The sequence below is a fragment of the Schistocerca nitens genome, chromosome 1 (genome assembly GCF_023898315.1).
Source record: "Schistocerca nitens isolate TAMUIC-IGC-003100 chromosome 1, iqSchNite1.1, whole genome shotgun sequence".
NCBI lineage: Eukaryota > Metazoa > Arthropoda > Insecta > Orthoptera > Acrididae > Schistocerca > Schistocerca nitens.
In genome coordinates, this window is record NC_064614.1 from 119,163,405 (window position 1) to 119,307,583 (window position 144,179).

The following is a 144,179-nucleotide window of genomic DNA, read 5'->3' on the forward strand; positions in this document are numbered from 1 at the left end:
AGCGAGTGAATTGTTGTAACACTCGACGGGAGTTAACTGGATTTATTACTGTTACAGGTCGTCCAGATCGTTGTTTGTGTACATCTTTAACACAGCTTTCGGCTCCAAATTTGTCTCGAATGCGACGAATCGTTAAACGTGTCGGTGGCTCTGTTTGATACTCATTTCGCCATTGCCTTTGAACCTCATTCATGTTTTCGTACTTAAAATACCACTTCAAAACTGACTCTCTTTCTTCGAATATAAACCTTGCGCCAGCCATGTTTACTCGAGTAACTAGGTGCAACTAAGAACAAAACACTGACTATCAGGCGACTGTCATCTGACAAAACAAAACAACGCAATACAACGCTTGTGTGGCGATTGCCGGAACCACAGACTATTACACTACCAAAGATGAGACAACTCTGTCAATTAGTTTGCCAGTTATGGACTTTTAAACAGTGGATACATTCTTTTGGACCCCTCTGTATGTACCTATGTCCGTAACACCTTGTATAGTCTCCGCGAACCTGCTAACCGTTGGCGGGACGATACAGAACGAACTACTCCAGCAATCTAATTGGAAATGTTTTCATTCTTCGTGAACGCCGGCAACTTTCCTTCGTCCTACGTGAACACTGTGTCGTTAATGAACACGGAAAAAAAACATTACTAACTGCGTCAGAAGTAAACTGGTACGGAAAACTTACGGACGAAATTAACTTTCGCATGATGTGTCATAGCTCAATGAAACTTGGAACGTTCATAGAAGGAGCTGGTACAGTATAGTTCAGAAGGTAACTGAAACAAATACGCAGCAGGCGAACAGAAATTACATTAAAGTCACCGTGATTCTCTGTGATTCCCTCTGTGTAAAAAAAGGCGGGACATGATTCTCAGTAAGGTGTGTGATCTTCGCGGACGACACTGCACGTTAGCAGCGTGCTCCCTTGCTGGCCACGAGTTTGGTAACGAGTTGTGGTAGTGCGTGCATTCTTCGACCAGCGCGCTTGACACCTGCTAGATCGTCGTTGGTGAAGATGAACGCGCTGTAGTACGCCTCCCCGACGCATCAAATGCCTGCTGACTGGGATTCAGATTTACGGGAACGGACTCGTCAGTCAAGTCCCCTACACCCTTTTGTTCATAGAGCTCCTCCACCTGCTGTTTTCGACACGTTCGCCCATCATCATCGATAAAAATCAGATCTACATCTACACCTACACGGATACTCTGCAAATCACATTTAAGTGCCTGGAAGAGGGTTCATCGAACCCCCTTCATAATTCTCTATTATTCCAATCTCGTATAGCGCACGGAAAGAATGAACACCTATATCTTTCCGTACGAGCTCTGATTTCCTTTATTTTATCGTGGAAATCGTTCCTCCCTATAGAGGTCGGTGTCAACAAAATGTATTCGCATTCGGAGGAGTAAGTTGGTGATTGGCATTTTGTGAGAAGGTTCCGTCACAACGAAAAACGCCCTTCTTTTAATGATGTCCAGCCCAAATTCCCATATTTCGCGATAATACAAAACGTGCTGCCTTTCATTGAACTTTTTTGATGTACTGCCTATTGGCTTCTGTCTCGGGTTCTTCGGCCGACGTTCATCTAATGATTTTTCTGACGTTTCGCCAGCACGAGTGGCTGGCATTGTCCAAGCTTCACCCTCCATTGCCGGTGCTGAACCGGCAATGGAGGGTGAAGCTTTGACAATGACAGCCACTCGCGCTGGCGAAACGTCAGAAAAATCATTAGATGAACATCGGCCGAAGAACCCGAGACAGAGGCCAATAGGCAGTGTGTCAACAAGTGGCCACGAAAGCCTTAACAATTTTGTATTTTTTGATGTACTCCGTCAGTCCCATCTGGTAAGGATCACCCACCGCGCAGCAGTATTCTAAAAAGAGGACGGACAAGCGTAGTGTAGGCAGGCTGCTTAGTAGGTCTGTTACATTTTCTAAGTGTCCTGTCAATAAAAATCAGTCTTTGGTTAGCCTTCCCAACAACATTTTCTATGTGTCCCTTCCAATTTAAGTTGTTCGTAATTGTAATACCTAAGCATTTAGTTGAATTTACGGCTTTTAGATTAGACTGATTTATCGTGTAACCGAAGTTTAACGAGTTCCTTTCAGCACTCATGTGGATGACCTCACACATCTCGGTATTTAGGGTCAACTGGCAATTTTCGCACCATTGACATGCCTTTTCTAAATCGTTTTGCAGTTTGTTTTGATCTTCTGATAACTTTATTAGTCGATAAACGATAGCGTCATCTGCAAACCACCGGAGACGGCTGCTCAGATTGTCTACCGAATCGTGAATATAGATAAGGAACAGCAAAGGGCCTAATAACACTACCTTGGCGAACGCCAGAAATGACTACTGTTATACTCGATGACTTTCCGTCAATTACCACGAACTGTGACCTCTGTGACAAGAAATCACAAATGCACTCACATAACTCAGACGATATTCCATAAGCACGCAATTTCACTACGAGCCGCTTGTGTGGTACGTCAAAAGCCTTCCGGAAATCCAGAAATACGGAATCTATCTGAAATCCCTTGTCAATAGCACTCAACATTTCATCTGAATAAAGAGCTAGTTGTGGTTCACACAAACGATGTTTTCTAAACCCTTGTTGACTGTGTGTCAATAGACAGATTGCTTCGAGGTAATTCATAATGTTGGAACACAATATATGTTGCAAAACCCTGCTGCATATCGACGTTTACGACATGGACCTGTTCAACTTTCCAGTCTTTGGATACGAATCTTTCGTCGAGCGAACGGTTGTATATGATTGTTAAGTATGGAGCTAATGTATCAGCATTCTCCGAAAGGAACCTAATTGGTATACAGTCTGGACCAGAAGATTTGCTTTTATTAAGTGATTTAAGTTGCTTTACTATTCCGAGGATATTTACTTCTACGTTACTCATGTTGGCAGTTGTTCTCGATTCGAATTCTGGAATATTTACTTCGTCCTCTTTTGTGAAGGCATATCGGAAGGCTGTGTTTAGTAACTCTGCTTTGGCAGCGCTGTCTTCGATAGTATTTCCACTGCTATCGCGCAGAGAAGGCAGGTGCGAAAGCATCCCTGGAAAGATGCATATGGGGAAGGAGTATAGTGTCACAATAACACTGACCGGTATCTTCCGAGATCTGGAAGCCAGCATGCCCATGCAACATTATGGCTTCCAACACCATAACTCCTGGCCCACTTAAACGACCACTTTCGACGATGTTGGTAGTTTGGTTGACTTGAGGACCAAAGAGTGAGGTCATCGGTCCTATCGGATGAGGGAAGGATGGGGAAGGAATTCCGATGTGCCCTCTCAAAGGAACCATCCCGGAATTTGCCTGAAGCAGTTTAGAGAAATCACGGAAAACCTGGATCAGGGTGGCCGGATGCGGGTTTGAACCGTCGTCCTGCCGAATGCGAGGCCAGTGTGCTAACCACTGCGACACCTCGCTCGGTAAAGATGTTCCTGGATGCATTATGTGTTCCTATCTCTCGCCATATAATACTACGTGCAGCATTGTTGAACACGACTGGTAACTGGAAGTTTATGGCTACTGCTCTTACTATTCAAAAATTCGCATGTCTTAATGATCATTTCTTCATTATTAGTAGACGTTGTAAGACGTGTATATTTCTATTGTCTATTTTCAAATCACAATTTATGAAAGATGTTTATATTTTATTAATAGGATTAAGTAGGAATGATTAATATTTGCCGGCCGCGGTGGTCTAGCGGTTCTGACGCTGCAGTCCGGAACCGCGGGACTGCTACGGTCGCAGGTTCGAATCCTGCCTCGGGCATGGGTGTGTGTGGTGTCCTTAGGTTAGTTGGGTTTAAGTAGTTCTAAGTTCTAGGGGACTTATGACCTAAGATGTTGAGTCCCATAGTGCTCAGAGCCATTTGAACCATTTGATTAATATTTATCATGGTGGAAATAACTGTGGTAGCAGGGAGTGTCTGACCAAAGTATTGTTGGCACGAGAGACCGCACATTAATATAATTTTAAAAAGGGCGGGAGAGACCGCGTATGGATACACTTTAAGAAAAGAGCGGGAAAGACCGCGCATTGATACATTTCGTATTGGTAGTAGGGATTGTCTGCACCAGAAAGCATTGTTGGCGTGAGAGACCGCATTTTAGCATTCGTAGGAAGTCAGTAGTAAGCGAGATGTGAAGCGAGTCGGTAGTAGATCTGAAGCGAGAGGTTGAGAGGAGCGGTGTGCCTGCCAGCCACCAGCTATGATTTACAAGAGATTATCAACGGATGTACAGAGACATCAGCTAACTGTTATCATAAGAGGAACTAATATTATTGAATTATTATTTTGAGAAACTCAAGACTACTGAAAGTATGTTTGCGCAATGGTAGTTGTAAGATTATTGTAAAAAGCAAGTCCCATTTGAACGTTTGTAAAATCATTTCACTCAGAATATAATTAATTCTTGCCAGCAATATTGCATTACTGATTATAATCCATCCCAAAATCCATCAACGTAAAACTTTGCAAAATTTTGTTGTTGTCAAGAAAAAGTTTAACTATGAATTAAGTAATTCAGTCAAATTAATTAAAGAATAACGTCACCTTTTGCTATTAAAGAACAACGTCAGCTTTGGTAATAAATACAGACACTTATTATGACAGCCCACCAGCAGCTAATATAGTACAACAGAGTTGTTGTTGTTGTGGTCTTCAGTTCTGAGACTGGTTTGATGCAGCTCTCCATGCTACTCTATCCTGTGCAAGCTTCTTCATCTCCCAGTACCTACTGCAGCCTACATACTTATGAATCTGCTCAGTGTATTCATCTCTTGGTCTCCCTCTACGATTTTTACCCTCCACGCTGCCCTCCAATACTAAATTGGTGATCCCTCGATGTCTCAGAACATATCCTACGAACCGATCCCTTCTTCTAGTCAAGTTGTGCCACAAACTCCTCTTCTTCCCAATTCTATTCAATACCTCCTCATTAGTTATGTGATCTACCCATATAATCTTCAGCATTCTTCTGTAGCACCACATTTCAAAAGCTTCTATTCTCTTCTTGTCTAAACTGTTTATCGTCCACGTTTCACTCCCATACATGGCTTACTACATACAAATACTTTCAGAATCGACTTCCTGATATTTAAATCTATACTCGATGTTAACAAATTTTTCTTGTTCAGAAAAGCTTTCCTTGCCATTGCCATTCTACATTTTGTATCCTCTCTACTTCGACCATTATCAGTTATTTTGCTCCCCAAATAGCAAAACTCCTTTACTACTTTAAGTGTCTCATTTCCAAATGTAATTCCCTCAGCATCACCCGAGTTAATTCGACTACATTCCATTATCCTCATTTTGCTTTTGTTGATGTTCATCTTATACCCTCCTTTCAAGACACTGTCCATTCCGTTCAACTGCTCTTCCAAGTCCTTTGCTGTTTCTGACAGAATTACAATGTCATCGGTGAACCTCAAAGTTTATATTTCTTCTCCATGCATTTTAATACCTACTCCGAACTTTTATTTTGTTTCCTTTATTGCTTGTTCAATATACAGATTGAATAGCAACGGGGAGAGGCTACAACCCTGTCTCACTCCCTTCCCAACCACTGCTTCCCTTTCGTGTCCCTCGACTCTTTTAACTGCCATCTGGTTTTTGTACAAATTGTAAATAGCCTTTCGCTCCCTGTATTTTACCCATGCCACCTTTAGAATTTGAAAGAGAGTATTCCAGTCAGCATTGTCAAAAGCTTTCTCCAAGTCTACAAATGCTAGAAACGTAGGTTTGCCTTTCCTTAATCTTTCTTCTAAGATAAGTCGTAAGGTTAGTATTGCCTCACGTGTTCCAGTATTTCTACGGAATCCAAACTGATCTTCCCCGAGGTCGGCTTCTACCAGTTTTCCCATTCGTCTGTAAAGAATTCGCGTTAGTATTTTGCAGCTGTGGCTTATTAAACTGATTGTTCGGTAATTTTCACATCTGTCAACACCTGCTTTCTTTGGGATTGGAATTATTATATTCTTCTTGAAGTCTGAGGGTATTTCACCTGTTTCATACATCTTGCTCACCAGATGGTTGAGTTTTGTCAGGACTGGCTCTCCCAAGGCCGTCAGTAGTTCCAATGGAGTGTTGTCTACTCCGGGGGCCTTGTTTCGACTCAGGTCTTTCAGTGATCTGTCAAACTCTTCACGCAGTATCGTATCTCCCATTTCATCTTCATCTACATCCTCTTCCATTTCCATAATATTGTCCTCAAGCGCGTCGCCGTTGTATAGACCCTCTATATACTCCTTCCACCTTTCTGCTTTCCCTTCTATGCTTAGAACTGGGTTTCCATCTGAGCTCTTGATGTTCATACAAGTGGTTCTCTTATCTCCAAAGGTCTCTTTAATTTTCCTGTAGGCAGTATCTATCTTACCCCTAGTGAGATAAGCCTCTACATCTTTACATTTGTCCTCTAGCCATCCCTGCTTAGCCATTTTGCACTTCCTGTCGATCTCATTTTTGAGACGTTTGTATTCCTTTTTGCCTGCTTCATTTACTGCATTTTTATATTTTCTCCTTTCATAAATTAAATTCAATATTTCTTCTGTTACCCAAGGATTTCTACTAGCCTTCGTCTTTTTACCTACTTGATCCTCTGCTGCCTTCACTACTTCATCCCTCAAAGCTACCCATTCTTCTTCTACTGTATTTCTTTCACCCATTCCTGTCAATTGTTCCCTTATGCTCTCCCTGAAACTCTGTACAACCTCTGGTTCTTTCAGTTTATCCAGGTCCCATCTCCTTATGTTCCCGCCTTTTTGCAGATTCTTCAGTTTTAATCTACAGGTCATAACCAATAGATTGATGCTTATGCAACACTAAATCTCTATCTCGGTCACTATTCACCTGATTCTGAGACATATTGCTCGAAATATGTGCACAATAGCTATTCTAAGCATTGCTGAAATTTTCTTCGAAACATGTACATCGATTCTGGACTTCTAAGCAAAAACTTTAACGTACGAGGTGCGTTCAAATATTATTTTCATTTTTTGGTAAGAACTTTATTTGTTAATCTACAGCACTTGCCCGCCAAAGGCAAAGGTCCCGAGTGCGAGTCTCGGTCGGGCACACAGTTTTAATCTGCCAGGAAGTTTCATATCAGCGCACACTCCGCTGCAGAGTGAAAATCTCATTCTGGATACAGCAATGTTATCTTCTTCAAAATATTCCCCATTACATACTATACACTTGTACCAGTGCTTTTTTCCAATTCCAGAATTTTTTTTAGGTACTGTTTCTTCGGGATAGTTTATAGGTCCCTTAAATGTGCATTTTTAATCTCGTCCATGCTTATAAAATGCTGTCCTTTAAGGCCTGCTTTGAAATATTTATACCAATTGTATGTCCTTGGTTCACTCATAACAGGCTCACCAAAAGCAATATTTAACATTTCTAAACATTTCATATAGTTTATTCCATTCCTGGAACAAAATTTAATACAGATTCTCTAATCAGTTTTTATACAAAACAAATAATCCTTGATGCTACCAAAACACATGTAACCTTTCTGACAGCTGACAACAGAGTAATTACCCAATATGCATTACATTGTACACATACTTTTCAGACATGTTTACGAAGACAGTGACAAAAAAGTAGTGCAAATCGGACTAATACAACTCACAAAATTATAAATTTTGCTTACTTTTTAAACACTCTTCGTGTTGCAAGTCCTTCAAAGAAAACTTTTATCTTTTAGTATAAACACGAAGTAAGAACAAGCCTTAAATTCTACAGTTTGATTGCATTATATGGGGTTCGTTTTAGAGAGAGAAATATAAAATGGTTCAAATGGCTCTGAGCACTATGGGACTCAACTGCTGAGGTCATAAGTCCCCTAGAACTTAGAACTACTTAAACCTAACTAACCTAAGGACAACACACACATCCATGCCCGAGGCAGGATTCGAACCTGCGACCGTAGCGGTCACGCGGTTCCAGACTGTAGCGCCAGAGCCGCTCGGCCACCAGCGGCCGGCAGAGAAATATACAATACATTCACATGAACAGGCATTCGGTTCTATGTTTGTAGTATAATCCTGACTTCCATTCTTATCTTAGATTATTTACTCTATAATGTTGTGTTTCGGAAGAAGCTATCGTTTTTTGCATTCCTTGTGGTCTTAATGCATTTGTCTAAAAATGAACACAGCCGAGACGTATTTGTGCACGACGCCGCCGCAGGGCCGGTACTGCGTTGAGAAACAGCCTGTAGAAGCGCCTCGTGACGTATCTGGGTTGGCATAGTGGGGACTCGCTCGCTCGCTCTTCAGTTTACCAACAAACTATACAGAGGAGACGGGAAGGCTTCAACGTTATAATAGAGCATCGATTGTCTTCCTCAAATTTAAGAAGACACGATCCACCTGTTAACTTGCATCTACAGTTTGTAGGTCTAAATTCTGGATGTCGCGAGTTTGCCTCTCATACAAAGCTGATTAGCGCTGATGTGACTACGGGAAACAGTGCAAAACAAATGACTGGAAAGGGTTCGGGGCGACAGGAACTTCCTCGCGGCATATCTCGCGAAGCCTGGAAGTGGTTCGTGTAGTATTCAGAAAACAGCGGAAGTTGGCGCCCTCGCCGGCGGCGTAATCCGGCGGAAGGGACCTCCGCGGAAGCGGTGGGCGGCGCCCCGTGCTGCGCGCTGCGGAAGCGGCCGGAGGGCAGCGGGTAGCGGGTAGCGGTCCCCTCTCTGTGTCAAGGTCGCGCGAGGCAGCTTTCTCCAGGCGCTGCGACCTCCGCCAGCGTCTAAGGTGACTGACCGGCCAGGACAGTCCGTCGTACGCCGAGCATAAAGCCGGGGTTTCACAAGTACGAATTACTTACACGCACGTCCACCCGCGACTACCCTTGCATACAAGTTGGTGTTACCACACTCCGAAGTTGGAAACGCTACTTTCGCGACTTTTAAGATGTTCTTGAGTACAATATTATGGAAATGGAAGAGGAGGTAGATGAAGATGAAATGGTAGATATGATACTGCGTGAAGAGTTTGACAGAGCACTGAAAGACCTGAGTCGAAACAAGGCCCCAGGAGTAGACAAGATTCCAATAGAACTACTGACAGCCTTGGGAGAGCCAGTCCTGACAAAACTCTACCATCTGGTGAGCAAGATGTATGAGACAGGCGAAATACCCTCAAACTTCAAGAAGAATATAATAATTCCAATCCAAAAAAAGCAGGCGTTGGCAGATGTGCAAATTAGCGAACTATCAGTTTAATAAGTCACAGCTGCAAAATACTAACGCGAATTCTTTACAGACGAATGGAAAAACTGGTAGAAGCCGACCTCGGGGAAGATCAGTTTGGATTCCGTAGAAATGTTGGAACACGTGAGGCAATACTGACCCTACGACTTATCTTAGAAGAAAGATTAAGGAAAGGCAAATCTACGTTTCTATCATTTGTAGACTTAGAGAAAGCTTTTGAAAATGTTGACTGGAATACTCTCTTTCAAATTCTAAAGGTGGCAGGGGTAAATTACAGGGAGCGAAATGCTATTTACAATTTGTACAGAAAGCAGATGACAGTTATAAGAGTCGAGGGACATGAAAGGGAAGCAGCGGTTGGGAAGGGAGTGAGACAGGGTTGTAGCCTCTCCCCGTTGCTATTCAATCTGTATATTGAGCAAGCAGTAAAGGAAACGAAAGAAAAGTTAGGAGTAGGTATTAAAATCCATGGAGAAGAAATAAGAACGTCGAGGTTTGCCGATGACATTGTAATTCTGTCAGAGACAGCAAAGGACTTCGAAGAGCAGTTGAATGGAATGGACAGTGTCTTGAAAGGAGGATATAAGATGAATATCAACAAAAGCAAAACGAGGATAATGGAATGTACTCGAATTAAGTCGGGTGATGTTGAGGGAATTACATTTGGAAATGAGACACTTAAAGTAGTAAAGGAGTTTTGCTATTTGGGAAGCAAAATAACTGATGATGGTCGAAGTAGAGAGGATATAAAATGTAGACTGGCAATGGCAAGGAAATCGTTTGTAGGGAAGCAGCCTACTCACGCTGTAGTAAATTCACATCAGTCTTTCCATTGTGTGCCAGCCAGTCCGCTGTAACTAGCTCTGACGTCATAAATGTTGCGCAATACTTTAAAAATGAAATAAATAACCTGAAACATTTCTAGCATGTCAGGAGTAATACTAAATTAAAGTGTGTTGAATATCCGTTCGATAACTTTAGCCATTTTCGAAATTTGGACGTTTTTCTGTAAAAATCATTGGCGCAACAGAAAAGAGCTAGAGACTTCAAAATTTATATTTAAATTCATCTTTCATAATAATTTAATAAAAACAGTACTTTGAATTTAATTGATGAAAGGAGAAAATATAAAAATGCAGTAAATGAAGCAGGCAAAAAGGAATACAAACGTCTCAAAAATGAGATCGACAGGAAGTGCAAAATGGCTAAGCAGGGATGGCTAGAGGACAAATGTAAGGATGTAGAGGCTTATCTCACTAGGGGTAAGATAGATACTGCCTACAGGAAAATTAAAGAGACCTTTGGAGATAAGAGAACCACTTGTATGAACATCAAGAGCTCAGATGGAAACCCAGTTCTAAGCAAAGAAGGGAAAGCAGAAAGGTGGAAGGAGTATATAGAGGGTCTATACAAGGGCGATGTACTTGAGGACAATATTATGGAAATGGAAGAGGATGTAGATGAAGATGAAATGGGAGATACGATACTGCGTGAAGAATTTGACAGAGCACTGAAAGACCTGAGTCGAAACAAGGCCCCCGGAGTAGACAACATACCATTGGAACTACTGACGGCTTTGGGAGAGCCAGCCCTGACGAAACTCTACCATCTGGTAAGCAAGATGTATGAGACAGGCGAAATACCCTCAGACTTCAAGAAGAATATAATAATTCCAATTCCAAAGAAAGCAGGTGTTGACAGATGTGAGAATTACCGGACAATCAGTTTAATAAGCCACAGCTGCAAAATACTAACACGAATTCTTTACAGACGAATGGAAAAACTAGTAGAAGCCGACCTCGGGGAAGATCAGTTTGGATTCCGTAGAAATACTGGAACACGTGAGGCAATACTGACCTTACGACTTATCTTAGAAGAAAGATTAAGGAAAGGCAAACCTACGTTTCTAGCATTTGTAGACTTAGAGAAAGCTTTTGACAATGTTGACTGGAATACTCTCTTTCAAATTCTAAAGGTGGCAGGGGTAAAATACAGGGAGCGAAAGGCTATTTACAATTTGTACAGAAACCAGATGGCAGTTATAAGAGTCGAGGGTCATGAAAGGGAAGCAGTGGTTGGGAAGGGAGTGAGACAGGGTTGTAGCCTCTCCCCGATGTTATTCAATCTGTATATTGAGCAAGCAGTAAAGGAAACAAAAGAAAAATTCGGAGTAGGTATTAAAATCCATGGAGAAGAAATAAAAACTTTGAGGTTCGCCGATGACATTGTAATTCTGTCAGAGACAGCAAAGGACTTGGAAGAGCAGTTGAACGGAATGGACAGTGTCTTGAAAGGAGGGTATAAGATGAACATCAACAAAAGCAAAACGAGGATAATGGAATGTAGTCGAATTAAGTCGGGTGATGTTGAAGGTATTAGATTAGGAAATGAGACACTTAAAGTAGTAAAGGAGTTTTGCTATTTGGGGAGCAAAATAACTGATGATGGTCGAAGTAGAGAGGATATAAAATGTAGACTGGCAATGGCAAGGAAAGCGTTTCTGAATAAGAGAAATTTGTTAACTTCGAGTATAGATTTAAGTGTCAGGAAGTCTTTTCTGAAAGTATTTGTATGGAGTGTAGCCATGTATGGAAGTGAAACATGGACGATAAATAGTTTGGACAAGAAGAGAATAGAAGCTTTCGAAATGTGGTGCTACAGAAGAATGCTGAAGATTAGATGGGTAGATCACATAACTAATGAGGAGGTACTGAATAGGATTGGGGAGAAGAGGAGTTTGTGGCACAACTTGACCAGAAGAAGGGATCGGTTGGTAGGACATGTTCTGAGGCATCAAGGGATCACCAATTTAGTATTGGAGGGCAGCGTGGAAGGTAAAAATCGTAGGGGGAGACCAAGAGATGCATACACTAAGCAGATTCAGAAGGATGTAGGTTGCAGTAGGTACTGGGAGATGAAGAAGCTTGCACAGGATAGAGTAGCATGGAGAGCTGCATCAAACCAGTCTCAGGACTGAAGACCACAACAACAACAACTTTGGATTTCACAAATTAAGATTTTAGTGGAAATTCATGATTTTCTGGTTTTCGTCTCAAAACTTAAGGAAGCAAGATAGATTAAGTAGGCTAATAAATAAGGCTAGGATGTTTATATTTAAGTAGGTTGGAGATCCGCTATAACTATGAAGATGTGAAAAGTTTCATTTGAATACCTATAAAAATATAGCGATAGCATATCTCCAAAGGGCCAGTTCAGAGCTCGTCTACTGCGTGCAGTGTAATTAAATTAATTCTCTCGCCCAAAATATTTAACTTAGCCACGTCAAAATTTTATTATCAATACTTACCTGCGTGCTGAATGCACATTTAAATTAAGAGCTTCATCGGCCATCAGCAAGAGAAGCTATGATTTATTCGGTAACTTAATGTGGTGCATTACTAGCCCAGCGGCTAGTCGGGAGAGCCGATTTGATCAGGCGTTCCCTTAGCCGTCCGCACCGCGGCTTTATATACAAGAACGCTGCGCGAGGAAGGAAGGCCCCAGTTCTCTCCAGACGCTGAATAACACGTCATCTGTGTCGGGAGTCGCGTCGCGTCGCGTCGGTATCACTGCTACAAACAGCTTCGGATGCGCGTAACCAGGAAATCATTTTCAAGTGAAGTGTTAATTCTGGGATGATTTTCATTATCTAGCTTCAGTTTGCGTATTGTCGTATTTTCGCGTGCCGTCGCGGGACAGACATTCTACCATTATTTAGCGTGGCGTTTGATGAAATATTATCATCAAATTATGGCGAGCATTCATTTTAACATTTTATTCGGACATTTATAGTTGCATCAGCGCATTAGACTCTGAACTGCTCTGTTAGTTAGGTTGTATGGATGCTTTTGTTTTTCATCTGTGACTTTCAGAATTTACTCAACTATTTTGGAATATCGTTTTTGATTATAAATCCTGGACAATCTCCTAATTCCTCAGAGCTATAAGCTGCAGCTATAATTGTGTTCTCAAATGAAGTGGGCACTAGGAATTCTAATTACAGGCTTCACGTTTTGCTGATCACTTTCTGGTTACTAAAGTGTAATTAGAGAGCCAGTGTTGAGAACGGCGAAAGACAGCATAAATAACATTCTAAATGCCAGGAACTGATTTTGCATTCAAACATTTATACAGCAACAACGTATTTTCTATACACGCCGCCCCACACGTTTCTGAAGAAGAGAAATTTGTTAACATCGAGTATAGATTTAAGTGACAGGAAGTCGTTTCTGAAAGTATTTGTATGGAGTGTAGCCATGTATGGAAGTGAAATATAGACGATAAATAGATTAGACAAGTAGAGAATAGAAGCTTTCGAAATGTGGTGCTATAGAAGAATGCTGAAGATTATATGGGTAGATTACATAACTAATGAGGAGGTATTGAATAGAACTGGGGAGAAGAGGAGTTTGTGGCACAACATGACTAGAAGAAGGGATCGGTTGGTAGGACATGTTTTGAGGCATCAAGGGATCACCAATTTAGTACTAGAGGGCAGCGTAGAGGGTAAAAATCGTAGAGGGAGACCAAGAGATGAATACACTAAGCAGATTCAGAAGGATGTAGGCTGCAGTAGGTACTGGGAAATGAAGAGGATTGCACAGGATAGAGTAGCATGGAGACCTGCATGAAACCAGTCTCAGAACTGAAGACCACAACAACAACAATAAGATGGCGACAAGTGAAATAATTCGTAGGGAGAAGCTTATCCCTTTTTCGTATGGGAGTTATCATAATTGCGGAGGTTTTAGCCGAAGAGCACCACAAATCCTGGATACGAAATGGGTATGTCTTAGAAATCGTTTCGAGAGATCCAGCAACTGCAGGCTTACAACACCCTCATTGGTGTTGTAGCGAGAAGGAAGTCACTTCTCTGGGTGGTATCACTAACCTGGTGTTGAGGCGTAGCGCCTTCGCATCGCTCCTGTCACTTGTTAGGACGATATCGTTATAGGCATGAATCATCGACAGATGTCACCAGCTGACATGGACCTGAGTTACTGAGCTGCACGTAGTTGTACTAGTAGGCGGCAGAGGTCAGCAGTTGACGGACAGTGCTAGCAGTCGTAGTCAAAACAATGTTGTAAAGTTATGTTTGATTAATATTTAATGTATTTGCATAATTGTAATTGTTTTATATGTGTAGTAATTAGCAGTGTGAGTGTTGTATGAGTGAAGAAGAACAGAAGTAAATGAAAATTGTTTTGTTTATTCACGAAGTACCAGTTAAACTATACAGGGGATTTACTATAATTAAATGTGCAGTCAGTTTATGGTAACAACAAATCGGTAATTTCGGAAGGAGTAATTTTATATTTGATACTTATCTAAATTTATTTATTTAGCAATTGCCATAGAAAGAAATGTTTTACTATGATTGGTCATTGAAGTAAATCGCGGGTTAGCGCGGGATAATACTGAAACCTGATTTGCTGTTTGTGATATCAGCCAATCAGAAAAATGCAGGCTCGCGCCAATCTATGCTGGGAACAAAGCCTTTGGTGTGATCTAAGTCAGTCTGGGCTGATTTTTCGAACTAGTAACATCTCATTGAAAGCAGCTCCGACGAAAGTACTGTAAAATCGCGGAAAAATGCTAATTACGAGTTCGCGAAGTAGTACAAAGCGTGTTTAAGTGAACGGTATAGTGGAAGTCGTGTGGAATTTCGGACGGAATATCAAAATTATTCCTGTTGACAGTTAAAACCGCGTGGCGTGTTGTGCGATCTAAGACTGGAACAAGTATTACGTGTAGAGCAGAGTGCACAACATTTGAGCGAGCATATTCATAACTAAACGATCTAGTGAACTCGGTAACGGGTGTAAATACCATAAACTGGCTACGTGTGTGATTGAGTGTGCGTGGCAGCTTTACATTGTGTAGACACTTACTACGGACTTGGCAGTATTAATTGTGATCCTTATCGTAAAAATACACCTGAAAATTTACATCGCCAAGTTAAAACTCTTATTTCAGTAGCTAGGCACATCCCGTTTACCGGACAATTCTATGTATGTTGCGACCTGCAATAGACAGTAGTAGTCTAGTATTTTCTACCACAGCTTTTAGCTAGACAAATTAACACTGCTGGACACTGGCAGGGCGGTAAAAAGAAACGTGCCGCGCCGCAGTGTCTTGCTGCTTCGGTGTCCCTCCTGGCACAGTGTGTAAGGGGTCCGCAGGCCCTTACTACTAAGTTTGCGCTCACACAGGTCGACAGGGCAACTATCGATTAGTGTGTCAGGTCCCGAGAGCGAGAATGAGTCGGTAGGCAGTGTGTGTTAGTAGGTTCCCGCGAGGCGGGCAGAGAGCTGGGCTGAAGCCAGCAATTGATAGAAATTACCGACAAAGGGAGTGGCCATCGCCGCGGTTTAACCCCTTTGTGTTAGTATTATATGGGAAAGTGAAGAAGTTTATTTACAAATGTAATCAGTGATATTTGTGTGCCGTTATTGAGATTCCGCGTCTACCGCGCCGGCATTATTTGGATTGCAGTGTTGGATTACAGTGATTGGATTTTGCGTGTGACGACGATGAATAACGAAGAAACCTGTGCTGAGATTAGCCGTTATTAACAGTGTATGGCGAAGGCAGTGGCTGTCTCCTTATCTTTGTGGTTTTTGGTATGAATATAGGTCTTGATTAGTGAAGCTGTGTTTGTTGTTCTTCTTGCCACCAGACAGTACATTATTACAGTATTTGCAAAGGACAATATGGAATGTAACATCTCCTGAGCAGTCCAATCCGATTGCCAGCCCCATTAGGTACACGGTCACATTAATTAATTACTTAATTTGGGCTGCTATTCAGATCCGCGAACGAGCGGATACGCCAAATAAAAATAAGGGAGTGTTACACCCTTGGCTTACCGTGAAAGGACAAGTGCAATTTTCGGACGAATAGTAAAGAACAATAGGTAATTTTACCTTGGTTAACGCAAGAAAGTGTTTTCTCAATTTGGATTGAGACAGTGCATAGACTTTAAAATCGCGACGAGAAACAGTGCATTTTGAACAATACGAAGTAGTAATATCTTACGATTGTGACTAAACTTTTTTTTTCTTGCCATATTAAATAGAAAAATAATGTCAATAAACTGTGTTGTAAAGTGCAAATGCGTAAATCCGCGCGAAAAACCGTGAAAAGTGGACACTAAAGAAAGACACTTGTGAACAGTAAAATAGCGAAACGAACCAAGATTTCGTCACAAAAGTTGTTAAAAAAAGTGTTTAGCGGTAGTATTTCGACTGAAATTGCTTTTTGAACAGTGAAAATCGGACGGCTTCGTGTGGACCCATAAACTGTTATGCTGACGACAATGTGTTGTGGCGACGCAATTATTGAGTGACGTCACGCAGACCCGTGTAGCAGTTGCACCAAAGAGCTTCGACCCGCAAGGTGATTTCACACGACATCCTACCACGGAGCAACGCGACTTCGAGACAACGAGCGCAGTCCCGGCATCTAGCGGCCAAACTACAAACTACGCCCACCTGCAGCGCCACGGAGCGGCCGACGGAGAACTACGTCGTCTTGTAGCAGATCTTCAACTTCACGCGAGCTTCGGCAGCAATGCAGCGCCACGCCCACCTCAAACGTCAAAACATCGCGACTCGCGGTAACGTCGGTTGGGGGGTGAAGACGACTGGTTGACATAACAGTAAATTGCGGTGTGCAGTATTCGCGATAAATAAACAGTTTTTAACTGATATTTACATTAGGAAAAGTGCTAAATTGCGGTAATTTCCGAAAAATTTTCGAAACATACTCTGAAATATAGCATGCTTATTTATGGACACTGCACTGTATAAATGGTAATTGTTTTGGTGATTTTGCATTTATAGATTTTGTGAGTGTTATGAATATCTTGTTTAGAACATTTTTTACATAAACTGTGTATGTGGAAATTGTTACTGGAAGTTAATAGGTTCTTGAGAGTTGTGATGTTCGGTACTCATGCATGTAGTATCATTTTGGGGACTAACTGAAAGGATTGCAGGTACTGTTTGATTAGTTTCAGGGTAATTAGGAGTGTTTTGGGTTATTAGAGGTTATTTTGTATTACTTGCTTGTGCATTAGAAATAAACCAAACATGTCTGCTGAAGATAAGCAGGTCTGTGAGGCAGTAGTTGAAAGGAAAGGGACGGGACAGGAGGACAGAGATGATTCAGGAATCAGTGATTGTGGATTGTCATTAGGAAGCCCATCAGCACATTCAACTAGTTATCCTGAGACACCGGGACAAACGATGAGAGCTAAGCCAGTTTCAGAGGACGCTGATAGGTGGTCGATGTTGGTAGACTTGATAAGGAAGAGTTCACAAGAAGCTAGAGAAAGGGAAGAAATATCCCGAAAATTATTAGAGAAAGGTCTCAGAGAATCATTAGAGAAGAGTTCACAAGAAACAAGAGAATCATTAAAGGAAGATTTACAAGAAAATAACGCATCGTTAAAGGAAGATTTACAAGAAACTATAGCACAAGAGATCAGAACATCGCAGATGAAGATGGAATGTAGTCTAAAGAAGGAAATACAGGAATTAGAAGAACAACTGAAGATGGACATCAACTAGAAAGAAAAGAAGCTACAGAAGAGCATAGACCAAGTCCAGGAAGACGTGGCGAGGGTGGAAGGAAGGTTAACACAAAAAATAGAAGACGATATTGAAGAAACGAAAGCCGAATTGGGAGAAAGAATCAACGAAGTGGAAACAAATTGCAATCATCGAATCGCCGAGGTGACGCAGATGCAGAAACAATGCAACGATTCTGTTAAGGGGATAGGAGATAGGCAAAACCAACTGGCTGTCAATCTGAGAAATGCTATAGCCATGCAACGAGAAGAGGATAACAAGAGAGTGCAGCAACTGGAGAGCAAAACAGAAGAAATCGATAAACGAATTAGCAATGCCACCTTAGCCATTGGGGGAGGTAAGGTCGTTACATTGATGAGCAGTGATAATCGGTGCATCCAAAGTAATACAGGGCAGAAATTTAGACCGAAAGGAGGGTTGCACCCAATGATATTTATGAAATGGCTAAAAGGAGTTTTCCCAGCACATCTTAAGGACTCAGACAAGATTCAATTTGCAATAGATAGAATGGAAGGTGAGGCCTTCACTTGGGGAGTCAGGAAGAAGGAAGGGACTACTAGTTATGACCAGTTTGAAGAGGAATTCTTGAAGAAATACTGGTCCAAAAGCCATCAATTTGCAGCAATTGAGGACCTACTACACCGCAAGTCACTTAGTACATGGAGAGGAACGTTGAGAGAGTTTGCCGAACATTTGTGGGAATTGAACGAGACCTTGGAACAACCCCTGAGTGATGACGTAATGATATCAGCGATAAAAAGAAGAATGAGCCAGAGAATGCAAGAAACTGTATCCGGGAGCCTAATTGAAGATAGGGAGGCCTTGATGAAAATACTGGAACAGTTGGAATCTGTTCGATCACAGGGACACAATCAAGCTAATGATCAAAACCGAGGAGGAAGTAATGACCCAAGGAGTCATTTTGGTAATTTGTCTAATTATAGAGGAAGAGGTGGTGGCCATAGGTACAGGAACCATGGCGGTGAACGTCAATGGAGAAATGATTGGAGAAGGAGTGAAGAACCAAGAGATCATGAGAGAAGATGGGATAGTCGAATGAATGACACAATGCATATAGAAGAGGGAAGTAATGACCCAAGGAATCATTTTAATCATTCATCTGATTACAGAGGAAGAGGTGGAGGAACCGAAGAAAACTGAATGACACTCCAGGTGAGGTCCGGTCAAGAGTGAGCGCTACCAGGACCCGAATAAACCTGCTAAGATATTTAGGACATTTAGTTGCAAAATGGACATTGCAAAAGGGGAAATGTTTGGTTACATTGTGTTTTTTGATGTATTATAATCAGAATTGCATATTTCATATCGAAGATTATCTAAGAATGAGTATAAAACCTGTAATAACTAATTTGGAGTATAGTAATTCACATGTCATGTGTTTAGGTAATAATTTTTGAGTGTATGTTGTGTGTTTCATTCGATATTGGACTTGAGAGGACTAATGCTGCTTGATAAAAATTTGTAATTTGATATACCACATTTATGTGATGTAATAACTTTTTGTAGAAATTATTGTGGAGGCAGCCCACTACCGGAGTCGAGGGATTATTTTGATGAACTGTAGTTCCATTTATTATTTGTATTGTATGTTTCATTCAAATGTAGCAATGTTTAATTCCCTTGCCGATTCTTTTTCGCCTGCGGCTCTAAAGAAATTTTCGAGGGCGGGGATGTAAGGGGTCCGCAGGCCCATACTACTAAGTTTGCGCTCACACAGGTTGACAGGGCAACTATCGATTAGTGTGTCAGGTCCCGAGAGCGAGAATGAGTCGGTAGGCAGTGTGTGTTAGTAGGTTCCCGCGAGGCGGGCAGAGAGCTGGGCTGAAGCCAGCAATTGATAGAAATTACCGACAAAGGGAGTGGCCATCGCCGCGGTTTAACCCCTTTGTGTTAGTATTATACGGGAAAGTGAAGAAGTTTATTTACAAATGTAATCAGTGATATTTGTGTGCCGTTATTGAGATTCCGCGTCTACCGCGCCGGCATTATTTGGATTGCAGTGTTGGATTACAGTGATTGGATTTTGCGTGTGACGACGATGAATAACGAAGAAACCTGTGCTGAGATTAGCCGTTATTAACAATGAATGGCGAAGGCAGTGGCTGTCTCCTTATTTTTGTGGTTTTTGGTATGAATATAGGTCTTGATTAGTGAAGCTGTGTTTGTTGTTCTTCTTGCCACCAGACAGTACATTATTACAGTATTTGCAAAGGACAATATGGAATGTAACATCTCCTGAGCAGTCCAATCCGATTGCCAGCCCCATTAGGTACACGGTCACATTAATTAATTACTTAATTTGGGCTGCTATTCAGATCCGCGAACGAGCGGATACGCCAAATAAAAATAAGGGAGTGTTACAAGTGGTAGCGCTCAGTCGCCAGGTTCCATGTAGGTGGTGATTCTGCTGAAGTGGAGTGGTTAGGGATGCCAGTTGTTAATTGTCAACAACGCTTGAACTATACTTGTTTCAATACAGAAATTGCTTTGTCACACACGTCACAGAATCAGTATTTGCAATATGGCGGCTCTGGACTACGCCGTTGTATTCAACCCTTTACACACATTAACACAGTTTTCTGACTTTACATAATGATAGACACTGCCGATGACAGGTGGTGGCGTTCTTATAACTACTAACTTCAGTTTATATCTTGTTTAACATCTGAAATGTGCGCTAGCGACCGTTCTTTTAGAGCCGCCCCGGTCACTCGACCGTGCGTTTTGAGTGGCTCCTCGCGACTAACTCGCCCTGTCTTCCCAAAGGACAAGAGAGACCACCACACCTTTCTCTCAGCTAATAAGGACACTTCTCTCGAGATATATATATATACACTCCTGGAAATGGAAAAAAGAACACATTGACACCGGTGTGTCAGACCCACCATACTTGCTCCGGACACTGCGAGAGGGCTGTACAAGCAATGATCACACGCACGGCACAGCGGACACACCAGGACCCGCGGTGTTGGCCGTCGAATGGCGCTAGCTGCGCAGCATTTGTGCACCGCCGCCGTCAGTGTCAGCCAGTTTGCCGTGGCATACGGAGCTCCATCGCAGTCTTTAACACTGGTAGCATGCCGCGACTGCGTGGACGTGAACCGTATGTGCAGTTGAGGGACTTTGAGCGAGGGCGTATAGTGGGCATGCGGGAGGCCGGGTGGACGTACCGCCGAATTGCTCAACACGTGGGGCGTGAGGTCTCCACAGTACATCGATGTTGTCGCCAGTGGTCGGCGGAAGGTGCACGTGCCCGTCGACCTGGGACCGGACCGCAGCGACACACGGACGCACGCCAAGACCGTAGGATCCTACGCAGTGCCGTAGGGGACCGCACCGCCACTTCCCAGCAAATTAGGGACACTGTTGCTCCTGGGGTATCGGCGAGGACATTCGCAACCGTCTCCATGAAGCTGGGCTACGGTCCCGCACACCGTTAGGCCGTCTTCCGCTCACGCCCCAACATCGTGCAGCCCGCCTCCAGTGGTGTCGCGACAGGCGTGAATGGAGGGACGAATGGAGACGTGTCGTCTTCAGCGATGAGAATCGCTTCTGCCTTGGTGCCAATGATGGTCGTATGCGTGTTTGGCGCCGTGCAGGTGAGCGCCACAATCAGGACTGCATACGACCGAGGCACACAGGGCCAACACCCGGCATCATGGTGTGGGGAGCGATCTCCTACACTGGCCGTACACCACTGGTGATCGTCGAGGGGACACTGAATAGTGCACGGTACATCCAAACCGTCATCGAACCCATCGTTCTACCATTCCTAGACCGGCAAGGGAACTTGCTGTTCCAACAGGACAATGCACGTCCGCATGTATCCCGTGCCACCCAACGTGCTCTAGAAGGTGTAAGTCAACTACCCTGGCCAGCAAGGTCTCCGGATCTGTCCCCCATTGAGCATGTTTGGGACTGGATGAAGCGTCGTCTCACGCGGTCTGCACGTCCAGCACGAACGCTGGTCCAACTGAGGCGCCAGGTGGAAATGGCATGGCAAGCCGTTCCACAGGACTACATCCAGCATCTCTACGATCGTCTCCATGGGAGAATAGCAGCCTGCATTGCTGCGAAAGGTGGATATACACTGTACTAGTGCCGACATTGTGCATGCTCTGTTGCCTGTGTCTATGTGCCTGTGGTTCTGTCAGTGTGATCATGTGATGTATCTGACCCCAGGAATGTGTCAATAAAGTTTCCCCTTTCTGGGACAATGAATTCACGGTGTTCTTATTTCAATTTCCGGGAGTATATATATATATATATATATATATATATATATATATATATATATATATATATATATACTCCTGGAAATTGATATAAGAACACCGTGAATTCATATATATATATATATATATATATATATATATATATATATATATATATCGGGGCGGTTAGTAGACCCGCAACCGAGCGCCTCCCCAGGTGGCGGATAGGGGAATGCCTCCTAGATATAGGTGGTACCGAGGAAATGAAATACTCGGGGCGGACCAAAACTACTAGTAGCGTCTGTTCCCACAGTGGGCGGCTACAAAAGGCGTCTGCTCCACATGTCAGTGGCGGCCTCAACCAACCTCCTGATCTGGAAAGTCAGGTTGTAGTCGGCAGCATGCCATACATCCAACTACTAAACATCATGATGGTACAACGAGAAAAATCTCACTACCCCGGGCCCCAGTCAATAGACTGGGTTTGTCGTGAGCATCGGATTCCGGGGGCTCACGGACATCATGAGAAGAATCGGAGCTTCTCAAACTCCCTCAAGACCAAACGCAAACACTACATCGGCACACTCAACGTGAACACACTGATGAAGACAGGAAAGATGAAACAACTGACAGACACTCTCGAAAAATTTCAAATCAAAATATGTGCACTGCAAGAAACACGATTCACAGACGAAGACCATTTCAACACGGAGAATTTCAGAATATACAAAGGAAAACCATCGAGACAACTGAAAAACCGAAGGCTTTTTGGCACAGGATTTGCAGTACACAGGTCCATCACGGACAGCATAATCGACTTTTCGTCACCAAACGAAAGAATCAGCACCATCACAGTGAAATCAGCCAATAAATCCTACACAATAATCAACGCACATGCACCGACTAATGACTACAACAGGAAAAATCCGGACGAAATTGATGACTTCTGGACGACAATGGAAGAAACTATCAGAAAAATTCCTGCACATAGAGTCAAAATAATACTGGGAGACTTCAACGCCAAACTCGGAAAAGAAAAGATATACAGACATATCACAGGAAAACATACTCCACACAAGGACACCAACAAAAACGGAAAACATCTGATAGACTTTTGCAAAAGCCACGACCTCGCCATTATGTCAACAAAATTCAAGAAACCAACACGAAAACTTACCACATGGAAATTCCCCAGCGGAAAGCAAGAACTACAAATCGACCACGTAATAGTGCAGAAAGACTCACAAAAAGAAATTTTGAACATAGACACCCGTAAAGGCTACTTCGACTCAGACCACCACCTACTACAGATCAGGATTCGTCTTTTGCCCAAGAAAAAGCTCCAGAAGAACAAAATTGTTCGACCAGATCCAGAATACGTTACTTTAAACCAGACACAAATATTACACAAAATTAAAATGGAGAAAACGACAGACTGGACACAACTTTCACGAAGAATCCGAGAGGCCATGAAACTAGCACAAGCACCACGAACACGGAAACACCGTTGGTAGAACCACACATGTGACCAAGCTATTGACCAACGAATCAGTGCATGGAAAAAATTTAGTTGCCATAAATCCCAAGAGAATTGGATGAACTTCTTGAAAACACAGAAGCAATCAAGCAAAATCATTCGCAGTGAAAAACGACAGTATGACAAACGGCGACTGACAGAGATCGAATCGGACTTCATGAAGAACAATACAATAAACTTCTACAGAACGTTCAGAGAAAATATGACTGGATATCAACCACCCAACTTGTGCTTCAGAAGACCGGATGGAACCCTAGAAACCAATACCAAAAACAATTGTGACATTCTGGCAAAGTACTTTGAAAAACTGCTCAACACGGACCCCCCCATGGAAGAAATAATGACAGAAACGAGCACATACAACCCAGATAGTGAACCTCCAACTCTATAAGAAGTTAAAGAAATAATAAAGTCACTCAAGAATCGTAGAGCACCAGGAGAAGATGGCATCATCGCGGAAATCTGGAAGTTACAAGACCCAGAACTCACCAAAGACATCCACAGGATCTTGGAAGACATCTGGAAGACCATGAAAATTCCTGTCGACTGGAAAACTGCCCTGATACACCCACTACACAAAAAAGGTGACAAGACTAACCCGAACAATTACAGAGGAATATCCCTATTACCGGTCACATACAAGATCCTCTCTAAAGCTTTACTGAACAGACTAGAATGCCAAACCGACCACTTGATTGGGGAATACCAAGCAGGCTTCCGTAAAGGGCGGTCTTGTGCGGAACAAATTTGGAACCTGAAAATGATTTTACAACACAAACAGAACCTGATCATTACCTTTGTTGACTTCAAAAAGGCGTACGACTCTATCGACCGGAAAACTCTCTTCAAAATTCTAGCAGAATACAAAGTAGACAACAAAACACGGGATATCATAGAGCAAACTTTAACCAACACGACCTCCAAAGTAAAGTTCTGTGGGGAACTATCAGAGCCCTTTGAAATTCGCACAGGTGTCCGACAAGGCGATGGCCTCTCACCTCTCCTTTTCAATCTGGTGTTAGATAAGGTCATAAAAGAATGGGAAACATCACAACAGGGGATAACCTTAGGAAACCTACAGATTAAATGCCTGGCTTTTGCAGACGATTTGGCGATTGTCACGAAAGGTATAAAGGAAACAAAAGACGCTATTGAAAAACTGCACGAAATCGCTGCCAAAACTGGACTACAGATCTCTTACGAAAAGACACAGTTTATGAGCACAAAGAAACTCTCATCTCTGAACACAAAGTATGGCACGATTTACAAAACGGCAAACTTCAAATACCTCGGTGAAACACTACAAATGAGTGGACATAACAGAGACTCAAACGAAGAAAGAAAGACTAAACTGGACAAGGCATACAAAGTAGTGTGGAATCATTACAACAAGAAGTCTATCTCACAAAAAGCCAAATTACGCCATTACGACACGGTGGTGCTCCCCGAGGCACTATATGCAGCAGAGACCACACTAATCCTAGGGCATACACGTATCAGACAATTAGAAAAAGTAGAACGGAAAATACTTAGGAAAATATTTGGCGCAACTAACAACAATGGAATATGGATCAAGAAACCTACAAAGGAACTGTACAAACATACGGAGACAATCACAGAAAAGATTAGAAAACGCAGACTACAATTCTATGGACACCTATACAGAATGCCATCACACAGGCTGACCAAACAGATCTTTGACTGGGTAACCACTAGAAACAACAAATGGGTGGCAGAGGTAGAAAACGACCTGAACCAGCTCAACATAACAGCAGACACAATAAACGACAGAATAAAGTTCAGAAACATCATTAAGAAAAGTAAACTACATGAGATACAATGCGACAAACGAACAGGCATAAAATGGACCGAAGAACGCAAGCAAGATCACAGCCAGAAGATGAAAGAAATATGGGCAACCAAAAAGGCAATCAAGATGAAGCCGAAGATACAAAGCCGACAAGAAGCATGGACAGAGGACCGGAAACAGAAACACAGCGAGCGAATGAGGGAAGTTTGGGCAGGAAGGAAGGCAGCAAAAGGAACTGGCCATGTAGTTTAGTCCAAATGCGCTCTTTAAGGGCAAAACACCAATTATATATATATATATATATATATATATATATATATATATATATATATACTCCTGGAAATTGAAATAAGAACACCGTGAATTCATTGCTATATATATATATATATATATATATATATATATATATATATATATATATATATATATATATATACTCCCGGAAATTGAAATAAGAACACCGTGAATTCATTGTCCCAGGAAGGGGAAACTTTATTGACACATTCCTGGGGTCAGATACATCACATGATCACACTGACAGAACCACAGGCACATAGACACAGGCAACAGAGCATGCACAATGTCGGCACTAGTACAGTGTATATCCACCTTTCGCAGCAATGCAGGCTGCTATTCTCCCATGGAGACGATCGTAGAGATGCTGGATGTAGTCCTGTGGAACGGCTTGCCATGCCATTTCCACCTGGCGCCTCAGTTGGACCAGCGTTCGTGCTGGACGTGCAGACCGCGTGAGACGACGCTTCATCCAGTCCCAAACATGCTCAATGGGGGACAGATCCGGAGATCTTGCTGGCCAGGGTAGTTGACTTACACCTTCTAGAGCACGTTGGGTGGCACGGGATACATGCGGACGTGCATTGTCCTGTTGGAACAACAAGTTCCCTTGCCGGTCTAGTAATGGTAGAACGATGGGTTCGATGATGGTTTGGATGTACCGTGCACTATTCAGTGTCCCCTCGACGATCACCAGTGGTGTACGGCCAGTGTAGGAGATCGCTCCCCACACCATGATGCCGGGTGTTGGCCCTGTGTGCCTCGGTCGTATGCAGTCCTGATTGTGGCGCTCACCTGCACGGCGCCAAACACGCATACGACCATCATTGGCACCAAGGCAGAAGCGACTCTCATCGCTGAAGACGACACGTCTCCATTCGTCCCTCCATTCACGCCTGTCGCGACACCACTGGAGGCGGGCTGCACGATGTGGGGCGTGAGCGGAAGACGGCCTAACGGTGTGCGGGACCGTAGCCCAGCTTCATGGAGACGGTTGCGAATGGTCCTCGCCGATACCCCAGGAGCAACAGTGCCCCTAATTTGCTGGGAAGTGGCGGTGCGGTCCCCTACGGCACTGCGTAGGATCCTACGGTCTTGGCGTGCATCCGTGCGTCGCTGCGGTCCGGTCCCAGGTCGACGGGCACGTGCACCTTCCGCCGACCACTGGCGACAACATCGATGTACTGTGGAGACCTCACGCCCCACGTGTTGAGCAATTCGGCGGTACGTCCACCCGGCCTCCCGCATGCCCACTATACGCCCTCGCTCAAAGTCCGTCAACTGCACATACGGTTCACGTCCACGCTGTCGCGGCATGCTACCAGTGTTAAAGACAGCGATGGAGCTCCGTATGCCACGGCAAACTGGCTGACACTGACGGCGGCGGTGCACAAATGCTGCGCAGCTAGCGCCATTCGACGGCCAACACCGCGGTTCCTGGTGTGTCCTCTGTGCGGTGCGTGTGATCATTGCTTGTACAGCCCTCTCGCAGTGTCCGGAGCAATTATGGTGGGTCTGACACACCGGTGTCAATGTGTTCTTTTTTCCATTTCCAGGAGTGTATATATATATATACAAACCTCCAGCGAATGGGCGTTCAGATCGCTGTTGCTAGGCGGATCTGACGTCACGTTTGAGGACACTGTGACGGAAGTTTGTCTCGGAACACTTTTTCAGATTGTAAGATCCTACTCCCGAATAGTCGGATCCTGTCCCTACTAAGGTTGCACAACATTGGCTCTTATGATTTCATCACTAATGCTCTTGCTGACGCTTAATTGTCAGATGTACATGTAGCCTGGCTGCTACTGAGCATTCCCGATCGCATAAATGTGCGTAATACTTGGCTTAAACACGTAGAGGGAATGCTTATATGCATTACAGGCTCTATGCGAAAATCTAACACATGTATACCAGACGCCGTGACCGCTCGCATTGATTGACAGGTAACATTTCGATATGTGACAAATGGAAATTCTATCATCGCTGCAATACACTTATCGCATTCTGAAGTGCGCTTTCTGGAATTTTTTATTTTAAGTACTTAGATGCTGTCTACAATACACCGTTGGTACATCAGAATGTAAGGTTGTTTTCTCATCAATCCTATTTTGTCTTTGTTTTAGGCTTAGTCAAGATTCTCATATCTAACAGGTTCTGTATAAAATTTCCTTTACAGGTAGGATACTTAATTTTGTAACCAAACTCCGTACTACCGTGCAGAACAGTGATTACTTAAGTCATTGTGTCATTACGAACACTTTTGCACTTTAACAAGATTTTAATGAGGGTCAAGAGTACCTGTAAACCTCTAAAATCACAATAGATACTATATCGTAATATTTACACACAGTGACTAAAGTATAAAATTACTATCATAGTACTGAAATAAAAGATAACTTTACAGTCTTCACTGTTCTATAGTAATACAAACCTACGTACGCCCTCACTGTCATTGAGAATATTTTTCGTATTGGTGTGTCACTTCAAACGAGACTGTATAACTTTATTAAAATTAAGAGATTGCAACTAAATGCTGAATGCTACATTTCGGTTCCTATCACACAGTTTACGAACATTTTCCCACTTTACAAAGGATTTATTTCCTTAGTTGCAGACTGACCACGTTATTTTGGCTTAACACTAACTTTTGATGCACATAAACAAGCTATTGAAGGTCTATGCTTTCGAACGAACGAGGGCATATTCACCTAGCAGAAGTTCGTAGGCAGTGTGGGGTTAGAGACACCATACACGGAAGGTAAACGCCTTTTAACTTTCATAACTTACGCATAAGTTGGTGTGACAGCATGCGAGTAGGTGTTTTCACCTGGAAGCTGACTTAAGTGAGTGGTGGTGGTGGGGAAATGCACCTATAATTCATGACAGCGGAAATCCGTCAGAGAGCGGTGCAATATCAGGACGGACACTGGACAGCAAATTAGTCACCCCATAAGACATCGCGCTAACACCGTGTAACACCACATCTAGCCCTTATAATGGATTCAGTGGCTAAGGAGAGCGTCCAAAAGTTTCTTCGGGTGAGCCCCATCTGGCTGAAGTCGCTGACTGATGATCCAGTAGAGCTAAAAAAACTGCATGGATGTTGACTGCTACGTTTCACGTAAACATTTAATTTTCTTGCACTGCTGACGCATTTCAGAATATTCTCGCATTTGACAAGCATCGTAGATGAGGAAAAATAATTAATTTGGGCCTTACAACGTTTTGTACTTAACCTCAACAAGGTCCCAATCATTTGCAATAATTGCACCACTGCACTAACTGGCCACCAACACGGCCATTCATTATTGAATGAAGGTAATCACTGACCGCGTGATTACAGAGTTGTCAAATTGCCCTTCTTGTGTGTCTATTTTCTACTGGAAATACGAACGAGATATTTTCCTTTTGTTATGATGTAAGGAATCGGGCTGTAGCGTCCAAGTGCGGACATTTTGGTTCGGGTTCCAAAACATTCTTTCATCTCTATTGCTGCCGTTATTACTTATAATATCATCACTAGAGTAAAGGATGATGGCAAATGGTTTGAATGTGTAAAACTTTGTTATGTGTGAAGCTTGTAGACGAGTGATATGCGAAATGTCGATCGCGAGCTACTATTTTGTTGGTGCATAAGTTCGTGGCGTTTTTCCATGTGTTTAATAAACTAATAAATCATACTGACACACATAACAGAGACTTTATTCATCAATAATAATATATTCTCCTCCACTATTTACAACAGTCTGTCAGCGCTGGGGTAACCTTTCGATTCTGCGACTGTTGAAATAAATTTTGAGGCGAACAGCTTCTCGAGCTCTGTTCGGAGCGCATTTTCATCCGGAAACGAAGTTCCTTGAAGGTCGTCCGATTGAGAGGGAGAAGATGAAAACCTGAAAGCGAAAGATCAGGTGAACATGGTGGTTGCGGAATGACTTCCCAAACCAAATCCTGTACAGTGTTTGCTGTCAGTTTATCAGAATGCGCTCGTGCGTTATAGTGGAGTAGACTTCCTGGTCGTTGTTTATGGACTGCGTCTGCAAGACGTCTCAGTTGTTCACAATAAATGTCGGCAGTGATGGTGACACCTCGGGAAAGCAGTTCGCAATTCAACACAACTTCGCTGTTCCACCAGACACCAGATGCATAGCATTATCCTTTGCGCATGCGCATTGCTCTTTGGATGTGGAGTTACTGCTACATTTGGGATCAACCATTCCTTTCTAACGAGGATAATGGAATGTAGTCGAATTAAAAGCAAAACGAGGATAATGGAATGTAGTCGAATTAAGTCGGGTGATGCTGAGGGAATTAGATTAGGAAATGAGACACTTAAAGTAGTAAAGGAGTTTTGCTATTTGGGGGGCAAAATAACTGATGATGGTCGAAGTAGAGAGGATATAAAATGTAGACTGGCAATGGCAAGGAAAGCGTTTCTGAAGAAGAGAAATTTGTTAACATCGAGTATAGATTTAAGTGTCAGGAAGTCATTTCTGAAAGTATTTGTATGGAGTGTAGCCATGTATGGAAGTGAAACATGGACGATAAATAGTTTGGACAAGAAGAGAATAGAAGCTTTCGAAATGTGGTGCTAAAGAAGAATGCTGAAGATTAAATGGGTAGATCACATAACTAATGAGGAAGTACTGAATAGGATTGGGGAGAAGAGAAGTTTGTGGCACAACTTGACCAGAAGACGGGATCGGTTGGTAGGACATGTTCTGAGGCATCAAGGGATCACCAATTTAGTATTGGAGGGCAGCGTGGAGGGTAAAAATCGTAGGGGGAGACCAAGAGATGTATACACTAAGCAGATTCAGAAGGATGTAGGTTGCAGTAGGTACTGGGAGATGAAGAAGCTTGCACAGGATAGAGTAGCATGGAGAGCTGCATCAAACCAGTCTCAGGACTGAAGACCACAACAACAACAACAACATTCCTTTCTTTTCCTTATATTAGCATAAAGACACCATTTCTTGTCGCCAGTGACGATACAGGGTACGAATGGTCGGTGTTGTCCACGAATCAATTGATGGCTAGCAAGCACAGATGCACATTGGCCACCTGTTGATTTTTGAGATTTTGGTTTAGAGCACACCGTAGCCATACACACGATTTTTGAAGGTTTCCCACTGCGTGGAAATGTCGCACAGTGATGGAATTATCACCTTTCATCACATCTGCCATTAATGCGTGTAAACAATCTTCATCAAACCTCGAAGGTCTTCCTGAACGTCGAGAGTCATTAATATCAAAACGATCTTCCTTAGAATGAGAAACAATTTTCTTTCAAAATGGCTCTGAGCACTATGGGACTTAACATCTGAGGTCATCAAACTCCTAGACTTAGAACTACTTAAACCTAACTAACCTAAGGACATCACACACATCCATGCCCGAGGCAGGATTCGAACCTGCGACCGTAGCAACAGCGCGGTTCCGGACTGAAGCGCCTAGAACCGCACAGCCACAGCGGTCGGCTATTTTCTTTCCATTCTGTATCTAATGGCATTATCCCGATACACGGTGCAAATGTTTCTGGCTCCATCCGCTGCTCTCACAACTCTACTGAACTCAAACAGAAGAATGTGTCGGAACTGTTTCGATTTTTACTCTTGCACTCCACAGCTCCACCCACTATCTCCAAACGCCAAAATGGCAATATGTAAACTCAAATAGCAACAACGAACTACAAATAAAAAATGACAGGTGATAAATAAACCCACAGCAATCAGAATACTGAAATGCAAAACAAAAACGCTACAAACTTATACCTCAACCTAATAACAGCATGCCAAGGCATTTTTCACAGACCGTGGTAACGCTCATGGTGACTAACCTGGATTGCTTCACTGAGATCGGACGCGCACGTGGCAAAACTAACTGTTTCTCATGTGCCACTGTCATTGTTATTCCAGTATACTACTTCGTCAGCGTCATACTTGATTGTACACTTGTGAGATTGTGCCCGTTATATTTATCTTGTATCTATCAGACGTTTTGCTAAAGTGAATAGTTTGATTCGCGCTTTCATTCTAAGCTATCTGTTTTCTAATGATAACGTGTTAAAGACAAAAAGAGAAAAAATTATCACTTTAATTTGGAATGGGAAACCCATACTTTTTTATCCAGGTAAACGACAATTTTTTGTGTTTAAGAGGAAGTATTTGATCGCAGGAAAGGGAGACGGAAAGGACCTGCAAACATAACAGAAGAGTGATGATGATGTTCTATGTAAATGTATTTGTTGGGAAGAATGGGAACGTTGAAAGTCATATCAAAACCGTTCAAAGGGATTGAAAAGGATTTCCTACTGGATTCTGCTCTAGAGAAAGAAAAGATAAGGCAGCTAAAATCCAAACTTCGGTCATCGGCTTATTTAAAACCATTAGACAAGAATAAAGCAGCAACTAAAATGATAATATTTGGGTTTTTGTTCTTAATTTAAAAAATAACCAATTTTGGTTCACGTTGGTTCCAAAGTAAAGGCAATGCTCAGCTCTACACATCAGCGTGAGGTTTCTTTGCCCAGTACAAATTTTATAAAAGAACAAGTATACATACAGAATGATGAACACTTGGACATCTCTTTTCGAATGGCAGCCGCTACCTACTCACGCAACATTAAATAACTTGCTGATGACAAAAAAGTGTGCCGTCGCTCTCATTAAAGTTAACAAGTCTGACAAAAACATCTGTCCGGACATTTGTAATTTATTACTAACTTCACTTCAATTATTTTCTTATGTACAATTCAATTTCAATATCTTTTTCTTATATAGTTTAATTATCTAAATTACAGGCAATAAAAAAGTAATATTTTTAAAAAATGTCTGATTTCTGCACTATTTTTTCTTGGTAGTCCATAGTAGGATATAAAAACGATGTGATAGCTGAGAAGTTTTATAAATTTATATACAGGGTGTCCCATTTACGTATCTTGACCAGCCTAAATAACTGTTTGTCCAGATGCAAATTACAAAATGTTTCAGGGGGATATCAATCAGCATGATTGCCTTCGTTGTGGCTTTGCTTTTTATAAAGATATGAACAGCGGTATGACTTTTTTAAATGGCACCCTGTATTTTATTTTCGGTAATTCATTTCCTCTCCTAAAGACCTATTCAAAAATGTATCACAGTATACCATTCACTGAAACACAACGTTATTAATTACATAATACAACATTGACTTTGAGCCCGGGATCACAAACTCGTCCACTTGCTGGAGTTGTCAGAAAACAAAGAAAAACCAAGTAAAAACATAACACAAAATTGCCTTTGGCTCTCCTGTACCATTGCCCAGGAGTAGAACGTTCAAAGATGCTCAAAGTGGTGATCCTGGACACCGATACACTGGTGTACTCGTTGCATGAAGGAATTATTTATAGCTTCCAATGTTGTCTGCTGAAGAGAATTACAAGCAAGCATGACCCGTTCCTGCAATTCCTCTGGAGTCTTTAATGCATCCCCGAAGAAAAAAGTCCATAGGATTTAAATCAGGAGACCTAGCAGGCCAAGTAACTGTTCCTCCTCGACCAATCCATCTGGCAGGATATCTTCGGTTCAGAACACGAGGTGCAAGCAAAGCATTATGTGCTGGACATCCATCGTGTTGATACCAAATAAGCATTCTGGTTCTTAGGGGCATTTCATCCAGAAGAGGAAGAAGAATTCGTCTGAGGAAGTTGGCAGACACTGTGCCGTTTCGACTACCATTGATGAAATAGGGGCCAATAATTGTAGTACCAAGCACCCCACAACAGGCGTTAACTCTCCATTGACGCTGATGTTCCACCTGTCTAAGCCATCGTGGGTTGTCACTGGACCCACGTACATAGGGAGAAATGATCATCACGATAAAATAAGAGAAATCAGGGCTAGCACAGAAAAATTTAAGTGCTCGTTTTTCCCGCTTGCCGTTCGAGAGTGGAACGGTAGAGAGACAGTTTGAAGGTGGTTGATTGAACCCTCTGCCAGGCACTTTATTGTGAATAGCAGAGTAATCACGTAGATGTAGATGTAGACCAATAATGCATGTTCCTTGCATTTACCTGTCCTTTGTTTGAGAAGGAACATTCATCGGTAAATAGAACACTGGAGAAGAAGTTCGGGTTGCGAGGATTTGCTGCTGTGCCTACTGACAGAACTGTACACGATTCTGGAAATTATTGCCATGCAATTCTTGATGTGGGTGTACATGGTAAGAATGGAACCGGTGACATGTAAGAATACGATGTACATTCGTTTTAGGAATGCCAATCTCGTGTTCAAGCTGTCGTGTGTTCACATGTGTATTCATAACAACTGAAGGGAGAACAGTGACTTCGGCAGCTCCGTCTGTGCGAGTGCTACGACGATTGCGTTGTCGTGGGTTGAAACTTCCCATTTCCTGAAGCGTCGCAACAAGACGAGGAAACATCCGTCGGGAAGGTGGGTTCTTGTCAGGATATCGCTCTCTGTACAGTTTCGCTGCCTGCGTAGCATTTCGCCTACCTTCAACAACAACAACAACAACAACAACAACAGTAAAAGAAACATTATGTCGATGCAGTTTGTAGGAAGGACAGCCTTTACTGTATGCCTGCTCTACACAACAGTATTTAAAAAGACTAAACTGCTGTACTGAATCTACTCATACAAAAGAAAACAGTATTGCTGTAGTGGACTGACAAGGCAGCCAGTCCACAGTGACGGGTAGCCGAAAGGGCACACGTACACACACGCCGACTGGCGCGAAGTCTGGAACAGGATTCGTAATGAATGTGATAAAGAAAAGAACGTAGCTACTAGAACACTTAACTATTATATCGTTCTTTGGTATACAGCATTCTTGATGATACAAGTGAGACTCTTTAGATTCATGAAGTAACTAATGGCGCCTTGCTTGGTCGTAGCCATGGACTTAGCTGAAGGCTATTCTAACTGTCTCTCGGCAAATGAGAGAAAGGCTTCGTCAGTGTAGTCGCTAGCAAAGTCGTCGTACAACTGGGGCGAGTGCTATTCCGTCTCTCGAGACCTGCCGTGTGGTGGCGCTCGGTCAGCGATCCTGACAGTGGCGACACGCGGGTCCGACATGTACTAATGGACCGCGGCCGATTTAAGCTACCACCTAGCAAGTGTGGTGTCTGGCGGTGACACCACAATTGCAATTACTGTTCTGCTGACTTACATTCCCCATAGAAGGGTAGCATTTTTACCTTCTCTTCGCTGCTGTACATTCTGCTGACATAACCCTTCAAGTGACGATGGTTGACGGACTGACGGGTGTGCGTTCTACTTATATTAGCATTTGCCCTCTGTCAAAGTGAGCACGTAGATGTGTTCCATTACCCCGAGTACCTGCACTAAGCACTGGGAGCGTCAGAGACCATGTTGTGTTACGTAATTAATAACGTTGTGTCTCAGTGAATGGTACACTGTGATACATTTTTGAGTAGGTCTTTGGGAGAGGAAATTAATTACCGAGTCAAAAGTACAGGCTGCCTTTTAAAAAAGTCATACCGCTGTTCATATTTTTGTTAAAAACAACGCTACAAAGAAGGCAATAGGCAATCATTATGGGTGATGTCCCCATGACGGCAAAACAAATACCATCTGCACGAACAGTTCGACTACGTTTGCAACAGCATGGACTATCAGCTCGGAGACCATGGCTGCGGTTACCCTTGACGCTGCATCACAGACAGGAGCGCCTGCGATGGTGTACTCATTGACGAACCTGGGTGCACGAATAGCAAAACGTCACTTTTTCGGATGACTCCAGGTTCTCTTTACAAAATCACGATGGTCGCATCCGTATTTGGCGATATCGCGGTGAACGCACATTGGGAAGCGTGTATTCGTCATCGCCACACTGGCGTATCACCCGGCGTGATGGTATGGGGTGCCATTGGTTACACGTCTCGGTCACCTCTTGTTCGCATTGACGGCACTTTGAACAGTGGACGTTACATTTCAGATGTGTTACGACCCGTGGCTCTACCCTTCAATAGATACCTGTGAAACCCTACATTTCAGCAGGATAATGCACGACCGCATGTTGCAGGTCCTGTACGGGCCTTTGTGGATACAGAAAATGTTCGACTGCTGCCCTGGCCAGCACATTCTCCAGATCTCTCACCAATTGAAAACGTCTAGTCAATGGTGGCCGAGCAACTGGCTCGTCCCAATACGCCAGTCACTACTCCTGATGAACTGTGGTATCGTGTTGAAGCTACATGGGCAGCTGTACCTGTACACGCCATCCAGGCTCCGTTTGACTCAACGCTCAGGCGTATGAAGACTTTTATTACGGCTAGAGGTGGTTGTTCTGGGTACTAATTTCTCAGGATCTATGCACCCAAATTGCGTGAAAATGTAACCACATGTCAGTTCTAGTATAATATATTTGTCCAATGAATACCCGTTTATCATCTGCATTTCTTCTTGGTGCAGCAATTTTAATGGCCAGTAGTGTATTATTGAAAGTCTTCGAACTGAGCGTTCGCCCACTGAAACAGTTCGATTCTTCGGGTACCCGATATCAACTGTTTACGATATTGTGGCCAAGTATAAAGCTTCGGAGAAGTCTGGGGAAGTTCCTCTAACCCGGCAAGGAGTCCTCATTCGAGGAAACGCGTGCCAGGAACTGCGGCAGTCATCCAAAAGGCTCAGGCGCTGATTTCGGATGACCGGAGCAATCGCTGAGGGAATTTGAGTCATTACTGAATGTCAGCGAGCGAATAATGCGTCGGATGGCACAGGAGGACCACATACGAGCTATTTAGTCCAAAGCTGGCTCTTGGGCAACGTTGATATGTTGTGGTCAAAGGAGATCTGGCCCCCGAATAGCCCGGATTTGAATCTCCTTGACTACTATGTTTGGAACATAGTCGAAAGGGTTATCAATAAGGCGAGTCACGATAATGTCGCATCGAAGCAGCATTCGCGAATATGGACAGCACTGATTTAAAGTGCACGTGCGATTGCTTGAGATCAAGATTGGAGGCTGTCATTGCTGCTGCACGGGGTTACATTTTCATTTGTATTTTGTTTTAATAAATTTCCTTTTTTAAAAAAGTTTCATTTGTCCGGATTTAAGACCAGCGCCCTGTATACCCTTATAAAATCGGATGGATTTTTTGAAAATGATAACTTTGTAGTCATATGTGCAAGATAGAATGACGATAAGTTTCTGTCTTCTTTGATGTAGAATTTATGGACTTTCAAAACATGTTGAATCCTTTTATAGTACTGTGTAGGTGCCAGTGTACGTGTTCTAGGGCAGTCTCAGAATGACGTTATACGTGCATGGACCTTCATTACGTGTGATGGCAGTTAATTACCTGGCACAGTGAACTGGAGACCCTGCCCGGGTGACAGCAATATCGTGTTTACGTCCGAGAAACAGGGACGCACAGCTAGTAACAGCGCACACTCCAATTTGCAGGGTAGGCAAAACGCAACAGGCCCAGAAAAATATTTCGTGCACCTTAATGCAGGCAATCCGGCTAACATTAAACTGCACACGGGCCAGCTTATGTAAATCGGGTTGCCTATCTTACAGTACACAAAATATTTTGCAAGGGAGTTTCATTTGCTCATCCTATACGTGTAAGTAGAGCGCTGCCACTAACTACGCGCCTAGACGCCGATGGTGCACATAGCGAAACAACTGAATGCTGATGAGTACTTTGATACTCCTTGCACACTGCTATTGTGACATCAACATTCACAGTCTAATGTGTCTGAATAAACCAGCGACCTTTCTGAATCCGATGCTCTATTCTTCTGTTAAAATCAAATTTATGGATTTTTTGAAACTATATCATCTCATTCGCAAGTGATCAACCGTTTTTCTGGCACCTTTCGAAAGCAGTACGCATAGAGCGAACAACTTTTCTCAGAATTTTTGTGCTAGCCTTGAGGTCCAGTTCTATGCAATAAGAGCTCTGAAGTCTTCTTTAAATTGATATTAATGTACTATATTGAGAACATCGCAGAAATTGCTGCATAAGAAGATATTTATCTGTATCTTCAATGAGATATTTATAGTGTACACTTAGCTTTTTCTTCTTCTTTTTCTACTTCTTTTTCTGTTTCTTCTTCTTCTTCTTTTGGGTATTTTCTTGAATCTGACTCCACTTGGCATCATGTCCCAAGTAATTTGCACAAAACTGAATTATTCAACTTCTAACGTGTTGCTTGCAAGTTCCGTCGTATTTTCCTTCAGCACTATCAGTACTTCCTCCTTATGGTCGTCATTAGATTTAATGAAACAAACAAGGTTTCGAGGAGCCTGCAAAGGCATCACCCGCGGTCGCATTTCGTGTTCAGTTTGAACCTTGGATATATATAGGGTTGAAACGATCATGTGACTCAGGGCAAAAAGTCGAGTTCTGTCATACACAATGTGGAATGGAACCGACAGTTAGATATTCGTCTGTTACTGCTGAAAACAGTTGAACGACTTGTAGTAATACAATTACACACGTAGTACTACAGTTAACCTAATTTCTCCGAAATTCCCAAGATTAATACGACGTTTATCGTTTTTACATATGACCACGTGAAAGGATAGCAAACAGTTGGAAACGCCGTATTGCCGCCGTTTTTTAATTACAGTTCATCAGTGAATTTTTATTTTTATTTCACTATGAGTCATTTAGTTCACCTTTTCCACGGTATAGAAGAAGAAATATCGGTTTGATAGGAAGCATTTAACTTTCTGACGATTCCTCAACAATGTGAATGAAATGTTTTATTATACTTTTATGAGAAATTAGATGGATTTCTATCGACACTGTACGGTTTTTACACGAAATATGTGTTTCCGGTTTACGACTTTTGCTTAATCCAGTTCAGGAAGCCTAAAATACTACTAAACGTTGGGTACAGAGAAAGCTCTTGTAGTGAATTAGATATTAACATTGTATCGTCTCAAAAGCTTAGTCGTTCATCGAGCTTTAGATCTTAGTAGCAGTAACCCCATCAACAGATCTATCAAAAACAATGTTCATTACCAAATTTGGAAATGTGTTTCGGAAGATAGTGGGACGCGACAAGGTACTGGGTATTGCTTTTGTTAGATCTAATGATGAGGTTATCCCGAAACGCGTAATGATAAAATGATAAATAAAAATTGTATTTGTGACTAAGACAAGTATATTTCCATTCAGTTGTCTCTACAAGTATACTGAAATAAGTTTGCTGATTAGCTTTGTGTAGTTGTTTGGCTAATTCTCCTTGTTCAAAACAATAGACCAAGCCTTTCTTCTTACTTCAACAGTGAAAAAAACCGTAACCATTTTTGAGACAACGAAAAAACAAGTTATGAAACTGAACAGACAACAGAAAAAAGGAATGGCCTTCGCAGTTAAGATTCCGTAAATTTCTGCACATATTGTTTCAATATTGATATACAAGTACGCCTGTCAGTAGTTCGTGATATTTATACAGAAATAAATAATCTCAAACAGAAGGACATTCGCTTCTGCATGGTAACGATATCAGTCCTTAGCTTCAGCCCCTAAATTCAATGACGTAATCTCGAAAACTGTGTTCGCAAAAACTTTTGTCGAAAATTAATTCATTTCGCATGTCGTCCGTACTACTAGCACCGTTGAATCGAAGAGTTCACTATCGTAACAAAAAGACCTTGACTGAAAATACTAAGTTACGAGAAACATCAGTTTGAAAGTATCCCAGTAGTCGTCTCCAAACAGATGCTGCCTCTAATAATCTGAGACGTTGTATTCGCTGTAGCGACGTCATCACTGTGCTGTATATATCATATCACGTCTAAGGTAACAACGCGCACCACTTCGAACTGGAACAGGGCTGTACATAGTCACGTGACCATGTTATGTTCCACTACGGACTGGGCCGTGGCACGCTCTGTCGTGTGGCGTAACGCGTCGGCTCGTTAGCGCTGCCACACGGCTACATAACCCGCCCAAGCCACAGACCCGTAGCCCGCGCGCCGCGACGCAACTCTCTCTCTGTTTACCAACACTGCGCATGCGCCCTGCGCGCTCGCAGCTCGGGGCTCGCAGCGCGTGACGAGTCGGTGGAACAGCGGCCTCTGTTTGCTGACGTAACGACCATTAGTGGTGCAGTTCCTCCGCGTGGGAAGCGCGGACTTTCACACGCGCGGTTTTGCTGCCAGGTTTTACCGGCGACAGAGGTTCCGTGAACAAGCAAGAAACAGTGCCATAATTAGAACGTGAGAATGATGTTATGCAGCTCTATCTTTAGAGTTGAGAGACAACTATGTGTAATTTTGGATTACATCAGTTGTAATTTTTCTCTTCGTTGCTAGCGAATCTTCCGGGTCGTCTGGTTGTCACCCATGGAACGTTTTCTATTCCTGACATTTCGTCCAGAGCAACACTGGACATCTCCCGAGGAGCTCATGGTTCCGTTGGAGAGCGACATAAACAGCGTGAAAATAGGATGTGTCAAAGATAAAACTTGTCTGTTGATTCCGTAGAGATAGTGTTCATGTATCATTAAGTTTAACAGCTTTTCATTCTTTAAAATTGCCCCCTTGTTTGTACGGAAAAACTGCAACAATCAGCTCTAGAAAAAGCTAGAATCAAGCCATCTCCACGATATCAATTTCTAGTTTGGCGACATGCAAAAACGCTTTACAAAGAAATTCTCCGTTACTTAAATAATGTAAATACAAAAATCCTGTTTACCATGGTAATGGAATGTGGTAATAAGATATGTTTCTTGTATGTTTTGGTTATGAGAGAGGCCGATGGGAGGTTAGAACATAGAGTATTTCGGATAGTCTTGCATACAGACAGATACTTACATAAGAACTCCAACCATTATCCACAGCAGGAAAGAGTTGTCTCTGAAAGTCTTGTTGACAGAGCCAAAAGTATTTGTAACTGGAACAACGGAAACACGCTTTCCAGAAAAACGGCTATTCAGGAAGATTAACGTTCTGCAACCAAATAACAATAGACCGAAAGACTAGAATGAAAAACAACGATGAAAGAATGCGTCAGTCCCCATAATGGTAAGGTTTTACGGAAAAGTCAGACAGGTTTTTAGAAACTGTCCTGAGTTCGAGTCTCGGTCCGGCACAGTTTTAGTCTGCCAGGAAGTTTCATATCAGCGCACACTCCGCTGCAGAGTGAAAATCTCATTCTGGAAACATCTCATAGGCTGTGGCTAAGCCATGTCTCCGCAATATCCATTCTTAAAGGAGTGCTAGTTCTGCAAGATTCGCAGAAGAGCTTCTGTGGAGTGTGGAAGGTAGGAGAAGAGGTACTGGCGGAATTAAAGCTGTGAGGACGGGTCTTGAGTCGTGCTTGGGTAGCTCAGTTGGTAGAGCACTTACCCGCGAAAGGTAAAGGTCCCGAGTTCGAGTCTCGATGCGGTACACAGTTTTCGTCTGCCCGGAAGTTTCAGGTTTTTAGACCAATAAAGGAAATATATGAAGCAGTGAGATCGCTAAGACATAGACGCCATCCTCTGTCGGCATGCACGGGTTATGAAATTCCTCACTGCTGTTGTGAAACCAACATTCTAGCTACAAATAGACGCGAGAATAGACGTCTGAAGGAACACAAAATCTTTGTCGACTAGACAAGAAGTGTCCAATGAATTTATGTCCGAAAACGCATGGTTTCCATGCTAGAGACCACTTATTCAATGAGACATTGTTACAGAGACTGGAGTCTAATACAGGCTGTACCATGCAACCACAGTTACAGTATGTATTGAAAATGGTTTCCATGTACATCAACGCATTCATGCGCGTGCCGTAGCATTTTCTGTCTGACACGTTCACAGTGGCCAGGCTGCTTCAGAACAGTGTCAAAGGCAGCATGAATACGCTGCTCCAGTGTCTCCACATCCGGAATGGGTTCCGCATACACGATACTTTGGAGAAGGTTCCGTAACCAGTAATCGCACGGATTGAGACCCGGTGAGCGAGCAGGCCATCCAACAGGACACCCTCGTCCCATCAGGGAAGACACGATTGAGATGCGTCCGAATGTTACTGGCGAAGTGAGCTGGAGCACCATCATGTAGGAGCCACATAACTATCCCAGTCGTTAATGGCACTTCTTAATGCAGGGGAGACCAAATCTCCCGCGAAAACGCCGATAGTTCCGGCCTGTTAGGCAACGTAGAAGGAAGACTGGATCCAAGATACGGTCGCCAATTCTCCTGGCCCACACTTTCTGGCTGTACCGATGTCGGTGATTCACTGTCACCATACCATGCGGGTTCTGCATACTATTCCTCGGATGACTGTTATGAAAGTTGAAGACGCCACTCTGCGTAGAGGTGGCTTCATCTGTTAGTAGGAAGGCTGACACAAATCTCTGAATTGCGGTTTCTCGGTGAAGAAACCAGTGACGAAACTGCTCCCGATGTGCAAAGTCTGTCACTAGTAAACCCTGCACACGCTGTACGTGATAAGGGTAGTAACAATTGTCTAGGAGAATGTTCCACAAGACCGTCTGGCTTACCCTGTACTGGCGGGCCAACTGCCTAGCACTGACACGGAGATCGTCTTCCACAGTGTTAACGACATTTTCCTTCAAGTCTCAAATGGCTCTGAGCACTATGCGACTTAACTTCTGAGGTCATCAGTCGCATGGAACTTAGAACTAATTAAACCTAACTAACCTAAGGACATCACACACATCCATGCCCGAGGCAGGATTCGAACCTGCAACCGTAGCGGTCATTCGGCTCCAGACTGTAGCGCCTAGAACCGCACGGCCACTCCGGCCGGCCTCCTCGAAGTCTCGTGTCCGAAAATTCGGGTACGTCCTTCATGCTTTCCTGCTTCCTGAAACGACTCTGTCTGAGACAAACGGCGAAACACTGTTGCAAACATTGAATGCTGTAGTTGTTGTCGACGAGGATAGGTGTCCTGACACAACCTTGCTGCCCGCCGCCCGTTGCCATTTGTCTTTCCGTAACTAAAGACCATGTCGGCAAGCTGTCGATTCGAATACGGAATCATTGTGTACAACGCTGTATCACACCCACTACAAGGTGAGTGAGCAAGAGAAGTAAATCGGACACAACATTACTGATGACTATAGCAGGAGAGGGCGTCAGGGCATGACGTTTGAGGAACAGTACCGCCCTCTCGGAGGAAACCATGCATACTGCAACTGTGGCTGCATGGTACAGCGCGTATTAGACCGCAGTCTCTGTAACAAAGTATGATTGAAGAAGTGGTCTCTAGCATGGAAACCATGCATTTACGGACACAGTTCGTTATGCCTTTTTTGTTTCGCAACCTCTCATCGATCAATCCCTAGATGTTGTACACAGTGGAAAAAATCACAGTGTGTAAGCACGTCTCATCTTGAAGGAAAAGAAGAAAACGCCACGAAACTTAATAATATATGGACTGTAGCTCTACAGAACCAATAGATAAGTTTTAACTTTGACAGGGGACTGTTCGACAGTTACGTTTTGTCTCTGACGAGGACTATCTCTGCCAATCACGCTATCTTTTTCACGTGTTTATGTCGCTCTCCGACGTTCAAACCGTAAGCCGGCAATACTCAGCGGAACCAGGAGCTCTCCCGAAGGTGTCCATCGCAGCTATGGACGAAACGTCAGAAACAAAAAAAGCTTCAGGGGCGACGACCAGATAAAACCGGAAGAAACACCAGCAACTAGGCCAACAAGACATGAGAAGTTTCATCCTCCCTTCCCCCTCTGCACCTCCACATTCTGGCGGAATAATCCGGTAAAGACTCTGGAAGCAGCATGTCAGTTTAAAAGTTGCATCAACGACTCTATTATTTCTTTATTTCTGTTTTATAGAAAAATTGATCCGTAAGACCTTACAGTCAACCTATATCTTTACTGGCAGTTACATATTGTAGTTATCGTTACATAATATTTTTAAGATGAAGACCTCAGAACAAAGATCATTCATTGGACCAGCTAGAGTGCTCGACAGACAGTAATACACGTAAAAAGACAAATCATATGAAACATACATTAAATCAGTAAAGAAAGTCGTATCGAAAGATGTTATAGCTACAAATTAAATTACACTCAAATTCAAGTAGAAAATACCTTGAGGGAGCTCATTATAACGCGTACGTTACTCATTTGTATAGAAATAAACACTATATTTCATCATAAAGAAATGAACAAATTTGGGTCCCTTGAGAATTACCACGCTACTTTAGAATAAAATTTCATTATGTTTACAGCAAGACTTATGTGGGGGGAATCAAAATGTGATGGCATCCCTAATAAATGTTTCGCACAGCCACAGCAGTCATGGGCAGAACTATCCCAGATGGGAGGTGCATATGTAAAAGAGCAACCCTTATGTGGGTTCTGCAAGTGTGCCGGAGTACATAACGCATTAAAATACGTCACCCTAGAGCTAGTGAATTGGAAGAATAAAATGGCGTGGTAAATGTCTAAAAACCAAATGGAATGAATGTGAAAGAACTTAAGAACGGAACGGCTATATTTCTCTTCGCTATATGTACACTAAGGCGATATGTCATGGGATAGTGAAATGCTCATAACAGAAAGAGGTGGTATAGCGTACACAAGGTATAAAAGGGTAGTGCATTGTCGAAGCTGTTATTTGTTCTCACGTTATTCATGTGAGAAGGTTTCCGACGTGATAATGGCTGCACAAAGGGAATCAACAGACTCTGAACGCGGAATGGTTCAAATGGCTCTGAGCACTATGGGACTTAACATATGAGGTTATCAGTCACCTAGAACTTAGAACGACTTAAACCTAACTAACCTTAGGACATCACACACATCCATGCCCGAGGCAGGATTCGAATCTGCGACCGTAGCAGTCGCGCGGTTCCGGAGTGAAGCGCCTAGAACCGCTCGGTCACTACGGCCGGCCAGCGTAATGGCAGCTGGACCTATAAGCATGGTACGTTCCATTATGGAAATCGTTAGGGATTTCAACAGAAGTCCACACTATCAAGGATCTGCCGAGAATACCAAATATCAGGCAATACCTCTTACCACGGACAACGCAGGGACCGAGCGTGGTGGCGCAGTGGTTAGCACACTGGACTCGCATCTGGGAGGACGACGGTCCAATTCCGCGTCCGGCCATCCTGATTTAGGTTTTCCGTGATTTCCCTAAATCGCTCCGACCGACTTCCTTCCCCATCTTTCCCTAATCCGATGAGACCGATGACCTCGCTGTTTGGTCACCTCCCCCAAACAACCCAACCCAACAAGGAAGGGCTAATGGTCTTCACTTAACGATCGAGAGCAGCGGCATTTGCGTAGAGTTGTCAGTGCTAACTGACAAGCAACACTGAGTGAAATAACAGCAGAAATCAATGTGGGACATACGACGAACGTGTTCGTTAGGACAGTGCGGCGAAATCTGGCTTTAATGAACTATGGCAGCAGACGACAGAGTCGAGTCCCTTGGCTGAAAGCACGACATCGCCTGCAGCGTCTATCCTGGGCTAGAGACATATGGGTTGGACCTTAGACGACTGGAAAACCGTGGCCTGGTTGGATGAGTCCATATTTCAGTTGTCAAGAGCTGACGTTTCGCGTGTGACGCAGATCGCACGAAGGCATCGACTCAAGCTGTCTACAACGCATTTTCCAAGATAGTAGTGGCTCCATAGTGGTCTGCGTTGTGTTTATATGGAATTGACTAGGTCCTCTGGACGTTCGGTTACTTTGTAGCCATTCATGGACACCATGTTCCTATACAACGATGGAATTTTTATGAACGACAGTACGCCATGCCAAAATTTTCCGCGAATGGCTTGAAAAACATTCTAGACAATTCGACTGAATGATTTGGTTACCCAGATCCCTTGACATGAATTTCATCGAACATTTATGGGACATAATCAAGAGCTCAGTTTGTGAACAAAATCTAGCACTAGCAACAAAAAATGGTTCAAATGGCTCTGAGCACTATGGGACTTAACTGCTGAGGTCATCAGTCCCCTAGAACTTAGAACTACATAAACCTAACTAACTCAAGGACATCACACACATCCATGCCCGAGGCAGGTTTCGAACCTGCGACCGTAGCGGTCGCGTGGTTCCAGACTGGAGCGCAAAGAACCGCTCGGCCGAACCGGCCGGCCACTGGCAACACTTTCGTAATTATGGACTGCTATTGGCACAGAGGGCAAAAGGGATCTCACACGATATTAGAAGTATCCCATGACTTTTATCACCTCAGTATATAGAGAATAAATTCTTTAAATTATACAAGTCATTAATTACTAGCTCAATTATTTGTAAAGCAATGGTTTTACCGATGCCATGAGAAAAAATATGGAAAAAGAAAGATCCTTGATTTATGGTTATTTTGCAGTGATTAATAATTTTCAGATAGTATGTAAAGATTATAATAATTTTCTACTTGTAATATCAATGATACTATAGTGCTATACAAATAAAATTGTGCAATGTATCACTGGTAATGAACTATTACGTATGCGATTGCAGTCTTTCTCGGCGTATTCCACTGATGAATTCTTCTCGGGTTGTCCGACGAGTGGTGGCGTCGTCTTGTCGCAACGTTTCGATGAGTTTCGTACCCATCAGCTTCTGGCGAAGTCAGATGATGGGCACGGAACTCATTGAAACGTTGCGACAAGTCGACGCCACCACTCGGCTGACAACCCGAGAATAATTCATCAGCTATTACGTATTCACCCATTCCGCGATCTTGTTTTATGTGTTGTGGCCAGAAATTCGAATTTTCTAACAATGACAGGCTGCGGGCAGAGGGAATCCTTGTTTGCTTCGTGTGAGTGTGTGTGTGTGTGTGTGTGTGTGTGTGTGTGTTTTATGTCCTTAACCTTAAAGAATAAATCAGCAAATAAGTTTTCCAGCAGAATATAAGAAAATGTCAGCAATGTGGAAAAAAAGCAATAGCTTCATTTAAGCCCTAATATTTCGGAAAATACAAGTAACGTACTAGTAACATATCCTGACTGACTGCAAATGACAAATTGAAGGAAACTATCAGTTGTATTGCAAATGTCGGACAGCTACACAAACAGCCTTATGTGATGCTAAAATATTTTTGTTCTATTAACAACGCTATAACTGCCGATATCATGATCTCAAAACCATATAAATTATCATGCAAAATTTCTTTACATGTAATGTGTTAGAAAATAAAAAAACACAATGACTATGGTCAAACTTTACCAATACATGTTTATTCAATTTATGTTTATTTAAGGTAGAAAAGTATTTTCATAATCAGATATTAGGAAGCAAACATGGACAAAAGTGAGCTCTAAATACAAAATGAACTTTTAGACGTTCGCCGCTTTATGTATAAATGCATAAATAGTAATTTCATGTGTTGCGAAATTAAATTTTGTTATGAGAATCAGTAATTTTCCGAATTGAAAGTTAGCTTTGCGGCTAATGAAATAAGAGACTGACTCCAACAAAGCGCAACCTGAGGAGTGTTGTTCACAGAATACCACGGGAGTAATGAATTACGCCGCTCTAAAGTCACAGATTATACCTTCCGTTGAGAATAGGTGTCTGATGGTAGTAAAATGGTAAAATATTCAAAAGTAACACGAAAACAATATTTTATGATGAACAAATCCACTCCAGTTGTACTTGACAAACCCTTTATTTGGATAAAATCGTACGCACGACTCAGATCTTAGGATGTAAATCCCATTTTGAGGAGCTTGATGTGTATGAGAAAATCATCTGAAAATGATAGACATCCTGAAACCTGGGTCGTGTGTACGATTTTATCCAAATAAAGCATTTGAGAAGTACAACTGGAAAGGATTTATTCATGATGACAAATTTTAGCAAGATTTGATATACCTCAAAGCGTGTATTACAACGAAAATAATAGATTGGTCATGGACAAAGTTTGCAATGTGCAAATAAGGGAAGATGGCATTATTCAAAAGTAACATTATGATAAAGCATAGTTCTTTCATACTTTATGAACAATAGGGAAAACAGAAATGAAAGAATTAGAAACCTTTGATATGTGATGTAACATCACATCGCTGTATTTGAATATCCATGCCTGTACCATTTTTGGTGCTTCATTGTATATCGAAATGGAGGTTTCTAAACACCATTCGATGCTGTATTATCGCCATCTCTGCTTGCCACAATTTTAATAATGAACGGGAGAGGGACGGAGCGAGATAGCTGTACCAAAGATACTGCTATCAGCAACCGCGGGAACAGGTAACTCACAAATGGCACCACCGTAAAATTTTCTTCTACCTAAAGCTTCTCTCTTCATTCCTGTTGACGATATAGTGTCGAGAAGTCGAATAAATCTTTCGGGAACAGACTGCATTTTATAAAGTAAAAAATGAAGTAAAAATTACGCTGCGCATCGAAATTAAAGGGTCACTGTTTTGAAAACCCCTCAGTTTCTCCCACTGCGACATAGAAATTCTAAATTTGGCTCGAGGATGCCTACAACAGATGAACTGAAATATAAGAAGCGAGAAGCCGTTGCCGAAATTGAGACTGGAGGAATGTTTACGCAAAAAAATAAATGTAGTTCATCCTCAAGATGTCATCTTCAAGTAGTGAATTATTTGATGTAAAACTGTACGGTTTCTACTACGAATGACTGAAATAAATTTATTTGAAAACTTTTTTTATAACAATATTTATTTATTTTTTATTTCCCCTTTCTCTGAATCACCCTGTATTTCATATGTTTATGGGTCCATTACAAAGAGGTGACAAAGTCATATGATAGTGTTAAGCATATATATAGATGACGGTAGTATCGCGTACACGAGGTATAAAAGGGCGGTGCATAGGCGGAGCTGTCATTGGCACTCAGGTGACCCCTGTGAAAAGCTTTCCGTCGTAATTATGGCAGCTCTAAGGGAATTAACAGACATTGAACGCGGAATCGTGGTTAGACATAGATGCATGGGACATCTGTTTTGGAAATCGTTAGGGAATTCAATATTCCGAGGTTCGCAGAGTCAAGAATGTGCCGAGAATACCAAATTTCAGACATTACCTCTCACTACGGAGAACGCAGTGGCCGACAACCTTCCCTTAACGACCGAGAGCAGCGGCGCTTGTATAGAGTTGTCAGTGTTAACAGACAAGCAACACTGCGTGACATAACCATAGAAATCAACTTGGGACCTACGACGAACGCATCCGATAGGACAGTGTGGCGAAATGTGGCGCTAATGGGTTAAGGTAGCAGACGAGCGGCACGGGTGACTTTACTAACAGCACAACATCGACTGCAGCGCCTCTCCTCGGCTTGTGACCATATCGGTTGGACCCTAGACGACTGAAAAACCGCGACCTGGTCAGATGAGTTACCACCAGTGTTTGCAAAAGTTATTGAAAAGGCATAATTGATCTTTTTATATCATACGATTTGCTATCAAATGTACAGTCCGGCTTTAGAAGTCGTTTAAAAACTGAAAATGCTATATTCTCCTTTCTCTGTATGGTACTGGATGGGCTAAACAAAAAAGTTTCGAACGCTTGGCGTATTTTTTGATTTAACTAAGGCATTTGATTGTGTTGATCACAAAATATTTGCCCAGAAGTTGGACCGTTACGGAATACAGGGAGTAGCTCACAATTGGTTCACCTCTTACTTTAGCAACAGGCAGCAAAAGTTCATTATTCACAGTGTTGATAACGGCGCTGATGTGGGATCTGAGTGGGCTACTGTCAAGTGGGGGGTGCCCCAGGGATCAGTGTTGGGGCCACTCCTGTTCCTTATTTATGTAAATGATATGTCCTCTAGTATTACGGGTAACTCTATTTCTGTCTGCTGATGACACTAGTTTGGTGGTAAAGGATGTTGTGTGCAACATGGGCTCTGTTTCAAATAGTGCAGGCTTGTACAAAATAAACTAATGCTATGTAACAGTAAAACTCAGTTTTTACAGTTTCTAACACACAATTCGACAAAACCTGACATTTTAATTTCACAGAATGGGCATAGGATTTGTGAAACTGAACAGTTCAAATTTATAGGTGTTCAGATTGATAGCAAGCTGTCGTGGAAGTGCCACGTTCAGGATCTTGCTCAGAGACTTAATACTGCCATTTTTACTATTCCAACGGTATCTGAAGTGAGTGATCATTCGACACCAAAATTAGTCTATTTTGCTTATTTTTCATTCGCTTATGTCGTTTGGTATTATATTTTGGGGTATCGCTTCCCATTCTACAAGGATATTTTTGGCTCAGGAAAGGGCGGTTCGGGCAATAAGTGGTGTGAGTTCACGAACCTCTTGTCGACCTCCGTTCACGAGTTTGGGTATTTTGACATTGCCTCTCAATATGTACATTCCTTATTCTCGTTTCTTGTTGCCAATATTAGTTTATTCCCAAGAAATCAAACCTGCATTTGGATCGGACTTCCTTAACTCTTGTGCAAAAATGTGTGCAGTATACTGCTGCATCCATTTTCAATAAGCTGCCACTCGAATTCAAAAATCTTAGGAGTAATCCACACGGTTTCAAATCGAAACTGAAGAGTTTCCTCATGGGTCAGTCCTTCTATTCTGTCGAGGAGTTCCTTGAAAAATTAAGCTGATTCTTGTTGTATTACTGATAGCGTTTACTTAACTTATGGACTGACTTTTTTCAGGTTCATGAACATTTATTTTTATCTGTAATTACTTTTATGTTGTAATTTCATGTACTGACATGTTCCATGACCTTGGAGATTTGCTCCTCAATTTGGTCCTACGGAACTAGACGGGTAAATAAATAAAATAAATGAATGAGTCTCGATTTTACTTGTAAAAGCTGTTGATAGGGTCCGAGTGTTCCACAAACCCCACGAAGCCATGGACCCAAGTCAGTAAGGCAACACTCAAGCTGGTGGCGGCTCCATAATACTGTGGGCATGGATTGCTCCAACTGAACCCATCATTGTCTGGAAATGGTTATGTTCGGCTACTTGGAGACCATTTGCAGCCATTCATGGATCTCACGTTCCCTGTCACCGGCCATAATTGGTCGCGACTGGTTTGCAGAACATTCTGGATAACTCGAGCGAATTATTTGGTCACCCAGATCGCCCGACATGGATTCCACTGGTCATTTATTTAACATAACAGAGAGATCAGTGCGTGCTCAAAAACTTGCACAGGATACACTTCCGCAATTATGGACGGCTATAGAGGCAGCATGGCTCAGTATATTTACAGGTGATTTACAACGACTTGTTGAGTCCATGCCAGGTCGAGCTGCTGTATTATGCCGGTCAAAAGAAGGTCCGACATATACACTACTGGCCATTAAAGTTGCTACACCACGAAGATGACGCGAAATTTAACCGGCAGGAAGAAGATGCTGTGATATGTAAATGATTAGCTTTTCAGAGCACACAAGGTTGGCGCCGGTGGTGACACCTACAACGTGCTGACACGAGGAAAGTTTCCAACCGATTTCTCATACACAAACAGCAATTAACCGGCTTTGCCTGGTGAAACGTTGTTGTGATGCCTCGTGTAAGGGGGAGAAATGCGTACCATCACGTTTCCGACTTTGATAAAGGTCGGATTGTAGCCTATCGCGATTGCGGTTTATCGTATCGCGACACTGCTGCTCGCGTTGGTCGAGATCCAATGACTGTTAGCAGGATATGAAATCGGTGGGTTCAGGACGTTAATAGGGAACGCCGTGCTGGATCCCAACGGCCTTGCATCAATAGCAGTCGAGATGACAGGCATCTTATCAGCACGGCTTTAACGGATCGTGCAGCCACGTCTCGATCCCTGAGTCAACAGATGGGGGCGTTTGCAAGACAACAACCATCTGCACGAACAGTTCGACGACGTTTACAGCAGCATGGACTATCAGCTCGGAGACCATGGCTGCAGTTACCCTTGACGCTGCATCACAGACAGGAGCACCTGTGATGGTGTACTCAACGACGAATGGCAAAACGTAATTTTTTCGAATGAATCCAGGTTCTATTTACAGCATCATGATGGTCGCATCCGTGTTTGGCGACATAGCGGTGAACGTACATTGGAAGCGTGTATTCGTCATCGCCATACTGACGTATCACCCAGCGTTATGATATGGGGTGCCATTGGTTACACGTCTCGGTCACTCCTTATTTGCATTGACGGCACTTTGAGCAGTGGACGTCACATTCCAGATGTGTTACGACCCATTGCTCTACGCTTCATTCGATCCCTGCGAAACCCTACATGTCAGCAGGATAATGCACGACCGCATGTTGCAGGTCCTGTAGGGGCCTTTCTGGATACAGAAAATGATCGACTGCTGCCCTGGCCAGCACATTGTGCAGATCTCTCACCAGTTGAATATGTCTGGTCAATGGTGGCCGATCAACTGGCTCGTCGCAATACGCCAGTCACTACTCTTGATGAACTGTGGTATCGTGCTGAAGCTGCATGGGCAGCTGTACCTGTACACGCCATCCAAGGTCTGTTTGACTCAATGCCCAGGCATATCAAGGCCGTTATTACGGCCAGAGGTGGTTGTTCTGGGTACTGATTTCTCAGGATCTATCAACCGAAATTGCGTGAAAATGTAATCACATGTCAGTTCTAGTATAATATATTTGTCCAATGAATACTCGTTTATCATCTGCATTTCTTCTTGGTGTAGCAGTTTTAATGGCCAGTAGTGTATTAGGAGGCACCTCACGACTTCTGACACCTCAGAGCATTAATTCCGCTTACCATTTTCCAGCAAGGAGAGAATACCGTGCTCAGAGAACTATCTACAAGACGTGCTCCAGACATTCAATTACCCTCCCACGTGCTCGCAGTAATCTCACTACGTGTCGCCTTGATACAGGCAAAAGCTCTCTAGCCGCACTCTTCGGCTCCGCGTCGATTTCTCCTACCACGGAACGTTGCGGCCTTGGCTTCACGCAACGGCGGTCAGGAGGAAATGTGCTGGTGGCCACGGGGGCTGCCTTTTCGCCACGGAAGCTGCGCCCTTCACAACGGGGCGCTTCCCGGATCTACGGGAGATCCTGCAGCGTAGCCTTTCGGGTCCGCTGTCTTTCGCGTTGCGTTCCTACTACGTAACCCATGTTTTGCGTCTCGCTGTTGCAGATCGGCAGCTCAGGTATATGGAAGCATGGGGAGCACATTCCGTACATGCAACTTTTCTTAAATTGTGTGCTACGCGCTAAATAGCAATCTTGTCGTGTTTTTTGCCTTTCTAACAACGGAAGCAAATTGTCAGCGTTAAATTAGCGTGCAGCATGGGAAAGACCAACCGCAATAAGAGAAGAAGACGACAGAACGGCCGGAAGCGTCCATCGTAGAAAAACCGGAGGAGCCAGAGCCGCAGAGTAGACAACAACAGAAAGGAGGAGAAGTTTCATATCGTGAAAAGCACCGTCCGGATGTGTGCCTGGTTTTGATCCGTTACACTGGAGACGACTGAGATTCGATTAGATTACACTCACTTTTCGTTCCACGGCCCCAAAAATTAGATGATTCTCGTGAGTGAGGAAGAAGTAGTATATAAGACATAAAACATTTCAATATAACACTCACTTCCCTAATCATTTGTCATGAGATTGTCGAAATATGTCAATACACTACAGTAAACTGGAACTGCTGATATTTACAGAATTAGTACACTGTCAGAATGAAACATAGTTATGCACTTTTAATAAATTTATCACACACACAAAACATCGAATCTTGACTGTTGTGACCAAGTACTGTCAGAACTGAAATCTAACCGACATTTTTGCTTGAGCTGGTCTAACAGTCCATGTTAAGGTATTCGTCTATACAGTAGAAGTTGCCTACCAAAAAGGGTTTCTAACTCTGTATCAACTGTGCTTTATCTGAAACCAAGTTTTTAATGGTTGCTGGAAATTTATTGAAAATGTGTGTCCCTGAATATTGGATCTCTTTTTGGCCCAATGTAAGTGATTTTAGGTCTTTATCTAGATTGTTCTTATTCCTCGTATTGATACTAAGTATTAAGCTATTTATTGGGAACATAAACATATTACTTGCAACAAATTTCATTAAGGAATAAATATGCTGACAAGCAGTGGTTAGAGTACAAAGTTCTTTGAACATGTTTGTACATGATGCCCTTGAATTTACGCCACAAATGAGTCATTAGATGTTTTTGCACGCCAATAACTTTTGTTCTGTTTGAAGAGTTACCCCACAGTATGATCCCACATGACACAGTAGAATGAAAGTAAGGAAAGTGCAAATTTTTATGTTTATTTCTCCTACGTGAGACATCAGTCTCACTGAAAAAACAGACTTGTTTAGGTTCTTCAACAATTCTGTGCCTTGCCCTTCCCAACTGAATTTATTTTCTACTTGTAATCCCAGAAATTTAAGATTGTCAACCTCTCCGATGTCTTCGTATGTTATACATATGCTGGAAGTCTCTTACAGGGTATGAGCTGCGTACATTGGGTATTTTCAAAGTTTAAAGACAGGGAATTATAGACAGAGACCTTCGACGATCTGCTGACGAACTTAGATACTGGCCAAAGATCACACACCGGAGATCCAGACATCCTCTTTGAATAAGCTGTATATCGTGAGGACTACATCAGTGAAGACACAATCAGGGCAGTACCTCAGAAGTAGACGGCTAACGTGGGTGTTCGACGTGGAAAGAGTGCGTCAAACACCGCTGAAACGCGGGTTTGATGCCACAGTGAAATTTCACAATCGATCAAGTAAGAAGAACCCACCGTTGGTTATTGTGGCTGCACAGCTGCCGGAAATGCGGTTTTAAGAAGCTAGAAAAAGTTTTCGAAGTGAAGAACCTCGCAGGCTTCGATATTAAGACTGTACCTCTCCCAGCAGGATTTGACATTAAATCGCAGTGTTTTAAATGTCAAGAGAAAGGAAAAGTGGCAAAATATTGCTATAATCGAGCCGAAATGCGTCATGCGTGCTAGCAGTCATGACATCCGAAAGTGTACGCAAAAGGAAGAAGATGACATATCGTGTGCCCTCTGCAGGGGATCACACCTTGCGAGCTGGCGTGGCTGCAAAGTCTTCAGATCCTGCTAAAACATCGGGGATAAAAACAGAAGTAAGCGCAGAAGAAATTGCCGAGAAGAAGAGGAGGCGAAGAAGATGCTTGAAACGCTTGACATCAACTCCAGAGGGGACCAAAAACAGCCCTCCCTCCTTTTTCCTTTTTCCCCGCCGACAAGTGACAGTGCAGGGGGAAGGGGGTGGGGGTGGAGGGAGGCCTAACTGTGCAGAGTCGGGGCAGACAGTGCAGAGGTGACGAGGAGAGAAAGTCGCTGCAGTGACTGCTGGCAGCGCAAAACCTGAAGACACGGATCCTGGCATGTAGTTCCTACTGAAAGGTCGAAGCATTTGACGATGCGGCAACGATGGGACTTTACAGCCAGCTTGAAGCCAGATTCCTAATTAGGACTGTTGAGGTAATTCAAGCCGCGGTGAAGTAAACGAAATAGCGCATTATCAGTCCCAGCCGAGGTTTTAGCGAAGGTTTTCCTTTGACTGTGAGGCAAATGCTGGGACTTCCATCTCCTCCTCCGCCCAGCAAGGGCTATACTCTCCTCCTCATTCCAAATACAAAAATAAATAGAGTCCCCACAGAATAACGAAATATTCTCTTGCCCAGAAGAAAGTTTTGCTTCGAAAATGGGCCCGCCGTCCACCTCAGGGAAGGAATATACACGGCCGAAAAAAAAAAAAAAAAAAATTGTACACCTGGAAAGACGACGTCGACTTTGATCTGATGGCGACATATGCCATCTGGCGGATAGTAGGTGTAATGATTTCGACGTCGTCCGTCAACAGACAGTGTAGTGGCAAAGCTATTAGAGCGCCATCTGTGTCTACCCTTTCAAAGGAAATGCTCACAGCCAGCAGACTCAGTATTTGTGCAAACGTGTGCAAGCATGCAGGCAAGCACGTCACGGAGATGCACTTGTGCTTCCCACAGCCACCTGAGCGAGTCTGTAAGGGTTCAAACTGGAGCCTTCCGAGTAACAGGCTGGTCCTTTCGGGGAACTGCCATACAAATTGGATGTGCTGCGTCAGTTGCGCAAAGATCATCGTATTGTAAGGGCTGCAATGGCAGATCTCACAGCTACCACAGCGCAGGTAGGAGAGCTTGTGAGCCCAGACGTGTCAGCACGAAGTGCTGCAAACCCTTTATTAGCAATGGGATATCGGGTGCGCATACCTTTAGCCCGTCTTCCACTGACACCATGGTATCGACGTGCGGAGCTTGGCTGGTACCGTCAAACGATCACTTAGATCAAATGGCGCGCCTTGGTCTTCAGCGATGAAAGCAGATTCTGCCTACACACAAATGATGGTCGTTTCTGCGTACGACGTAGATTTGCCAACGATGTCTCGTAGAGTAGACTGCATTGTGTGCAACACACACTGGCTCTACCCCAGGCCTTATGGTCTGAGGTGCGACGAGGTTCAAGTCTTGTTCACCTATGGTCGTTTCACCTGTGGTCGTTTGCGGAGGGGACGATAACCAACGCTCGTACATGCAGAATCTTATTGTACCTGTTCGACTGTCCTTTTTGCAACAGGAAGGTGATTTTCCAGCAGGATAACGCTCTTCCTCATACTGCCCTTTAAAGTCACTGTGCTCTGCAACACGGGCAGCAACTTCCCTGGCCAGTACGATCTCCAGACTTGTCTTCAATCGAGCTCGTTTGGGATACGACGGGTCGAAAAGTGACTCGTGCGACTCGTCAACCAATAACTCTTATAGAATAACATGAACAGGTCGAGCAGGTGTGACATAACGTATCCAAGGATAGCATTAGCCATCTATACTACCGCCTGGATGCCAGAGTCAGAGCCTGCACTGCCTCCTGTGTAGGCTACACCTCGTTACTAGTTTGAATGTTGAGGCATCGGTCGATACCTGATACCTCAAAAAAATGGTTCAAATGGCTCTGAGCACTATGCGACTTAACTTCTGAGGTCATCAGTCGCCTAGAACTTAGAACTAATTAAACCTAACCAACCTGAGGACATCACACACATCCATGCCCGAGGCAGGATTCGAATCTGCGACCGTAGCGGTCGCCCGGCTCCAGACTTTAGCGCCTAGAACCGCACGGCCACTCCGGCCGGCCTGGTACCTCAGAACAGCTTGTAATATTGATCTGTAATTGTGCTCGTTTCACGTACTCTCTGTGCACCGTTGGAAAAACAAATCTTGAGTGAATTGGAAACATCTAAAAGGATGTAAAGCCGCGCACGCCTAGCGTAATACATTGACGCAATACACGATAATGACCACGACATGACCACAAGTTTCTGAACACTTAACAGTGGACATTAATTAGGGGTGTCTTTAAAGTCAGTACCGCCATTACACGGTTGCTTATTTACCGTCTAACATTTATACTTACACAATCATGATTTCGGCTTCAAAGTGCTATTATCAAGAGTTGTAAGTGTTATAAATTGCCTAAGATGGCATACTGTCTTATTAAAATACACTATTAGACAAGATGGTGTACTCAGTAATGAACCAAAGCAGCAGGCTCTACCAGAAATATCGACTCTTAGACAATGTGACTAATAGTGTATTTTAATACGACAGTATGCCATTTTAGGCAATTTATAACACTTTAAACACTTGATAATGGCACTCTGAGGCCGAAATCATGATTGTGTAAGTGTAAATGTTAGACTGTAAATAAACAACAGTCTAATGGCGGTACTGACTTTAAAGAAATATATTATGACTGTGGCCCCGCATTATGAAAAAGTTATTAGATGAGGGGTGTGTCCAACCATCGTCTTTCTGACGAACTGTGCTGGGGATAGTCCAGTACAGTGTCTGAATTTCTGTGGAGGAATGGTAGACCATTGTGCCTCAAGAGCCGAAGGCAGACATGCTAGTGATGACTGCGATGGGGTCGGGAGTGACGTCGACGCTATAACTCATTCCAAGTGTGTTACATTTGGTTCCGTGTCAGGAATGTTATTGTCCAGAAACCATTGCCTCGCACATGCTGCTTTATGACAGGGCGCACTGACATGCTGATACAGTCATCGTCTTCGAATCGTTTCTCTCTACTGTACGCAGTGCTCAATGCTGCCAAATGTGCTCATAACCTTCCGCATTTGGTGTTTTCTTACGCCCTAACCAAGAAAAACAGACACTCCCGTAGCACCACCTTCTCTGTACTTCACAATTCGCTACAAGTGACGACACGTAACATTCTCGAATTATTCGCCAAACCAAAACCCTTCCACCCGATTCCCACAGAATACAGCGTAATTGATCACTCTAAATCACTCCTTTCCAGTCAATGACTGAGTGGTGTCGCTCCTTGCATCGCCTCAGGATCACTTAACCTTCACTACACAAACGTGCAGCTTATAAGAGGCCAATCGATCATTGCAGCAAATTCTTAACACCCTACGCACAGCCACTGCGTTGGCTCTATAGCTGGTAACACATAAGAACTCACGAGTGACTCCAATCTCTGATTTCATGGGATTTTTACCCCCCACCCCACCCCCCTCCACCCTGCAGCAATGCTTGACGGTCTCTGCCCGGCAGTATATGAGGTCTCCCTGGTCTCTTTTAGCCGTGGCTGTTCCTTCGCATTTTCAGTTCGCAATTACAACAACTCGGGCTGCTTTAGAAAGGTTAAAGTGTCTCTGATTTATGTGTTAGGCAGTTGATATCTAACGACCAGTCAACGTTGGAAGTCTTGATCTCTCCTGATCGACCCATTCAGCTGACAACACAATACGCCCCGCCTTCTTTTATATTGGACAGGTCCGCCTCTTGTCACACCTAGTGCTCAATTCTGGATTACGTAGGGTGTCCGGTTACTTTTGATCAGACGACACAAAAACATACTCACATATAAAGATTTTTATTTTTTTATGCAGCAATGATGAACGTTGTCCCAGAAAGGAGATTTTAAGTATCTTTCCCTGGTTATCAGGAGAATGCTAGAAACGGAAATCCCAACACATAATATTAATATACAGGGTGTTACAAAAAGGTACGGCCAAACTTTCAGGAAACATCCTCACACACAAAGAAAGAAAATATGTTATGTGGACATGTGTCCGGAAACGCTTACTTTCCATGTCAGAGCTCATTTTATTACTTCTCTTCAAATCACATTAATCATGGAATGGGAACACACAGCAACAGAACGTACCAGCGTGACTTCAAACAGTTTGTTACAGGTAATGTTCAAAATGTCCTCCGTTAGCGAGGATACATGCATCCACCCTCCGTCGCATGGAATCCCTGATGCGCTGATGCAGCCCTGGAGAATGGCGTATTGTATCACAGCCGTCCGCAATACGAGCACGAAGAGTCTCTACATTTGGTACCGGGGTTGCGTAGACAAGAGCTTTCAAATGCCCCAATAAATGAAAGTCAAGAGGGTTGAGGTCAGGAGAGCGTGGAGGCCATGGAATTGGTCCGCCTCTACCAATCCATCGGTCACCGAATCTATTGTTGAGAAGCGTACGAACACTTCGACTGAAATGTGCAGGAGCTCCATCATGCATGAACCACATGTTGCGTCGTACTTGTAAGGGCACATGTTCTAGCAGCACAGGTAGAGTATCACGTATGAAATCATGATAACGTGCTCCATTGAGCGTAGGTGGAAGAACATGGGGCCCAATCAAGACATCACCAACAATGCCTGCCCAAACGTTCACAGAAAATCTGTGTTGATGACGTGATTGCACAATTGCGTGCAGATTCTCGTCAGCCCACACATGTTGATTGTGAAAATTTACAGTTTGATCACGTTGGAATGAAACTAAAATGAGCTCTAACATGGAAGTTAAGCGTTTCCGGACACATGTCCACATAACATCTTTTCTTTATTTGTGTGTGAGGAATGTTTCCTGAAAGTTTGGCTGTACTTTTTTGTAACACCCTGTATACAAAGATGGTATCTGTTCTTTCGGACATGTCCGAAAGAACAGATACCATTTTCGTATAGTTAAGGTTAACCGGCCATTGCCCTTCTTCTTCTGTGCTGGATGCACACGCATTGCCCTAACTCTTACGGGACTCGGTAAGATTGTCTGCCGCGAGTAATGAGTGTAGTGGGCAGGGGCACTAGGAATGTAGTGTGTGGACATTAAGTTGGGAATGTGGGTCTCACGGGGAGCGTGCAAGGGATAAATCCCTGCAGTCGCACTATCCTCTGTGCCCTCGGTGGCTCAGATGGATAGAGCGTCTGCCATGTAAGCAGGAGATCCCGGGTTTGTGTCCCAGTCGGGGTATACATTTTCAACTGTCCCCGTTGATGTATATCAACGCCTGTCGACAGCTTAGGGTCTTGATTTAATTATCACAATATTAATATAGTCAGAGATTAACTTTCCTATTCTGGCGTATATAAAGTTATATGTCGAAATTTCTCAAAATATTACGTAGGTCAAACGGGCGCTGAAGAACGGACTAATGCAAAGAGCCTGAGTGGTTTGACACTGCACAACAAATGAAATACACATGGGACAATTTCAGCAAACACCGATAAAGAATCTGAGGTTGTGAACCAGTTTGACAAATAACTCGTGATCAACTCGTAGAAAACTGGAAATATTCATAGATGATAAAAACTATCAACAAAATCAACTAAATAAAAAATAGACTTTGAATGATTAAAACCTTTCCTGAAATTCTCCAGTCTAGACACAGGCGTATATTAAAAGTACTAGACATTGTGTAATATGCGTTTATTCTGGGTCATTGCAATTATCATAATTCATTTCATAGTCAATACGATCACTACAAATTACCACGGGTGACGCTCAAAGGACTGATTAGCTTTGTAAATACACTCCTGGAAATTGAAATAAGAACACCGTGAATTCATTGTCCCAGGAAGGGGAAACTTTATTGACACATTCCTGGGGTCAGATACATCACATGATCACACTGACAGAACCACAGGCACATAGACACAGGCAACAGAGCATGCACAATGTCGGCACTAGTACGGTGTATATCCACCTTTCGCAGCAATGCAGGCTGCTATTCTCCCATGGAGACGATCGTAGAGATGCTGGATGTAGTCCTGTGGAACGGCTTGCCATGCCATTTCCACCTGGCGCCTCAGTTGGACCAGCGTTCGTGCTGGACGTGCAGACCGCGTGAGACGACGCTTCATCCAGTCCCAAACATGCTCAATGGGGGACAGATCCGGAGATCTTGCTGGCCAGGGTAGTTGACTTGCACCTTCTAGAGCACGTTGGGTGGCACGGGATACATGCGGACGTGCATTGTCCTGTTGGAACAGCAAGTTCCCTTGCCGGTCTAGGAATGGTAGAACGATGGGTTCGATGACGGTTTGGATGTACCGTGCACTATTCAGTGTCCCCTCGACGATCACCAGTGGTGTACGGCCAGTGTAGGAGATCGCTCCCCACACCATGATGCCGGGTGTTGGCCCTGTGTGCCTCGGTGGTATGCAGTCCTGATTGTGGCGCTCACCTGCACGGCGCCAAACACGCATACGACCATCATTGGCACCAAGACAGAAGCGACTCTCATCGCTGAAGACGACACGTCTCCATTCGTCCCTCCATTCACGCCTGTCGCGACACCACTGGAGGCGGGCTGCACGATGTTGGGGCGTGAGCGGAAGACGGCCTAACGGTGTGCGGGACCGTAGCCCAGCTTCATGGAGACGGTTGCGAATGGTCCTCGCCGATACCCCAGGAGCAACAGTGTCCCTAATTTGCTGGGAAGTGGCGGTGCGGTCCCCTACGGCACTGCGTAGGATCCTACGGTCTTGGCGTGCATCCGTGCGTCGCTGCGGTCCGGTCCCAGGTCGACGGGCACGTGCACCTTCCGCCGACCACTGGCGACAACATCGATGTACTGTGGAGACCTCACGCCCCACGTGTTGAGCAATTCGGCGGTACGTCCACCCGGCCTCCCGCATGCCCACTATACGCCCTCGCTCAAAGTCCGTCAACTGCACATACGGTTCACGTCCACGCTGTCGCGGCATGCTACCAGTGTTAAAGACTGCGATGGAGCTCCGTATGCCACGGCAAACTGGCTGACACTGACGGCGGCGGTGCACAAATGCTGCGCAGCTAGCGCCATTCGACGGCCAACACCGCGGTTCCTGGTGTGTCCGCTGTGCCGTGCGTGTGATCATTGCTTGTACAGCCCTCTCGCAGTGTCCGGAGCAAGTATGGTGGGTCTGACACACCGGTGTCAATGTGTTCTTTTTTCCATTTCCAGGAGTGTATATTCAATAAGTATAGGGGGAAAGTTTCCGTTTGAGAGCGTTGCTGTGGAGTACATGCAACGTACCGCGACCCCGATGCGGAGGCAAGGGATTAGTGTAGCATCCGTGTAGTTTCGAAGTGCGTGCGGTAAAAGTCTTTGCCTGTATCAACAAGAAGGAAGAAGGTGCCAACTGAAATGTTTTAGCAGGAATTTCTGCACAATATATTCTACTTTGTGTTGTGTTTCAAAAATGTACAGTATCACTATAGTTAATAAAAGCCAAATTTGCGTAATATCTGTAGTGGAAAACAACATTTTGTTGAAAAAAGCATAAATTCACCTATCACTCTTCTAATGTAGCGAGACTGGCCGCCTGAAGATCTGTTAAGTCCATTTATTTATTTATTTATTCATTTATTGTTACGTGGGACCACATTAAGGAGCAGTCTCCATGGTCATGGAACGAGTCAATACATGAAATTATAACACGATATTAGAAACAGGTAAAATGAAATATAACAAAACATATTCAGGTGACAAGTCGTAAGTTTAAATGAAGAAAATCAACAATGTAACACTGGAATTTGCTTAATTTTTTAGCTCTTCCAGGAGCTCCTCGACAGAATAGAAGGAGTGAGCCATGAGGAAACTCTTCAGTTTAGACGTAAAAGAGTTTGGGCTACTGCTAAGATTTTTGAGTTCTTGTGGTAGCTCATTGAAAATGGATGCAGCAGAATACTGCACTCCTTTCTGCACAAGAGTCAAGGAAGTGCATTCTACATGCAGATTTGATTTCTGCCTAGTATTAACTGAGTGAAAGCTGCTAACTCTTGGGAATAGGCTAATATTGCTAACAACAAACGACATTAAAGAAAATATATACTCTGAGGGAAATGTCAGAATTCCCAGACTATTGAATAGGGGTCGACAAGAGGTTCTCGAACTTACACCACATATAGCTCGAACAGCCCGTTTTTGAGCCAAAAATACCCTTTTTGAATCAGAAGAATTACCCCAAAAATTAATACCATACGACCAAGCGTATGAAAATATGCGAAGTAGACTACTTTTCGTGTTGAAGTGTCACTTATTTCAGATACTGTTCTAATGGTAAATAAAGCAGCATTTAGTTTCTGAACAAGATCCTGGACATGGGCTTTCTACAACAACTTAATATCTATCCGAACGCCTAGGAACTTGAACTGTTCCGTCTCGCTTATAATATGACCATTCTGTCTGATCAAAATATCGGTTCTTGTTGAATTGCGAGTTAGAAACTGTAAAAACTGAGTCTTACTGTGATTTAGCATTAAATTATTCTCCACGAGCCACGAACTTATTTCATGAACTACATTATTTGTTACTGTTTCAATATTACACACAAGATCCTTCATTATCAAGCTGGTGTCATCAGCAAACAGAAATATCTTTGAATCACCTGTAATACTAGAAGGCATATCATTTATATAAATAAGAAACAGCAGTGGCCCCAGCACCGACCCTTGGGGAACGCCCCACTTAACAGTGCCCCATTGGGACTGAACATCATTACCACTCTCAATATTGCGGAGAATTACCTTCTGCTTTCTGTTCTTAAAGTAAGAGGCGAACCAATTGTAAGCTACTCCCCTTACTCCATAATGGTCTAACTTCTGCAGTAATATTTTGTGGTCAACACAGTCAAAAGCCTTCGTTAAATCAAAGAAAACACCTAGCGTTTGCACCCTTAATCCGTCCAAAACCTCACAGAGAAAAAGAGAATATAGCATTTTCAGTTGTTAAACCATTTCTAAAACCAAACTGAACATTTGACAGCAAATTATGTGAATTTAAATGCTCCAGTAACCTTGTATATACACCTTCTTGATAACTTTAGCAAACACCGATGGCATAGAAATAGGTCTAAAATTGTCAACATTATCAATGTCTCCCTTTTTATAAAGTGGCTTCACTACCGAGTACTTTAATCGGTCAGGAAATCGACCACTCCTAAAGGAAAAGTTACAGATATGGCTAAGTACTGGGGAGGTGGGTGTGTATTCATGCATGGCTGTCTTCACTTACACGTTGTAGCTACGCAAGGCCTCTAAATTTGTTTATATTTAGTTTGCCCCCCACCCAAAACACCCCATTTCCCGCGCTTGTCCCGTTAGTGTCATTAGGCTTCTTGTGGAAAGTGTGTGTGTGTTTGTTTTTGTTTCCGCCATATTTGTGACGTCATGGGTCAAAGCAGACGGGCGGGATCGGACGCTTCCGTATTTCCCTGGGCTAACATACATAGAACAATACTTCAGTATTCTGCTAGATACCCCGTCATATCCATGAGAGTTCTTGGTCTTTAGTGATTTAATTATTAACTCAATCTCCCTCTTGTCAGTATCATGGGGAACATTTCAGGTAACAGTCTCGGAACACTTTTTTCTAAGAGCGCTATATGATTCCCTGTTGGGACTAGGTTTCTATTTAGTTCACCTGCTATATTCAGAAAGTGATTATTAAATACTGTACATATATGCGACTTATCAGTAACACGGACATTCCCACTACGCACTGATTCTAGATCCTCTACCTGTCTCTGCAGACCAGCCACTTCCTTTACGACTGACCATATGGTTTTAATTTTATCCTGAGACTTAGCTATTCTATCTGCATACCACATACTTTTTGCCTTCCTAATAACTTTTTTAAGCACCTTACAATACTGTTTGTAATGGGCTGCTGCATTTAGATTCTGACTGTTTCTAACGTTTTGATATAATTGCCACTTTGTTCTACAAGATATTCGTATCCCTCTAGCCAGCCACCCAGGCTGCCTGTTTATGCTAGTACCCTGTTTTGAACGTTCTAACGGAAAGCAACTTTCAAAGAGCATGAGAAAAGTCTTGAGAAAAGCATTATATTTATCGTCTACTGTATCAGCGCTATAAACATCTTGCCACTCTTGTTCCTTGATGAGGTTTACAAATGTCTCTACAGCAACTGGATCAGCTTTCCTAAACAGCTGATGAATATATTTAACACGTGATGCAGCACAAAAATCTTTTAGAGTCAAAATTTGTGCATCATGATCTGAAAGGCCATTCACCTTTTTGCTAACAGAATGCCCTTCTAGTAATGAGGAATGAACAAAAATGTTGTCTATGGTTGTTCTACTGTTCCCTTGCACTCTCGTTGGAAAGAATACGGTTTGCGTAAGATTATATGAATTAAGGAGGTCTACCAGCATCCTTTCCTTGCACAATCACTTATACAATTAATATTGAAGTCACCACATATAACTAACTTTTTGTATTTCCTATAAAGTGAACCAAGAACCTCCTCTAGTTTTAGCAAAAATGTTGTGAAATCGGAGTCTGGGGATCTATAAATAACAACAGTTAGAAGTTTAGCTCCGTTAAATTTAACCACACCTGCACAACATTCAAACACCTTTTCAGTGCAGTACTTTGAAACATCAATTGACTCAAATGGGATGCCGTTTTTCACATACATGGCTACTCCCCCACACCGCAAAGAGCTCCTCGAAAAGCTGCCAGCCCACCTGTATCCTGGTAAAGGAAGCCTCTGAATTATCTCCTTATTTAAGAAGTGTTCAGATATACCAATTATTTCAGAGTCAACATCTATAAGCAGTTCACTCACTTTATCTCTAATACCTTGTATATTTTGATGCAATATACTAATTACCTCATTACTCGGATACCTAAGCTTTGTCAAAAGTGGTTCCTTTGTTAGAGAAACTTCCCTTAAGCAGGAATACCTATCAGCTGACTTCAATCTAAAAAAGTGCAGCTCTAACACCCACTACTGCAGGAATTTTCCCATGAGTTATCCCACCAACCCCACCTATGCTGTCACCTATAAGGTTTGCCAACCTCCCCTTCCCATACCTGTTGAGGTGCAGGCCATGTCTAGTGAAACCCGTCCTGCTGATAGACTCCACCGACACCACTGAAATGTGACCCATGCTTTCTGTCATCAGCGCACCCCCAAGTCTCATGTTATTACGCCTGACGGCTGTATTAAGATGAGGCCGATCGTGACGCTGAAACAGTTCCACGAAATGCACATTCGTGTTGCCAGTCTGAGTGGCTATCTTTTCCAGGTCACCATCTATGTTATACTCCCCATCCCTATCAATACTATTACCAGCCCCACCCACAATCACTACCTGATCCTCTTTAGTAAAATCCCTACATAACCCCCCTATGTTAACAGTCACCTGAGCCATTCCTGCATTGGGCTTCACAATGCTGGTGATCTGGTACTCACTCCCCAGCACTTCCTGCGACTGCTGGCCTACACCTCTGCCGTGAGAACTACCTAACAGCAGAACCTTCTTCTTCCTCTTCGACTTTGCAACTGTTCTAGCCACGGTAACTACTGAGGCCTGCTGCATACTTCCTACATCTACAGCTACTAGAGATTCCTCTCCACTAGACTCTGACAGTTGGTCATATCTATTGTAAACACCAATAGTAAAACTATCTGAAAATCTTCTTTTCCTAGCAGATCTCTTGCCAACAGCCAGCTCCCATTCCCCAACCCCCTTCTCCCTCCTCATCCTATCTAGCTCCTCCTGTGCGTTTTTCAACTGCACCTGAAGGGCACAGATCTTACGCTCCTGCTCATCTATCAACTTACTCTTGCTACATAACCTGCAGTTCCAGGAGAGGATCTCACCAGAATGCCCACTGGCTTCCCCACTGCATTCCCCCCAGTGAAAATACTTCGAACAAGTCTCACACCGCAATCCACTACTCACGAACCTACGGCAAAGCCCACACTTCTCACTCATAGTAAAATTTTACTTTTTCTAAGTCCCGCTACTACAATAAGAAGATGTTAAAAACCTGACTACAATAATCACAAACTTACTCTACAAGGGAAGTAAATACTATTATTAACAGTATTAATAAACAACAAATGTGAATATAACAAAAGACTAATACAGAAAGAGAATCAAACGTCTAACGACACAGTAACGAAGCTGAAAACAGTTCCCAAAAGGTTCTTCTGAAATTACTTCACCAGAAACCACAAAAAACTCCGGTTGAAGACTACTAAAGTTCCTAAAGAAACCACTATACACAAACAATTAATTAGTACTTAGCTTTCGATGCGCCGCTACAGCTGCAACTGGTCAGCGCGGAATGTAAACAAGGTAAGAGGTTACGTTTCTCGATATGAAACACTCACAAATATCAGGTCACAACACAAGAAAGATAGAGGTGAATGAAGAAACCACTAACAATTCACTTATATAGTAAATATTATCACAAAAACCGTTAAAATATGTACCTGAAACCTATAAATATATAAAAACTTGGAGAGCGATCTCACACGCAGTCACTTGCTTTTGACGTCACACCAAAGATATCATTAGTTCACAGTTGGTATTATTTACTCATACTGACACTTTAGGCACTCATATCATTTCAATACTACCCGTCATATTGAAATTGTGATGTGTATCTGTGAAAACCTGTTCCGATGTAAGAGAACGCTTGACGATCCCAATCAGATTAGCTTAAATAAATACACAAAATAAATACTAATTAAATATACAGCCTGCTTCGTCGAAGTCTCGCATTCGAACTGACTCATTTCACAAAACTCGGTGAAAGGTATCGCAAACGCCTTGAACGAAACCCGCTGTTTGATGTTAAATACACTCCTGGAAATGGAAAAAAGAACACATTGACACCGGTGTGTCGGACCCACCATACTTGCTCCGGACACTGCGAGAGGGCTGTACAAGCAATGATCACACGCACGGCACAGCGGACACACCAGGAACCGCGGTGTTGGCCGTCGAATGGCGCTAGCTGCGCAGCATTTGTGCACCGCCGCCGTCAGTGTCAGCCAGTTTGCCGTGGCATACGGAGCTCCATCGCAGTCTTTAACACTGGTAGCATGCCGCGACAGCGTCGACGTGAACCGTATGTGCAGTTGACGGACTTTGAGCGAGGGCGTATAGTGGGCATGCGGGAGGCCGGGTGGACGTACCGCCGAATTGCTCAACACGTGGGGCGTGAGGTCTCCACAGTACATCGATGTTGTCGCCAGTGGTCGGCGGAAGGTGCACGTGCCCGTCGACCTGGGACCGGACCGCAGCGACGCACGGATGCACGCCAAGACCGTAGGATCCTACGCAGTGCCGTAGGAGACCGCACCGCCACTTCCCAGCAAATTAGGGACACTGTTGCTCCTGGGGTATCGGCGAGGACCATTCGCAACCGTCTCCATGAAGCTGGGCTACGGTCCCGCACACCGTTAGGCCGTCTTCCGCTCACGCCCCAACATCGTGCAGCCCGCCTCCAGTGGTGTCGCGACAGGCGTGAATGGAGGGACGAATGGAGACGTGTCGTCTTCAGCGATGAGTCGCTTCTGCCTTGGTGCCAATGATGGTCGTATGCGTGTTTGGCGCCGTGCAGGTGAGCGCCACAATCAGGACTGCATACTACCGAGGCACACAGGGCCATCACCCGGCATCATGGTGTGGGGAGCGATCTCCCACACTGGCCGTACACCACTGGTGATCGTCGAGGGGACACTGAATAGTGCACGGTACATCCAAACCGTCATCGAACCCATCGTTCTACCATTCCTAGACCGGCAAGGGAACTTGCTGTTCCAACAGGACAATGCACGTCCGCATGTATCCCGTGCCACCCAACGTGCTCTAGAAGGTGCAAGTCAACTACCCTGGCCAGCAAGATCTCCGGATCTGTCCCCCATTGAGCATGTTTGGGACTGGATGAAGCGTCGTCTCACGCGGTCTGCACGTCCAGCACGAACGCTGGTCCAACTGAGGCGCCAGGTGGAAATGGCATGGCAAGCCGTTCCACAGGACTACATCCAGCATCTCTACGATCGTCTCCATGGGAGAATAGCAGCCTGCATTGCTGCGAAAGGTGGATATACACTGTACTAGTGCCGACATTGTGCATGCTCTGTTGCCTGTGTCTATGTGCCTGTGGTTCTGTCAGTGTGATCATGTGATGTATCTGACCCCAGGAATGTGTCAATAAAGTTTCCCCTTCCTGGGACAATGAATTCACGGTGTTCTTATTTCAATTTCCAGGAGTGTATGAGGGGATACTTTGCTAAATGTATTCTGCGGTATCTGCCGAAATCAAATTGGATACACAGGATAAAACAACTTGCAGGATGGTAAATTGTCATAGAATCCACAAAAATGTTGCTACAAAAACACATACCATAGGTGCTCTTTTCGTTATCGTTGTTGCTATAACAATAAAATGAGAAAATACATCGAACATCTGTCATTTAATGTGAGACTTATGTTTCCATTTTGTAGAAACTACCGCAAAGTAAAACATCCTTGTTTGTTGCAGACGACGAACTGCATGAAAGTGCTTTGAATATTCAGTAGACAAACAATAAAAAAGAACAAGCTTATGTGATGTTAAGGTATATATTTTTGCTGAAAATGTTTATGAATCTGATGATCATAATTCCAATTTGTATGTTTTTTACACAATTTTCCTTTTTATGGTACAATGAAGAGAAAACCAATGACGGAGGCGTAATATCAAGGAAACTCGTAGGGACTAAAAGTGAACGTGCCTGCTCCCGTTGGAACTCCTCGAAATGTATTTATTACTAAATTTAGCTTTATGGCTTTAAACGTTAACGAACTTCCAAAGTTCTTCGCCGCAGTCTTTAGAGAACTGCTACCCGGAATTAACAAAATATTTCGGACCTCGAAATCGACAGTCGCGAGCCTTTGATGTCGGCCGTTTCTTGGGCTGCCAATTAACGCACCCATTCTGCCGCAATAATTGCCGCTGCTGGGCAGTAATTGCAGTGACGAGACTGCGAGGCTCCTGGAGGAACGCGCGAAACTTCTTTATGGGCAATCGAGCTGCAGCGAACGGCGCTCAGTTAGCTGGCAGAAACGACTACCGCTGGTCCGCTATTAGGTTCGCCTTAATGCAGCAGCGAAACTGCAATATTTCTGCAGAAGCAGGTTAACGAGTTTGCAGACATGACTGTAAACCTAAATAGCAAGAGATCTTGACAAAGCAGAAACCTGAATGCCTGTATCAACGGCGTCCGTCTCACAAGGAACCCCTTGAGTGTGACGTCACGTTTGACAGCATTGTGTTTACAATTACGACAGGAAAATTATTAGCTGCTAATGACTCACCACGTGCACCAGGAGGATGACAGAAAATGAGCGTCCGGGAGGTGCAGAGATCAATCTACTATGGGATGTATATGTTACTCTGCACAAAATGAACATTGCCGACATTCAAGAAATGTTCAAAAAATTCCATTAACTTGCACCATGAATATCGAATGAAAAATGGCGCGCCACAGCGATCGTAAAGGTGCGCACCACCGAGATCGAAGGCGAACTCCTTGGGAGTTACAAACTGTGCAGGATGTTCTGCTAGGTATCAACTCTTAAAGAATGCTTATTGGTGTAACGGGGTGATGAGAACTGATGGAATGTGACGTCCTGCAAGCGAATACGGAACAGACAGTCGCGGAGCTCATCGTGAAACTGTCTATCCTTTAAGGCGTAGCTGCATATAGTGCGATAGTATGTTCTATAGACACCGAAGAACAAACATCCAGAGGCTAAGTTTATCCTGTGATCCCGTGCATAGTCCTCTGGCTAACGTTTCGACTCCTGGAGCTGCAGACATCTTCAGACGTTATAAAGACTCAGCAGTTTACAAGCTTAACATCAGTAGCCTCCATAGGCGTGAACCACGGCCTGAAGGCCGTAATAACCACCAAGCAGACATATACACATACACCGGCCCTGAAAACGTCCGCTGTACGAGTGTACCTGAAGTTGGTTTATCTTTTTTTGCTACACACGATATAAACTATAACTGTTTACAGTGTACACAGTAGAGGAGGTTGAGATGAACAGTTTCATACCAGGCAGTTCTGGCCAGTCAAATCGGGAAACGGCCTCATAATGCTGTCCAAAAACCACCTGACGTACAGCACAGGTGCCTCACGCGAGAGTTTCAATGCTGTCCCGCTCTCTTCGTTCAAAATACTAGCTCCAGAGAGAAAATGAATACCACAATTTTTGTAAGACATTTAATACGGTATAATTTTATGCTCGAATGCGTGTTCGCTAGAACAAAAACGTAAAAAGTTACCTTCAAACGCACCCCACCGCACACTGATACCTCCCACACCCTCTTCCTTCTCTTCCCCCCCTCCCCTGCTACGTCAGGATTTTTGGTAGGTCCATGGCACTCCCTGCTACCACTGTACAAAAATTTGCAACTACACAAATTATTTCCCATATTCGACTTTTTCTGGTCTTCGTTAACTGGGCTCCTAATAGCACTGGATTAGTCAACTATTGCGTTAACATCATTAATCGAAACTTTCCCGTAAGAATAATGAAAGGAAAGTGATTTGTGTAAACGTTAAGCAAAAACTAATTACTTTTACAATTCGATCATTACTTTTACAATTCTATCTGAAATCATCGCTTATAAGCATGGTAGATTCGTAGTAAAAAGGTTACACAAACAAATCGACTTATGTGGCAATTTTTTACTGTTAAAATTCACAAAATTTACACAAACGTCAATTTTACAATTTGTAAGTGCACGACTAAGCTACTGGTGTAATAGCAGGTTATTGAAGACCAAAAAATGTCAAATACAGATAATTATTCGTGCAGTCGCAAAGTTTTGTATAGTGGTAGGAGAATGTGTCATGAACAGCATACTAAAAATCCTGACCGGTTGGAGGCTAGAGGTGGGGCTAAGGGTGCACTTGAAGATCAGTTGTTTACGTTTTTATTGAGTAGCTCTAAAATCGTGGCCAAAACAAAATAAAAATATACTAAACTTCCGACAAAAATTTCCTGTTCATTTCTTCTCTAGGACTAACAGTTCACGCGAAGAGAGTGAGAGAGTAGTGAAAATGTCGCACCACGCGGATACACTGTTCATATGGTTCAAATGGCTCGTAGCACTATGGGACTTAACATCTGAGGTCATCAGTCCCCTAGAACTTAGAACTACTTAAATCTAACTAACCTAAGGACATCACACACATGCATGTCCGAGGATTCGAACCTGCGACCGTAGCAGTCGCGCGGTTCCAGACTGAAGCGCTTAGAACCGCTCAGCCACCGCGATCGGCCTACACTGTAGTTTAGGTGGTTTTTATAGGCTAGTTCCAGGTAGTTTCCCAAGTTAATAGACCACAAGTGCTCTATATGCAATTGTTCGTTTCGACTTACACCATTGTGGTACGTTGTAAAAAGTTATCGTGCAACTCGACGAGAAATAGAAATGGTGTGCCATGGGTCTTTTCTGCAGGTGCCTGCTGTAAGAACTTCCACTGGGACAGGCAGATAAGCAGGTCTAGAGGGCTTTCTGACGACGTTTCCGCTAGCTGGCTTAGAGCAGCGGCTTAACGACTGCTCCTGGGAGCGCTAACTCTGTAACAGGTACCCTGAACAGCAGGCCTGCAATATGAGGGGAATTTTCCCGTCACTGGAAAAACTCACGGCCAGGTGACTTAAAAAAAGGAACAGTGAGATGTGGCCGAGGCTGGATATCTTAGGAGTTTTGCGAAAATGCGTACCCATCCTTGAAAAGTGTTATTAACAGTTCTGAGGCAGGTAGTTGGTTGGTTTCATATTGGTGAGGAATGGGAAACAGGTAGTTATTGAAAGTGATGGAAAAATATCAGAAGAAAGGACGAGAGAGAGAGAGAGAGAGAGAGATGGGATGGAGGGAATAATCAGCAAGAGACTAAGGGTAATAGTAAACTGTTGTGCTTTTCTATTTGTCGGTGGTAATTATAATGCGGGTGAAGTGGCGAACGAGCAAGTAGCCACTCCAGCGACTAAATTATAAGAAACTGGACCGTTTCACCTGTATATGACGAGTGGGATTCGGCGAGTGGGGAGGAAAGAATACGGAGGTGTTCTGGTGAACCCGTGAGTAAAGTGAAAAAGAAGACTTTGGTGGAATCTGCCCGCTAACGTTTCGGTAACAGACTGTATAAGGCTGCATTATCACTTTAGTAAATTCGCAGGCCTGTGATACCTTTCATAAGTTTAAGTTTAACTCTAATTCGCAGATTGAACAAAGACTCCATTTCCAGCCAAATGAAAAAGTGTTTTTTAAACACTTTATTATTGCCAACCTCGTCTAAGCAATGATCTTCCGGCATTTCACCGATTCAACCAACGAACCAAAGTTCTTCGTGCGTGAAATGGTCAGAAAGCCTAAGAAAGTCGGGAAGGTTGATAGCCCTTGTCTCATGCCATTTTGAATGTGAAGTGAGACTGTCGACTGTAATGTACAACCTATGAGGTACATACGGAACCGTATAGCAGTAGGGTAGTTTACATCTGTCATGAGGCCTATGGTAAAGAGTACGAGGCGGGAAACAACTAGTACCTTCCACTCCTGGTCTCCCCTAACGAAAATCGCGCCGATCAACTCTTCACGACGAGGCTGTACAGCGATCATAAGTGTTCTACGCAGCATGGGCATCGAAGTTCTTTTGTAACAGTTATTTAGTCACTCTGAGTTGGACGAAACTCACATGTTTTAATAGTTTTCAGACGAGCATAATCTTAGAGTGTGTAACAACACCAACGTTATACTATTGTACATATAATAATTTTTTCTTCTGATTTTCGATAAATTAGAGTAAGCGATGTTCTGATTTTATTCCTTTTTTCTTTTCATGTCATTGTGTTGAGGAAACTATAAACATTTTCGATGTGAATATTAATGTTTATGTTAAATTGCAAGCAATATTATAACAAAATGGAAATGTAGGAAATGTTGAAACTATTGTAAGATGTTAAAGTTGTAATTGTGCGTCTGGTCCATACGTAGGCAATGTATTAGGATATGTAGAATGTAAAACCTTTGGTGAATACCCTGTCTGTAGGGGAGCGGTAAAAGGTGGATGGCAGGCGAGCGCGGGAAAATGCACACGGGCGCGGCACGGCATAACGGGCTCAGCAGTAGTAGTCGGAGTTGGGCATCGGTCTGAGAAACACGCTCTGGATCGAAGAGGCTCTCCTGGAAAACGTGATTTCATTGAGCCTCGGATGTGCCGTTTCCGACGACTATACAGCATGGCTATATTCCATAGGCACTAAAGGGAAAAGTATTGCGACGCTAAGAAGAAGCAAAGTGTCGATACATCAAGAGCCATAGCTGTGATTGTATGTGTGCTGTGCGCCTCGCCATCTCGCCGCCGCCAACCGCCGCATCGACACGAACAGGTTGAAACTTTTAGTACTGTATTCGTGTGGACCAGTGTTACTTTTGTTCCTGACTGTTCAATAACAACTTAACTTTTACCAGAACTGTCCTATCATTTAATTATCCTCATCACTAACCTAGACAGGGTCCTTTCCACATGTTATGCAATCCGAGTGTCCCGAAATGAAGATTTAAAGTTTATGTTAATAATACTTACCTGCAGACCTATCTATGTTAGAATGCTGCTTAAAGAACTTTGGTGTTAATGAATATATAGGTCTGGCAAAGTTGGAAGATAATGTTGAAATTGGTTTAGTAATGAAGTTTAATTAATTTGAAACAAAAATAATGATAGTTAAATAAGCAAGAAATAAGACAAAAAGAGTAGTAACTCATGTATTGGAAATCTTGAGTGCTTAACGATTTCGATAAACTAAAATCTCAGTACAGTGATCGTAACAGTTTCAGGCCCCCCCCCCCCCTTTTTCTTTTCTATTCATTTAAATTCTGAAGTGTACTGAACTGATTTGACTAGTAAAGTTAAAGTCAATATAAAACCAAAATTTATTAGTGTTTTACCTTTTTCAAAATTGACATTGTATGTATGTTTCGAAAGTGCTATTTCTAGGGTAACCTATGCCCGATTTTAATCAGATCAATAGACAGTACGAAGTTTGTAGTAAACATTATAGTGTATTGTTGTGTATTTATGGCTTGTTCACATTAGTACAGAAAGTGAAATCATTAGTTCAGTAGATTTTCTGGTTCTAAAATTTACCACATTATGCAGTGCTATTACGTGTTGTTTTGTATGAACATACATCAACTTGTACTGGGAAGAAACTCAGTTAATGCCTAATTAGGCTGGCGACCGTATTATTAACAATTTGGTAGCATCTGCTGTGTCGTTTCTTGTCCGTCCTAACGTGTAGTTGCACTTCAGACTTGCTTGACGCATCATTGTTGTTACTGAGTGGGTGAAAGTCTGATTTTGCCTCCATTCGGGTACACGCGGTCAATATCTACCCCAAAATCCTTTCTTATAAGGTGAAGCCCGTCAACTTACCATAGTACAGGTTTTAATAAGTATCGTACGCAGTAGCGTAGTGTTACAAGTGTTGTGAGGAATTTTACAGGATATACGTCTACCTTGCGAAACTGAAGCCCAAGAATGTGACTAATGGCTACAATTTTTCCTTGCCCCTTGCACTAATACGAGGTTATGATGAAAAGTAATGCCTTAGAATTTTTATATGAAAACTTTTATAACTTTATAAACAAATAACCTGGTTCACATTCTACATCTGTTTTCTTCATGTTTTCATGTCTTCTAGCGGGTAACACGGCGGTGTGTAACGTAACCACGTCAGTGTGCGAGTTTCGAATTCAGAGTTCGCCCACACTTGTAGCACCCAATCGTTCAGCATGACAATGGCAGACCACACGCAACAGCTGTATCACCCGCAACACAACGACGACTTGGGTTCATTGTCATCGATCATGTTCCATACAGTCGCGAATTGGATCTATTCGATTTTCAACTATTTTCGAAACATTAAAGAAAACCGTCGAAGATTTTATTTTGATAGTGACGAAGCGGTGCAAGCAGAGGTGAGGTTGTGGCTCCGTCAACGAAGTCAAACATTCTACATTAACGGTATCAACAAAGGGGGTTCTCGTTGGGAGAAATGAGTTCGTCGTCAGGTTGACTATGTTTGAGATATAAGTATGTACATACGAAGAATAGAGATGTAGAATGCTAATAAAGTTTGTTTTATTTAAAAAAGAAAAATTTAAGGGTTTTACCATAAAATTCGAAGGCATTATTTTTCAGCACGAGTATTTCATGATTTACAAGGGCTCTTCGGAAAATAAGCTCCGATCGGTCGCGAAATGGAAATCATAGTTTAAATCAAAAATGTTGCAACAGTTAGCTACGCCTTCCAGTTATGTCTCTACGTAGCTGCCGCTCCGACTTAGACATTTGTCGCAGCGTTGTACCAACTCCTAATACCCTCGTCATAGAAGGGAGCCGCCTGTGCTTTCCGCCACTTCTCTACGCCGGTCTACAGCTCGTTGTCTGTGCCAACATGTTGTATTCATAGCCAGCGGTTCATGTGAGCAGAGATAAAACTCACTGGGAGTCAATTACGGGCTGTATGGTGGGTGTTGAAACGCTTCCCATCTAAAACGCTTCAGGAGCATCCTCATTGCCGCTGCAGTGCGGCCGAGAAGTGTTATGAAGACTTAAGCGCGTAACATTTATATTATGTGGGTTGCATGACATCAGGCGAAATCTCTCACTAGGCCCCCATACTTCGCAGGAGACACTACTTTCTAGGCGCCTTTACGTGCCCATTGAGCACTCAGAACTGAAAAGAGCGACGTAATGCGATCGACGGGCATACTAGTCACCCCGCCCAACGTATCTGTGCAAAGCCTCACCAGATATTCATTATGGTTTTCATTTCGTGCCCGATCGGACCTTACTTTCTGAACAGTCCTCGTCTGTCGGCTGTGACCTCTTAATATCTCCAATACTAGTGTTACGTAGAGAGTCCGCCTTCTATGTTGGTCTTGTTTTGTAAAACGTTGCCGAAAAATATAGGGAAACTAAGACAGCCCTCATCCAGATGTGAATCATTTTCCTCGACATTTATTTCCGTTTCCTCCATTTACCATCTCTCTCAGATCTCCATAAGCGTTTTAACAGGTAGTACAATACATATTGCCCTGTTTAACTGTACCTTCCTCTCCAGAGAAACTCAGACAGACCTCATCCAGGTGTGAATCATTTTCCTCGACATTTATTTCCGTTTCCTCCGTTTACCATCTCTCTCAGATCTCCATAAGCGTTTTAACAGGTAGTACAATACATATGGCCCTGTTTAACTGTACCTTCCTCTCCAGAGAAACTCAGGCAGACCTCATCCAGGTGTGAATCATTTTCCTCGACATTTATTTCCGTTTCCTCCATTTACCACCTGCCTCAGATCTCCATAAGCCTTTTAACAGGTAGTACAATACATATGACCCTGTTTAGCTGTACCTTCCTCTCCAGATGGCTTGCACTAATGGCCGCCTAGTTTAGTCTTTTCATCACTTGTAATTTTCAGGCTCAAGAAATCAATCGGCGAGCTGTGCATGCGGTAACCACAAGCAACAAATTTCTCTGAGTTAGAATCAAGTCGCCACTCTCCCCAAATGGCGAATTAATATGCTTATAATTTGCAGCCAGTGGCCTGTCGGTAAGTTAATGCAGAAAACAAAACAAATAATAAGTGGTCTGCTTCTGAGCAGCCCATAAATATATCGCTGCCTATAACGGCTGCGGCGTGCACCGGGCCTAGGCTAGTCGTTGCTCGGAGCGCCGTTAATTTCCGGACCCGCAGCTGGCCCGGACTTGGAGAGTGCTGATCCTGTTGTGGGTGACACGGCAAACAGGGCCTCGCTCCGTGTGTGCGCACATCTCACTACCCACAGCACAGCACACAGCTGTTCCAAAGCTCTTCTTTCTCACATCCGGAACTGATTTATTAACGCCGGGAACATTAACTATGTTCAATACCTCAACACGTATTCGGCGCCTTAGCAAGGACGATACAGTGTGGCCACAAGTCATGGTGAGGCGTCGGATTCGATGTAGGCCTACACTGTCGGGTGCAGAAGTCTTTGTGGCATACTTCAGTACGTAAGGTCAAGATGGAAAGGGGTTCCTGGCACCCCGCATTCAGCTCGGTGCCCATCTGACTCACTAGTGGACATCACCAACTTGACAATGTGCGGTAATGGGCGAGTTGTGGCACCCTAAAAATATTCTAAGTTCGGAGTTGGCGTAGCCGCATGGGCCGCTCGGCAAGCCAGGGGTCGTCAGCAACCCCGTGGTGCCAAACGTTAGCCGGAGCAAGAGGGGTAGCCCCAGCTCGTGGTCCAGACCGAGCGCGTGGCTGGGAATTCCATGTTGACGGTTTGTTGAGAACTGTGCTTTGTGTCGATGAAAGAGATTTGTATGTCGGGAGTGCCAAAGATGGCGGACTTTGTGAAACCATAATGGCAGACATTTCACTGTTCATATAGAAATTAATACTAGCCAGAGGAATCATGATATTTTAGAAAGAAACATGTACATTACCCTTATTTGCACGAAAATTCTGATGGTGTAATCAGATTTTCAATATCTTAATTAATTGAAAATTTAGTATCTGACTGTAAATTATACAATAACACCCAGCAACGAATTTCCAGAATCTAAATAGTTCATCCGATTTTCTCGATCGATGACTCTTTAGATAGCTATTGTTGTTGTTGTTGTGGTTTTCAGGCCAGAGACTGGTTTGATACAGCTCTCCATGCTACTCTATCCTGTGCAAGCTTCTTCATCTCCCAGTACCTACTGCAACCAACATCCTTCTGTATCTGTTTAGTGTATTCATCTCTTGGTCTCCCTCTACGATTTTTACCCTCCACGCTGCCCTCCAATGCTAAATTTGTGATCCCTTGATGCCTCAGAACATGTCCTACCAACCGGTCCCTTCTTCTTGTCGAGTTGTGCCACAAACTCCTCTTCCCCCCAATTCTATTCAATACCTCCTCATTAGTTATGTGATTTACCCATCTAATCTTCAGCATTCTTCTGTAGTCTAAACCCAAACTGGTATGAATTAAAGGAATGTAACTTCAATAGTACATGTGTTATTGGAGGTCAAAGTGGCCAATTACTATTGATCGCGTCAGGCCATAAGTACTCCACAGTTACACGAAAAAACGGTAACAGCATGCTTATAAATATATTTATTCGTCTCTGTCTTTGTTTATATCCGATATATACTATTCGTGAAGAAATTGGTCAAATATTTACTGTGTTTTAGAAAGCACAGACACATAAGGCTACTGGCCTCCTTTTGCTAGCTATTCCTTCGAAATATGTTTACTTGATTTGTTTATGTATTTAATAATGTGTGTTAGACCGTGTTCGTGGTCCAGCTGCAGTTAGTTATTTAAATGCAAATCCAGTATTTCGTATGTGTTTCGACATGTTTGTGTGAGTGCGTTGGCTTGGAGACATGGTGGGAGCGCTCTAGCCAATCACAGCGCTCGTTACTACATTAGGCGACTACCGAGGAATGGAGAGATTGTATGGAAGTGGGAGAGGAGCATCGGGTCACAGAGGACACAGAGAGTGCTAGACACGAAAACGCAACAGATGATCGCAGGAAATACTTGGTTGGGCAGTATGCGCGAGGTCGCGGGAGATCGTAGTGCCGACTTCGGCACTTGTGAGATTTCCGTGGCTTCTGCAGTGAAGACGTAGTATGCGTTTAGAAGTGAATATCTCGCGAGCTATTGTGTTGTTCAGAACTGATCACATGAAGTAAGAATCTATTGTTTCCCTGTTATTCAACTCATATTTTATTTTATTGCTGGACCATCGACACCAATGATCGTATAGCATTTATTGGCCGGGATATCCCCTTCGGTGTTTGGCCGCCGTATTGCAAGTCTTTTTAGTTGACACCAGTTCGGCGACTTGCGTGTCAATGATGATAAAAATGATGATGAAGGACACACAACACCAAGTCCCCTGTCGAGAATCGAACCCAGGCCTCCTTGCGTGGTAGGCACTAACGCTACCGCTGAGACATGGAGGCGGACATCTAATGAGTGTTTAACAGTAATAAACGGAATTCTTAAAGGTACTTCTGCTATCGTGCTCACCTTTTAAAGTCTTTAAAAATGGTACCTGCAGATTTTATTTAATTGCAATCTTTCATTTATAAATTTCTACGTTACATTCAAAATTCGCAATTGCCAAGAGATAGGAACATTCGACCATTCGATTCACGTGTATATTCATATTGTATACTGTAATATAAGTCTCGCGCAGTTATTAGATCGATTACTGCAGCTACAATGGCAGGTTATCGAGATTTAAGAGAGTTTGAACGTGGTGTAACAGTCGGCGCACGAGCTATGGGACACAGCATCTCCGAGGTAGCGATGAGGTGAGGATTTTCCCGTACGACCATTTTGACGAGTGTAAGGCGAATATTAAGAATCCAGTAAAACATGAAATCTCCGATATCGCTGCGGCCCGAAAAAGATCCTGAAAGAACGGGACTAACGACGACTGAAGAGAATCGTTCAGCATGACAGAAGTGCAACACTTGCGTAAGTTGCTGCAGATTTCAATGCTGGGCCATCAACAGGTGCGAACCATTCAAAGAAACATCATCGATATGGGGTTTCGGAGCAGAAGGTCCACTGGTGTAACCTTGATGACTGCACAACACAAAGCTTTACGCCGTCTGGGCCGTCGACATCGACATTGGACTGTTGATGACACGAAACATGTCGCTTGGTTGGACGAGTCTCGTTTCCAATTGATCGAGCCGATGGACGGGTACGGGTATGAAGACAACTTCATGCATCGATGGACCCTGCATGTCAGCAGGGGACTGCTCAAGCTGGTGGAAGCTCTGTAATGGTGTGTGGCATGTGCAGTTGGAGTGATATGGGAAACCTGATACGTCTAGATACGACTCTGACAGATGACACGTACGTAAGCATCCTGTCTGATCACCGGCATCAATTCATGTCCATTGTGCATTCCGACGGACTTGGGCAATTCCAGCAGAACAATGCGACACCCCACACGTCCAGAATTGCTACAAAGTGGCTCCGCTCTTCAGTGTTTAAACACTTCCGCTGGCCACCAAACTCTTCAGACATAAATATTATTGAGCATATCTGGGATGCCTTGCAACCTGCTCTTCAGAAGAGATCTCCACCCCCTTGTACTCTTACGGATTGATGGACAGCCCTGCAGGATTCATGGTAACAGTTCGCTCCAGCACTGCTTCAGACATTAGTCGAGTCCATGCCACGTCGTGTTGCGGCATTTCTGCGTGCTCGCGGGGGCGCCACGCGATATTAGGCAGGTGTACTAGTTTCTTTGACTCTTCACTATATGATCTTAAATAGCGTGAAAAGCTTAGAAGGTGTTGTAATTTGTGAACAACATAAAAATTCTATTAATTAAAAACAAAACAAAAATATCTGTAGGCCATTAATTCTACGCGAGTGAAGCAGCGGGCCCTAAGTTAGTGTAGTATAAGAATGTTCAATGCAAAGATATTTCTGGCGTCAGTTACAGGTTAGAAAACGCGACGCAATGAAACATACATTTTAACAACGTGAAAAATGTATTTCACTAACCCCTTACTCATCTCGATGTACAGTACTGCGCTGCCGGGGAGAGCGAGTGACAAAGAACAGCACGGGAAAGTTTAAAAAACGTACTTTCAGAAGGTTATAACTGCGTATTGTCACAATAATGGCCCAAATTTTCAGATGGAACCTATTGCTTGCAAGTGTGCTTTTTTACTCCATAAATATGAGGTCAGGTTTGTGATGTTTGCTAGCCAGAGTTGATCGGGGGCCGCTCCGTGTGGCTCTGTGGTGGCAACGTGGCGTCCGTCCATATGACACTGTCTTGTGACCGACCACCCCTGTGCGCGCATGGGAGACACTCATTCTGAGACACTGAAGATCCTCCACACACTTTAGGCTTCGGAAACTCGAATTCGTGTGTAATTTGCGATATGGTGTGGTCCACTGAAACTAAGCAAAGTGTGATAACCCCATTTCCTACAACTCTACTCCTTATATTGCAAATAGTTCCTTTTTTCATGTTAACTGATTCTTCCGTCCCATGTTTTTAACAAATTATCGTCGAAGGGGTTACAATACTTGGAAACAAAATTGGAAAAGATGTTACTCATCTACACTGAGGCACGAGCACAGAATATATGTCATCTTCGACAGTGCATCGTTACCGCAATTAAAAGGATAAAAAACTGAAGAGTGGATAAATATAAATGTAGGAAACAAGCAAAATTATTGACAACAAACTCGAAAAACAGAGCCTACACAACCATTTAAATTTAATTAAAATCCCAATGAAATAAAATTAGTTCTTGACAAGATTTAACAACAGATTATGTGGCGTAAACAGGCAGTCTCAATAAAATAAACATAGGAAATGGACAGTCTGGGAAGCATTTGGAAAACTATGAGGATTAAGTAATGTCATTCCCTTTGATCTTGCACTCGAGAATGAAGCAAGGAAGAAACGACTATCTAGATGCTTCCACTATAGAGTCTGATCCTTACCCGAGATGTATGTTGGCAGGCTTGTTCTGAGTTTCTGAGTTTTTGCCCAAGAGTTCCCATCTGACTTCAAGTAGCATTTCTATAACACGCGCTTGCAGATAGAACCTACCGGTAACTTAGCAGTACGCATCTGAATTGCTTCAACGTCGTCCTCAAATCTGACCTCCAGGTCATCCCAAAAACTTGATCAAGACTTAAGAGTGCTCTGAACATGATCTTCTTTGTTCAAGGTGCGTCTGAGAATTTCGTTGAATAGTCTCAGAAAATAAAGCAAACAAGAGTAACGAACAAAAGACCTTTATTGGTCTTCAAAGTAATCACTGTCAGCTATAACAAACTTCCTACATCGGCTGTAAAGCTGGCGGAAACGCTCAGAAAATTCTCCTTGTGTAATCACTCGAAGCTCTGTGGTCATGCGTTGTTGGACATCTGCATGATTACATTAGATGAGACATCCACATCATTACAGCAGATGAGACCTGGTGCTACCGATACGAACTGGAGACCAAGCGACAGTCAGTGAGGTGTGTTCTTCGTCCTCCCCGCTTTTCTCGGGTAGAAATTCATGATGACTCAAGCCGCTGCTGTCGAAACACGTGACCAACCTCATCTTAATATTGGATTTCGTCAATCAGCTTGCTTGGGAGGTGGAATGCTACCTTGTCTCAGGATGCCGCCACACTCACCGAAGATGGTCGACTGGGATAGTACGGAACACAGTGCAACGTCATTCATAAGCATTCAGTTCCTCCCAGTCACGGTATCATTGGAAATGCAGTCGTATGTCGCCTGGTATTCAAGTCAGCATATGCATGGGACGATAATATCCAAGTCAGGCTGTTGTTAATCTCCGACTAATGGCGCAGAAGGCCATAGAATGTTGCAGGGAATCCATTACGTGCTCTCCGATGGCGGGGACAGTGCTGGAGGGGAAACAGAGACCCTCAGTGACGCCCCTTTTAATCTGCGTCAGGTGCTGGTAACGTTGCCTCACGCTGGTATGGGGCATCTCCCTCGCAGTGATCACCCTGCCACGACAGTTAACTGATATGTACACCAACAGCGGTCCAAAAAATATCCGAGTAACAGTGACGGAATAAGTTTGTTTATCAAAGATTAATAGCATGTCTACTCTGATGCGGATTGAAACAACCCACAAAATAAGTCTTTTTTTTAAAATAGGACAATAATGCTTCTGGTGGCTGAAGGCCAGTTGGTTTGTCATGGTGTCTAACTTTAACACACACACTTTATTAACTGCAAAATCCTGTAGGATGCTCGGTGTTAAAGTACAGATTCAAGGAACGAAGTTTAAGTCACGAAGGAAGCAAATTTGTCTAAGTGCAGTGTGTAGCCATGTGAAAGTTAAATAGGGACAAATTTACAAGTCCTCAAGTCTACCACAACGACAAAATCCCCTTCTTCTTTGGCGAGGAGACCACGAACACTCCACTCCTGGCAACTTCAGGGGTCACTAAATCAGATGTGAATGGCATTGACATCATGGAGGTGGCTCTCAAGTGAGAACCCGGATTGACGGAATCATTGTGGAATCGGCGCCTGCCCCTGCCACTAGGTTTCAGCGAAGCCTATTTTCTATTCCATGCCTTGCAGAAGAGAGTAGCTCTGTGCGGCCTGCGGCCTGTATTGACACTTAGGCTGTCTTCTGGTTGACAGTCACAGCACGGCTCTGTACCTTACGGAAAAACTGGCCCCTGTGTGTTAGGCTTTTTCGAAGCGCAGATGCGACGTTGATTGCCGACACTGCAGGCGTTAAGCCTCGATTCAGCAGTAACAACACTAATGCACTCTGGTGGCCGTTTCTACCTGTCACAGAGAACTGCAACTGTAAGCCGTTTACATACCCGCCGATTGTGTGGATGTGTGCAAAGTTACGTAGACATTCGTCCTTATCGTCTGGATCCTCCGTAAGAATTCGTTCACCTTCGAAATTAATGCTCTGTGCTACCAGTGCTATGTCATCAGCATAGATGAATTTAGTTGATATTGTGGTTGGTAAATCACTAATGTATAAATTGAATAGTGATGGAGCTAAAACAGATCCATGTGGTAGTCCATTATTTAGTTTCCGTTTGTGGCTTTTATAGCTGCCTAGAAAAACTTCAAATTACCTTTCACTAAGCGTGCTGGATTTAGATCCACAATTTCTCGACTTGGTACAATTTGCAGTAACTTGTATATCAGTCCCTGTCGCCAGACAGTATCATACGCGGCTGTCAGGTCGATGAAGACAGCTGTTGATTTCAGATGGCCTTCAAAACCTGCTTCAGTATGAGTAGTTAGGGCAAGAACTTGATCGGTGCAGCTGCGTCCTTGTCTGATGCCAGCTTGTTCAGTAGGGGTAGCAGCCTCGATGAACGGTGCTGTTCTGGTTAGGAGGACTCGTTTCAAAAGTTTGAATCTACAACTGAGCAGTGCTACAGGGCGGTAGCTTTCAGGGCTGTCTTCAGGTTTGTCAAGTTTGAAGATGTAAACTTTCTTTAAGACCTGGAAATTGATCCTAAGCACATCAAAAACTGAAGTCTCTTGTTTCCATCTAGCAAATCGTGTTACGAACTACAAACCAAGAGTTCTGCTCAATGGACAAACGTTGAGGTACAATCCTTTCCCAGAATATATCGGAATCACTCTATATAGAACCCTGAGCTACAAAGAGCACATCACCAAGCTTTCTCATAAAGTTGTTGCAAGGAACAACATACTACATAAGCTCAGTGGCACCACCTGGGGAACCCCTGCTGACTGCCTTTAACTGGCATCAGTTTTGTGTACTCTGCTGCCGAGTACTGTGCACCTGTCTGGTTGGAAAGTGTACATGTGAAGAAGGTAGACACAAAACTTAACGACACAATGCGCTGCATTACTGGTTCCATCAAATCAACCCAATGCCACTGGTTATCTGTATTGAGTGACATCCCTCCACCTCACTTAAGGCAGAAACAAGCTCTACTGAGGGAGGCCAAGAAAATCTCTGCATCACCCTCTCTACCACTGCACCAGGAATTCTGTCATCCGCCACAGCAACGATTGCGATCAAGAAGACCAGCAAGTGTTGCTGCAGGACAACTCATCGCGGATGGTTTTGATCTAAATGAAAGCTGGAAGCGTGAATGGTCAACAAAAACATTGGGGACAAGAGCCCTTCACCTTGATCCCATAAAGAAGCCAAAAGGTTTTGACCTACCGAGGAACCTTTGGTGCCGCCTCAACAGGTTAAGGACTGGACATGGTTGTTGTAGGTACGTCAGGTACAAATGGGGCTGGATCAGTTCACCAATGTGTGAATGTAATCAAGAAGAACAGACAATTGAACATTTAGTCCAACGCTGTCCACTTCATTCATACCCTGGAATTCCCGATGACTTGTTCACTCTCACACCCAGCTTAATTAACTGGTCGAAAAACACGGACTTTAAGGTTTAATCTTGTCTGATATTGCCTTATATCAACTATATAATGTATAAACTCACCATACGATTAAATAAATCGTCTGGATGTTTCACCTCTTTTTTCTTTAGCCAGGCAGTGTTTATAAGTGCTGTAGCGAAAATAACGAGACGAGTGAGATGTTGCTGAGGTTGCACATCAAAATAAGGGAGGTTGAGAGTGACCGGCTCAGAGCAGCCGCCAGCTAGCTGAGGGAGTGGCTCGCACCACCACCCCGGCATAGGGGTCGCGCCACCGGCTGGGCTGACGTAACGTGGTTTGCGCACGGCGTCTCTTAATGCGATTTGTGCGCCCATAACGCCGCCTCCGGTGCCTCCCGCACCAGCGCGCTACGCTTCGGAGAACCGTGCTGCGCACTCTACTGCTCTCGACAAACTGCTGGAGCATTCTGCCGCGCAATAAACAACCCCGTCAAATGGCATATCCCAAGAGGTCAGGCGATTGTAGAGGAAACGCAGTGTACGTCGTTTGGCACAACGTAGTTTTGGGTCGGTGCATAAGTCAGTGCCGTTCTCCAGTGCGTTGGCGCCACTGCATCGTGAAGCCTTCATTCTTAGTTATTCACTTGTTTTTCTTCAATTTGGATTGTTGCGAATGTGAGCTCGTGAGTTGCTAACAGCTCGTTTTCACCATTTCCGAAGATAATCAGCATGGAGTGTCAAGCAGAGAAAAAGAAAACTTTCAACACATTTAGGTTTTCTAATATGATAAAGAACGTAGCGCCGCAGAAGCCACGAGAAGAGTTTTTAGTATGTACAGAAGGGAAGCATTTACCGAAATGACAACACGGAAATGGTTTTCTCGTTTCCGATAAGGAAATGAACCATTTTCTGGAATACCTCACATTTTTGGTAAAAACAGGCTAAATCAGTTTATTCCCAATAATTCTAGTCAAGCAACGCGGGGATAGGCACAAATTACGGAATTCGGTCACACAACCACTGTCCGCCATTTGTATTCACTGGATAAAATGCAAAAATTGCGTACATGGGTACCACGTGTTTTAAGCGACACCATCAAAAATCAGCGAATAACCACATGTTCGTCATTGCTGGCCCATTTCCATCTGGACCTAGGAATAAGCGATTCCTTTGGAACACTATTACAGGTGACGAGAAATGGAGCCTGTATTAAAAAAGATAAGAGAATGGTTCAGAATGTCCCGTTCGAAAGTTGGTTTACACCCTAAAAAATCATGGTGTGCGTTTGGTGGAACAGAAATGGCATTCTTCAACATGAACTGCTACCAAGAAATAAAATAATAAATCCTACAGTGTATACAAAATAATTAAGGCGACTCCCTATTGCTACTGAAAACAAATCCCCTGATAAACCTGTGTCGTTACCTAACAATAACGCACTCTCGCATACTACCAGAATCACCGCCACTGTATCAGGGTTGTTATTGGGTATTATATAGTATTATAATATAGTGTACTTTATATTAATAAAACAAAATCACGGCACTGTAAAAAGGTACTGAATCAATAATTATCAGTTGTTAGTCAGAGGTGTTCTGATTAAAAAGGACGTAAGGCAAACCTTTCAATTTCTATGCCGAAGAAGCAATGGTGAAGATGAAAAATTAAGAACTGCGGTTAAAATTCAGTATGTAAGAATATCAATGGGACTACCTTATAACACTGCTATTCTTAGTAGTTAATATGAAAAAGAATTGTAGGATCTGCTGACTGGAATGTACATTCTTATGAATACATACCATGCACTGAGAGGAAAACAAGCAAAAATGAAAGTAATGAGGAGTAGCAGACGTGAGGTTAACGATAACCTTAACGTCAAAATAGGCGACGAAGGAATGAGTTCTACTACCTTGGAAAAAATAAATAAATAAATAACGCTTGACGAAGGAAGGAGGATGCAAGGCGCAGACTAACATAAAGAGGGGTATGGAGGTAGAGAGTATGTCACGCTAAAACTAATCTACTAGCTTCAAATATGGGCTTTAATTTGGGGAAGATATGTCGGAGAATGCTTATCTGGAGCACAGCATTGGACGTGAGTCATACACTGCGGAAAAAAATGTAAAAGAAGAGAACCGAAGCATTTGAGAGTGGTGATACAAAAATATGTTGAAAGCTAACTGATAAAAAATGATAAAATCCTCCGCAGAATGGGCGAGGAGTATGTGGAAAATGTAGACTGACAGGAGGTATTTTAGGGCATCAGAGAATACCTTCCATGGTACTAGTGGTACTAGAGGGAGACGTAAAGGGCAAAAGACTTAGCGAAAGACAGAGATAGGAGGATATCCAACAAACAAGTGAAGACGTTGGATGTAAGACATACTCTGAGATGTAACTGCTGGCACAGGAGAGGAAGATAAATCAGAACCCAACTACGGTCACCCTTTCCATAGATTTGTGTAGGAGATACCCAACTCCTGTGACCAATTTCTACAGGTTTCTGTAGGACATACATCCCTGATTGTACTGTCTTGATGTCTTCTCGGGATATTCAGTAATTAAACTGCTGTTCTGACGCTTTTCTAGCACGTGTGGCTCGGCTTGCCGAAGATTCATTCTAGTTTTCTGGCGACTGACAGCAACACTGTAACATTAGTCTTCCACAATGTATGTTACTTTTGGTCACGGAACCTAAGGAACACAGTGATAAAACTATGGGTAGAAGATTCCTACACAAAAATTCCAACTGCACCAAAACCATTAAGCAAGCACGAAAGCTACTACGTATCCATAAGATCTTAATGTGTACCTCCGTCATTTGAGCTGATGTTGAAGGGGTGTACTCATTTTCAAGTCGTTTTTCTCTTGTTAATCGTGGTTTTGAGAATAAGGGACTGGAAAATTGTTAGCAGCGTGGTGCTTTCCCAAGATTCATGCTCCCAATCCTGCAAACGTTGCGGACAAGTATGAGATTTGACCAAGGACACTGTCTGGAGATGCCTAATATTGTCGACGGTAATTAATTCAGCATTCCGACTACCCACCCTGTGGATCGACTTTTGCGTGTCTATTTTGCATTAGACACCTCGGCTGGAAAACATACCTCACCAACATATGTCTCAAGGATCTGGAAGTAAGTCATAGAAGCACGTTTTAATCGAAGATAGGTACTTTCGGCATTTGTCCACTGGAGTTAGCCATTTCCGACTTTTACAGGCTTGTTTCGTGTCCGTCCTCCGGTCCTTTGCTTCCTGTAAGCATGTTTCTCAGCGCTGACCTTCCTCTCCTTCTTCTTTCGGGCGGTTCCCAGTTTAAAATCGTCCTTTTCTGCCTATAGTTAGGCATTCTCTGCACGTGCCTACACCACTGAAGCGCTCTTTTCTCCCATATTTTTACTATGGAGCACTTTATCTCCATTCGCTTCTACACCTCTTCGTTTCATATCGTATCTTACCTCGTTAACTGCAGACATCTTCTGTACAGTCCATTTCCACTCTTCTAATGTTCTCCGTAATTTTCTTTGAGGCCACATCTCAGCTTCATGTTGAATTCTGTCCTCCAACACACTGTGGAATATTGTTATTGTTATCTGCAGACACTTTCTCATACAGGCCATTTCCATTGTTCTAATATTCTCCCTAATTTTTTTTGAGACCACATCTCAGCTCCACGTATAATTACGTCCTCCATCAACAGTGAAATATTCTTTTCGTCGTGTCCTACCGAATATTATTATTCCGTATTATCCTACTATCCTATGCAGCCCTTTACTAGCTCTCTTACCCGTTGCTATTCTGGAACTAGTATCCTTATCACGTGTATCGGAGTCATATTGGCCCTAAGCATTTTTATCTTCTGTAGGATTTTATTTCTGCTTCCGCTGTATCAATTTTCACCAAATCCTATCCCAGTCACACACAAACTCCGCCCTGTCTGGATTTATTCCCAAAACCCATTTCCTGTACTCTTCTCTAGGCTTTGTCAGCATGTATTCCATATCCTCTTCATCATGAGAGAATTGGTCGTTTACAAATAAAAGAGAGTGGAGAGTATCGTCACCAGTCTTTATTTTCATGCCTGAGCGTTTCCTGTACGAGCCATTCAGCGCCAATTCCAAAAAAAATCTTAAAAAGAATAGTTGACATTACACATTGTTTTAGATCACTTTCATCGCAAATACTTCGGGTAATCTTGTTTCCTATTTTAATCATTACTTTTGTGTGCTTCTATAGCTTCTTCGCCACGTAAACCAATTTTTGTCTCACATTAACCCTTATCGTTACTTCCCATAAGCCATGCGGAGTAGCCGTGCGGTCTAAGGCGCCTTGCCATGGCTCGCGCGGCTACCCCCGTCGGAGGTTCGAGTCCTCCCTCGGGCATGGGTGTGTGTGTGTGTTGTCCTTAGCGTAAGTTAGTTTAAGCTAGATTAAGTAGTGTGTGAGCCTAGGGACCGATGACCTTAGTAGTTTGGTCCCATAGGAACTTACCACAAATTTCCAAATTACTTCCCATAATTTTATTTTACAATCTTTGTCATACACTTTCTGCAGGTCGACAAAGGTCACGTATATGCTTTTATTTTTATTTTCGCAGTTTTCAAATAACCGTCTGATACAGTGAATGTTATGAAGGCATGATCGTCCTTGCTTAAAACCACTTTGTTTTTCATTTAAACCCGACACATTCTTTTCTATTTACTTGTCCAGAATACCGGGGGAAAACGTAGCTGTTCTGAAATAGCACGTACCACTTCAGGTGCAGTAATGCAAAATGTCACGCACCTTAACTCAAAACGCAATGTTAAACAGTTAATGTTACTATAAAGATGAAAACTTAACCTGCAAAAACAACATCGTGGACCTTCTAAGACATTAGCGTTTGACTACTTTTGCCATATCAATAATTGTCAACTTTGGGCATAGAGAAGTCATCGAGGTAACATATTTTGCACATTTTCAGTCATTGATGTCTTATGGGATAATATTCTGGGCTAACTCGTCGTATAGGCAAAAAGTACTCATTGCACAAAGTTATTAAAATTACGTGTAGAGTTCATATACGTACTTCTTGCAGGCGTGTCTTTAAGCAACTGAGAACATTTAACACAGCCTCACAGAACGTTTATTCAATTAAGAAATTTGCTATCAATAACCCTCTAAGTCTGAGAGAGACACAGACACTCAAAAGTACAGCACTAGCAGGAAAATTGATCTGCATTACTATTTAATGAATCTGATTTGCAAACCGTTTAATGAATCTTTGGCGCAAAAAGGTTGTGAAACATGCAGCTGTAAAAATCCTTGCCAGTCTGTCCATAGACATAAAGTGTCTGACAGATAGCAGAAATTTCTTGATGCGATAATTTACCAACAGCCGTATGAACTTACGTGCTACCAGTTTCTGCATTACATTGCTGCCATCTTCAGTCCCCTGTACAATGAGTGGAACAAATGTACTATTATAAAAAAAATATAGAAGATACGTTAACAATTGACAGGTATCATGTTAACTATGTAAGTGGCTCAAAAGACATATTGTATATCATTAAAACTATATGTAACATTAGGGCAAATATCCTTCTGCCTATGTCACGCTATTCTTAATAGTTTTCGCTGTCTTACTCGAATATAACATAATAGATGAATATATGTATACGTTATTATTCGTAAATCCGTACCACACAGTTGTAATAGGCCATGCAACACAACAATCAAATGTACTGCATACAATCATATGTCCAGTGGAAGAATTTTTTAAAATAATAAACTAATATAAATAAACAATAAAATACATTAAAATATAAGAAACATGTTACTTATTTATTCTGACATGATTATGGTACATTTTCTTGTATTTTAATTCATTTAATTATTTCATTCATTCATTCATTTCATTGTTGCCCTTATGGACAGTGTTTGAACTCGAAAATCACATGATGACACAATTTTCACTTCTTTCCTCTCTTCCTCTTCTCTTCCCAAAATCTCTTCATCCTTTGGCTGTGCTCCTGTTTCCTTTGCTCTGTCCATAATGTTCCTGTCTTCTTTCTCTCCTTTACAATAAATTTTGCACTCCTAACTTTGTTTCTGAAGTATTTCCTGTCTCCTATCATTTGCCTGTTGATCCCTATCTGCCTTAAGTCTTCGTCTATTTCATGATACCAATTTGTTTTCTTGCTTGAGCTGTTTACTACATCAAAAATTTTCTTTGTAAGTCGGTTGTTGGCCATTCTCTGTATGTGCCCATAGAAAGTTAATCTGCGTTTTCTGATCGCGTCTGTTAGTCTGTCAGTGTGCTGGTACAGCTCTTTGGTAGGTCGCTTCATCCATATGCCATCTCTGTGAATTGGTCCAAATATTTTTCTGAGAATTTTGCGTTCTATTTTTTCTATGTCTATGATGCCTGATGCTCCAATTGTGGTTGTTTCTGACGCGTACAATGCTTCTGGTAATACAACTCTTTTGTAGTGCCTAAGTTTGGCCTGCCTCGATATGCTTTTCTTATTATAATGTGACCATGTGAGTTTGTATGCCTTCTGGAGTTTCTTCGTTCGTTCCATGTTAGCCGCCTTGTTTGATCCTCCCATTTGTATGTACTCCCCTAAATACTTAAATTTTTCGACTCTTTCTACGGATCCATATACAGTATGCATGGTGTGTACATTGTTGGTCTGTCGTTCCATATATTGTGTCTTCTCGTAAGATACCTGCAGACCTGTTTTGGCAGCTATTTCATGCAAGCATTCCAGTGCTTCCTTTGCCTCCTGTGTATTATTGCTGAGTATGGCTATATCATCTGCAAATGCCAGACATTTTATGATTGTTTTGGTTTCACGTGTTCTTCCCAGCTGTATTCCTTTAACTTGTTCCTCCCACTGCTTGATAATTTTGTCTAACACCATGTTGAACAGGATTGGTGAGAGCCCGTCTCCTTGTCGGACACCTGTGTGTATGTGGAAGGGTTCCGAAATTTCTCCCATGAACTTAATCTTGGAGGTAGTGTCTGTAAGCGTCTGTTGTATAAGTGTCCTGGTTTTTCTGTCGATACCATATTCTTCCAGTACGTCAAAGAGTGTCTGTCTGTCTATGGAATCATATGCTTTTTTAAAGTCCACAAAGGTAACTACAGTGTTTCTTGCCTGTCTGACTTTCAAAAGTGTTCTCAAGTTCCAGATCTGTTCGATGCATGATCTCCCTTTTCTGAAGCCCGCCTGGTATTCCCCAATTTGCAGATCTGCTTGTGGTTCTAGTCTGTTTAATAGCACCTTAGAGAAAATTTTGTATGTAACTGGTACTAGCGAAATGCCTCTGTAATTGTTTGGATCTGACTTATCACCCTTTTTATGTAACGGATGGATCAATGCACATTTCCATTCCTCTGGCACTTTCTCTGTGATCCAAATTTCGGAGATAATCTTATGGATTTTTTGGTGATGTTTTCATCTTGGAGTTTCCAGATCTCGGCGATAATACCATCTTCTCCGGCAGCTCTGTTATTTTTCATTTGTTTTATGATTTCCTCTATCTCTTCTATTGTGGGTGGATCAGAATCGGCATTAGATGTGGTCTCTTGGAATGTTAATTTTCCTGTAGGTTTTTTGCAATTAAGAAGTTTATCAAAGTAATGTTTGAGAATTTTACAGTTTTCTTTTGTGTTTGTTTCCAGGGATCCATCTGTTCTTCGGAAGCAGAGGCTAGGGGGTTGATAGCCCTTAATATTTTCTTTGAAAGTTCTGTAAAAATTTCTTGTGTTATTTCTTTTGAAATATTCCTCAATTTCTTTTAGTCTGTTATTGTCATATGCTCGTTTTTCCCTTCTGATTTCCTTCGATGCTAGTTTCTGAACTTCGTGAAATTCTTTCCATGTTTCTGAATTTCTGTAGCTACTGAACTTGTCCCATGCTTGCTTTCTTCTCTCAATGGCTTCATCACAATTTGCGTTCCACCATCTATGTTTGCGTTTTCTAGGTGGTTGTCCCCAGCACATAGTCTTCTGAACTGCCTTCGCCAGATCTGTCCATGTGTCTATTGAATGCCTATTAATTTCTTCAACGATTTTATCCCTGTTTATCTTCAAGTATTCCGGATCAGGTTTGACTATTTTGTTTTGCGCTGTCTGTTTCAGTCTTGGGATTGGCCTAATCTTAACTTGTAGCAAATAATGATCAGACTCGAAGACTCCTTTACGTGTTCTGACATTTAGAATTTCCCGCGAATTTTTCTTGGATATGGCCACATGATCAATCTGAAATTTAATTATTTATTTATATTAGTTAATTATTCAACAAAATTTTTCCACTGGACATATGATTGTATGCAGTACATTTGATTGTTGAGTTGCATGGCCTATTACAACTGTGTGGTACGAATTTACGAATAAAAGCGTATACATACGTTCATCTATTATGTTATATTCGAGTAAAACTGAAAACTACTAACAACAGCTTGACACATTTGCCTTAATGTTACATATAGTTTTAATGATATACAATATGTCTTTTTGAGCAACTTATATAGTTAACATGATATTTTTTACAATGGTACATTTGTTCTACTCATTGTACAGGGGCCTCAAGATGGCATCACTGTAATGCAGAAACTGGTAGCCCATAAGTTCATAAAATGAATTTCTACAATACATACGGCTGTTGGTAAATTATTGAATCGAGAAAGTGCAGCTTGTGGTCGTGCAGTAGCGTTCTCGCTTCCCGCGCCCGGGTTCGATTCCCGGCGGGGTCAGGGATTTTCTCTGCCTCGTGATGACTGGGTGTTGTGTGCTGTCCTTAGGTTAGTTAGGTTTAGGTAGTTCTAAGGTCTAGGGGACTGATGACCATAGATGTTAAGTCCCATAGTGCTCAGAGCCATTTGAACCATTTGAATCAAGAAATACATGCCAGCCGTTGTCCCACGGTCCATAATTGATCAACGAAGATAGCAGAAATGTTTTAAAATGTGTTCCATGTTCTGTTGACACGCCCGACACCATAATGTTCATCGTGAATGTTAATACACGGAAAAAGTAACTAATTATAGTCTCATGAAATATTGTGAAACTCCATTCATTGCCAGTGCCTACTGCATCTTCTCCACTGGTAGAGAGACATCAACCAGCCAACGGAAATCAGATCGCTTTTGATCCGATTTGAGGAGGCTTGTATCGCTGCAGCTCGCTACGGAAGAGGAACGAAAAACGGGAGAACGGAAGGTGTTATTTGCAGTGTAAAGAATTTTCTGCAGCCCTACGTAACGATCTGTGCCAGAGCTGATCTGGCGTTCCGAAGACTATCGCGGTGTCTCATCGCCCAGAAGATCGTCTACGGAATAACGACAGCGTAAAGCCACCTCCCTTATCAGCAAAGCCGTAACTGACTCGGGTGTTAATGTCTCCCGGCGGCATTTCACTACCGAGCAGACTGAATGACTCTGTTTACGATATATGCTGCTGGAAGTGTTACCAGAAAGGTAATTCAACAAGTAACAGTACGAAATGGTTCTCCTGCTTTCAACCATTGTACACTTTCATATTGTAGAATACATATCGATGACAACTGGATATGAATCAGATTTTGATGACAAAATTAAGCTCTATTGATTTAGGTTTCCTGATTAGCTGTACATCGCGATGTAAGTGTCCTTAGACGCCAACAATACATCGACAGGTCGAGTATGACGTTTAATGCCTTATGTATTGAGATAAGAGTCCTATCGCGAAAAAAACCTCTGTTGTAAAGAAATTAATACCAGTGAATCTGTCTTTGGCACAGGAAGGATTGAAATACTCAGCTATAAAACTCTCTATTAACCTATCCGTTGACATAAAATGATACAGAGACGATGTTTTCTAATACACTGTCGTTACTATCTTTTGGTCAAATGGCGACTATGGCCATTATGAAATACAGGAAATGTAATCAGAGTTGCGAATATGGACAACCATCAGCTACATAATAGAATGACGAAAATGAAAATTTGTGCCGGACCGGGCCTCGAACCCGGATTTACCGCTTATCGCGAGCCGTCGCCTTAGCATTTGGCTATCCGAGAATGACTCAGTCGAATTGGAATATTCAATGTACGAGTACTGGTTGTAGACACATGGCTGACGACATATGGGAGTTTGGATCTGGCTGTAAGACGTGCACGGATAGCCAAATGATGCCGGCACGGTAACTCAGCGTGTTTGGTCAGGAGGTTCGCTGCTCTCTCTAATAAATAAAAACTGAGTTAATGGATCGACGATGAACTTGAGCAGGCGTCGTGGGACGTCCGCTCCGAACGTATAGAACGAATAATGACGAAGGAAATGATATGAAAAAAATGATGAGACGACTGCTTCCGATAAGCGGGATGTCGAGGTTCGAGTCCCGGTCTGACACAAGTCTTCATTGTCGCCATTCCACTATGGAGTTCATGGTTGTCCATATTCGCAACTGCGAATAAATTTCCCGTATTTCATAAGGGCTGCAGTCGCCACAGTGTGTGTTTTTAGGAGATGCATGCTTGTCAGAAGGAACTTTGCATCGTAATTCGTTATAACACAGGCACTGCAATATCGTATTTATTCCAATGTGCGGTGCCGTATATCGTACCGCCTCACGGAGAACCGCACCGTAGAGAGGTGGGCAGCAGCAGCAGACGTACATCAGAGGCGGAGGCCTTCTGCTGGCGCGAGAACATGAAGTGGGCTCGCTGCTCGCCGTGGTGCGGTGTTGTTGATACGGCAGGGCACGGCAGGCGCCGAAAGGCCACGCCGACGCAGGCCAGGCCTTTGAGATAGCATCGCGAGGCGCGCCAGGCACTCTCCTGGATTGCACCCGGCTCCACAGCGCCAGACACGCGGACGACTTAAGTGGGGACGGCCGGGCGCGAGGAAACCTTCAGCTAGCTGGCTGGATAGAGATGTCCACACCGTATACAGATTACGCAGGTTCTGCAGCTACGCTATACGATCAGAAGTATCCGAACACTGCTACTTAATACTGCTACGTGTCAGGAGATGTGGACCCGTCTGCGTAACAGCAGGCGGGGACTGTAGTGCAGTCAGTAGACAAGCAGTTAACAGCAGAATGGGTCACTCACGAGAACTCGGTGACCTAGTGTGTGCAACAGTCACTGGAAGCCGCCGCAGAAACGAATCCACCAGCGACATTTAAACCCTTCTGAAGCGGCCCCTTTCGACTATTGGTGATGTGGTGATTCATAATTTGAAACGCGAAGGGGCAACCACAACTACACCAAACGCAGGCTGACCTCATGTCATGACGGACGTCGGGAGGGTGTCTGTAAAAAATCACGTCAAGTCAGCGGAAGGGATCACTCGTGAGTTCCAAAACGCTGCTGGAAATCCTCCAGCTAACATAATGATTGCTTGTCGTGAGTTAAAAAGAATGGGGCAAAATAGCTGACCGTAATCAACACTAAGCATCGCTTGAGACGGTGAAAACAGCGATGCCAGTGGACAGTGGAAACTGGAAACGACTGAATTGGAGTGATGAATCACGCCTTACGTGTCGCAAACAGATGGAGAGGTTTGGATTTCGAGAAATCTTGCAGGAAATTACTTACCGTCATGTGTAGTGCCAATAGTGAAGTAAGGAGTTGGTGTTACATTACTGGGGGTTCTTTTCCTGGTTAACGTGTGGTTCCCTTATTATGCTTAACAAAATGCTAAAATGTGGAGGGCTATGACCACGTTTTATAGCATTGTGTACTGCATACAGTAGACGAACAGTTCGGAGACGATCACTGTTTTTATCAGCGTGACACTCCATGCCGTCGTGAGGCAGCATCTGTGACACAACGTTTGTAGACGACAACACTCCTGAAATGGACTGCCCTACCCAGCTGCATTGATCATAGCGTGCGCCCTGACAGCCGTTGCCTGAAACAATTCATAGGGATTATACAAGGCCCGATCCGGCACAAATTTTCATTTTCGTCATTCTATTATGCAGCTGATGGTTGTACATATTCGCAACTGTGATTACATTTCCCGTATTTCATAACGACCGTAGTCGCCACAGTGCCTGTGCATGCACGACCGAAGGAACTTTGGACCATAATTCGTAATAACACAGGCACTGAAATGTATTTATCCGCCGACACCGGGCAAGCGACTTTCAAGTAAAATGTGTCCCTTGTACATGAATATACACTCCTGGAAATTGAAATAAGAAAACCGTGAATTCATTGTCCCAGGAAGGGGAAACTTTATTGACACATTCCTGGGGTCAGATACAGCACATGATCACACTGACAGAACCACAGGCACATAGACACAGGCAACAGAGCATGCACAATGTCGGCACTAGTACAGTGTATATCCACCTTTCGCAGCAATGCAGCCTGCTATTCTCCCATGGAGACGATCGTAGAGATGCTGGATGTAGTCCTGTGGAACGGCTTGCCATGCCATTTCCACCTGGCGCCTCAGTTGGACCAGCGTTCGTGCTGGACGTGCAGACCGCGTGAGACGACGCTTCATCCAGTCCCAAACATGTTCAATGGGGGACAGATCCGGAGATCTTGCTGGCCAGGGTAGTTGACTTACACCTTCTAGAGCACGTTGGGTGGCACGGGATACATGCGGACGTGCATTGTCCTGTTGGAACAGCAAGTTCCCTTGCCGGTCTAGGAATGGTAGAACGATGGGTTCGATGACGGTTTGGATGTACCGTGCACTATTCAGTGTCCCCTCGACGATCACCAGTGGTGTACGGCCAGTGTAGGAGATCGCTCCCCACACCATGATGTCGGGTGTTGGCCCTGTGTGCCTCGGTCGTATGCAGTCCTGATTGTGGCGCTCACCTGCACGGCGCCAAACACGCATACGACCATCATTGGCACCAAGGCAGAAGCGACTCTCATCGCTGAAGACGACACGTCTCCATTCGTCCCTCCATTCACGCCTGTCGCGACACCACTGGAGGCGGGCTGCACGATGTTGGGGCGTGAGCGGAAGACGGCCTAACGGTGTGCGGGACCGTAGCCCAGCTTCATGGAGACGGTTGCGAATGGTCCTCGCCGATACCCCAGGAGCAACAGTGTCCCTAATTTGCTGGGAAGTGGCGGTGCGGTCCCCTACGGCACTGCGTAGGATCCTACGGTCTTGGCGTGCATCCGTGCGTCGCTGCGGTCCGGTCCCAGGTCGACGGGCACGTGCACCTTCCGCCGACCACTGGCGACAACATCAATGTACTGTGGAGACCTCACGCCCCACGTGTTGAGCAATTCGGCGGTACGTCCACCCGGCCTCCCGCATGCCCACTATACGCCCTCGCTCAAAGTCCGTCAACTGCACATACGGTTCACGTCGACGCTGTCGCGGCATGCTACCAGTTTAAAGACTGCGATGGAGCTCCGTATGCCACGGCAAACTGGCTGACACTGACGGCGGCGGTGCACAAATGCTGCGCAGCTAGCGCCATTCGACGGCCAACACCGCGGTTCCTGGTGTGTCCGCTGTGCCGTGCGTGTGATCATTGCTTGTACAGCCCTCTCGCAGTGTCCGGAGAAAGTATGGTGGGTCTGACACACCGGTGTCAATGTGTTCTTTTTTCCATTTCCAGGAGTGTACATAGTGAATGTATGAGTATAGGTTGTAGACACATAGTTGATGATATATGGATGTTTGGGTCTGGCCTGTCTGGTCGGATAGCCATATGGTAAGGCGACCGCTCGCGCTTAGTGGGAAATCCAGGGTTCGAGCCTCGGTTTTGTCCAAATCTTCACTTTCGTCATTCCATTATACAGGTGATGGATGTTGATAGTCACAACTGCGGACACGTTTTCCTGCGTTGCAACAAAGGTCGCCGGACGCAGCATTTATCTGTGCGACACAATAAGTCAGAACACAATGATACCGAAGCAAGGTGCAGTTTTAAAACACGATTTAATGTTCCGAGCGACACGATGCGAAAGTTGTCAGCCAAAATCCAACGGACAGGCTGCGTGGCTGATTATGTAGCAAGGAACGTTGGCCCCAGGCAAACTGTAGTTACTCCTGAGAGCGTCGTCCCAGTTTCTGGAATTATTCAGCAAAATTCAAGGAAATCAGTCCGAGGAACTGCAGCTTAGACTGACTGAAGCGTTGCAGCACGCAGAAAATACCAAGACAGGGTGCAATTCATGTTTCCTTCCAAAATCGGAAGCCACCAGGCCGCAAATGAAATGAGCTATGCGACAAAGAGCTGATTTTGCTAACCAGATTCTCACAATGACTGATAATGAAGGATTTGATGTCATCTACATCTCGTTTACAGATGAAGAACGCTTCCAGCTGAACAGACAAAACTGGCGATTATGGGGTTCCGAAAATCCCTATTTGTATGAAGCGAAACTATTATACGCTAATACTAAACTTCCTGGCAGATTAAAACTATGTGTCGGACCGAGACTCGAACTCGGGACCTTTGAATTTCGCGGGCAAGGGCTCTACCAATTTTTTTTTAATTTTATTTTGGCAGTTGTATTTGTTCGGAGTGGACGTCCTATGACGCTTGTTCAGGTTCATCGTTGATCCATTAACTCAGGGTTTTTTGCCGGCAGCCAACTGAGCTACCTGAGCGAGCTACCCAGGTACGACTCACGACCCGTCCGCACAGCTTTACTTCCGCCAGTACCTCGTCTCCCATCTTCCAAACTTCATAGAAGCTCTACTGTTTCGCAGCAGAGCTTCTGTGAAGATTGGAAGATGGGAGACCAGGTACTGGCGGAAGTAAAGCTGTGAGGACGGGTCGTGAGTCGTACCTGGGTAGATCAGTTGGTGCTAGGAGAGAACGACTGAAGTGAAAGAGTTCTAAGAAATGAAAAGAAAAAAAGATAAAAAAGAAAAGATAAGATAAGAAAGAGAAAAGTAAAAACAAAAAAGTTGGTACTGCACTTGCCTGCGAAAGGCAAAGGTCCCGAGTTCGAGTCTCGATCCGGCACTCAGTTTTAATCTGTCAGGAAATTTCGAAACCAATGTATTCTTCCAAAGTTCCTTCGTGGGCAGCAGTATGTAACAGAGGCACTATCGGCCCGTTTTTCACGAGAGAAACGATCACTAGTGATCCTTATGTTTCAAATTTTGGAACAATTTGCCGCTACACAGAACGCGCTGGAGGATCGACCACGCCAGTGGCTCGTGCAAGATGTGGGCCGACCACATCGCACCGAACAGGTGTTTCGCTTTCTAGATGAATACTTCTGGAATACAGTCATTTCGTTGGATTATACCAAATTTACTGGCGCAGAGATCGATTTGCTCCCATATTCACCCGATCTGACTCCTTGGGACTACTTTTTGTGGCGCACATGTTAGGGCACTTGTCTACCGGAACCATCCCACAACGCTATCCGAGCCTCAATCGGCGATCTGTGTGGCATCTGAATCCATTTCCGTTGAGGCACCACACGATCTGATGGCAAATTTCATTGCTCGTGTACCCCAAACCCGTACAGTAGGTGGCGGACATTTCGAAAAGACAGTGGTGTGATAGCAAAGACTGCTTGAAAGAGACGCGTTTAATTACGCACGCTGATACTCTACGAGCTGGACAACGTACAGTGGCATCTTTTAGCAGATTTTCGAACTATTTCGAAACTACCGTATAACTTCTGTATAAAATTCTTATAGCTTTTACAATAAACACTCGTTTTGTTCAACCAATTTATTAGTATATGGAATAAAAACAGCCATCAATTGCGGAATGTGGTAGTCAAAAGCTCTTGATCTATGTTTCAACCCATACAAATGGGCCTTCTTCAGAAGTCTTTATAACCTACGTCTAGAGCTTTTGACTATTACCTTCCGCAATTGGTGGTTGTTTTTATTCCATATATTAGATTTGGACAGTTGCAGCTGCAGCCATGCTTTAGATTATATCATGTATAACTCCTAGTGCCGGCCGTTGTGGCCGTGCGGTTAAAGGCGCTTCAGTCTGGAACCGCGTGACCGCTACGGTCGCAGGTTCGAATCCTGCCTCGGGCATGGATGTGTGTGATGTCCTTAGATTAGTGAGGTTTAAGTAGTTCTAAGTTCTAGGCGACTGATGACCTCAGAAGTTAAGAAGCATAGTGCTCAGAGCCATTTGAACCATTTTATAACTCCTAGTTTTCGAAAATTTCAATTTTGGAATCAGGGACACCTTCGCTTGACACAATGTACGTTGCGTATTTAATTACGAGATATTTAATTTTGAAATCAGGGAATCTTCCACTGGGCACCTTGTAAGGGACGTATTTAATCGAGACTGTAATGATATATGGCTCTCCTTCCAGTTTAAAAAACATTTTCGATATTTACACAGGATATTTATATGACCTAGAATATACCAAACACAAACTGGCCAGGAACTGTGACTTTTACTGAAAACTTTTTAAAATATGCACTGTGCTGTACTTAATTTTGAAGTATCACAGTAACTATGGGCAATAGTGGAATGAAAACCAGTCCGTCCTCAAGGTAGGATATCAAAGTGTAAGATGTAAAAAAAAAATATTTTATTTATTTATTTATTTTTTACTTTTACTGAACAGTTTCCTCAAAACTGACTAGATACATTTCACGAATCGCAAAACGATTGTTTTTTAAATTTTTACGTTTTAAATACACTAAACAATTTTTCTTGAGTCACATCAAATGACTTAAAATTTCCTTCTCCGTGTATCGTACGATATAGTTGCGTGGAGCAACTAGTACTCCGTATTGAGCCAGGCTACGCGACAAAGAATCGTGTCGCCGTTGTAGCGCTGTCGTCCCAGTGCGAACCAGTCGCTTCAACTACATTTCTACGCGCCCCACCAATCAGGGTCGTATCGCGAGTCGCATGGGGTAAAGTGTGGCACGTCGTGTTGCCTCAGTGAGAACCACGCCTAACTTGAAAAACTGACAGGCCCTCCAGATCACAGCCGCTACCAAGAAACGTTCACAAAGGGATCACAGATGTCCTACAGACCGTATTAAGAATTAGGTTCTTCCTGGATTATACAAAAATGAGATGTAGAAATGACTTTTGAAGTGGCACAGGGTCGAGCGTTATCACCACCACTTGTGACTGCCAATATCCACATCTATATACCGTAAACCACTGCGAAGTGAGTGGCAAAGGGTGCTTCCCAGTGCACCACGTATTAGGGTATCTTTGTATTTCAAAATGGCTCAAATGGCTCTAAGCACTATGGGACTTAACTTCTGAGGTCATCAGTCCCGTAGGACTTAGAACTAATTAAACCTAACTAACCTTAGGACATCACACACATCCATGCCCGAGGCAGGATTCGAACCTGCGACCGTAGCAGCAGCATGCTTCCGGACTGTAGCGCCTATAATCGTTCGGCCACAGCAGCCGGCCTTTGCGTTTCACTCACCTATGTAGCGCAGGGCGAATGACTGCTGAAATGTCTCTGAATATGCAGCAGTTAATCTCGTCGTCGACGTCGCTATGTAAGAGTTACCCATGGTCTGCAGTTCCGTTTCAGCCGCGCTCGCGAGTGGCCGCTGTTAACTGTTGCGCTGCACTTCCGTGTTTACATCGCTGTACTTGTGCTCCGCCGAGTGCCGTCCGTCCGTTAATCTCCGTGTTCGTTCCTGTTCCTTGTGATCTGATCGCTCTTTCTGGTCTTGCTGCTGCTACTTGGAATTTCGGTTGTTTAACCGAAATTGCTTCGCTGGATTAACCATGGCTACAAACCTCAGGAAGAATACTCTGGTATTTGCTTTTGACAAGGAATCCCGTCCTGTTCAGCCGACATCCCTGGAAATAGATGACTGGATTACACAGGTAATTGGTCTAAATTCTGAAACCGTTCATACCTGGCAACTGGATCAGGAAAAATACTGTGTTTTTGTCAAGTTAATCAGTGCTTCGACTGTTGATAAAGTGTTACGAAAGTGGGGCTATGAAGTAGATTTTGTGCATAGAAATGGTTATAAAAGTAAGGTTTCCATCTATAGAGCGGACATTCATTACAAAACCGTTCGTGTCTTCAATCTTCCCATTGAAATTGAAAATGATAAGATTAAGGAAGCTCTTTCAAACTACGGAGACGTTAAATCAATTGCAAATGAAAGATGGTCGCCTCGCTTTAAACTGCAGTGTTTTAACGGGGTCCGCTGTGTAGAGATGGACGTTAAGACGAATATTCCGTCTCACATAACTGTTTGTGGGTATAAGGCACAAATTGTTTATACTGGTCAGGAAGCTACATGTCATATATGTAACGAAACCGGCCACTTCAGACAGGAATGTCCGCGGCGAACTGTTGTTCTTAAAAGTAATTTGATACAGCGTCAGAAGCTTACCTTAAATGATCTGTTACCAAAGAATAGCCCGGAACAACTGGTTGAGGATGTTAACGCAGCGGGTCAAGCTGATGTCTCCCTTCACGATGACAGTCATTTTCCACCGTTAACAACAAAAGGAAACCCTGTTGCCACTACTCGTGAAACTGAAACGCAACCGAAAAAACGACCTCTGGAGATAACTGATAGTTGTTCAGAGGACGAGCTGTCTTGTCCCACTCCCTCACTTCGCAAGCAAAAACAGTGCGATGAGGAGGCAGAGGAACCTGAAGGCAAAATGCGAATGGAAACTAATGAACAGAAAGATAATACACATACGGTACCAGAAAATGAAGGGGGTGTAAGCAGCATTAATTTGCAAGAAACATCAGGTGCAGTAGCCGATTGCAAAGATCAGAATCTATCTGTTAATAAACAGATTCAGGGAGAGGTTGCAAAACTGCAGTCTCCACTTGTTTCCCTCGATCAGAAAGTGAGTGAAATTAATAAAGAAAGAGGAAGTGGTGGCCAAACTGAAATCACGGTCAACACCTCAGGGCAGGCGCCGCCGGCAACCGAAATTGCGAAAGCGTCTGCTGCTGCTCCAGATAAGCCGCGAAGTAAAATACCGACACAACCAAATGAGAATGTAGTTCGTAACCAAGGGAAGGGAAAATCCGGTAGGGGCGACCCAAGCCCAAAGAATGTTCAGTCCGAAACGGTCGTACACGTATCACTGGAGGAAAAATCAGAAAGTTTACCAGGAAATCAGTCTGCTTGCGTTACAAGAGAAAACATTAGAAGCAGAAAAAAACGGGACAGTAACTAATAAACTGACTGAAGTGTTATTCCATGTTCAGCCTTCCGAGAAAGCTGTTACAGCTTAACTGAACCCTGAACCACATGAAACTATATTAGTTCATCAAAACAACTACATAGTGACAGCACAATGACGCAATCTTATTCTATCACCACTATAAACATAAATAAAATCACGACCGGTTTGAAATTATCGGCCCTTAAGGAATTTTTGTACGAATCCGCGACTGATATTGCCCTGTTACAAGAAGTTCTAATTTCGGATTTGGTAATTCCCGGTTTTGTCAGTTACATAAATGTGTCTCCCGAAACAAGTGTTGGAACAGCTATTTTGGTGAGGGAAGGGATTGCAGTAAGCGAGGTGGAACGACTGGAATCCGGAAGAGGAATAGGACTAAATATCTATGATGTGACTATCGTCAACTTGTACGCCCCTTCAGGAAGTTCTCATCGAGCTGACAGGGCACGTTTCTTCAAAGATGACCTGATATACTTGTTAAGGAAATCGCCAAGACAGTTATTACTTGGAGGTGATTTTAATTGTGTTTTAAATCGAAAAGATCAGTTACCTAATTTTAATTTCTCAAGTGAACTAAAACAACTAGTTACTGGTTTAGAATTAAAGGATGTATGGGAAATCAAATACCCCTCCAGTGTTGAGTTCACTTATGTCACGGCAATATCACGCAGCAGGATTGATAGACTATATATTTCTAAAAATCTTGAAACTTCCGTGACAAAAGTAGAAACCATTCCTACGTACTTTTCAGACCATTCAAGTGTCTTAGCTTGCATAAATCTAACAAGACAGCCGGTTCGCCGATTCAAGAATCAGTGGAATTTGAACACTTCCTTATTAGTAAATCATGATTTAGAAGATATGATTAAAGAAACATGGGCAATATGCCTGCGAGCCTGTAGTAGATATGCCACTGCTATTGACTGGTGGGTTAAAATGGCAAAGCCAAGGTTGAGGAAAGTTCTTATTCAATACAGTGCCCAGAGCGCAAGGGAAATGAAATGTACTATAGAGTATTACTATTCCGTTTTGAGAGATCTATATGATCAAGTCTCAGCAGGTTCTTCACTTCGGATAGCAGACATCAAAAAAGTCAAAGCCAAGTTACTTAATATCAAGAGAAGTCAAATGGAAGGTTTGAAAATAAAATCGAAGGCAAATTCGGTGTCAGAAGATGAAACTACTTCCCTATATCATTTAGTGAAGCATACGAAAAACAGGAGAAGGACTTTTATTGATGAAATCCGAACAAAACACGGTACGATTCTCAGAACCCAGCAGGATATCATGGACGAGATTTGTCGCTATTATTGCGAACTATATTCTGTACATCAAAGTAGAGATGCTTCCTTGGAAGACTTCCTTGACATCCTAGCCCCACAGCTGACAGATGATGACAACGAAAATTTTCTCGAGGTTGTCACTGAAGAAGACGTGTATGAGACTCTGTGCGCCTCACCACCAAAAAAATCCCCAGGACCGGATGGTCTGCCAGCAGAGTTTTACATCCGTTGCTGGCCAATAGTAGGTGCAAAAATCACGGACATTGTAAATGAGGTTATTCAGGGGAAAATGATTCCGGCTGAGTTTAAGGAGAGTAAAATTGTTCTGGTGCCAAAAAATAATGGAAACAAAGATTTAAATAATTTTCGTCCAATTTCACTGCTGAATTCTGATTATAAATTAATAGCTAGAATAATAAACAAGAGAATTTCATGCCTTACAGATAAAATTATTTGTCAACATCAGAACTGTGCACAAGGCAGAACCATTTTTCAAAATCTAGCGGAATTCAGGGATATCATTGCAATAACTTCTGTAACAAACATAAAGTGTGCTTTATTGTTTTTAGATTTTTATAAAGCGTTCGATGTAGTAAATCATGAATATCTTCTACAGACATTGAAGAAAATAGGTTTCAACTATAGGGTCATACAGTTGATTAAGAACATAGCAACTGGAATAAATGCTAAAATAGCGGTGAATTGTCAACAATCCAGGCCGATGCAAATACAACGAGGTGTTCCTCAAGGAAGTCCTCTGTCCATGTCGCTCTTCGCAATTTCGCTGGAACCTTTCCTCCGACATGTCCATGCTACATTAAAAGGCTTAACATTATCAGGAAATAAAACAGTTATAAGAGCCTATGCTGACGATATAGGGGTCATTATAAGGAATAATGACGAGGTAACCACGCTAGCAACGGTGATTGATTCGTACTGTAGAGCATCTGGAGCCAATGCAAACGAAAAAAAAAGTAAGATGTTAAATCTCAGAGGTTTTGATAATATCAACGTCGAGTGGGCAAAAATAGTCCGACAACATAAAACACTTGGGATCACCCTGACAGCATGTCCTATGAAAATGACGGCTTTAAATTGGAAAGTTGCAGCAGATAAAGTGCAAGGAGCCATTGTAGAGAATTTAACTCGATATATGAACCAAGTTCAAAGAACACAGTATATCAACTCATGCATCCTTGCTAAGGCTTATTATACTGCCCAGCTGTTTCCAATACCGAGAATGATAGCGAGGAGAATAATGTCCAAAATCACAAACTTTTTGTGGAGAGGTGAAGTGTTCAGAGTACCTGCTAAAGTAGCCACTTTAGATCCTAAAAATGGTGGACTAGGATTAACTGATATAACGGATAAAGCCTCTGCTCTTTTTATCAAAAGGCAAGTTAATTTAATAAGAGACTCGCGAGAAAGCATAACCAGCCAACTTTTCGAGATCATTAAACCTCCAAGCCTGCTTCTCCCGATTGACGTGCAGAATATCAACAGTCGCTTACAGCACGTGAGGATTTTCTATGTTGAGTTTAGTTATGTCAGTGTCGAACTCAGGCAGTCACGACACTTAACATCGAGAGCCATAATGCGGGAACGAAAGAAAAGCGAAGGATGAAACAAAATAGAACGACAGTTTCCAAACATTGAGTGGACTGAGATTTGGAAAAACATTAGTTCTAATGTGCTCACGTCTAACATAAAAACGGCATGGTACAAGACAGTTAACAACATAGTTAGCACCAATGAAAGACTGCACGCAATCGGACTCTGTGAAACAAATTTATGTCAACAATGCCATCTAGTTGACACAGTAATTCACAGATATACTTGCAGTGGTCACATGAATAGTTGGAAGTGGGTCCGAGAGCAAATAGCTCTGATTACAAGAACATCGCCTGAGTATATATCGCTGTCATTGATACACAGGCCTGAAGCACGCTATTTCCCAGAAGCAAAAAATAACGCTGTGCACTGGTTGCTGGGAAATTTTGTTAACTACGTCCTTAACAAATTAGGATCCGATAGCATCATAGAGTTCAAGGTACACATGCTGTGTGAGTTTCACAAAATTAGAAGCTATTCGAATCACAAGAAAAAGTTCGGTAATATGTTAAAAATTGTATTTGAAAGAATTGGCATTGGTTAATATAAAAAGAAGACTGTGTTGTCAGTGATGTATTGTAGTTACCTTAAGGATACTATTTAAGATTTTACAGTATATTAATGATGTGTACTTTTTCTACTTCAGAGAATAGTTTTTGCAACTCATAAGCTAATGTACAGAACTTATGTGACATTGAGATTGTGTGTCGAAATAGTGTCAAAACACAAAACATTAAAGGTGCATTATTGGCTTATACTAGAAATTTGGAAATAGACAGTTTTTATAGAAATGTCCTTATCGATTGTTTAAAACCATAAGATTCTATCTGATAAATGTAATATTCAATGGCTGGCACATTGCCCTGTTCATTTTGCACTGTGATGTGTAAGTCAGTTTCTCAGTGAAAGACTGATTATAGAGATCTGATCCAGTGAAAGACTGATTATATAGATCTGATCACTTCAGATTCAATTAATGTCCAGAAAGTGTAGTTGGAAGGCTAGTCAAATTTATTATATATCTCCTTTCCGCCATTCTCAAGTATTTCAGAAATTGTCTAATATGATTATTAAATTGTTTTAATTAAAATTATCCCATCAACTTGCTGATATCCATCATAAAGAAATTATGCTTCTGTAAAGATTGCACCTCATGTAATTCAAAGTGCAGATTTTACTTCTTCAGGTTGAAGTTTGAATGTCTTTAAAAATTTTGTTCTTGATGTTTAAATTAATTCTTTCTGGTAATTAGTCAGTAACACAATCCTCTGTTGTCTTTCCTTAACGTCAGCGTAACTGAAATGTTTAAATAACTTCATGTATGCATAACTTAGTATGTATTTGGAGTGTAACATTGTTTTTTTTAATAAATGTTTTGTATAAAAAAAAAATGGTCTAGGGGTAGCGACTTTGATTCATAATCAAAACGTCTTCGGTCCGGGGTTCGATCCCCGCTACTGCCTAAATTTTGATAAATAATCAGCATTGGCGGCCGAAGACTTCCGGCATAAGAAGTCAGCCTCATTCTGCCAACGGCCTTGTCAAAGAGGGCGGAGGAGCGGATAGAGGTTCAGGGCACTCTCTTGTCCTAGGGGTGGGAAATTGCCCCTAAAGGCGGAAGAATCAGCAATGATCAACGACATGAGAATGCAGAAGGCAATGGAAACCACTGCATTAAAGACACGTAACGTGTATCCACAGGACATGTGGCCTGTAAATGAAGAAGTGTCATGATGATCTCTCCATTGGCAAAAGATTCCGGAATAGTCCCCCATTCGTATCTCCGAGAGGGGACTCCCAAGGGGGAGGTTACCATGAGAAAAAGATTGAATAATCAACGAAAGGATAACGTTCTACGAGTCGGGGCGTGGAATGTCAGAAGCTTGAACGTGGTAGGGAAAGTAGAAAATCTGAAAAGGGAAATGCAAAGGCTCAATCTAGATATAGTAGGGGTCAGTGAAGTGAAGTGGAAGGAAGACAAGGATTTCTGGTCAATGAGTATCGGGTAATATCAACAGCAGCAGAAAATGGTATAACAGGTGTAGGATTCGTTATGAATAGGAAGGTAGGGCAGAGGGTGTGTTACTGTGAACAGTTCAGTGACCGGGTTGTTCTAATCAGAATCGACAGCAGACCGACAACGATAGTTCAGGTATACATGCCGACGTCGCAAGCTGAAGATGAACAGATAGAGAAAGTGGATGAGGATATTGAAAGGGTAATGCAGTATGTAAAGGGGGACGAAAATCTAACAGTCATGGGCGACTGGAATGCAGTTGAAGGGGAAGGAGTAGAAGAAAAGGTTACAGGAGAATATGGGCTTGGGACAAGGAATGAAAGAGGAGAAAGACTAATTGAGTTCTGTAACAAGTTTCAGCTAGTAATAGCGAATACCATGTTCAAGAATCACAAGAGGATGAGGTATACTTGGAAAAAGCCGGGAGATACGGGAAGATTTCAATTAGATTACATCATGGTCAGACAGAGATTCCGAAATCAGATACTGGATTGTAAGGCGTACCCAGGAGCAGATATAGACTCAGATCACAATATAGTAGTGATGAAGAGTAGGCTGAATGTCAAGACATTAGTCAGGAAGAATCAATACGCAAAGAAGTGGGATACGGAAGTACTAAGGAATGACGAGATACGTTTGAAGTTCTCTAACGCTATAGATACAGCAATAAGGAATAGCGCAGTAGGCAGTACAGTTGAAGAGGAATGGACATATCTAAAAAGGGCCTTCACAGAAGTTGGGAAGGAAAACATAGGTACAAAGAAGGTAGCTGCGAAGAAACCATGGGTAACAGAAGGATTACTTCAGTTGATTGATGAAAGGAGGAAGTACAAACATGTTCCGGGAAAATCAGGAATACAGAAGTACAAGTCGCTGAGGAATGAAATAAATAGGAAGTGCAGGGAAGCTAAGAAGAAATGGCTGCGGGAAAAATGTGAAGACATCGAAAAAGATATTATTGTCGGAAGGACAGACTCAGCATACAGGAAAGTCAAAACAACCTTTGGTGACATTAAAAGCAACGGTGGTAACATTAAGAGTGCAACGGGAATTCCACTGTTAAATGCAGAGAAGAGAGCAGATAGGTGGAAAGAATACATTGAAAGCCTCTATGAGGGTGAAGATTTCTCTGATGTGATAGAAGAAGAAACAGGAGTCGATTTAGAAGAGATAGGGGATCCAGTATTAGAATCGGAATTTAAAAGAGCTTTGGAGGACTTACGGTCAAATAAGGGAGAAGGGATAGATAACATTCCATCAGAATTTCTAAAATAATTGGGGGAAGTGGCAACAAAACGACTATTCACGTTGGTGTGTAGAATATATGAGTCTGGCGACATACCATCTGACTTTCGGAAAAGCATCATCCACACAATTCCGAAGACGGCAGGAGCTGACAAGTGCGAGAATTATCGCACAATCAGCTTAACAGCTCATGCATCGAAGCTGCTTACAAGAATAATATACAGAAGAATGGAAAAGAAAATCGAGATTGCGCTACGTGACGACCAGTTTGGCTTTAGGAAAAGTAAAGGGACGAAAGAGGCAATTCTGACGTTACGGCTAATAATGGAAGCAAGGTTAAAGAAAAATCAAGACACTTTCATAGGATTTGTCGACCTGGAAAAAGCGTTCGACAATATAAAATAGTGCAAGCTGTTCGAGATTCTGAAAAAAGTAGGGGTAAGCTATAGGGAGAGACGGGTCATATACAATATGTACAACAACCAAGAGGGAATAATAAGAGTGGACGATCAAGAACGAAGTGCTCGTATTAAGAAGGGTGTAAGACAAGGCTGTAGCCTTTCGCCCCTACTCTTCAATCTGTACATCGAGGAAGCAATGATGGAAATAAAAGAAAGGTTCAGGAGTGGAATTAAAATACAAGGTGAAAGGATATCAATGATACGATTCGCTGATGACATTGCTATCCTGAGTGAAAGTGAAGAAGAATTAAATGATCTGCTGAACGGAATGAACAGTCTAATGAGTACACAGTACGGTTTGAGAGTAAATCGGAGAAAGACGAAGGTAATGAGAAGTAGTAGAAATGAGAGCAGCGAGAAACTTAACATCAGGATTGATGGTCACGAAGTCAATGAAGTTAAGGAATTCTGCTACCTAGGCAGTAAAATAACCAATGACGGACGGAGCAAGGAGGACATCAAAAGCAGACTCGCTATGGCAAAAAAGGCATTTCTGGCCAAGAGAAGTCTACTAATATCAAATACCGGCTTTAATTTGAGGAAGAAATTTCTGAGGATGTACGTCTGGAGTACAGCATTGTATGGTAGTGAAACATGGACTGTGGGAAAACCGGAAGAGAAGAGAATCGAAGCATTTGAGATGTGGTGCTATAGACGAATGTTGAAAATTAGGTGGACTGATAAGGTAAGGAATGAGGAGGTTCTACGCAGAATCGGAGAGGTAAGGAATATGTGGAAAACACTGATAAGGAGAAGGGACAGGATGATAGGACATCTGCTAAGACATGAGGGAATGACTTCCATGGTACTAGAGGGAGCTGTAGAGGCCAAAAACTGTAGAGGAAGACAGAGATTGGAATACGTCAAGCAAATAATTGAGGACGTAGGTTGCAAGTGCTACTCTGAGATGAAGAGGTTAGCACAGGAAAGGAATTCGTGGCGGGCCGCATCAAACCAGTCAGTAGACTGATGAAAAAAAAAAAAAAAAAAACTCGTCGTCGACATCGGTATGGAAGAGTTACCCAGAGGGCAACCGTAAACTCCTACACTCCTCGCTTAATAGGGGTTCTTGAAACTCTGTAAGTAGGCTTTCGCAGGATGATTCGCTTCCATTTTCAAGTGTCTGCCAGTTCAAGTTTTTCAGCATACCTGCCACGGTCGCTCTCTCGTGGCTCAAACAAACCTGTGACCATTCGCGCTGCCTTTTTTTTTAACTCGCTTAATCTCTCCAGTTGTTTCGATTTCTCATGGGCGCAAATACTTGAGCAGTACCCTACGATGAGTCGCACGAGTATTTTGTAAGCAGTTTCCTTTCTAGACCGATTATATGTATCCAGTAACTTAATAATGAACTGCAGGACTACTATCTGGTTTATCTACTACTGAGCCTGTGTGATCATTCCATTTTATAGCCCCACGAATTGTTATACCTAGGGATCAGTACGAGTTGACTGATCTCGCTTGTTACTTATCGATATCCTAATATCGTAGTTCTAGGGTACTATATTTCTTAGATTAGTCAAGTGCACACTTTTACATTTCTGGACATTTAAATCAGATTTCAAATCCCTGCAGCACTTTGAAATTTTATCAAGATCTAACAAAACTAGTCATTCTATATCGTAAGCAGTTGTTAACTTGTACCTTTCGGTAAGTGCAGCAAATTCCTGTACCGGCTCTACGCGTCATCAGGGAATTAGTGGTCTGAAGAGGCGTTGTTGTCTGAAACCGGTTACCTCGAGAAAGAAGTAGTATTTACAATATGCACTGACTTGTTTTTGTTACGTTTCTTAAGAAGATCGAGGTCGTTCCAATATTGTAACCGAGATCTGTCTAAGTATTTGTGCTGCTTTTTCTGAGGTAGTCTTTTATTATAGACAACTGCATTTTCTGTAAAAAAAATTGACTTTACTACTCACTTATAGATGATTAAAATACAACGTGAGAAGGTCAGGGACCCAGAACACTTCCCTGAGGACCGGATGGTGTTTCTTCTACATCCGTTGTTGATTCACTATCCAAGATAACATGCAGCGTTCCCCTCACTAATAAAATACTAATTTCAAACACAAATTGCCCTTGCTACCGCATGTTATCGTATTTTTATTAATGGCCGCTGATGTGGTACTAACTGCTTTTCAGGATGGAAGAAATACAGCATCGATTACTTCGACGAAGTCGAGTTGGAATATCGCGAGTTGATTTTCGCATGGTTGATGTTTTCAGAACCCGAGATGGGTCCTTAGCCAGTTGTTTGTACCTAGTAATATATGAACTGCAGTGATTTTTAGGAGCACTTCAAATTGTGAGACTTTGCCGCGAATTCTTCGACACTTGAATAGCAAGATTTTAATACTCTCACTTGGTAAAGAGATTTCTTTGATTCTTACATTTGTACTTCGGTGTCTCGCACTGTAAGTAACGCGTTGTTATATGCATCACATATATTGAAAATTTTGGTACGAACCGAGGCGACATAATTGTGACGAGGAAACCCTGTCCAGAAACCTTTAATTCACATGTGCAAAATAATATACTCAAATAGTTTCTTTGTGATGGTTCCATAGATGCATCTTCTCATAAGAAGTAATTTTTTGACATTTGAATGTTGTTTTTTTTTTTAATTTGAAATAAAGCTTTATTTGATATGCGATTGGTTAATTTAACTTTCTTGGAAGTTCTCGTGCATAATCAGACTAAAAATTCGTTATACGATTCTGTTTCTCAACATGTCATCATCTGCACATGTTGATCTTTCCATGCTGTGTGTGGCCATGAATCGTTGACAAATGGAAGCATGCAACGTAATTTGGTGTGATATTTTTGAATAATGCTTAAGACAAATTAATCGCAACTTAAAGTGTTTATTTTGAATAAAAATAACCTCAATATGACTTCATGTAATGTATATATTCCAGTTCACCGTTTCTTCGAACATCACTGGGAGAATGATAATTAGTTCAGATTTAACCAACCAGCCATCTACAGGTATCTAATTCAGTTGGTCGCAAAAACAGACATCTCTTCTGAAGACACAGAAAGGTGTAAGTTACTTTCAAAAACGCTGATTATGTCTACAAGCATTAACAGCAATTTTTGAGGCGTTGGGGTATTCTGTAGGAGCAGAAAGCCACTGCATCTTTCGTGGGAGATGAATTAGAGAAGAAGAGATTATCCTACGCAGCCAAGCTCATTACAAGATTACATAGTCATACTTGGATAATCAAATTATAGAAAGTGTTCAGAACTAGATCCATCTATCAATGGAAAAGTTCTAGCACCAATAGACGTCATTCCGATACTAAAATACACCCATGTGTATCAGAATTCCGCCGATAGCAGATACAATCTGAAAAACATGATACCTAACAATGCAACACTTACAGTTCAATTGTGAAGCTCTGAACAGGTTATGCACTTGGCTGCTGAGGCGCATTCCTTACAACAGCGCAGATACTTTTCAAGGAAAACACCGGCTGAATGGGCCTTGAAGCTAATATAAACCGAACCCTCTGCATTAAACGTTCCCGTAATCACCACGGAAAATGCATGAAGGTCAGGCCTTGAGTATTTCCTTAACTGGAACCTTGCTCGCAGATGGCGCAGGATATCCTGGTATTTTTTTTACAGTCTGTGCGCAGGTGTGATGGCAGCCATGTCTCCTGAAGAGGTGATAGCAATATCGCTTATTAGCACCCATCGCCTACTCGTTCACGGCGTGTGTTGACGCACGAAATAAACCGCGCGAAAGAGCGCACTTGGTGTTTTATGGCACATTTTACTGCTCAAAGGAAGAATTGATGTTTTCAAGCTGGTAATATTAAACTCGTTGTTACTAAACTAGTGTGTGTAGTGTGTCTGTTTGTATGTCTATGAAGAACACTATCTCTATCGGCGTCGACGGTCCCCACAGCGTACGTAATTTCGTACACGTAGATAAGTTACTCTTGTGATAGGGAAACAGCTGCCGACTCCGACGGTCGCCTGTAAAATTCTTGAAATGTAAGATAAAGAAAACTTCTATAGGATCTTCTCGAACTGGAACGCTGCCATTCGCATTTGGTCATTCGATGATTGTCTGCGAGTGAAATGAGTTCTTTTTATCGGAGAAAACTTTTTCTATGCTTTGACCATGTGCCAGGAGTAGGTTCTACAGCAAACATCGAATACCAAATGTTCCAAGTCCTATACAAGCTTGTAGTGCATAATAGTTCTTCATAGAATCCTTTTGTAAAAATTAATTACGCGTAATTACCTTTAAAATGCAATAGACTGTATTCTGGCCGTTACTAAACTTCACATTAACAATACATACTGCTTGTGAATCTCAAAAACACAAATTATATAATATGTCGGCTAACAATAACTGTTTCATTGTACACATTTTCTACACCTCCTCTCGTTATCGTGTCCCGTAAAAAAGTCCAGTCATATTCTGATTTTCTTACGTTTCATCTCTCGCCATGGAGCAACGCGACTTCAAAGAATAATTATTTCACTCACGCATCCGAAACGCTCCACCTCGCGATGTGTATTTACTTTAAACCGAAAACTATAGCAAGGTCGTTGAACCGATCACTTCCTTCAACCAGCACGGGCCAAGGGATATTACAGGTGCGAGGCGAGCCTGTTGTAGGGAAGAAAATTCTGTCATCGTAAACTCATTTCAGAACTGAAAATGCCCCCCAAACATTTTCAGAATTAATGACGGAAGAAAACAGTTATTTTTATCTGCTATCGTTGCTCACTCCTTTAATCAGGAAAAAGAAGATGAAATGCAGGCTGCAATTTCTTGTTATTATCAATGAAAAAGAAACAGCACTGAAGGGACAACAAACTGAGATACGAGGTAAATGTTATCTTAAATTTTTAACTCGTAAATTTGGCTGATACTCGTAGGCGCACGTGGTGCAAATTAGCCAGGGTGGATAAAGTCGTAATAGAACATGTTTTACCCTGAAGAGTCCTGCTGCATGCCGAGAAGTGCTCAGACTCAAGACAATCAGTGCCTTGACTGATGTGTCAGTGAATTTGACACAAGAAGCTTGTTTAGTTACTTTTTGGTAGAAACTTTTCTGATTTTCAGTCTTCTCATGTATGATAAGTAATTTCCATTATTATTGTTATCACATTCATACATAGAGCAATACTTTTCTACCGTATCACTTTTTAAACAACATCTTTTGACACACTAATATAGTACTTTGTCGTTTCTTTCGGTTTGATATTTTCATCTGTGAAATGGCGTTCGACCGGGAAAAGTGGCCACGCTACTTACCCGGAAAAGTGGACAAGTTATTCACCTCAGTAAGAGTTAGTTACTTCCATATATCACGCATAATGCTACAATCAAAGTGAGATATATATATATGCCTAGCTACCATCCACCATTTTATTCTTCTGTGACGATTTTTAATTAATTAATTTATATAATTTAAATCCATCTCTGTTGTATTTGGCCTAATACAAAAATACGATTGAAAACCGTCCGCTGCAGCCGCATGGTATCGGAAACACTAGAGTAACAAGTTGTCTTGAAAGTGTGTGCGGAAATCAGAACAAAAAACATGGGGAGCTGTTGGGACGCCATTGTCCACATTACCCCCAAGATAAGTCGTCAAAAACAAAAAAAAATGCATATAGCTCCTATACACTGTTTCTTTTTCACTTAATAATATCTGGTACGCTACCTAATATAGATTCAAACGTGTAAGAGGCATGCAAGCTTCTATCAGTAACCACGATTTGGTAAAAATTCAGTTTGCCTTAGAGTGCCACTTCGAATCGCCTTCCCCTACACGCTTTCATCGGACGTTCCTGACTTGGATGAGCTCTTACTTCTTTCCTTTATTTTAGGCCGGCGTTCTTGACTCCTTGAACAAGTCATATTTTGAGGACTCAGTTGCCCTTAAATTCAATAGCAGTCTTCTCCTCTCTATTACTCATGACCAGGGACGTACGCAAGGCGGGGCAGAGGAGAACACCTCTCTCGCTCACCAGGAAAAAGAAAAACCTTCCCAAGCGGTTCTCGTATCCTGCTTCTCTCCGCCCACACACACACACACACACACACACACACACACACACACACACACACACACACACAATTTAGAACACGGATTGGATACAGCGAAAAAGAGTTCGCCTTCTTGTACCTAAAAGTGGCAAATCGACTCTGACTTCTGAAAGTTTCCGGTACCGTTTCACATTCAGTTCGAATCTTTATTTTCTCGTGTAACCACCTAACGTTAAAATCTACTAAAATGCGAATATGGAAGGTATTCGCATTTACCTGAACGTCATTTGCCTGTCAGCAAACTCTCGTCAAACCTTATTCTCTGCGTTAAATAAATTTAAGTTAGTAGGAAGTATTAAAAGTGTAAAATTATAGGTTTGGAGATGGATAAACACAGTTTGTCAATAGTTTTGTATTAAATGTCCATTAGTTCACCTAAACCGAGGGATAATGGAGATTTAAGCCTATAAAACGCGTAGGGAAATAAAATAAATTATGGGACTAATAACTACCAGAATCACAGCAAATAACGATAGCCGATTCTCACAGCAGCCCTAGTCCTTCCACATGTTCACAGGTTCTGCTATCTGATGTCAGTGGGAATGATGTTCAGCACCTCACTGAAGCAGCATATTTCAGATGCTTTGATTCTTTTGCTCCCCTCCCAGACGGTGGTTCACTCCAGTACTGGGCTCTGCTCCGGACGTACCTCAGAAATTTCTTTCACAAATTAAGTCTTTTTCTTTGATCCTAGTGAACTTCTTTTGTTCCTCCTAAAAGCTCTCAGAATGCGTAATGGGAATTTAGGAACACCTTGCACATCTCTAACACTACAGGTTGTTTTTAGATGAAATAGTTATGTACTAAATATTATTACTGGAATACATTTGCATACATTGAAGAGCCAAAGAAACTGGTACACCTGCCAAAAGCAGTGTAGGCCCCCCGCGAGCACGTAGAAGTGCCGCAGTACGACGTGGCGTCGTCTCAACTAACGTCTGAAGTAGTGCTGGAGGGAAATGGCACCATGAATCCAGCAGGACTGTCCACAAATCCGTAAGAGTACGAGCGGTGGGGATCTCTTCTGAACACCACATTGCGAGGCATCCCAGATATGCCGAATCATGTCTGGGGAGTTTGGTGGCCAGAGGAAGTGTATAAACTCTGAAGGCTGTTCCTGGAGCCACTCTGTAGCAATTCTGGACGTGTGGGGTGTCGCATTGTCCTCCTGGAATTACCCATGTCCGTCGTAATGCGCAATCAACATGAATGGATGCAGGTGATCAGCCAGGGTGTTTACGTACGAATCACCCATCAGAGTCATATCTAGACGTATCAGGAGTCCCATATCACTCCGACTGCACACGACCCACTCCACTACAGAGCATCCAGCAGCTTGAACAGTCCCCTACTGACATGCAGGCTAGTCTCCATACCCATAAACGTCCATCCGCTCGATACAATTGGAAACGAGACTCGTCCGAACAGGCAACACTTTTTCCAGTCATCAACAGTCCAATGTCGGTGTTGACGGGCCCAGGTGAGGCGTAAAGCTTTGTGTCGTGCCATCATCAAGACTATACGATTGGGTCTTCAGCTCCGATGATGTTTCGTTGAACCTTTTGTAAGCTCACCCTCGTCGATGGCCCAGGGTTGAAATCTGCAGCAATTTGCGGAAGCCCTGCACTTCTTTCACGTTGAACGATTCTCTTCAGTCGTCGTTGGTCCCGTTATTGATCATTTTTCCGGCAGCAGCAATGTTGGAGATTTGACGTTTTACCGGATTCTTAATATTCACTGTAACCTCGTGAAATGGTCGTAGGGGAAGTCCCTTCTTCATCGCTATCTCGGAGGCGCTGTGTCCCATCGCTCGTGAGTCGACTATAACATGACGTTCAAACTTACTTAAATCTTGATAACCTACCACGGTAGCCGGCCGGAGTGGCCGTGCGGTTCTAGGTGCTACAGTCTGGAACCGAGCGACCGCTACGGTCGCAGGTTCGAATCCTGCCTCGGGCATGGATGTGTGTGGTGTCCTTAGGTTCGTTATGTTTAATTAGTTCTAAGTTCTAGGCGACTGATGACGTCAGAAGTTAAGTCGCATAGTGCTCAGAGCCATTTGAACCATTTGAACCTACCACGGTAGCAGCAGTAACCGATCTAGCAACTGCGCCAGACACTTGTTTTATATAGACGTTGCCGACCACAGCGCCGTATTCTGCGTGTTTACATATCTCTGCATTGAAATACGCATGCCTATACCGGTTTCTTTGGCGCATCAGTGTACCAGGGTTATTCGGAAAGTAAGGAACGATCGGTCGCAAGATGGAAACCACAGTGAAAATCGAATGAAGTTTTGCACCGGTGCGTTTGGCAGTGTCTCTGGTATGCCCGTCGATCGCGGTCCGTCGTTCTTTTTAGTTCTGAGCACACAGGGAGCACATAAAGATACCTAGAACAGTAGTGTCTCCCGCCAAGTACGAGGGTCTGGTGAGAAATTTCGCCTGAAGCTATGCAGCCAACATTACATAACTGTCGTGCGTTTTCTTGCTCAAGAAAATTCTCAGCCGCTATCAGCAGGGGAATGAAGATGCTCCTGCATCGTTTTAAATGTTTGGTTACTCACAATACAGCCCGTAATTGTCTCCCTCTAAGTTTCATCTCTGCTCACATGAACCGCCGGCTATGAAGACAACATTTTGGCACAGACAACGAGCTGTAGGCCAGCGTAGAGAATTGGCGGAAAGCATTAGCGGCTGCCTTCTATAACGAGGCTATTGGAAAATTGGTACAACGCTACGACAAACGTCCAAGTCGGGTCGGCGACTGTGGAGATAAGTAGCTGGAAGTTGTAGCTAACTGTTGTAATTAAAACAGTTTTGATTTTCACTGTGGTTTCCATTTCGAGACCTATCGTTCCTTACTTTCCGAACAGCCCTCTTAGATGGCTAATTTTGTCTCAGCAAGACTTCAGTCTGATATTGGCCCTTTAATATTACCTGGATGTACAAAACTATGAACCCATTAAATTCATTACATGTTTTAAGATAGTGGTAGTATTTGATTACAGTAGTATTGAAACACAATGAGAACGCATTACGTAAAATAAATAGTTGAAATAATGATGTATTCCAGTAAGTTATCCTAGAGTTATAGTAAATGTGTCTCGTATAAAGCCAAATATCAGAAGACACTGGATGCGTATGGACAAGGTACGAAGTTTAGACACTGATTTGCTTAAGCTACGTGACATTATGAGAAGGTTCAAGAAACTACATTTACAGATGGTAGGAGATAAGGAGATAGAATCAGATTACGAAGCGAACTTCGGAAGGAATGGTGACGTTCCAGTGGTGACAAGAGGTGAGGAACGGCCTAGACACCGACAAATGCTATTTTGGAAATAAAATTAGATCAAAATGAACATTTAGGCAGATATACGATAATTTTAAGGCACTCTGTAGATAAAGGAAGAAGTTAACGGTATGTAAGGGGAGAGTCTTGTACCTTTTCCCTATAATAGAAATGTAGCATATTTCTTATTTCATTTTTAGATGTTGGCATTTACTTTTTATGTCTTGCATTATTTTTCTGAAATAAAAACAATTACCGGTACTCCGGAAAATTATTGTTTATTTTCGAAATGTGAAATCATGTCACAGAGTACAACAGTGGTCATGTACCTAGGAACAAAAACTCCATTGAAATTTAAAAGCGTTTCAATCGGGGAAATATTATCAGTAGTGTATTTGATCAACTATCTGTTACATTATTACTCTGCTATACGCCAATAAGCAATAAGTGAAATCAAATTAAGCAGAAGTATTAGCAAAAACCAGTTACGAGTTCGATAGACTTTGAAATAGAAACTGTTGGAAACCAACCCAAAGTTTCATTTACAAGGCGGGTGAAACAGTTAAGTCGTTAAAGAAACTCAGTTCACTTGAAAGCATCACAAGTTTCATCCTATCCTGCATAAATCATTTGCAAGTATTCTGCACGACATAGCTAAAGATGTGACTGTGACGAAAGCGATGTTATAAGAACTAGCATCTGCTTCCACCGAGCGTGTTTCATTATTCAGAAGGAGAACCTTGTTCCACCCCGTGTTGTGTTTACTCCGTCTGCTCGCTTTGCTGCCATGTATATATTTCTTTCAGATGGTTCCACACAACTCCGCCTTCTCTCTAGAGCACCCTTCCGCTCCTTCCTGACGCTTTTAAGTATGCATGCCGTCCCTGTGTCGTTCCTGAATTCTGTAACAGTAGTGAATATACTAAGGCGAGCACCTTCAGCAAGAGAGCCTCTGAGATCGGCACACGCTACGTCTGCTGAAAATGTTTTTCCAAATAAAGTCAGTGCAATGGAACTGAGCGAGTTCATATGCTTCCTTACACTGACAGAGACATTGTTCACCTCACATTTTGGTCACACGTAAACAGTCATATACCACGGAACGGTTAACATCGGTGTACACTGGGGACACATGAAAGAGTTTGCTCTGTTGTTAACAGACGAGCTTAGTGTTCTGGAAGATGGACGGTCTAATCACCATCCAGGCACACTGATTTACGTTTTCTGAGGTTTCAGATAAAACTTTAGGTAAATGTCAAGGTGGATCCTACCATTAGGTTATTGCTGATTACCTCGTCCACCATTCTCTCACAACATCTGGCGTACGTAAATCTATGTACAGTGTACAGGGTGGTTATAAGTGGTTATAATTAAACTATTGCTACTTGAGGGGGTCCCCCTGAGAAACGTGTGATCGTAAGGTAATGAAACTTTGTGGAAGAGAAACAATGAATAAATTATTTAAAGAAACGCATTTTAATTTCCACACCAGAGCGTAACATTTGCTAATAGCGTACGTTACAAACGTTGCGACAGCCTCCAACCGCACTAGAGATGCTCTACTGCCCCCGAAACATCAGATGTCGGATGTTGGCTGTTGCGACACACCCAGTACACTGATAGAAGATCGCACATTGCATCCACCATTCCAGCCATGGCAACAGTAGAAATGGTTCAAATGGCTCTGAGCACTATGGGACTTAACATCTATGGTCATCAGTCCTCCAGAACTTAGAACTACTTAAACCTAACTAACCTAAGGACATCACAGAACACCCAGCCATCACGAGGCAGAGAAAATCCCTGACCCCGCCGGGAATCGAACCCGGGAACCCGGGCGTGGGAAGCGAGAACGCTACCGCACGACCACGAGATGCGGGCAAAGGCAACAGTAACTTCACCAACAATCAGATGTCGGATGTTGGCTGTTCCGACACGCCCAGTACACTGCTAGAAGATCGCACATTGCATCCACCATTCCAGCCATGGCAACAGTAGAAATGGTTCAAATGGCTCTGAGCACTATGGGACTTAACATCTATGGTCATCAGTCCTCCAGAACTTAGAACTACTTAAACCTAACTAACCTAAGGACATCACAGAACACCCAGCCATCACGAGGCAGAGAAAATCCCTGACCCCGCCGGGAATCGAACCCGGGAACCCGGGCGTGGGAAGCGAGAACGCTACCGCACGACCACGAGATGCGGGCAAAGGCAACAGTAACTTCACCAACAATCAGATGTCGGATGTTGGCTGTTCCGACACGCCCAGTACACTGCTAGAAGATCGCACATTGCATCCACCATTCCAGCCATGGCAACAGTAGAAATGGTTCAAATGGCTCTGAGCACTATGGGACTTAACATCTATGGTCATCAGTCCTCCAGAACTTAGAACTACTTAAACCTAACTAACCTAAGGACATCACAGAACACCCAGCCATCACGAGGCAGAGAAAATCCCTGACCCCGCCGGGAATCGAACCCGGGAACCCGGGCGTGGGAAGCGAGAACGCTACCGCACGACCACGAGATGCGGGCAAAGGCAACAGTAACTTCACCAACAATCAGATGTCGGATGTTGGCTGTTCCGACACGCCCAGTACACTGCTAGAAGATCGCACATTGCATCCACCATTCCAGCCATGGCAACAGTAGAAATGGTTCAAATGGCTCTGAGCACTATGGGACTTAACATCTATGGTCATCAGTCCTCCAGAACTTAGAACTACTTAAACCTAACTAACCTAAGGACATCACAGAACACCCAGCCATCACGAGGCAGAGAAAATCCCTGACCCCGCCGGGAATCGAACCCGGGAACCCGGGCGTGGGAAGCGAGAACGCTACCGCACGACCACGAGATGCGGGCAAAGGCAACAGTAACTTCACCAACAATCTGTGGCGTAATTGGCCGTCAGTCTCTCCCAGGAGATACTACCAAATAGTCAGTTAGTTCCAACTTCCGATCATTTTCTTCAACCCAGTTTTCCTTTAAGGCGTTGAAACTCGCAAAGAGCGGGAGCATCGTTGTTGTTTCGATGAATATAGACAAGATACCTGGGAGGCGCGAAAAGTGGCAATTGTTCCCACATAATGAAAGGTGTGAAGTCATCCACATGAATATTAAAAGAGATCCGCTAAATTTCGGATACACGATAAATCGCACAAGTGTAAAGGGCGTAAACTCTGCTAAGTACTTAGGGATTACAATTACGAATAAATCAAATCGGAACGATCGCATAGATAATGATGTGGGGAAAGCAAGGCAAATACTGCAATTTATTGGCAGAGCACTTACCAAATGTAACAGTTCTACTAAAGAGACTGCGCTTGTCCGTCCTCTTCTGGAGCATTGCTGTACGGTGTGCGATCTGCATCAGACAGGGCTGACGGGGGCCATCGAAAAAGTTCAAAGAAGGGCAGCTCGTTTTGTATCATAGCGAAGTAAGTGCCACGGATATGATACACGAGTTGGGGTGTCTGCGTTCTTCGCTGGGGCAGGTCCTTCTCATGAAAGTTCCGTCACCAGCTTTCTTCGCAGAGTGTGAAAGTATTTTTATGGCGCCTATATGCATACAAAGATATAATCATCACAATAAAATAAGAGAGATCAGAGCTTGCATGGAAAGTGTTCGTTTTTCCCACTCGCTGTTCGAGAGCGGGACGGTAGAAAAGTAGCTTAAAGATGGTTCGATGAACGCTCTTCCAGGCATTTAATTGTGAATTGCAGAGTAATTATGTAGGTGAAGATTTAGATAAATCAGCTTTACGAGTAAAGCCCTGCTCACCTTGTCCAGAACCACGTTGACTCTCTGCAACTGTAATGCACACTGTTGCTTTCGTTTCAACTCCAGCTCGCCGTACCAGTACTGGAGCCTAACGGCAAGTAATGACTCTAACATTACCAATAGTGAAAAACCTGTAGTGGACAGTCTGAACATCATTCCTATAATGGTTAATGATCTGCAGTCAGACCAAGATGGCAGCAAAAGGTCATTATTCACAATGTTAATAACGGCTGTGTGTGGGGTTTGAGTGGTGTACTGTGAACGGGGGGGTGCCCCAGGGATCAGTGTTGGGGCCACTCCTGTTCCTTATTTATGTAAATGATATGCCCTCTAGTATTACGGGTAACTCTAAAATATTTCTGTTTGCTGATGACACTAGCTTGGTAGTAAGAGATGTTGTGTGCAACATTGGCTCGGCTTCAAATAGTGCAGTATATGACCTATGTTCATGGCTTGTAGAAAATAATCTAACGCTAAATCACAGTAAGACTCAGTTTTTACAGTTTCTAATAGACAATTCAACAAAACCTGACGTTTTAATATCACAGAACGGGCATATGATTAGTGAAACTGAACAGTTCAAATTTCTAGGTGTTCAGATCGATAGTAAGGTGTCATGGAAAGCCCATGTTCAGGATCTTGCTGAAAGACTTAATACTGCCATTTTTACTATTCGAACGGTATCAGAAGTGAGTGACCATTCGACACGAAAATTTGTCTACTTTGCTCATTTTCATTCGCTTATGTCGTATGGTATTATATTTTGGGTTAACGCTTCTCATTCTAAAAAGATATTTTTGGCTCAGAAACCGGCGGTTCCGACAATAAGTGATGTAAGTTCACGAACCTCTTGTCGACCCCTGTTCACGAGTCTGGGTATTTTGACATTGGCCTCTCAATATGTATATTCCTTACTGTCGTTCCTTGTTACCAATATTTGCTTATTCCCAAGAATCAGCAGCTTTCACTCGGTTAATACTCGGCAGAAATCAAACTTGCATTTGGATAGGACTTCCTTAACTCTTGTGCGAAAAGGTGTGCAGTATACTGCTGCATCCATTTTCAATAAGCTACTATCTGAAGTAAAAAATCTTAGCAGTAATCCACGCGCTTTCAAATCCAAACAGAAGAGTTTCCTCATGGGTCACTACTTTTATTCTGTCGAGGAGTTCCTTGAAAAATTAAGCTGATTCTCACTGTATTGTTGATTGTATTTACTTAAACTTATGGACTGGCTTTTTTCAGATTCATGAACATTTATTTTCATCTGTTATTACTTTTATGTTGTACTTCCATGTTCTGACACGTTCCACGACCTTGGAGATTTTCTCCTCAATTTGGTCCTACTGAAATTGAGGTGTAAATAAAATAATAAAATAAAATAAAGTTGGGTACCCATAAGGTAAGTAATTTCCCGTTAACGCTGGCTCGAGTAACAAAAGTTTAAGCATAATGAACCTGTGTATATGAATTTCATTTTGTTCGTAATATACAGGGTCAAACTGCAGGAGATGATGAATGAGAAGGGTGAGTCGCAAAAAAGGTCATACAGACACACGGTTGCAAATGCGATCCAAGGGAGGTAGACACAAATATAAAAGATCGTTGGCAGTGTGGGTTTCAGTGATTGAAACCACACACGAAAACAGGCAAGGATGTATGTTCACCTGTACTGGTGTTTAAACTCCACACTCAAGAGAGCAACAGTGTTGTCTACGGAAACTGCCACTATTCGTGTCATTCACAATACACGCCGGCTTTGTTACGCACGGACTTGCCTCTGCGGCGGCAGAGGCAAGTCACATGCGTGACGTTTTGAGTATGGACCTAAAATACTAGTACACTCATAAAATTCCCACTTGCCTGCTATGTTCTCGTTTGTGGTTTCGGTATACGAGACTGAGACGATAAATAAGTCGCAAACGTCAGAATACCACACATCGTTTGGGCGCTGATGACCATGCTGTTTAGCGCCCGAAAACCTCAAACCACACACACACATAAATTTTGCACCTATAGGTATTTAGAAGGCGGCAGCACATGTCGCATGGAAGGTAGCCCATGCACAGTATTCTACGGCCAATGGTTAATGATCTGCAATCTGACCAAGATGGCAGGTGCGCTATGAGTGTGTACCCGACTAGAACAGTGCAATTTTTGAAAGACGAGGACTGCCTGCAGAGCGCGTCCGTAGCGAAATTCCTGCCGTATATGGTTAAAACTGTATTTCATGGAAATTTGTGTACGATGGGATACATTAATTCAGCAAATCCCATGAAAAAGGCAGAAATAATGATTGTCCCGGCTGCCCAGGAAACCCGGTAGTGGCACATCGTTTCCCCGTCTAGGGCTATTTGCTACCCCCATGACACATCAGTATTGTGGGTTGCAGTAATGTAAGGGACCAAATAAACTTGTACTATTCCAAGAATCACTCATAAGATGCTAACGCTGCCACAAGAATTCTATGCTGCAGATTTTTAAGGCCTTGTCGAATAATATTTATTTAAGTTTACAAGGGGGTATGGTGAAAAGGAAATTAAATTTCAGACTAATACATGTGGATCTGATGTTCATATCCCAGTATTACTAAATTACCTACTACACCGATGACTAGCCAAGCCAGAATGAAATAAGATGCAAATTAGGAGACGCAAAAATGTCATTTTTCGATAAGTGAAGTCTACTAGAACGAGTATAGGCCTCAACTAGAGGAAGAAATTTTTGAGAATCTACACCTACACTCCGCACTGTACGGAAGCGAATAACGGGCAGTGGGCAATCCGAAAGACAAGAGGCTCAAAGTGATTGAGAAGTGATGTTGTAGAAGAATGTTGAAGATTAACATGAAATGAGGAGGTTCTCCGCAGAGTAGATGAGGAAGAAATATGTAGAAATCTTTGACAAAAAGAAGAGACAGAATAGTAAGTCAAGTGTTAAAATATCAGGGAAACCTACATTGTATAAAAGAGGGAGACATTTTTTTTTAAATCATCTGTCTTCTGTCTGGCTTGATGAGGCCCGCAACGAATTCCTCTCCTGTGCCATCTTCTCCATCTCAGAGAAGCATTTTCAACCTGCGTCCTCAAGTATTTGTTGGGTGTATTCCAGTCTCTGTCTTCCTCTACACTTTTAACCCTCTACAGCTCCCTCTAGTACCATGGAATTCATTTCCTGGTGTTGTGTCATCCTGTCCCTTCTCCTTATCAGTGTTTGCCACATATTCCTTTCCTCTCCGATTCTGCGCAGAACCTCCTCATTCCTTACCTTATCAGTCCATCTAATTTTCAACATTCGTCTGCAGCGCTACGTCTTCAACGCTTCGATTCCCTTCTGTTCCAGTTCTCTCACATTCCACGTTTCACTAACATTCAATGCTGTGCTCCAAACGTGCGTTTTCAGTATTATTTCCTTCAAATTAAGACCTATGTTTGATACTAGTAGACTTCTCTTGGTCAGGAATACCCTTTCCGCCAGTGCTAGTCGGCTTTTTATGTCATTCTTGCACCGTCCGTCATTGGTTATTTTGCAGCCTATGTGGTATAGTTCCTTAACTTCACCTACTTCGTGACCATCGATCCTGTTGTAACGTTTCTCGCTGTTCTCATTTCTGTTATTTCTCATTACTTTCGTCTTTCTCCGATTTCCTCTCAATCCATATCCGGCCCTCATGTAATTCGTCTTCAGTATCACTGAGGACAGCAATACCATCAGCGAATCGTCTAATTGACATCTCTTCGCCTTGAATTTTAGTTCCATTCCTGAACCTTTCTTTTATTTCCATAATTGCTTCTTCGATGAACAGTGGGGGCGAAAGACTCCATAGCTGTCTTACACCCTTTTCAATCCGAGAACTTCGTACTTTGTCTTACACTCTTGGCTCTTGTACATATTGTACATCACGTGTCTGTCCCTATAGTTAACCCCTATTTTCCTCAGAATTTCGAACATCTTGCACCATTTCACATTGGCGAACGCTTTTTCCAGCTCGACAGATCCAGTGAACGTGTCATGATTTTTCTTTAGTCTTGCTTCCATTATCAACCGCGACGTCAGAATTGCCTCTTTGGCGCCTTTACCTGTCCTAAAGCCAAACCGATCGACGCCTAACACATCCTCAACTTTCTTTTCCATCCTTCTGCATATTATTCTTGTCCGCAACTTGAATGCGTGAACTGCTAAGCTGAGTGTCCGATAATTCTTGCACTTGTCTGCTCTTGCAGTCCTCGTAATTGTCTGGATGCTAAAACTATAGGAAAATCCAGATACTGGAATGGATGTAACAAATAACTGAGCACATTGGGTGTAACCGCTGCTCTGAGATGGGATCATTGGCACACGATAGGAAATCGTGAAGTGACGCACCAGACCACAATGACAAAGAATGGCAAAGAAGAAAAAGTACTTAAAAAAAGGAAAAATGAAAGAATGGTCTCGACAAAAGAAGCTCTGTTTTCTTACATAGTACGTCGTATTACACTGCTTTGAACTATTGTTCATCACATAAGAAAACTATGGCAGCAAATCTGATTACAACAATAATATGGATGCGCATTGTAGGCTACTTGACGACATGTTAACAGCGGCAATGAACGAAATCGGTGCTCCATAAAAGAGTGGCCTTTTCATGTCTCGCTTTGTTCCACGGTGCAACAGCGAGCTCAGTGATGTGGGGAATGGCGCATGAACGATGAGAAACCACGCGGCACTCTTCTCGTCAAGTACTGAAGCTTCTGCACATTAAACTCACTTTCTTGTACTCACAATCAACAAATTAAACATTTGAATAACACTAACCATCCCTCTTTCCCCACCATCACCGCCCAGTCTCACGTTGGCCGGCCAGGGTGGCCGAGCGGTTCTAAGCGCTACAGTTTGGAACCGCGTGACCGCTACGGTCGCAGGTTCGAATCCTGCCTCGGGCATGGATGTGTGTGACGTCCTTAGGTTAGTTAGGTTTAAGTAGTTCTATTTCTAGGAGACTGATGACCTTAGAAGTTAAGTCCCATAGTGCTCAGAGCCATTTGAACCATTTGGACAAGTGTCACGTTGGAGCTGTATATGATGAATCGTAGACTCAAGACACATTGACTGACTCGTTCCTTCGTAGAGGCCTGTAGATATCATTAAGGAGGAGTTTATGGAGAGGAGTATGGAGTAGTTAATGAAAATGTCTGAGGTTTCGGGAGTAGTAATCGTTACGGAATGCTAGAGCCGGTATTAAGACCCGAGAGTCGCCAACGAGCTATTACAGAACGCATTCATAAACGTGAAATAGTAGATGTAAAAGAAGTATGGACGCTCTCTCATGCCGCGGTACCGCTGATACACGCTGTTTTACTTTATTTGGTATTAGGCTGACTGAAACAATATTCCGTGTCGCTTTTTTCAACATTGCTTGTGATGTTTTTCAGGTACCTAGTAAGAGTGTCCTCCGTGTCTTTGCTTTCAAAGCAATATTGCGTTAGGTTTCGGGAAAAATAGGACGCACAAGGGAATAAGCTTGTATAGTTCAGTAAGGAATTTTATGGCATACAATAATTGTTCTCTGTGGAAACCCTTCCAGGAAAATAATGAATGAGGCAGAGACAAGAGATACGGAGGCGGCTTTATTACAATGAAAACATCACAGACGTGTTCAACGTACAGCAATGACATATGCTGCGAAAGATGGGTAGCATTTCTCGAAAGGCTTAAAACACGAGGTTTCCGAAAAGGTATACTGTAGGGAAGGTCAAGACACTAACTCGTGTGTGTCTACGGTCGTAAGATCAGAGAATTTTTGGATAGTCTGGAGGAGTATCTACAGCACTTATTCTGCGAAATTGAGTAATAAGAGAAAAAAACAGACTCTCTAATATTACGTACCACGTAGTGATATGCGGAGTATAAATGTTGACATTCTATTTGGTACAAGTATTGCGAGTGGAGCTGTACTTGCGAAAACCTAAGTCAGAGCGGGAGAACACGAACTCCTGCCCAACAGAGCGTGGCTCATCGTCGACTGCACCGCCTTGCTCGGTGAATCCGTCGGTAGTATACAAAACAGGAACGTGACCAACTTTTCATTGTGGGAGTCTTACCTTCATTTACAGATTCAACGATAGTTCTCAAATAATCGAATGCTTCACCGACATCGCCAGGTCGTAATATTGAGCTAGTTCTAGATAAGTTTCGAATCGAACTGTTGAAGGCGTGTTTTTTTAAGTAAGTACCGTTTTGAAATTTAAAAAAAACTGCTAAGATATCTCAATAATATTATTTTTACATGAAAGCCTGTACCTTAATCTACTTTTCTACATAATTTCCGTCAATATTGAGGCACTTGTCATAACGTTGTACCAGTTTTTGAATACCCTCCTCATAGAAGTCTGCCGCCTGACTTGTTAACCACTGCATCACTACTCTTTAGACTTCCTCATCGTCTTGAAGACGCTGACCGCCCAGGTGTTTCTTCAAGTGCAGGAACAGATGGTAATGCAGGAACAGATGGTAGTCACTGGGCGCAAGATCGGTGCTGTATGGAGGATGATCTAGAGTTTCCCATCAAGAAGATGTGATGAGATCTTCGGTCTGATTCGCCACATGCGGACTGGCATTGTCTTGCAGCAAAACGATGCCCTTGCTCAACTTGCCACGTCTTTTGTTCTGAATTGAACGGCGCAGATTGTTTAATGTCTTACAGTAAGCTGCGACATTGATTGTCTCATTGCGAGGCACAAATTCCACTAGCAATACTCCTTTTCTGCCCCAGAAAACTGTGCACATGATTTTCCGGGCAGAAATTGTTTGCTTAAACTTCACTTTTCTGGGTGAATCTGAATGCTTCCATTCCATGGACTGTTGCTTTGATTCTGATGTGACGTAGGCCACCCATGTTTCATCACCCGTAACAATTTGGCTTAAGAAATCATCACCGTCGTTGTGGTACGCTCAAGGAAATTCAATGCACTGTCTAAACGTTTGGTTTTGCGCACATCCGTCAACATTTTTGGTACCCAACGTGCGCACAATTCTCGGTAATTCAAGTGCTCGGTCACAATGCCATAAAAACCACTACGAGAAACATTAGGAAAGACATCCCGCAAGGACGAAATCGTAAAGCGTCTGTTTTCTCTCACTTTATTGCCCACTTCCTGTACCAAACTTTCATTAACGAGCAAAGGACGCCCACTCCGTTGCTCATAATGCACATTTGTGCGGCCATCTTTAAATGCTCTCCCCACTTTCTTACCATTCCATCACTCATAATGTTTTCTCCGTAAACTGCATAGGTCTCACGATGAATATCGATCGCTTTTAGCCCTTTAGCACTAAGAAATCTTATAACAGCCCGTACTTCACAGTCGGCGGGACTCACGGTTATTGGAGGCATCTTAAACTCTCAGTACACAACGTAAACAAGGAAGAATCAGACTGTAATGGTGTCAGTGCGTAGATTAAGGTACAGGCTTTCATGTAAAAATAAAATAATTGAGATATATTAGCACGTCTTTTTTTCATTTCATACCGGTACTTACTTTAAAAAAACACGCCTCGTGATATCAGGCCATTGTGATTAACAGGGGTGGGAGTTTTGAGGGCCGAAAATCTATTAAATATTTATCCATTGTGTTGAAATAAATTCCAAACTTCTTTGCCAGTCCTTAAAGTGGACTGGCGTAAGATACTGTCTATGCGTTCGCCAAACTGGCAAGGCGAATGAGATGATAAAACTGGTTCTGGGTGTAACGTTGCAAAGCGATATGAGGTAGAACGAGCATTTGAGAACTGTAGTAGGGAATGCAAATGGTCGACTTCGGTTTATTGGGAGAATTTTAGAAAAGAGTGGTTCACCTCTAAAAGAGATCGCATATAGGACGCTGGTGCGACCTATTCTTGAGTAGCGCTCGAGTGTTTGCGATCCGTATCAGGTCGGATTAAAGGAAGACATCGAAGCAATTCAGAGGCAGGCTGCTAGATGTGATACCGATAGCTTCGAACAAAACGTAATACGAGGATACTTTGAGAGCTCAAAATGGAGTCCCTGGAGGGGAGACGACTTTCTTTTCGAGAAACAATATTCATAAAATTTACAGAACCGGCACTGGAACCTGACTGCCGAACGCCAACCTACAGTGCTCGTAAGGACCACAAAGATAATATACGAGAAATTAAGGCTCATACAGAGAGTCGTTTTTCCCTCGCTCTAATTGATAGTGGAACAGGAAAGGAAATGACCAGTAGTGGTACAGGGTACCTTCCGCCACGCACCGTATGGTGGTTTGCATACATAAAGATATAGATGTAGATGTAGAAATACACTCTCATTCTAATGTAATGCTTGCTTTGTTTAACATGCATTTATTTTGCAACAAAGGCGGAAAATTTTCTTTCTCTTCAGCTATTCCGAACTCCCCAGTTTTGATGGTTGTCGCTAATTTCAGTTGTGCTGTTACTCAGTAACTTAAAAGATATACAGTCCATACAACGCGCGGGAAATCGGAGAATTCAGCTAGTGCGGTCGAATAACTCGTCTCCAAAATTCGAGTCTATACACTTAACACCATCATTTTTCCACTATGTTAGCTGCTCCTTTGCGTCTCCATTTTCCTCGACGCTTTACCTCCTCCCTCTTAGTGGTGCTGAACCTGTGCCGCCCGGTACATCATCCAGTGTCACAACTCTTCCTCCTTCGCCTCCTCTTCTCTTCCGCACTCACCTCTAATGGTGATTCTACAAGCTCCCCTTTCCTTGTTAATACATATCCAATAGAGATTCTTTTCTTTCTTTTCACTACGTTCAATAACTGCCTTTGTACTTCCACTCTTCTCAGTACACTTTTATTTTTCACTCAATCAAACCAAGTTATTCTTCACCATGTCCGTACGCCAAAACTCTCTAGCGTTGCTAGCCGGCCGAAGTGGCCGTGCGGTTAAAGGCGCTGCAGTCTGGAACCGCAAGACCGCTACGGTCGCAGGTTCGAATCCTGCCTCGGGCATGGATGTTTGTGATGTCCTTAGGTTAGTTAGGTTTAACTAGTTCTAAGTTCTAGGGGACTAATGACCTCAGCAGTTGAGTCCCATAGTGCTCAGAGCCATTTGAACCATTTTCTAGCGTTGCTCTGTCTTCCTCCTCACTGTCCACATTTCAGCTCTCCAAATTGTCCACCTAAATGGTTATATCGTATGTCATGCATTGTCTGTTCGGCTAGTGTAATGATTATAGATGGTTGAGCCGTGGCTGACTCGTGTTATGTTTGCATTAAACCTTGGTTACTATTTTGTGATTAGTCTCCCGCAGTTATCGCGATTATGCTGTTATCCTCTCTCTCCGCGAGTGGCAGCAGCAGCGTGTATCGATATTCGCACCCTTGTACTATCTTTGGCGTCGTGCTTATAGTTTCCGGCTTTGCCGTGTGTGGGCAATTGGTTGGTTGGCGTGGAGCAGCGAGGAAGTCTCCGTGGCGCATGTCTGGCTGGTGCCGTGTGAGGGGCTGTTCCCATTGCTACGTGGTCGGTGGCTCAAAGATCCCAGACACGAAAGTTGGGTGTTTACTTAAGCTACCAGCCAGCCCCAACTGTTCACATTGTGTAGATTGAATTTCGTTGTGGGCTGTTGGGACATTCCCGCAAGCAACAACGTGTGTTTTCAAGTTGGCGAAATTCTAGCCGCCCTCCTCTGGACTTTAACTTAACTTGATTATTTTGAATTGAAGTGCACCAGCGGAATCTTCTGCCTTGTGGCCGTTAACGTTCCGGTTACCTGCCCTGGCCGTTGAAGTAAATTCAGGCAGTATATTTTCCTCGTGGTGTTGCGACCATCCAGTACGGCTTGTAGTTTGACAGCTGAATGTGTAACTCGTTGTGGGTGCCGATACCTTATGCGTTGTTCCATTGAACTCCCTGTTCTGTGCTGGTCGGGTGGAGCGGAAGTTATCCCGTCGCTTGGTCCGCTGACTGTCTGTCGGTTGGGTTGCCGTCGGATTGAGAATTGTTGGGCCGACTGCCTGTCTCACCTAAGCGAGCGTTAGTGTTTGAATTCCAGGCCGATCCTTGGAAACTTCTGAGCGCCGTTTGATGTGATGCCTTTTCTTATTTGTCCTTGTTGTTCGTTTATATATGGCTTCTAGCCGATTTTAAATTAAAGTTGTTTTGCTCTTAAGGCGTGAGATTGTTTGTGATTTCAGCCTAATTTTGAGAAATGTTTTAAGATGAAGCCTTCTGCCTTTTAAAATTCAAATTCTTGTTTCGGGTGCTAAGTGATTGGCCTTCAGCCGGTTTTAAATTAAAGTTGTTTTGCCCTTGAGGCGTGAGAGTGAATGGCGCATTTAGCCAGCAATTACGTTCTAGAATTAATGTTTGGCTTGCTCTGTTTGTAATGTTTTCTTTACTCTTGTAATTTTTGTCAAATGAAAAAAGTAGTATGTTAGAGTGCAACTGACAGCCACTCATTTTGGCCCCTTTAGACAAATTAAACTATCTGTTCTGTCCTGCGGGTATAGTTCATGTTAGTCATGTAACATTTCTTTTTGTGCGGTTGTAAACTGATGGCAGCTGGACAGTTATACGATATTACAGAAAAAAATCCCTCCTTATCGTATACTAGGTCTTTAATTTCAAGCTGTTGCTACCAGTCTCGGTTCACCTAATTGATTCTGTTGTGTCATTTATTACAAGTTCGTCTATTGCAGTTTCACCGCATTTGTTGATATTTATGTAACATTTTATTTAGTGATGGTTGTAAACTTATTCCTTCACCACTTACATTTCATTTGTTGCCTATCACGGTTTTATGTTTATATTGTACCACGCCAGTCATTGGTTGCAAATGTCTTCTGCTTTGATTTTTGATTAAAACTATGTCTGTAACGTCGTTTACGATGTTACCTAACGACACACATTTCGTGCTATTAGTACATGAGTTTCTCTTCGATAAAAGTAGCTTAAGTGTATTTTTGTCAAGTTGTTCACGAGATGCTAACATATGCCTAATCGCAGTGCATGGAAGTTTGTAAAGTTACTCTTTGACTTGATTTCTACGGTTAATGCTAGCGCCACCTACTGCCCTTCGTTTACCTCTTTGACAGTTTGGCACTGGTTCTTTTCGAAAAGACAACGGCACTGTCAAAGATGCCTACATCAAGCGAGATTTGTGTTTCCTTCAGTCTATGTGCTACTTTAGTGAGCTTTGTACTAAAGTTTTATTTTAACGTAAGTACGATACTAATTGAAATTTCTGTATACTGGAATACTTAAATGGATAGTAACATATTTATTTTCTATCATTCATTTTCTTGTACACTTCATTCCACAGCTTCAATCCGATGATATTTTGAAACGCGTAACGCTTAATAAAGAATTGTGCGATTGAGACCTTTCTATATTTCACAAATGTGCCTTTAATTTCTCCCTGTGGTCGAGACGGTCTAAGAAGATCTCTGGAAGCTCAGAGCGCTGCTGCCAGCTTTCAACTGCGAAGCGCTAATGGCTGCAGGCGGAGACAGTAGCCACCTATAGAGCTGTGACTACAGTGGGGTGTTGCAAGAAATGAAATACCTACAGCCATCCTTGTAATGTCATGTATTGTGTAGCTGCCAGTTTCGGTGCTTCAGAGTATCATCTTCAAGCCTTAGTTGACGCTGATGGGGTTATCACGTTCCTCATACACGGTGCATCAGTGGTCGACAACTGTTTTTCGCAGACTACCTGTAACTGTAATGTCGTCTCTCCAACCATCAACTGTCAACTGGCTGGGCAAACATTAAAAAAATACACTGAGTTGTTGCCATAGAGATGTTTGCAAAATCGTGTTACGTTATTGCGTTATGGGTTGAGGTAGGTCCGCGAAGCTGCGTCGCCCAGTCCGCTGCAACTGTCAGGAATCAACTTACGCCGACTCGACTGTAGTGCCATTATACTATACACCATACTTCCCTTTACTTCACTCGGCCGATATTGCTCGCGTCACTTAAAACGCCCTCTTAGCAGCCACGTGAGGCTAAGGCGTCCTTACATCACAAACGACTCTCTGACATCACGTGCGGGCAGCTGTTGTGTTTACGGAACAGAGGAGCTCCGCCTTTCACCCAGAGGAACTGTGCAGCTCGGTGTTTCGGAGACGGCCGCGTATAACTGTGCTTAACTGCGGAGTGGCACGCTGTGGAGGTTGCGTGCTTGCCAGCCAGCTTCCTGCGTTTTGTGGACGCGGCACGGTCCAACGCTCTGTTGGACCCCATCCGGCCTCCTGTTTCCCGCCGCTAAATTGGCCTCAGGTGTGTCGTTTTGGCCTAAAACCGGGAGCACCAGGCGTGTCACAACATTAGCACTACACCGTTGCGTTAGTTTACCGTTTTCTAATTTTAGGTTTCTTCAGCCATCTACATACGATTTCTATTCTTTAGTATTTCTTAAAATTTCTTAGCACATTTATTAGCTGGTTGACGTAGGGCGCCGGGCGGAGTGGCCGAGCGGTTCTAGGCGCTACGTATGGAACCGAGCGACCGCTACGGTCGCAGGTTCAAATCCTGCCTCGGGCATGGATGTGTGTGATGTCCTTAGGTTAGTTATGTTTAAGTAGTTCTAAGTCCAGGGGACTGATGACCTCAGATGTTAAGTCCCATAGTGCTCAGAGCCATTTGATTTTGACAAAAGCCATGGGATAGCGATATGCAGAAGGCGGTAGTATCGTGTACACGAGGTATAAAAGAGCGGTGCGTAGGCAGAGCTGTTATTTGAACTCAGGTGATTCTACATCTACTTCTACATCTACATACATACTCCGCAATGCACCATACGGTGCGTGGCGGAGGGTACCTCGTACCACACCTAGCATCTTCTCTCCCTGTTCCACTCCCAAACAGAACGAGGGAAAAATGACTGCCTATATGTCTCTGTACGGGCCCTAATCTCTCTGATCTTATCTTTGTGGTCTTTCCGCGAAATATAAGTTGACGGAGTAAAATTGTACTGCAGTCAGCCTCAAATAGTGGTTCTCTAAATTTCCTCAGTAGCGATTCACGAAAAGAACGCCTCCTTTCCTCTAGAGACTCCCACCCGTGTTCCTGAAGCATTTCCGTAACACTCGCGTGACGATCAAATCTGCCAGTAACAAATCTAGCGGCCCGCCTCTGAATTGCTTCTATGTTCTCCCTCAATCCGACCTGATAGGGAACCCAAACGCTCGAGCAGTACTCAAGAATAGGTCGTATTAGTGTTTTATAAGCGGTCTCCTTTACAGATGAACCAAATCTTCCCAAAATTCTACCAATGAACCGAAGACGACTATCCGCCTTCCCCACAACTGCCATTACATGCTTGTTCCACTTCATATCGCTCTGAAATGTTACGCCCAAATATTTAATCGACGTGACTATGTCAAGCGCTACACTACTAATGGAGTAATCAGACATTACGGGATTCTTTTTCCTATTCATCTGCATTAATTCACACTTATCTATAATTAAAGATAGCTGCCATTCCTTACACCAATCACAAATCTTGTCCAAGTCATCTTGTATCCTCCTACAGTCACTCAACGACGACACCTTCCCGTACACCACAGCATCATCAGCAAACAGCCGCACATTTGCTATCCGCCCTATCCAAAAGATCATTTATGTAGATAGCCGGCCGGAGTGGCCGTGCGGTTCTAGGCGCTACAGTCTGGAGCCGAGCGACCGCTACGGTCGCAGGTTCGAATCCTGCCTCGGGCATGGATGTGTGTGATGTACTTAGGTTAGTTAGGTTTAATTAGTTCTAAGTTCTAGGCGACTGATGACCTCAGAAGTTAAGTCGCATAGTGCTCAGAGCCATTTGAACCATTTATGTAGATAGAAAACAACAGCGGACCTACCACACTTCCCTGGGGCGCTCCAGATGATAGCCTCACCTCCGATGAACACTCACCATCGAGGGCAACGTGCTGGGTTCTATTCATGTGAAAAGGTTTCCGACGAAATTGTGGCGGCACGTCGGGAATTAACAGACGTTGAACGCGGAATCGTAGTTGGAAGCTAGACGCTTGGTACATGCCATTTTAGAAGTCCTTAGGGAGTGTGCCCAGAATACCAAATTTCAGACTTTATCTCTCACCACGGACAACGCAGCGGCCGAAGGCCTTCACTTAACGACCGAAAGCAGCGACGTTTGCGGAACATTGTCAGTGCTAACAGACACGCAACACTGCTTGCAATAATACGACAAACGTATCCGCTAGGACAGTGCAGTCAAATTTGGCGTTCATTCGCTGTGGCAGCAGACGACCGAAGTGATTGCCTTCGTTAGCAAAATGATATCGCCTGCCGCACCTCTCCTGGGCTCATCGTCACATTGGTTGGACCCCAGCCGACTGGAAAACCGTGGCCTGGTTAGATGAATTCCGATTTCAGTTGGTAAGAGCTGATGGTAGGGTTCGAGTATGGCGCAGACTCCACTAAGCCATGGATCCAAGTTGTCAACAATGCACTTTAAAAGCTGATAGTAGCTCCATAATGGTGTTGGCTGTGTTTGCATGGAATGGAGTACGTCCTCAGGTGCATTGACTGGAAATGGTTACGTATCGGCTACTTCGAGACCATTTGCAGCAATTGATGGGGCTTCACTTTCGTTAACGACCACGACATTTTTATGTATTATAACGCTGCATCTCACAGGGCTCCATTTGTACACGAATGGTTTGAAGAACGTTCTGGACAGTTCGAGAGAATGATTTGGCCACCCAGATCGCCCGACATGAATCCCATCGAACATCTATGGCACATAATGAAGAGATCAGTTCTTGCACAAAATCCTGCACCGGCAACACTTCGGCAATTATGGACGGTGAAAGATGCATTGTGGATGAATATTTCTGTAGGGGATCTCCAGCGACTTGTGGAGTCCATGCCACGTTGAGTTACTGCACTACGACGGACAAATAGGGTTTGATTCGATGTTAGGAGGTGTCCCTTGTCTTTTGTCACCTCACTGTACGACATTCTTCAAAAATTACAGTTTTGCCTACGTATCTGTAGAAATGTAACAAAAGAGTGGATAAAAGAAAAGCGCGGAAAATATTTCGTGCACCTTAAGATAGCTAACCCAACTTAATTCATTCACATCCGAGATGAATAGTGCAAACGTCATTTTGCGATAGGTTATTTAAAACGTTCGTTTGTGATGGTGATGTTTCACCCACCATCCAACAGTCACTCTCAAATTCTGTCACTCCATTTATTTCACCTCAAAATATCAATATTTAGCGCCAAATCTATACTCTGCGAAGTGCGAGGCACCGGTTTCTATTTATATTACCGTTTATAAAGATTTCTTTGGTCAATGTTCAGAAATTTTTTGAGTAAATCATAGATTCATACCAATCGTAACTGAAAGAATTTCAGTAAATTTATTTAACAAATGATTAGCTAAGATACTTTATGGGTTGCGTTTAGGGATGGAATGTGAAGAATGACTCATTTGTACGCCTCTGAGTGGACTGTTAATTGCCTGATTCCATCTGCACGATCTCCTCTTTCCTTTTTCTCCGTGTAGCATTCGTAGTCCAGTATAACGTAGTGGGCACTAGTAGTAAAAAACCACATATTTATGAAGATAATATTAACGTATTTTCAATAGTACAAGGGCCAGACAAATGAAAACGAGACAGCTGGTAAAAAGTAAGTAAAATGTCAAGGGTGTAGGCTATCCCAGATGTAATTCAATCCGTACACTGAACAACAGTAAAGGAAACCAAAGAAAACTTTGGATTAAGAGTTAACATTTAGTGAGCAGAAATAAAAACTGATGATGGCCGAAGTAGAGAGGATATAAAGTGTAGGCTGGGAATGGCAAGAAAAGCGTTTCTGAAAAAGAGAAACTTGTTTACATCGAAACTGATTTAAGTGTCAGGAAGTCTTTTTGAAGCTATTTGTGTGAAGTGAAACATGGTCGATAAACATTTTAGACAAGAAGAGAACAGAAGCATTTGAAATGTTGTGCTACCAAGGAATGCTGGAGATTAGATGGGTGGATTACGTACCTAATGAGGAGGTACTGAATAGAATTTGGGAGAAAAGAGATTTGTGGCAGTACCTGACTAGAAGAAGGGATCGATTCGTAGGACACATTCTGAGACATCAAGGGACGGCCAATTTAGTACTGGAGGGAAGTTTGGGGGATAAAAATCATCAATGGACACCAAGACATGAATACAAAAAGCAGATTCAGAAGGATGTAAATTTCTGTCGTTATTCTGAGATGAAAAAGCTTACACAGGATGGAGTAGCATGGAGAGCAGCATCAAACCAATCTTCAGGCTGAGGACAACAACAAGAAGAAAAACTGTACGCATACCAAGAAAATCGTTAGAGAAGAAAAAGATGGTCAGAATTATGTTTGGTGTCAGTACTCTGCCATCCCTGTACATATATTGCGTCATGGAATTTATTATGACAATACCGACTCTCTCGTAAGAAACTGCAACATTCCTTGAACGGACACTAGATGGAAACTGTAAAAATTAAGTGATAAACCCGGCCTTAGAATTCATGTTGAAAATTTTTTGAGTTGCAAACTGTTCCTATAACACATAGTAATTCCTCGCGGTGGCTGAGAACTTTTCTGTGTAATGTGTGGGAAGACACCAAGCACAGAGGAATTAAGATGATCCGCAGTATTGTTCACGTAGCCCACAGTTGTCATGGTGGATTCGTTACGCCCACAGGTCACATGGAAGCCCAAGGTAATATACTTACACTGGCCTGTGTATCTGGATTAACGCAGTGTTACCAAAAATCGTAATTAATCTGATAAGACGGCGTGTTTCCATTGACCCGCAGTCCATCCATGATGATTCTCAGCCTACTGCTGTTGTAATTGATGATGTCGTTGGATCAACGTCGGAACGAGCAGGGTCCGTCTGCTGCAGGGTTGTGTTTTCAACGCGCTGCACAGTGTGCAGTGCCTGCACCAGCACTGTAGTCTGGCGCCATATCTTCGGGAACACAAAGGTGATTCCCTGGAAGCAAAGCGACGTTCTTTTCGAGGAATGCTATTTTCTAAAATTTAGAGAGCCGGTAGTTGTGGCTGGCTGCAGAACGGTTCTACTGCTCGAATGGTACATTTCGCGTATTAATCACGACGGTAAGAGAAATTGGGACTCGTACTGAGGTATGTGGACGGTCGTTTCTCCCTCTTTCTATTTGCGAATGGAACAGGAAAGGAAATGACTCGTTGTGGTGCAGAGTACCATCCGCCACGCACCGTACAGCGGCTTGAGGAGAATGTATGTACATGTAGATGTACACTCATGCTCATAAATTAAGGATAATGCTGATACATGGTGAAAGAACGCTAATCACCTCGGGGTATGATCAAGCGGTGCATTTGACCTGCGGTCGTCGCACGGTGGCGCTGGCACAGTCCACTCACGCAGAGGTGTGAAATGAAATGTCGTGTGGCTAGGGCCTCCCGTCGGGTAGACCGCTCGCCTGGTGCAGGTCTTTCGATTTGACGCCACTTAGGCGACCTGCGCGTCGATGTGGATGAAACGATGATGATTAGGACAACACAACACCCAGTCCCTGAGCGGAGCAAATCTCCGACCCAGCCGGGAATCGAACCCGGGACCTTAGGATTGACATTCCGTCACGCTGACCACTCAGCTACCGGGGCCGGACACGCAGAGGTGTCATGGTGGATGTCAGAGTACGGTGCAGAGAGTACGTGTGCAGACGTTTTCAGACGTGCTAATGGTGACTGTGTGTTGAAAATGGCTCAAAGAACACATATTGATGACGTTGTGAGGGGTAGAATACTAGGGCGACTGGAGGCTGGTCAAACACAGCAGGACGTAGCACGGGCCCTCCGTGTGCTACAAAGTGTGATCTCAAGGTTATGGCAACGATTCCAGCAGACAGGAAACGTGTCCAGGCGCTACGGTACGGGACGTTCACAGTGTACAACACCACAAGAAGACCGATATCTCACCATCAGTGCCCGCAGACGGCCACGGAGTACTGCAGGTAGCCTTGCTCGGGACCTTACCGCAGCCTCTGGAACAGTCGTCTCCAGACACACAGTCTACAGACGACTGGACAGACATGGTTTATTCGCCCAGAGACCTGCAAGGTGCATTCCACTGACCCCTGGTCACAGGAGAGCCCGTAAAGCCTGGTGTCAAGAACACAGTACATGGTCACTGGAACAGTGGTCCCAGATTATGTTCACGGACGAGTCTAGGTATAGTCTGAACAGTGATTCTGGCTGGGTTTTCATCTGGCGTGAACCAGAAACCACATACCAACCCATTAATGTCCTTGAAAGGGACCTGTATGGAGGTCATGGTTTGATGGTGTGGGGTGGGCTTATGATTGATGCACGTACACCTCTGCATATCTTTGACGGAGGAACAGTAACAGGTCATCATTTTGCACCAGTATGTCCGCCTTTTCAGGGGTGTAGTGGATCCCACCTTCCTCCCGGTGGATTATAACGCACGGCCCCACCAAACTGCCATCGTGGAGGAGTACCTTGAAACAGAAGATATCAGGCGAATGGAGTAGCGTGCCTGTTCTCCAAACCTAAACCCCATCGAGCACGTCTGGATGCTCTCGGTCAACGTATCGCTGGACGTCTCCAAACCCCTAGGACACTTCATGAGCTCCGACAGGCACTGGTGCAAGAATGGGAGGCTATACCCCAGCAGCTGCTCGACCACCTTATCCAGAGTATCACCATGTTGTGCGGCCTGTGTACGTATGCATGGTGATCATATCCCATATTGATGTCGGGGTTCATGCGCAGGAAACAGTGGCCTTTTGTAGCACACGTGTCTCGGGACAGTTTTCTCAACTTATCACCATTACCGTAGACCTACAGATCGGTGTCGTGTGCGTTCCCTATGTGCCTATGCTATTAGCGCCAGTTTTGTGTAGTGCCCCGTTGTGTGGCACCACATTCTGCAATTATCCTTAATTTATAAGCATGAGTGTAGATTGTGCTACGGATTTGTTGAAAATGAGGGGATACGATTGAGTAGACTGAAATATTATGGTAGTCCTTAAATATTTGTAAGTCCCTAATGTGTCGTGAGAAAGTGTCGTGAGAGGCGCATCTTTGGACCTTTATTAAGCAAATGATGGCCTAATGAATATTGATGACGACGTCAGGAGAAGTAGCAGATTTCATATGAATTTGATAGATTCCTTTATGTTGATTTCATAGATGGTTTCCCCAAGTGTTGCCTAATGTGTGTGTTGAGAGTATCAATGATTCCCCATTAGTCACTGCTCCGCTTAAAAACTTTCCTTATCGCGTCACGTGCTTGCCATGTCATGTCGGGTTTCATCGTCGCGGTGACCAGCGATCAGAACCATAGGTGTTATACTGTAGCCTTTAGTTCCCTCACTGACTATTTCTCTATCGACCGTTCGTGACGTATCTCCTTGAAAACATGAATGGATTACTTGCTAACGGTGGCGTCTCGTTTCCCAAGCGGTAAAAAGCACAGCGATGACTCGTTGTGCTTCATATTACAGGTTCTGCCGACCTGGACGTACGAGACGCAACTATTACTCATCTCACCTGTCTGCGATGACAACATC